Source organism: Molothrus aeneus, chromosome 4 (genome assembly GCF_037042795.1).
Source record: "Molothrus aeneus isolate 106 chromosome 4, BPBGC_Maene_1.0, whole genome shotgun sequence".
NCBI classification, from domain to species: domain Eukaryota; kingdom Metazoa; phylum Chordata; class Aves; order Passeriformes; family Icteridae; genus Molothrus; species Molothrus aeneus.
This window is the reverse complement of record NC_089649.1, coordinates 37,256,813-37,357,812: the sequence shown is the minus strand read 5'-3', so window position 1 is coordinate 37,357,812 and position 101,000 is coordinate 37,256,813. Positions and strand designations below refer to the sequence as shown.

Sequence of the window (101,000 nt, the reverse complement as noted above, 5' to 3'; positions counted from 1 at the left end):
AGTCCACCACTAAACCATGACCCCCAAGCACCACATCTACATCTCTTTTAAATACTTCTGGGGATGGTGACTCAACTATTTCCCTGGACAGCCTGTTCTAATGCTTTTTGGTGAGGAAATTTTCCCTCATATCCAATCTAAACCTCCCCTGGCACGACTTGAGCCCATTTCCTCTTGTTCTATATCTTGTTACCTGGGAGAAGAGACTGACCCCCACCTGGCTATAGCCTTCCTTCAGGTAATTGTAGAGAGTGATGTATCTTTCCTCTACCCCATACACCATGTCCCCTTATTCAAAAGGCTCTCTAAGCCTTTCTTCTTATCATTTTGTTCCAGTGCCTATTTTTTAAACTATTCTGATGGCTCTTCCTTCTACTTACCAGTATTTGAAAGTGGTTTGCTTTTGCCCTTTGAAATTCATGTCATCAAAGCTCCTGGAGCTACTTGTCTGGGTTTTGTAATCCAAAATTCCTTTTACAAGATCTTGAGACTGAAAAGATTCTTTCCTTAGAGCACATAGCTTTCCCCTTCACATTTTTTCCCCCTTTCTGATGAAGCTTTTGTCATCTGAACAAATGAGAACATTTGAAGATGAATGAGGTAAATCTGGATTTACTCAATTTATCTGCCTTACTAATCTTTAGATTTCAAAATAAAACACATTTCTTGTGTTTCGTTTATCTTTTCCATCTAACTGCACAAAGCCAATATAAATCTGTTCAGTCAAACTGAGCAAGAATTGAGGTGACCTTGACAATGCACCTGTAACAATGTTTTTTACATAGATAACAATGGTTTTACTGACAAGACATTCAATTTATGTGCAGTAATTCTCTGTAAGTGATAAAATACATCACTATCAGTGTTGGATGAGATATGAAAGGACAGCTTTAAGTCTGATTAAAATTCAGTGGCCTATTTTAGCACACATAACTATGCAGGACTTGCACTTGAATGCTCTGTGAAGTACTGACACTGATGTGATGAGGTAGTGTGTTCTGAAATAGAGAAAAGTGAGAATCAAGCAGGCTGGCATTGAGCTTGCCAAGAAATTGGCACACTTTGTGACTCAGCTGCAGGACTGGGCCTCATTGACCCAATAAGCTAAATGAGACAAATTGCTTTCAGGAAAAAAAACCTGTTCTGAAGGTAATCAAAAAAAGTAATTTCCCACACAAAGCTCATATCAGCTCTTTCATCAAAATGCTGAGGAGCAAATTAAAATCTCCTAGTATTAAACATTAATTCTCTCCTTCTGACTTTTATACACAATACTGAAGCTCAACCCTTTCTGGGCCATTTCTCTATGTAAACAGTTTGCTCTGAATAATAAATAATCCTGTCTCTAACTTTTATACCCTTTTTGAATAGAAAAATCTGTTCCTTTTAAAGCTTTCGCTGGGCATGAAAGCTACCTCATTTTCCACAGTATTCCTCCAGTCTTAATTCAATTTTAATTTTTCCTGTATTTAGTTTATAAATTTGAATTATTTTCACTGGCTTACTAACGCTGGAATGCAAGGTATATGCTATCTCTCATGCTTGAGGTGTCATGTTTGGTTTGGCTAACAATTTTCACCATGTAAACTCAATGAGGGTTTCTTATCTCTGTGTATCTTTGATTGTAAATTCCTCAGGGCAGTGACTGAGACCTCAACAAGGTACTGAAATCTATTAAACAAACACCAGTAGTTAACCTGTACAGTAAATTTCCATGACTTCACTGACAAACATATTACCAAATACTTTTCAGTACAATAATTGTCAGTCAACTAGTGAAATTCCTGAACATCAGAAGCTGATATAAATGGAAGAAGCATGTTGAAACTGTACAATAACCTAGGTAACACAACACAAATCCTACTGGCCACTAAATAATAAAAATTTTTTCACAAAATCACTGGTTGTTGGGATTAATCAAGTTTATTCTCTTTTCCTTATGCTGTCAAGTTGATCTTTTCATCCTCACTACAGTTGTGGAGACATATAATACACAAACCAGCTGTATTGCTAATCAGTAACATACCTGTGTAAAGCACTAAAAGCCTCAACACTTCCCTGAAACCCACACAGATTTGATTGTGCCAGCCAGATAAGAAATAGGCCAAAAGGACAAAGATAAACTTGTTAGGCCTCCAAGACTGTAGAATAGATTTTGTGCACGGCTACAACACGACAAGGTATTCAACAGAGATAAACACCATTACATTTTACATGGTGATGAAAGATGGCTCCTTCTTACTGAAAAACCCCTCCATTTTTTCCACTTTCCCATGGCTGTAATCAAAACAACTTGCAGGAAGCCTAAGTCTTCACATTCTGGGTTTTCATTATTGCTACTCTCAACTTGGAGCAAACCAGCTTAACAGCAAATTAATGGGATTTTAAAACACAATTGAGTTTTTTACACTGTCAGATTGCATTGTGTAGCAATCATCTGGTATGAATCTGGTTTGAATGCAAAACATTCCTCAAAAAACAAAAATCCAAGAAACTTTCTATCACTTCTACTTCAATGATAATTTTACAAAATTAAATCAAAAGAAATTGTACACTAGAAATTCAATACACCCTTAATATCCTATTTGGACAAGGAACATTGACCATGGTTTGACCTTTATTCTTTTCCAGCCTTTTCAAGTAGTTGGGAAAACAGGTGGAGGGAGCCTATTTTAATTAAATTCCAGAAAATTAAATAACTTACATTTTACAAATCAGATCACTTAACAGCAAGTGCTCAAGCACTGTGTGCAAAAGCCAGCTGGAGCACTTAGGAGTGAAAAAATTTCATTATACTGAATAGAGAAGGATATCACCAAGTTAACTCCATGCATGTAGGAAAAAAGAAAAAGAAAAAGAAAAAAACCCAAGTAACATGCAGGGAAGAGTTTCAAATCACAATTTCTATTATTTAAGAGCATCCTAGCTTGCTTTTAAGCTTGTAACATAGACCACAGTTCATAATAAGTAGAGGACTGAATGCATTATGAGGCCTTTAAAAATTCTCACGTGGATAAATGGGTATCCAAGGAAAGGACCACAGGTCTCTATGCAGAAATTCTGACTACACAATAATACACAGAAGTCTGTTTTCAAACATTTGGTGAATGAAATTCAGCCAAAAAGTAGCATTAACTCTCCAGCTTACAAGATTCAACTTCATCAGAGGTTTTCAAAATATAATATTCTCATTGCTTAGAGTGGTTATGACTTCTAACCACAAAACCAACAGCAAGAAAACAATTAAATGTATTTTAAATAAATTATATTAAAACCCAGCAGTAGTGGAAATTACTGAAATTCTGGATCACCCAGAATCTGACACATGACTAATAACTACACTAATACAACATTTAGTAATTATTTTGTAGTCATAAATGGCTAACTTACCACTAATCCTCTCTTGGGTTTTTCAGAACTATTTCTCTTAACTCAGGAAAGTTTAAAAAATGCACCTACACTGCCATCTTGTGGAAAGTATCCATTTTCCATTGATTAGCTTTCCTGGACAAAACACCCCCTCAAAAGGAAATTTCCTCTTCTTTAAGTACACTGCTCTTACCTATCAGACAGCTAAACATTTTTATTTTTTAAATAGGACAGTATCTTCTTACTGAAAAACCCCTCAATTTTTTCCACTTTCCCATGGCTGTAATCAAAACAAACTTCAACATTTTTTTCTAAGTAACATAAAAACGATGAGACAGATTCTGCACCAAATTAGTATTTCAAAGATCAACTCAGATAAAACCAGCAACTCAGAGAGAAAAAAAATCATAGTACAGTGAATGCAGCTGCGACCAAATTGAATGTTCTCATTTTCCAGAACCATATTTGTAAAATCCCCCTTTCAAACACATCCTCTCACCTACAACTTAAAGAGCACCTCCTCAGCATCTCAAATAATGCCCCCAACAACACCTGTACAACATTTCTCAACCTTGGAGGAGCTGTCACTGAGCAGAATTCATGGTCAGAGTGGGAATAGCTCCCTTGCAAACATGAAGGAAGCACTTCATCACCCTTTACAGGTTAAAACCCACTTCCATTTCAGTGTAGGCTGTAAGAACCACAAGGCATGTATTTTTCACTCAGGGGTGGTAAATAAACATTAATCAGTTCCAAATGGTGTTATATCCATGTTCTCACCAAAGAACAACATGCTTAATTTTTATTTTCATGATTTTTTTTATATTGAGATTGATGATCTTGAAGGGATCACCCATAAAAGTTTAAAAAAAGCAAAATACCGTAACACAGGATACAAAACTGTGCAGCTCAAACACTAACTGCAGCCAAACTACAGCTGGGATCAAGTCAGAGGTTTTGCAAATGTGCTCTGATGCCTTTTTTTTGGGCTTTGAGTTTGATATATTTAAAAAACATGTATTCCAGTCTTCCACATTTTTGTCTGGACCTTCTCCATCTTCAAGCAATCTTCCTAAATATGCTCCCTTATCCCTCTCTACCACACTTCCACAGGCCACTGTGAATATGTCTTGGTGTACATTATATTCCCCAAACAGCCATAAAAAAATATATTGGCATTCTTGGGCTCATGAAGATTATATAGCATTTTCTTAAGAGAATGTTCCTCCATTGTCCTCAGCAGGAAGACTATAGAACTCTAAGATCCTGAATGCCACAAAAGAGACAATATTGGTGCTGTTTGCCTCCAAAACACAAACAAGCCAACTTTTGTCCATCATGTACAGGGCAGAGAAGATTACTGCCCAAAGCAGAGTGGGAGACATGGAAGAGGTTTTACTTGAGGGAAAACTGCAACAACCAATAACCAATAACCAATGCAACAACCCTCCTTAGTTATGATGAACCGTAAGAGAGTCATTTAATAGGCCTATTCAGATCAGAAATAATATTTACTACTGGAAGACAAAAGAGATTTATGTCAGTAAACAGAGAGTTCAAGTATGTAGCATAACAATTAGCTGCTATGACATAGTATTTTATTATATTAACAGTGATAAAGAGACGTTAAAATCTTAATAAAATTCTGCCCACCTCAGTGTGGTAGACTTCAGAATGAGAAAAACAACAATAAATTTCCTGACTGAAAGCTGTCAAGGCTTTTACAGTCAGAGTTGAATGTAAAATTAAAGTTAGAATCATCCTTATGACATATAGGAGGACCACACGCCTGGAGAAAGATGAAAATCCCAATCACAAAAATCCAGCTGTTTTTTTATTTCAAACACACATTTAAAAACCAAAAACAAAACCCAAAAAACACCCAAGTAGTTATCTATCCACAGTGGCTGGTTCAATAGGGAACTTCAATGAATTAATTTCTTTTACAGCTGCTAAGCTGAGCAGGAGCTTGTATTAGCAATAAGCATAATTCTATAAAAATATGCTAGTTTTATCCTGCAAATATAAGATCATCTTCTGCATAGCCTATTAAGTTGGCCTGCCTGTTAAATTTGCATGCCTGTTAATATGGAGAAGTTGATGTGCTTTGAAACCAAATGGAAAGGTAAAACTTCTGCTTCCAAGGACAAGTACTACATGGAAGTTTTTTAAAACTGTAAAGCCGCTTAATTTTTTTTATTATAAGAAATAACTCTAAATAGTTACTTATCTAAGGATGTGAATTAGTCTGTACACATCCTGGTCGTCTTCCCTCCTCTGTTCTCAGGCTCTTCTACAAAGGCAGCTGCAGCACCACATTCTGAAATCCACCAAGTCAGAAATCTTCATCCCCCCTGCAGCAGATCCAGTTGTGAGAAACTATAACAAAATCATATTAAGGTTTTATGCAATAGGTTTACTTGTTTAAATAAATATTATTCAATTAATAATATGTGAATATTGTATAGCATGAAGATATTTTTTCAGAGACACTTTGGAGAATGTACTGTTTTCCAGGATAGGTCAATACCCAAAACAGCCTGGGATTTTTGGCACAAGAGAGTAAAGTGAAGTGGAACTAGATTATGGGTAAGTTTCAAGTGAAGATAGAATAAATCCAGGTAGAAATTGGAGAAATTGTGAACCCACCTGTTTATTAAATTTCAATAATTGATAAAAAGCATGAAAATAATTAATTGATTAATAGAAACATCCAATCTTTTGAAACCATGCATACCCATAAATGTATATCTGTACATTTGGTCTAAGACCAAATATACTTTCTGTACCTTAACATGCCAGCTCTCTGTCTTGACCAATGTATAGCATGCTTTAATATTGTACATAAAAAAATTTTCATCAAATAATTTCCACTTCAAACACAGGACTTGGCACTATGTAAGTAAGTAAGAAACATATGTGTAGCATACCAGCACAGAAAATGGTAGGTCTGCAAATCTGCAGCATCCTCCTGATGGCCATTATTATTGTATAAGCCCAGTATTCATACATAAATATTTGAAGATCTATTTTTATTGCCTTAAAGCTGAACATCAGAAATCACTTTAATATTTTAGAGCTCTCAACTCAGTGTGTTTGAAAGGACCACGTCTCCATGAGCTGTTCAATAAGGATTTGATGTTAGTTCACAATTTCTCTGTATTATTTAAACATCCACCTTTAGGGGATTTTGTGCCCCTTTCCCCCAGAGTATACTTGCATAATTTCTCACAGATTCTTGGGAACTCATAAAACTTTTATATATGCATGTCAAGATAAAAACCACTTTCAGGTAAGTGAAAGTAGTGCCAGCTCTGAAAAGCTGTAGACATTGATAGCTAAGCATTTCTGGGCTGGTTTAAGGTCTTGGTTTTGCATTTATTTATGTATGTATCTCAGGAAAATTCCTACATGTTGCTTATATTAATGGAAAAATTATACATTCAATATTGTCAATGCTATACTCTTGGACATTGAACAGTTTTTCAGAATGCAGAAACCAGAAATCTTCTTTAAAAGATTTATTTTTTAAGTATTCCTCCTAAAAGTTTACTTTTTTTTCTGATGAGGTTGATAAATAAATCTTGAGCTTTCCAAATCTCTTAAATATTAAATGACTGTGGTGCCCTTTTAAAGAGGAATTGTAGAGTTTATCCAGAGTCAGTGATTAGTGAACAAGACAATATCAGCACAGACTCCAGTGCTGCAGTGCCAGGACTTATAACAGCAGTCATTCCTGCCTTTTCTGTGACTTCTAAATTAAAATTATTTTATTGGCAGTTTTCTCACAAAAACTTTCATTTTTGCACATTAAAAAAATGCTTTAAATGTTCATAACACTGATCAATAATATAATTAACTATATTCCATAATGTTAATTTATTTAGACACCATTCAAAAGACATATGATCACAGTATTTTGTGCTCTTAAATATTTAAAATAACCAGGACAAAAGATTTTAGACTGAAGTGTTTATTCTTCAAATATATTATTCTTTATTCTTTTTACATATGCAAATTTATTTATCTATTTATCTCTCTTCTCTACAGTACAGCCTGAAAAAATACAGAGAGCTGTGAATGAAAAGACAGGAAAAGACCAAGCAGCAGCGATAATTCTGAATCACAATCAATATCCTTGTAAAAAGTTTTTCTTGTTCCTCCCTCCCTTTTGAATGTTGGGTAAAATTTCTTGAGGTGTCCAGAAAATGTGTCAAAACACATTTATGTGTCCATATCCCTGAAAGAAATTACAAACATTCACTGTCTTGCTAATGGTCCTCTTTTGAGCCAAGGATAGGCTCATGCAATAGTGATACATATCAGACAAAAGTATTGCATAAAAAAACAAACTAGTTGAATTAAGGATTGTACAAGAGCTCTGAAACTTTAAAGAAAATCCAACAAGTAATTTGCTCAAATAACAGGACTTTTAATTAATATACCCTTACATACCATCCACTTACTATGCAAGGAATGACCTGTCTTAGAGTTTTTTACACATAATAAAAGAAGGAGTTAAATCTGTGGGTATTGGTACTTAAACATCCCTATAAACTTGTGCAAGGCTGAGACAGCTATAAAAACTCCCTTCATCACTAATAAATCACTCCCTTTCTTTATCTTAATAGCACCAGCATAAAACCAAATGATAACAGTTCCTGTCCAGATTTACAGTGATGTAACTGAGGTCAGCACTTGGATCCATATGTTTTAGTGTGTGCTTATTTCTATGCATACTTAAAACTATCAACCACAGAGACCTAAAGAGGCTGCAAACAAAAGAGAATAAAGTTCCACTTATAATTTGTCTGTATGCCCAGTACAAATATCTGTGAACAAACAGAGACAGGTCTTTCTATAGCAGAGCTCATTTGAACTTTATATTTAAAGGCATATACTGAGCAGGGGGAAATGAAGCACACAGTACAACACAAAATGACAAACTGACTTTCACAGCTGTCCTGCTCTGCCTCTGAACAGGCAAGTGACACTAGACTGCAAAACAAAGAGAGGTGTGCAATTTCAAGAGGTCTGTGGAACAGACAGCAGAAGACCTGGTAGCTCAGTTCTAGAAAGAAAATCAAACAGTCATATTGAACACAGATAGATCAAATCACTAAACACCACAAAACACAAAACTCCTTTGAACATGCACCAATCAATTGCAGAAATGCCATTGTTTAATTTAGCTGTGAAAAAAAAAAAAAGCTATAACTTTTTGTTAGGCGCACTGCATTTCATTTCACGTGGGATAACGGAAAGAGGAGAGAGAAAGGGAAGGAGACCAAAACTATTTTTCTCTGTACTTGCTGGTAGGGAACTGGGGATGTGTTCTCTGTGCTACCAAAAGAGATAGTCAGGTCACATGTTCTCTAAAAAGATATTTGTCTCTATAGCTTATTTCACACTCCAGCATTGTACTGCCAAGTACCACAGGAAATGTAAGCAAAACTTAAATGAAATCAAATTGACAACCTTTTAAGTGTTCTGGTTTAACACAAGAGAATTATTCTGGTGTGCCACCAAGAAGGTCCTTCTTCCATAAGTTTACTGTACAACCACATTACTACAACCAACAAATGGAGATAAGGTTCACAATGAAAAATGTGACTGACTGTATTATTAGATATCAGCTGTTAGATTCTAAGCTTGTTTTAATAGCCTCTTTATATTTTATTTTTTTTAATCCACAAACATAAGACAACAAAGCCTGGTGTGGAATCTGAAAACACTCCTGGAAGGAAATGAATGCACATGAAATTACAATTTCTGGAGTGCTGAATTTTGTATACAAATCAAAGCTGCTCAGTATCTTCTTTAAAGACAGCTAGCCCAAAACCTTCTTCACACATCTAGAAAAAAATTCTGTAAACACATCTTTCACATGTGGATAGAGAACAGCAAACTTCAATTGCTTTCAAAAACATTTTTGAAGAAAGATAAATTTTCTTTTACACACAGAACCATGGCATTTTCAATAGGTCTTGTATGTCTACCATGACTAAGCCACAGACTCAAAGTACCGCATAAAATGTTGTCAAATGGCATTTCCATATTTCTTCCCAAAATGCATTTTGTTTATAAAGAAAAGTAGTCAAAAGATTTCCTAGCCCTCCAATGGTCTCCTCACCAAGCTGACATACACCCTTCCACACCAGTTTCTCTAAAGCTGGAAGGATTCCAGAAAGTCTCCAAGGACAGATTTTAGAAGGAGGTCCTATTTAAAATATTGGCAGCACACATATTTGTCTTTTTAATGGCAACCACTTTACATTGTTTAGCACATTTAGCAGGATTTAAAGATGAATTTAATATACTCCCAAACTTTCAGAAAAAGCCTGTGAGGTGGAGGGGGGGAAATGGTGAGAGATTAAACATATAGTCACTGACAAAAGGTCTTGAGCAAGCACTGCATGAGCAGGTGAAAAAAATCTAGTGAGTATGAAGAGCTTGATGACAGCTCTGGGTCTGCTCCCCTTATTCAACTGTTTCCACTTATATTCACTTCTGCATCTGTTATATATTATGGGGTGTTTTTATTAGCAGCTTTGGATCCTCTAAAGCAGGTAAGCATGTGTTCAAAAGACAACTGAAAAAAAATAAGTTGAAAAATAGAAAGAAAACATGAAACAGTTCAGAGAAAAGCAGAACAAAGTGTGATCTTTGCAAATGAAGGCAACTTCATTTTAATTGTTTGTGCCATCTGAATGGAGACAAAATTAGTAAAACACTTTAAATTTAAATTAAATCAGGGAAAGTAGTTGATGCATATAATTTCTCTTGGCAAAAACTTCTCAAGAAGAACAGCAAATATACACACCACCTGCAAGTATCTATCATAAAATGATATTCCTTAAGTAATTTTCCCCATTTTCCCATCTCATTTAAGCAAGTATTTACAACTCTCTTGCTAATCTTGCTTGTTTTCCTCTGTATTTATGTGTTGACAGAGGTCCCAAGTCAGAAAAGCATTTGAGATTCCAGTGCATGGTGGCAGGGGAAGAGTTCATTCCCCACAAAATGTCTTCCCTGAATATGAACTCTTTGGCCAAGGGTGATAAATTTATGCTTTTGTTTTAAAACTGTTCTTGGAGGGAAAAAAAAGAAAGAAGTAACCCACAGACTGTATCCAACATACTTATCTCTTGGGTTATATGTAACTTGGGTTTTGTAGAGGTTGTTTGTTTGTTTGGGTTTTTATCTATATTACCTATATTTTAATACATTGATTGCTGGTTATGAAAATATGCAGCTTTACATTTGGGACTACATGCAAAGGTATTAAATAATTTTTTTTTTTTTTGTACTGCTGAGAGTACATAATTCTGATAGGGACTGTGAAGCACTCCACAGGCCAATAAATTGTTATTTCACATCTAAAAAGTTTAGAGGTGCTGCAGAACTACTTAAGCACTTCACCAGCTCCTCCCTCAAAGGAATACAAACATCTGTATTAGAGTGTAGTTACATGATTCATTGTCTTGTCTTCAGACAGTAAAGCCAGTTTAAGATGTTCCCATGCATTTCCTCCCTGACCTCAGCCATTCCTTGCTTCCTTTAAGCTGCTCCCTGAAATAAACCAATAATAGAAAACTCTCAAAAAAAAAATCTTTTGTGTTTAGGTGTTTTACCTCCAGTTAAATGCCTCTCTCCATTTGTGATCACAAAAGAAAACACTAAGTTACAAGTACTTGCTTATTATTGGAAGGAAGATATTTTTTCCTTAAAACACATGTGGTGATGACATCTATAAAGTAATCCAGAGGAAATTGTCTGGGCCACAATGACAAAAAAATCTATGAAATTCTGGTCTAGTCATCAGGAAGCTCTCAGAGAGACAGTTTACATTCCATTTGCCTTTCCCAAGACTGCTTACCTTATAGCTGCACATATAATGCACTGAGAAGTGAAAAGTTTTGTGAAGCAGGAAAAAAAACACCAAATCACATTTCTTATAAGAACTGTTCTATAGACAGGTGGTTAAGACAATTCCTGAAAGTAGAGACACATATTTCTATTCCCACCACTGAGAAAACTACAGCATGTCCTAAGCCATAACACAAAAGGCAAGTCACAGAATCAGAACCATTTAAGTTGCAAACGATCTCCAGGATCACCAAGTTTAACCTTTCACCAATCACCACACTGTCAACTAAACTTGAGCACTAAGTGCCACATCCAGTTACTTGAACACTCACCACCACCCTGATGCTGGAAAGTGTTCCAACACCTAACAACCTTTTCCATGAAGAAATTCCTTCTGATGCCTCAGGTTAACCTCTGTTTATGCAGTTTGAGGTCATTTCCTCTTGTCCTGTCACTTTTTCCTTGGGAGAAGAGGCCAACCCCTACTTGGCTACACCCTCTTTTCAGGGAGTTGTAGAGAGCAATAAGGTCTCCCCCAAGCTTCCTTTTCTCCAGGCAAAACAACACCAACTCCCTCAGCCACTCCTTACAAGACTTGTCCTGCAGACCCTTCCCCAGCTCCATTGCCCTTCTCTGGATACACTCCAGCCCCTCAATGTCCCTTGTGTTGTGAGGGGCCCAGAACTGGACACAGTACATGAGGTGCAGCCTCACCAGTCCTCCCCAGTACAGGAGGACAGTCCCTACCCAGGTCTTGCTGGCCACACTATTGCTGATACAGGCCAGGATTCCATTGAACATGAGCTGACTCCTGTTCAGATGCTGTCAACCAGCACTTCCAGGTTCTTTTCCTCTGGGCAGCTTCCCAGCCAGTCGGCCCCAGCCTGTAGTGCTGCACGGGGTCATTGTGACCCAAGGGCAAAACCTGGCACTTGGCCTTGCTCGGCTTCAGACAATTGGCCTTGGCCCATGACCCAGTCTGTTCAGATCCTGCTGAATAACCTGCCTGCCCCCTGGCAGATCAATATTCCCTCAGAAATCAGAGTCACCCAATCCCCTCATCAGAGAGATACCAAACAGGCCAGGCCTCAGGGGAGGACACCACTAGTGACTGCCTGAAAACTGGATGTAGCCCCATTCACCACCACTCTCCTCCTGACCGTCCAGCCAGTTTTTAACCCAGTGAACTGTGCATCTGTGGGATGCCAGTGAACTGCCCAGTCTGTGGGATGCCAGGTTTTTCCCAGCAGAATGCTGTGGAAGACAGTATCAAAGGCTTTGCTGAAGTCCAGGTAGACAATATCCAGAGCCTTTCCCTCATGCAATCCTGCCACCAGCCTTTCTTGATCAGTGTCCTAAGGGCTCCATGGACATCTATCAGACCAATCCCCAAGGGAATATCTGTAAATGAGCTGGTTGGTTTTGGATAATGACCAAGTGAAAAGCTTCTCAGTACTGGTTAGGTCTGGACAAAAAGAGATATTCAAGTTTATCAAGCTCCAGATTATATGAATTTATATTTTAATATTTATTTTGAATTCTGGTGGCTCTTGAGAGATAGCTTTGTGCTTAGGCATCCTTATTTAAGTTGATCATCATTTTGTTCAAACTACAGTCAGTGTAAAATTAAAAGTACAAACAATTACAACATTATAATGTACACAATAAAAATAATTTCGCACTAATGGCATGCTAGCAAAAGTGCTAGCATGCAGCTAGTGCAAAAGTTTTCAAGTGAAACTAGATTTTTTTTTTCATTTTTTATCAATTTGGTAAATTTACAGATATCTCTCATTAAATTTAAATGGATCAGATTTAACAAAAAGAGTTTGCCAGCTGCTGGATATGGGGGAGCTAAAACATTCAAACTACTGAAAGGTATTCAGTCTATTTGGACAGATTGGGTCTAACCCAAATCAGAGCATGCAGACTGTGACCACCATAGGGTCACATTGGCTGCACAGGGGTAAAACCTGTCCAGAGCACAAATTAGGATAGGGGGCACAAAGAATACAGGTTGAGGAGACAAGATAATGTATGAATGAGTCATGGGGATTTAGGCAAGAAAAGAATGTTTAGATAAGATTTGTCAACTTTTGTTAGGTCACTCTAATACCTGAAAAAATTTGGTTTTCTCCAGAACATATTTATTGAGGCAGACAAAAATAATGCAACACAGTACTGTCATAAAAATAAATGAAAATTCAAATACATAATTTTTCATTTATTTTGTGGCAATTTCTAACAGGAAATTTTTTATCATTTCCAAGGAAGTTACAAAAGCAACTTTTGCTGACTGTTTTAATAGAATTTGCTTGCTCCTTTTGTGTAACCATAATTCATCACCTTCATTTTGAGGTGCAAAACATTTCACACAGCTGCAGAAACACTGGAAACACTTGTTGCTTTCAAGTTACTGAAGGTATTTTAAACAAGTATATCTCAAAATCTCTTTTCGTAGAGAAAAGATCTTGAATAGAAGAGATTATCCCAAGACATATCTGTTTCTTATTCAGAAAGTAACCCATCTTGCTTAGTCAAAATATCCAAATCCATGAATGGACACCTCTAAATGGTGCTGCAGTGATTAAATCTACATTCTGCTGCATAGAAAGACAAGCATTATATTCTTAACAGATGTAGTGTTGGAATGGTTTTATATTCTTGAGAGAAATTGCAGAGTATGATTTATCACCCTGACTCAAGTGAAATGATACTGAATGGAGTGCTGTCAGTGATGAACAACAATTCCAGCTGATTGAAATTTTCTAAAGAAAGCAAAAGATGGTATCATTTCACTATTTAACAGTTTAGAAAAGCAGGCTGGAGTGCTGCAACCTGCCAGAACTTCTATAACTCGTGGCCTTCTAGTCTCTACTTTAAGCAAGGAAATTACACAGTGTAGATTATGGGACCTGAGGCTAGACACTGTAATTTTCATCAGCTCTGAGAAAGGATTTAAATATGTGTACAACATTATGCAGACACAATTTTTCTAAATGATATAGCATTGCTATACAGAAGCACTCAAAGCTAGATCTTTTCAAATCCTTGCAGCTTGAAATCTAGATTTCTAACATACTGGGTCTGAATCTCTCTGGCACAAGAAAAAGCTAACCAAAGGGTAATTTTCAATGAGATATTTCAATTGAGAAATACATCAGTCTGTGACTGGTGTACAAAACCTCTTAGGCTTTAAAATATTCACATACTTATTCCAGTGAAATAACTTCTATGGGGACTTGAGGTCTTTGCTTTTCATACCAGATCAGCAGCCAATAAAGAAGCAAACCTTCTTCACATTCCTATAATGTCTCACAAAAGTTTTAAACTTGACTACTTCCTAACTAAAGGAGAATAAGTAATTTCACAAGAACAAATATTTAAACTTATTTCTTATTTCCCCTCTCCCCTCCCCTTTTTTTTTTTTGACATTTTAACATTAATATGTGAGAGGGTTAAATTCTAGTCAGCATTGCATTAACTGTTGCTCTAACAAGTGTTAATGCAGTTCCTGCCTTTCCTCTAAAGAGCTATAAAAACACAGTACTTTCAAAATTTAGGTAAAGACATAAATCTTGGCTCCAGGTGCTCCTGAATCACTCCATAATCTGAAATGAAACTAGTCTTGACCAACTCTGAGCAAAGTTTGAATGCAGTATAGATTTGTACCAAGTTGACCTACCTGAAGAATGAGTATGTAAAACCAAGCAAAACTTACTGACATATTTACTTTCTGGAAGGCATGTTAAATGAACTTTAATACCAGATTTGAAAATCCAGCTGTAAAATGGGTATGCAAACATGATTAATGAGTGCTGAACACCATCCAGATCACATACTTACTTGTAAGAACTACAGCAAGCAAGAAGAATTTCCACCCTTAAGTAACAATTCGATTTAAATTAGAATTGCAGTTACTCTTCCATTTTAAGCCAGTAGTTATTCTGTAGTAGTTGTCATATATCAGAAAAACTTGCTTTGTGAGAGAATAAAACAGTTCAGTACAACAAACATAAGCAACAACCTTTTTAAATATCATTCCTGAGTGCAGAGTGCACAACTTCTTCACTGCCAAACCTAACACAAATCCTTCTGAGTCTGTACCCACTAATTATGTTTCTATTTTCAAGGAATTTCTGAATGTCTCCCCTACCCCCTAACCACCACTACCACTCACTAGAAAATCCTCCCTCATTATCTTGACTGATTGCTTCAATTAGTGAGCAACTCAGTCACTTACATTATGTTCTATGTTTCAATTCCAGGAAAGTAAACCTTCCCTGATATACTTCAGGTTTACTTAATTAGAAGGAAAATTAACTTAAATGCTCTACAGACACGGTGCTGGGTTTGACTGCCTGAATAGTGCTGATAAACTGCTTGCCAAGACCTTCCTTGATCACAGATTGCTTTCTCTGGTTGACAAGAAGCTCAACATGACCCAGACATGTGCACTTGCCGCCCAGAAACCAAGCACATCCTGGGCTGCATCAAAGGAACAGTGACCAGCAAGCTGAGGGAGGGGATGGTGCCCCTCTGCTCTGCTACGGTGACACCTAGAATGCTGCACCCAGCCCTGGGATCCCAAAACAAGGACACGGCCCTGATGGAGCAAGTACAGTGGAGATGACAAGGCTGCTCAGGGGACTGGAGCACCTCTCCTTTGGAGACAGGCTGAGAGAATTAGGGTTGGTCAGCCTGGAGAAGAGGAGGCTCTGAGCAGCCCTTTAAGCAGCCTTCCAGTACCTCCAGGGGGCCTGCAGGAGAGATGGAGAGGGACTTTTTGGAAGGGCATGTAGTGACAGGACAAGGTAGAATGGCTTCAAATTCTAAAGAAAGGCAGGTTTAGATTAGCTATTAGGAAGAAATTCTTCACTCTGAGGGTGGTGAGATACTGGCACAAGTTTCCCAGAGAAGCTGTGGATGCCCCACCCCTGGAAGGTCAGGCTGGATGGGGCTCTGAGCATCCTGGTCTAGTGGAAAGTGCCCCTGTCCATGGCAGATGGGCTGGATCTAGATGATCTTTAAGGTCCCTCAGGATTTCTATCTACGTGGTTGAGAAATTAAGGATTCTAATTGTATGTACTCACTTTTCAAAAAAATATCCTCCCTTATGATACCACAAGAGAGATCCACTCCTTAAACAATTGGCAATTTAAATTATTCTCAAGAGTTTCTAGATAGTGCTTGAAACAAAGAAGTAGGAATCCCTACAAAAAGGCTACAAGAGAAAACACAAGTTTTTCACAATATAAGAAACCCATAAAATTCAAATTTGAATAACAAAATGAATAACAACATAAAATATCTTCAGGTTCAGCAATAGTTTTAATTAGGTATTTACTTAAAAGCTTTTTAACAGTAGCACCATTTAATAGAAGAGGAAAAAAAATGAGACAAAAATCATGTTTCCGTGGGACTCTGGCTTTTTTATTTCCCAAGACAACTCTAAGATTCAGGCTACTATCAGTAGAATATCAGTAATTATAAGGTGACATCGATCATGCTCTATAAACAACTGTTAGTGGCCTTTCTTATGCTTTTTCCAAGTAAATGAACTATCCTATCTCAAGTCAAGAGCAGCAGTTAAATTCCCTGTTGAGGTGACAATGATTATCCACTGTTAAAAACAGCCCTTCACCTTTCCCCTTTTGCCCTATTTGGAAATGCAATGTGAAGTCTTATTTCTTAGCTCTCAGCTTTCAGAAAAACCTGAGCTTTGAAAAACTTCTAGAAGCACCTGAGTACCTAAAAAGATGGGGAATCTAAAGGAAATAGACCCATCCTGTGTCAAAGATTGAATTAGCAAACATGCACATTAAAGCAGAGGAAGTCGTCATAGAGAATATAATGGATAAATAGTAGAATATTGACCATTTTAGAAAAGGAAGGAAGTGGATTCTGCTGGCTTGTTATAGTACATAAGTGTGGAAAGGTGATCAGAAAGCTTCTACTTATCTCAGAATTATTAAATGCTTAACTGTGTTACAAGTGAAAACTAGCACTTCAAATTTGAACCATTTTAAAGAAAGGCACAATACATTCGGATGCAGAAAATTTTTATAATGTGAAGATAAACAGCAAGACCTAATGAAGAAGAGTTAATCAGACTGCATAAATTAGGCTGGACAGATTATTTCTATTGTCACAAGTGTGGCCTACCAATATATCAAAGAAGTGCTGAAGCTTTGTCTAAGCAAAAGCAGTTTGGACCAGGTGTCCCTCATTATGGGTTTCTAGCTTAGCTGAGGGTTAGACCTCAAGTCTCTGCTGACAGATGTTTGAGTAATACTTTATTTTGTTGCTTTGCAAGAAAGGGCTTAAATGATTGCCTTTGCTGACAGGAATCTTAACATTAACTTGAATTTGCAGTGATACCTGTTTCTCACAGGTCATCTGATGCAATTTTAGCTATGTAAGGAGCTTTGAATCTTCCTCAATTTCATCAGAGGTTCCTGTGTAGCCCTAAGGTCTCAGGCAGACAAGTTGTTAAAGAAAGGGCCAGAAAGGGCCTCAGAAACCCAAAGAAAGAGGAAAAAAAATTCATGAAGTATTTTATATGAAACAGACACCATGGTTAAGTGAGCTGAGTGGTCAGTTTAAGGTGTCTATCTTTTTAATGGGAGTCTAAATCTAAAATCATTACCTCCAAGTTAAAGTTTAATTAAGTACCAAATAATGTTACACTACTGGCAGTATGAAATTCAATTCCCTTTGAAGGATGCTGCACTCAAAGTTGTGCTGCAATTATGTGACAGCTATGCCCATTTCCTAGAATCCATCATTTTTTTTCTGTGACAAATGCCTAATTTTCTTCATGTCATATAAACATTAGGTATACAATACCCTCAAAGGACTGAAAAGGAGAAGCAGAACCCTTCTTCAACATCTTCATTTGAATGGGATTTTTAGGTGAGAACTTCTTTTTAATATTATGTTTTCAATATTCTCCATTACAGGTCACATTTCATATAGACCTAACATGCCAAAAAGAACCCAATGTTCCTTTACCTTCCCTAAGGAAGGTAAAAAAGAAAAGGAAAATATAAAACTGTTTTGTTTGGATAAATCAGGAGGAACAAGTAAAGAAAGAGAAATACAGGGATACAGAAGTCTAATTTCAAAGAGGTTCTGATGACTGTAGACATTCCTGAATTAGGGGAATTTTTCTTTCAGACAATTCTCTGAAATTTCTAGAATGACATTGTGTTAAGGGTCAACACGAAGCTGAAGAAAACTTAAAAGAGGCTGCTAGGACAAAGACTTAATGTGTACTGCTCCTACTGTTATAAAGTAGAAATACCACATCCAATTGTACTCATAAATGTTCTGGAAAGGGTGGTAATCTTGTGTTAGCATCATTCTGGCTGATAATATTCAGACTGCTAAGATCAGAAATGCTAAAAAAGATATTTACTGAAAATACTGAGTGAAAAAAGCAATTTGCTGAAATAGATCAATGTTGACAAACATTAAACAAGATATATGACAAATCTAACTTTGCAATGAGTTCTAAGTTGATTCTCCCTATGCAAAAATGAGATACTAGACATTCAGTATCTCACTGCACAGAGGCAAAATAGCCCCTTTGGAAAATATCAGAGACATCACATTTTGCTTTGAAGAATCCCGGTTTCAAACAGAAAACAGAAGTCAAGAATGTATTTGTATGATTATACAGAATCTCAAGCTAACATCTACCTATCTAAATTACACTGGAAATACTCAGGTTCCTTTCCTATTGACCTGTTCCTGTTCTGCAAACATTGTTTTCATACTTGATGTTTGCTGTTTATGTATTTTGTCTCTACTGTTTCCCTCCAATTATGCAAATATAGTCAAAATCTTACTAGTATGCTTATCTACAGCTTCCATGGAATATTTCCCAGATTTACCTTTTCTGGACCATGACCTCTCTCACAGTACACATTTTGCAAGAGCCTGTACAATGTCCCCTGTGAACAATTTTGAAAAATTATCCTAATAATTTAGTTACACAGAATCTCTACCAATAGAATGGAATGAGGTAACAAGAACAGCACCTTTGCCATGGTACTTGACTAAACCTGTTCATTTATTCTCTCCCTTGTTCCTAGATTCACTGGAAAACAAAATCCATCACAACAATAGCTGTCTCTTTCTGAAATTCAAGGCATAAAAGAAAGTATTAGCAAGTAAAATACTCACAGATTGACCTGACACAGTCATAAACCCCATTAAAAAAATTGCTTAAGGGTAATGCTCAAAAAAAGTTAACACAAGGGCTTGGAGCAACAGGTATCTTAAAAGCCATGTTACAATAATACAGCCAAAACAGTATTTCTGACATTTCTTCCTGCTTTGGGATATTTTTTTTTCACATAATCACAAAATGACTTCTGCTCAGACTAGAGTATGGGCAGTGTTGATCTTTTTCTTTTTCAACAAAAACTAAATATATTAAGACAAAACTAGAAAGGATAATCAGCTGTAGTGCTGGTAGCAGAAACAATAAGCTTGCTCTTCTCTCTTCCCCCAGATATGTAATCCAGGCATTAAACTGAAGAAGCAGTTTCTGAAACAGAAAAGCATAGCTTTGACCTGCAAAGAAGGAAAACATTAGTAGGCCAGATACAAGAAAGGGAAGTGAAAGGGGAGTAAAACTCCCTTTCAGCTACAAAACCAGTTCTAACTGAACATGCAATAAGGACTAAATGACATACATACTAATTATAATAGCAAGAGAGCTGGAATCATGTGCAGTAATGCATTCCTCATTGGCATCAAGAAAATCTTGCCTAGCAAGAGGGTAGATAGACATTTAGAGATGCAAGAAATGTAACCCAGCTATTTCTATAGAGATTCTAAGACCATATTTTTCGATATCTTTCCTTAGACATTTGAAAATATTAAATTAGAAGGATTAGAGGGAACACAGACTCAATGTTACAAATAAGGGCCCACATGAACAATAAAAATTATTGTTCATTAATAATAAATTTAATTTCTTCTATAAAAAACCACATAATTGTGAAATAGTCTCTCTATTGCAGGCAGCTTTATCATTTTCAAGATTTAAAGCTTAAGATTTTCATATAAAGCTTTATAATTTAACATCTTTATCTGAAGTTCATATTTCTAAGTGATTGAGAAATTTTATGTGGGGAAAAAAAGGCTGATTGTTAGATTATTGGGAAGTTTGGTGTTTAATCTTTCTCAAACACAAGGACCTTGTGGAGCACCATTGCTCCATTATTCAAAGTTGTTCTTATCTTCTCCATGACTCACAGAACTGCAGCTAATCCTTTTCCTGATAAGACAACATTGGCTACTGTTATCTGGAAAAAGCAGCAAATGTCAATCTTTCATGAAAAAAATGTAGCTTAAAGACTAAATTGTTTACATTATAGAAGAAAAGTCTGTCTACATTTTCCAGTAAAATGCACCAAAATAGAAAATACATTTCCTACTTTATATGTTTTATTTATGATCTCTTTGGTAAGAGTCAACTTTTAATTTTGTGCAATGACTAGCACTGAATAACAAAAAAGAATCACCCTTTACCAAACTGCCTGACTTAATGTTCAGATTTAAAAATATTTGATTCTTGGGAACAGTCCTTCAAAGTGCCAGGATGATGATCTTTGTGGGCCCCTTCCACCCCAGGATATTCTGTGATTATCTTTGCTTGAACTACAGGCTTACTTTACATGAAAACAGGATATTATTTCTTAAATCACTCCAAATACTACTTCAATTTTTAACAGGAAAGCATTGGCCCCATTTAAAAATAGAAACCTTGAGTTCAGGTTATCCTTACTTGACTTTACCATTTCTGTTAAAAACTAGTATTAATTATGTTTCAAATATTTTATTGATATTTATAAATGTATTTGTCCCTTCAGTTCCCATAGGTAGACAGAAAATCACACATACAGCAGTGATGGTGGGATGCATGAGATAATTCAACTGCATAACACGAGCACCATTTACCTTGAGATTTCACATTCAGTTTGTGATGAATGTGCTGCTGCCCAAGATGTTAAGACGGGAGTCACCACACCAGCCTGGTTATCAGCAGGAGGGCAGTAACCGCAACAGAGATTGGCGTGTTCTGACTCACGGACTTCCTGGGTCCTGCAGCCTCTGCTGACCCCAACATTAGCCCCAGAAACGAGTCAGGACCTGAGCTCCTCAAGTTACTGATAACTTAGGAATGCTCACACTGGCTACAGTTAGCAATTTTATTTACATGGACTTAGAGTGATTACCTGAGCTACCATATGCTTCTGAGTACAGCTGTAGTTTTTTAAGTGTTCACATTAAACCTCACTCAGGTAGACAGAAAAAAAAACCCACACCAGTCATTCTTCGCTCCCCTCCCCCCTCAAATATTAAATGCATAAGCATAATAGAAATAAATACTGTTAGCATGCCTGATGGGATTCAAATGGTGATAAAAATGCAAGACGCTGTAAATGAGGAGCTAAATGAGTAACCAAGACAGCTTAACTTAGGCAGACATTTTAAAGTTAGCTGTGTGCTAAAGCATGCTGCTGAGGTCAGTCAGCACAGGTCTGAAGGTCTATAACCTAAAGCTCAAAAACCCTCTCTGACACCCGTGCAGATAACCTGTCAAATTAAGTTTTCACCTCTTATTTACAGGTCTGTGATTTGTACAAGATTCAAGATACTGTCACATTCCATCTCCTTTTATTGATTAAACGTTTATGAAACCATTTGCTGAAGCCATGTTGCTGTCTATCCTGGTTCCAGCCAGGACAGGGTTAATTTTTTGCAGTAGCAGGGAGAGGGTGTGATTAGGACAGGGAGGTTACTCTATATCACCTCACCTCATTGCTAAGGGCAGAGAAAGGGACACACTTGTCCAGGGAGAAGGGGTTCCTTCTAGGCTCAGTGAGCATTTTGCATGGAATCACTCTCTCTTTTGAACCCCTGGTTATTAATCCTGTTGCTATTACTGTTTTTCTTATCTCATTGTTGTTTCTAGTAAATTGTTCTTGTCTCAGTCCATGATCTTTGCCTTTTTTGCCTCCAATTCTCAACTCCATCCCACCCAGCAGGAAAGGGGAGGGCAAAAGTGGGAGAACAAGCAGCAGTATGGTTTTGGAGAGTCTCAGTGGAGGCAGTGAACTGGGGAATACCATTCCTAAACCATGACAGCCTTAATTGGTGCCCCATGTAGGGCATGAAGAGTTGAGATAACAGCAGATGTGCCCAGAGGAGGTTGGAAACGATTTTGATCTAATCATTTGTGTAACAGGTATGGAGCCACAGGTCACAAGGTCGCTTGGTCTGTTCATATGGGTACGGTACCTGACCCTGTCTTATGCAGATGGCCACCATACTACAGTGCATTTTTTCCTACTCATTTGAGCTGTTTTCATTTCAAATGGTTCTCAACATGAGTATACTTTTAATTAAATGCACCCCAGTGGTTTTTTGTGCTGCTTGGCTGTCAGACACACTACATTCTGAAGGTAACTTTTAAAGCATGACTTAAATAAAATATGTCCTGCTAGCCACTTTTTGGATCATCCAGAGCCTTTTCCTGCTTCCCTTGTAGCTCCATTTTCATCTCCTCCAGAGGAATTTCCTGCGGACCTTATTTTAATAACCAGGAAAGTCCTCCATATTCTGGGTTTTGATATTTCAAGGCCTCACCTCTTCAGTTCGCTCTTTACTCAAGACAACTTCTCTCCTTAAGCAAGAAGGGATTCACAGATAACTTATCTTCATGTATTGCTAAGGTGAAACTATACCTGTACAGGAAAGCTTACAAACCTTACCAAAACACCCACAGATCATTGCTGCTGCTTGTACTACTAGATATGTATTAGCACATATTTATGTCAATCTTTAAAATGAGGGCAAAACCATCAAAAAACTCACTTAAAATCCAAACACTTATCAAAGACATTCCTGTAACAAAAATACTTTCACTCAAGGCTGAAGCCTTTAAAACAACAATGAAATAACATTAATCTCAGTGTCTTCTCAATCACTAGAAAAATTACCTTTTGCTCTTTCCAAGCTAAAATAATGTAACTATTGTATCCCTTCCCTCTGTATATTTTATATTCAAGACAACTTATGATCAGTGCATCAACAAAGTCCAAGTCAGTTTCAGACAAAAATATTTACATTTTGAGTATGACATTCAGTCACAAAATACTTACAGCCATATATTGTTTGCTGGCATATCTTCATGAAAAAGGCTATATCTAATAAAGAGATGACAGAAATGTTCCAACAGTGATATAAGAAAAAACCTACAGAAAATTTGAGTCACTGATGTTAAATTGGTATGTCTCCGCTTAAAATGGAACTTGATAAAGCATTCAGGCTAGTAATCTTCTACCACATCAGCACCTATTTTTCTGTAGTTCACACAAAAGCACAACTACTTTAACTGAAATTATCACAGCTGTCAACCACTTTTATAACTACAAGAAGCTGGACCCTAAGTTACCACTAATACATAAGCTCAAGTAAGTTCATGAACTTATCCTTAGTTCCTTCAATAGGTTCCAATGGGATGGTTTCAATTACAAGAAAAAAACAGACGACATTTTTTCCCACTGGCTTTTTGCCTAAGTAATTCTTAAAGCGGGAATAAACAATGAACCAAACCACATCATACTCAAGAGAAAAACAAGGGGAATCTCTTAATTTTGCATTTGGAACAAGCAGGCAAAGAAATCACTATCAGTGTCTCACGCAACAACACAGGGACACAGACTATGCAATGCCAGACCATCAGTCAGTGCGACAGGAAAGGCACAGTGCATTCTACTTGATCACCTATGGAGCAAATGAACACACACTGCAAGAAATAAATGAGGAGTCTTCCTGCATATTGAAACTTGCTTATATTGATAGCAATGAAATGCTTCAAAATCCATGAACTATATTGCCTAGTTTATTCCTACAGTTAAACTAAAGTTGTAAGGAGAATATGTTTCTTATTTTTATAGTACAATGATTGCCTATGTGAAATATTTTAAATGTGTTACATATTCATACATATGTATTCCACAATACAAAAGATTACAAAGAATATTCTCCAAGGATTGGGTTTGTATTTGCCTATATATTTTATGGTCATTTTACACAGCAAAGAATGGGTTGAGTTTTTAAGGTATTTTTGAACATATGAAAAATATGCCTCTAAATCAAAAAGAACTGGCCAAGGAAAAAAAAGAACAAAAAAACAAAAGCACATGTAATAAACAGCTATTTCTGCTTCTGAAAACTGACCCAATTCTAAATTGTAGATTTAGATTTCCTTTAATCCTATTTTCCATGTTTTTCTCAGACACACATTTGCCCTTTCATTCAATCAATTCAAAAATACACTAAACAAGCTTTCATGAATATGTACGTTGGGACTTTGCACAGGAACTTCTTCACTTCTAGCACCCTGCAGACTCAGAGAGATATCTTTCAGCAGTAAAACACCAACTTGAGCCATTTTCTCTCCTCTTGCACACTTACTTGTTGACAGCACAGCAGGCTGCTCCAACTGAAAGTTCAGGCACAAACATTTGGATGCAATGTCATAAACTGATCGCAGAGCTAATGTGAATGAGGAAAAAAAACCCAAAAAACAAGACCACCCAAAAAAATACAACCAATACCCCTCACTATTTATTTTCAGAAGGGTATATTTAAGTCACATCAGTTACAAAACACAGTTGATAACAAAGACAGATGGGAATGATCAGCACTAGGAGGAAATCCCTTAAGCTGCCAAAAACTTCAGCTTTGTGAAACTATTCTCAGCATTCATGGAAAGTATTCAAGGCTCTCTAACTCTTAATCCCAGTTCATATTTCAACATGCACTCAATGCAGTGCAGCAACACCAGGTAAGAGAACAGACACACAAGTGTGAAAGTTTATCAAGACCTAGCAGAATGTTTTAGAAATAGAATTTCACCTTTGATTAAAATACCCTGAGGCATAATATTCTTTGACATTGCTTATGCTAAAAATTTATCATTATAAACCTAACATTGGAAAAATTATATTTCTGTGGATTTTTCACTCTATCATCAAGTGATTTTGCTTTACAGCATAAGTTTTCTTTAAAATAACTGCATAGGGAAAGGGGAGAGGAAAACCAACACCCAATGCTGCATTAGAACATCAGTACTCCACACTACTGCTAATTGTGAACCTCTAACTAGAGCAGTTGGCTCCTAGAGAATAAAAAGCTTCACCATTTCCAAATCAAGCATCTGCTCCAGATTGTCTAGAGAATGAGTTTTGCAATGACTGATACAGCATTTTTCTATCAGATAAGGTCACATTGCCTAAACACAGATACTAACTTTACTACTCCTCAAATAAGTCATAGGATGCTCAGGAGAAGGAATATCACAGTTTTGGAACAACTTCTTTTCCCCATTTGGGTCACTCAAGTTAGAAGTGTTTTAATAACTATCCTTGTATTGACTGCTCATCTGGCACAGGTGACAAGAGTGCATCATCCCCAGTATCCTACAAAGACCACAACACAGATCTCTATCACACAGAGACCACAGAAGCAAAATACTATCATTAAACCATTTTTGCAGATATAATACTTTCCCTGAGGAAGCATAATTTGCTGTCTGAGGATTATAAATTATTTTCACCACACAAAGTTTAAAAAGATCCTAAAAAAAAAACCACTAAAGAGAAACTATATGTGGCATAAAGTGCTTGAAAAGATAACTGTAAATATTTAGCAAATAAATTATTTTAAAGTAGAATATATTATAACTGCAACTGTTTGCAATGATGCCTAACTTGTCAAAACAAGTAGTTGATAGAAAAAGGCTGTTTCAAGCCCTGTTCACTAGTGATTAGTAAAGAATTTTAAGCATCTCTAATACAAAGTAACTAAATAATTTCCACAGTTAGTAGCTTCTAAAATACTTTGATCATCTTATTTTCCTGTTTCTCCAGAAAAATTAATCTTTGCAAGACAATAATGCACTGCTCAAACTTCAGCTTGTCCATATCCTTGGTTTTAACTTTTCAAGTACTGTGTATGTTGCTGGAAGAAGTAAATAATTTAACAACTTGGGATTTTCAATTTTATAGCACTAAATATAAATTACATTGAATTGCACACAGAGAGAAAGAGCTTTTTCTAACACTTGCTGCATTCCCCAGATGCATTCAATGATAAGTCTCTGTAATTTGAATCAAGTATACTAAGACTTCTCATTTTTGCCATAGCATCAGTAAACAGCTGTCATTCCTCTCTGTCCTGCCACACTCTTTTAACAAATATCACAGAGAATAAATATCCTACTTAACGTAAAAGCATCTCTGACTTCAAGGCAAAGAGGAAAAATAAGAGATAATTCAAAATATTTGATCATAGCAGCTTAAAGCAGACAGAAATACTAATTTTTACTTCTTTGATGACTGAATAAAGATTTCCACAAGATGGTGCTGTAGTCCTATTTCAAGACATTATTGGTTCTAACATTTAGAAGGCAACATAATTTCATTTCATTGTTAGAATAATGAACAGTGATTTGCAAGGCCTATTTTCAATTAAGGAGCAAAACACATTCCTACGATCCAATCATTATAGGTTCTTTTATTTTTAAACAACTGAAAAATCACAGAAGTCACAGAAGTCTAAAAAACCCAGAACTAGTTTATATAACATCACAGATCGCCGTAAACTCTTCTGTTTCTGTGCAAATTAAAGTCCATTTATATTCCATATGGTTATAGAAAAAAATCATAATTATTGTTAAAACATAGAAATCACTTTTTACAGCATGTTACACAGCTGCTTTTGCCTTCATCTGCAAACTCTGCCCCCCAAAAAATTCCAACTGGTCTGTAATATTAAACTCCAAAAATCTTTTAAACTGAAGTATTAAAACACAAAGGAGTCTTGATATGATAGGCTACCAATTTACAAAAAGCAATAAACAATTAAATAAATCGAACCAAGCCTCACACATCTATGGTTTGATCATATGTTTATGGAAGTCTTATATCTACTTATGTGTCTAAACAGAAATCTTAATATGGCTTCAAATAATGAAAATGTTGTGTTTCTTTGTATACTGACTGGTCTCCATCTGTGCTGCTGGTCTTAAAATGTGTTGGGTAAGAGCACTAAAACACTCAACACATCTCTTGCAGTCAAAGTCTGTGGACTTACTTGCACATTTTTGTGTTTAGGATCAAAATGACCCCCACTTTGTCAGTGTTAATGGAAGCCATAAAGTGTTGGTGCTCTCCAGCTCAGCATGAAAACTTGTATTTAAAAATAAAATTTAAAAAAAACAGCAAAAAAGGTACATATTTGAAACTGTGTATGTAAGTTTTTTATTAAAACTTATTCAAGAGTACAGATGGTAGGATGGTATGTAAGAATGCCTCTTGGGTGTAATATGCAAGTTCCAGCTGGAATGTTTCCAACAGGATGTAAACCACAGTCCTCAAGCCCACACTTTAAAAAACATATTACTTAGCACACTGCTAACAAATGTCAACACAAGAATACACTGCTGTAATGACTTCAATTTACAAAAGTGCAAGGAAGGGGGAAGAAGCTATTTGAACAGTCTTTAAAACCAAAAATTGTGGTCGTGGGGAGGGAAATCAATACACAGATGCATGAGTAAAATATTTATTCAAAGCAATAAAAGCACTGGTGATCATTACAAATTCGATATATTAAAAATGCTGTACAAACATACAGATTATTTCTGGTATCCGTAAGTCTGCAGAGAACAGGTCTGAAGACCTGTGCTTGCAGGTATTCCCAGAGGTGGGCTTGATGTTTTGAACAATTTGAAGGTTTCTTCAATTCTGAAAATAAATTTTGTTTGCATACACTTAATAAAATAGGGTACAAAATAACTGACTTGCTTTTAACTTCCTAATTATCCAAAATACTAATAAGCAGCATGACCCCATACGTTTTCTCTCATCCCGCCCTTTTCCCCTGCAATTGGTTTCTATTTTCAATGCCTACCATTTATCAATGAGCCTCAAGTGCACAAAAAAGAAGCAATAAAATTAAAATTACAGAAAAGGCTAGAGCTTTTTATAGGCCACACACTTACTGAAGAGAAATCTCTTGCTAAAGAAACATGGTAAAGCAACACATTTCTCTTCAAGTATAATAAAAATATAACAAAAAAATTTATTCTAGATCTCCGAATAATTATCAAATACATCTTAATACAGTTATTATAATGCTTAGGCTGAAATTAGTTTTAAATTTCCTTAAATAATAAAAAACAGTTAAGATAATAGGTACTTTTCAGGAAGAAAAATTGCAAGTACCAGGGAATTTCAATCAGGAAATAAATAATATTCCTATTTCTTATCGACCAAATTCTAAACACTCTTTATTCTCTAGTTAATACTATTAAGAGTGCTTTCTATTGCTTTTTAGAAACCAAAACAGTGACTCATCCCACAAATACAAAACTGTAAGTGGATTTATTATCCAGTAGAGCCATAAGGAAATGCCACACCTGATGTACAGACCTTTGAGGTTTGGAACACATATGTACATTCTCTGTGCGCCTTAGTCCAGTACAACTCCCTCCTGGGAAATAAATTCCTGCTGCCCTTTCCTATTACTTACATTTTACTTATCTTTTCCATTCTTTGTCTTATTGTCTCCTACAATTTAAAGGCAACATAGTTAGTGAACTCTTCAAAGCTTACATTCTTCAGATGGACTTTCAATTTAAATTCAGAGAAAATGTGACTTTAAGCAGTTTTTACATATGATAAGTATTTTTTATGAGACAGACCTAGAGGTAGTTTTGCATAGTTTCCTTGTTTTTCTATCAGTATATACAACTAAAACCAATGCTTACTCGTACTCTTGACCTCAAAGGAAATCAACTGAGCATTCACCAGCTTTACTTACCTTTGAAATGTCTGTCAGATCATGAGAATTAATGGTCATGTCTTTGGGAGATTGGTCTGTGGATAACAGTGAACCGCATCCAGACGACTGAAGATGACTCCCTGGCATCTCCTCATTCCTCTCTGAATCTATAGAGAAATGCTCAGTTTTATGTCACCTTTGCCTTCTTGCTCTCTTTTGCAAGGTCAGCTATCAAATAATGTGATTTACAGTAGGCAATAATAGAAGAGAATGCATTGTTTAGAGAGGGGAAGGAAAAAGCTACTATGAGAGTCCAAAATAGGTTTCTCATATTTTTTAAACAAGTGCAAATGACACTATGTATAATATATATAATATACAAAAAGCAAATTCTAAAGATTACTAAGAAGATTATTTTCTCCTGATTAGAGTAAAATCAAAGCTTATGAACATCTGATTACATTGCCAAACCTTTAATAGTGATTTCATATAGTTTACATTATTTGTTATTGTAAACTGCCTGCTCAAACATGTCTTTAATTTGTGCAAAGTAACCTGTCTTATAAGTAGCATAATTTTTGTCTTTTTTTTTTCTTTTTTTTTCATTTGGAAGCTGTGATATTCTTTGTAATTTTAGATTACTATTGTCAGGGAAGAGAATTTAGTATCTCGAAAAAAAGTGTGCTCCCATACCCATTTTTAGTAAAGTCACCATCTATACATCGTACCTTTGGAACAAACGTAGCTACACTATTTTGTATCTAAAATTCATAATAAACTGTTTTTAAATACCTAAAATTAAATATTTTTTATTTGGTACAGCTGTGATTTCTGAAGAGTACTACAACCAAAAAGAGCTGGAAAGGATCCCAAGTACTATACTCTCAAATAAAAGAGTTAAGACTGTCCTCATAATGTTTATGCCTAAAATTTCCTGAATTTCAGAAAAGCAGAAACAACAAATTCAGAATTTGGGGAGTCTGAAAATTCTCTTTCAAAAAACCATCTGCCTGTTTACTTACTATAAAGTCCTCAAGTGTCAGTAACACACCACTAAACTTATCACAGGAAGTAAATATGTTCCAAGCTTTCTGAGTCCTGTAAAATGAAGGTCCCGTTTCTCAGACTCCATGATAAAAACAATCTTTGACATAACCAAGAACTGCCTTCCTAATTTCCATGGAAACTGGATTACTGAGACTCCTTTTTAATTACAATTCAAAAGCCCAACACTGGACAAAAAGCATAATATGTGAGAATGGAAAATAGAATATCCTCCTTACCACTGGTGGTAGGAATAACAGCTGCCACAAGGGAAACAGGCCAAATCAAGGAACAGAACAGAGGGAGCTAATAGAGCTAAAGGCTAAAGAGCTACCATTGAGGAAGACAGAAGAATTACTCATGGCCTGAGCAGTGCTTTTAACTTCTTTCCCACTCAAGTCTGCTTTGTTTACTTCTTGTAGGTTATCAAAATTAAACAGACGTTGGAAACAGAAGAAAAAGATTTTGACTTTCTCTTCAAAACAAGAAAGTTTATCAAAAATGCCAGTTAGACAGCTGCTAACTGCTTCAGAGATGAAATATAGAAAACATTTAGTAGTGAGTTGAAAACCAACAAAGATTATGAATCATTATTTGTCTGAGCCCCATTAAAGAAGAAAACAGCAACCTAAAAGATATTAGTGGCAGCAAAAATAACTCCATTTGTGCTTGAGAACAGTGCATTTTTAGAACATGATGATAACTGCTTTAAAGTCCAAATGACAGTATTGTTATTCACAGTTTTAGTAACAGAACCTTAATTTGCATCTTTGATATTTTTAGTAGCTATTTTAAACTATTACTTACTATGCTATAGCAACTAAACCATCTAAAGAATAAGTTAGAAACATGAAATGATGAGGAGGTTAACTTCTTATCTGCAGGATGGTTTTAAATTCAGAGGTCACTAAATTGCAGTTACCTACTTAACTATGTTTAGTCAAGGTCAGCAAGAAATGTTTAGCATATTTATATTAATTAAAAGGAAAATCATTAATACTCACCAAGGGAAACTGGAATGCTACTAGAAGTTCTTTTTTGATTTATATTGCTGAAGTCTTTAAGAAAGTCTCTCTGAAATACAAGTTTACTGTATTTTAGCCATATACCCTGTTTAAATCATCTTCTGACTGAACAAAACTATATTTAAGTATCAGGTATGTGTGTATTTGCTTGCTACACCATGTTGGCACTGCACAAATATCTTCACAGGATAAAAAATTCAACATTTCCATAAATGCACTTCATTAAAATACTAGTTTATTTAACAGATATTCTTAAAACATCAATATTGCTGTTCATGATGAGGTCAAAACCAGGTCAAAATATAGTGCATAAAACTTACTTATGAGTAGAATGGACAATCAGAATGGTCTTAGCCTGTACTAATAATTTCATCTCAACATTGGTTGCCATTAGCTTAAAGTAAGTGTGCCTTCTTCTACTTCTAGTTGATATTCAAATATAGAGTCCTCAGTCCTAAAAAAATAGCCTATAGACTAACTGAAATTCACTGCACCTAAATTCTTATAACTCAGAAGGCTATTATAAGCTGGTTTCCCAGGCTCCTAAATGAGAGAGGGCTCTTTTAAGAAACATTCTAAGTTTAACTTGATGTAACTTTAAAAAGGTTGTTCATGAGCAAGAAAACAATAGTATTTTTGAGTTCAACTTTCTAATTTCAAAGTAAAAAAATGAAACCCTCAAACAACATCTAGAATTTTTTTTACCAATGAGTAATCATTATGATTTGATACCTTACCCTTTAAAATATGTCACTTTATATACTGGAGTAACTGCATCAGCTAATCAGGGAATACTACACCCAAATAAATTAATGAAGGAGAAATAGTAGGTATTGTATGGGAAAATGCTGGAAAAAACTGTAATAATGTCCATCTCTTAAAAAACACAAAACTAGAATCTGCAGAGACTATGTCTGTTCAATTCCTTTCATTGAAATGGATTTGGTAGCTTTCAGACTTTCCCAGAACTTAAATGCACAGCTGCTGCTACTTTGGCAACAGCAAAAGACAAATCTTACTGTTCCTGCCATGTTGGCTAGATGACAAAAATTCCCTGTAAAGTGCAAGGGTAAGAGAGGAATAATTCTGAATTGTTTCTGTATGTGGGAAGCACGACTTGGATGCAATTTCATTAAACAAAAAAGCAGCAATTCTGTGGCCCAAAGGATTATTTCTCAGCAGTTTTCAAATGTCTATTGTAAAACAGTTGCTTTGAAGACTATGTATACATATATATAGTCTTATATATTTCTATATAGAATGCCATACAGAAACTATAACTGAACTTGTTTCTGCAGGTGGATTCTTTCAGTAACATGCAGTACAGAAATATAATTATCACTGGAAATTTCTCAGTGATATTTTTGAGAGTATTTTCCAAATACTAGTCCAATCATATGAACAACTGCAATAAACATGTTAGTGAAGCAGTAATAAACCAAAGTTACAAAAACAGAAGAACAAGTCTAGTCAGAAACATGAGCTTTCCCATTGCTACAGTAATTTCTTGAAAAGAATACATTTGAAACAGGAGAAAAACTGTCTGTGGCTGTTCACCTGAAGGCCTCTTGAGACTGCTGCCAGAGAAAAAAAAAATATTATCATTGGTAGTATTTGTTGGACACATGTCTACTGATCTGTAAGAATCTGATTTCAGATGGTAAAATCACATGAGCTACTACTAACCTAAAAATTTTTTTTGAAGTGATTGAGAATATCTATCCTTACTAATTGAGCTCCAGCTTTTAGAAATAACCTAGTGATCAGTTTGAACACCTGTCTGTTTCAAGACTTTGCATAACCACCACACTTGCAAGGCACATAGTAAAACATGTCTTGTATACAAGTATTAGCAACATTTTCAAATTATTGGGGTCAGCAAAATGCACAGAGCTCCTGGTTGTGAATAAATTCAACAGTTTTACAGCTGCAAAGAAAAATGCAACACCAATCAACTATTTTCCACAAGGATTTTCAACTTCTGGAAAGCATCTGACAGTGTCTGAAAGATACACGAGATACATTAGGGGAAATTTTTGGATCACATGATTAATTTCAAAGTGATGCTATGGTTCACTGCAATTCAAAATATTTACATGTGTACATATATCAAAGTACATAATGTGCACAAAAGGACCTTTCAACAGCATGAAAAATAACCCAGTCTTAACACAACCAGAGGCTTTATTTGCTATGCCAAATGTAGCCACATCAAGACTGCAGTGATTTCACACATTCAAAAATGCAATGAACATCACGGACAAAAAATAGGAAGTGGGGGAAGAGAGTGGGAATAGGAGAAAAAACCCCACTGATTAGACTAGAAATTTCAAGGACCCATAAATTACACATAGGACTAAAATAAGAAATAACTTTTTGATTAACCCTGTATTTTCCACTGTGCATGCCATCCATTTTTGTCACTATCTGTTGTAGAGAATTAAGATTCCATGTTCAAAAACCTTCTTCTATAACTTTAGTAGTAAATAAAATGACACTGAATCATTACTAATGAGAACAGACGGCGAGCTTTGGTTCATAAAGTCTCAGAGAACAGAATTTAACAGTTAAGAAAAAAAAACCCATCAACTTCATAAACAGCACTTGCATTCAGATTGTACTTTTAAAACCAGTGACAAAAACACATCAGGAGGCAGGGAGGGCAGAAACAGACCAACAAGATTATGTTTGGGCAATTTTTGTTATAGAATTAAGAGAGAAGTTAACACACCTTTTTGGATTGTAACAACAGTTCTGTTTCAAGAAGCAAAACTCGATTCAGTAAGTTATTCCAGTCCTTCTCATCTATGATCACCTTTCCTTGCAGTTTCTCTTCTAAAACTTGTAGCTTATCTTCCATCCAATCTAGCTTATGAAGCTTTTCCTGGAAATCTGCAAGCTGACTCTTTAAAAACTCAATTTGTGAATTTTCTTCTATGACCTGAAAATACCGATAAGAACATATCCTCCAATTTCAAAACAGAAACAATTCATCGCTTGATGAAACAAATCAAGTGCAATCTTCAAGTTCAGTTACCACATCCTGCTACATTAGAAAACTATTTTTCTTCCAGAATTATGAAAATATGCCTACTCAGGGAACACAGCTTCTAAAAGAAGCTGTTGACAGAACTGTGTCTTGAAAGAGACTGTACGATTTAACTGACTTTTCCTTTTTCCAACTTTTTCAATACATTTATTAAATATCTTCAGGAGCTTATATCTTCAGGAGCTGCATGCTCCTGAAGTATAGCTATAATGTAAAAACCTTTATCCCTTTAGACAAATCCTGTAATAAAAAGACATCTTAAAATAGAAGTCCTTACTTGTTCACATTTAACTTCCACAATATCATAATCTGGGCACAATTCTTCCTCAGTCCCTCCCTGTGCTGGAAGGGGTAGTGGACAAAGATCACCACTAACTTCATTTCCTGAGTGTCGTTCAACTAGAGGCTTCTTTCGAGTATGCTAAAAAACAAACAAACAAACACAGTTAACTGCTGGTGTTATTCATAACAATAATATTTCAATTCATTAGCCAAGTAGTAACACATAAGACCTATTATTTCAATATTTATTTAAACCTAACTATCTTATCCCAACTGGTTACAAAATACAGAAAGCAAGAGCAGGCAGTTTAATTTTTAAAAAATCATACAGACGTGAAGGAACTGTAAAACAAATATGCATACACTTTGCCATATATAACATGCACCTTGTTTCCTTTCCATAAATAGTAATGAAGATATTAATGTCCTCCTTTAATTTAAAGGTTGTTAGATTTCTAAGTGTGGACTGAAAAATATGTTATTACCTACAGCAAAATTCATATGTATAGACAGTTTCAACATCAAAACCATGACTAAAACATTAAGAACAAAAAAGGTTTAACTAGGAAGATTAGAATTCTTCCTTTTTCTTGACAACTGTCAGCAAAATAGCCCTATGAGATATACATTACTTTCATTTGAAGGCTTCCCTTAGAGAAAACAAAGAGAAATTTTGCAATTTCTTCAGGTGGATTAAATCTTATGATAATATCACAAAATTAGACACTTAATGATTAAGAATGCACAATTACTAGTTCTGTGCAGCATCTTAACATGTAGAGATTCCTCAATGTTTTAGTTAAGCTGAAACTCTCCTCTTCTAGGGAATTCTTAAAACACACGTATCTATCCCATTCAGTGCCACTATTAAACAACTAGAAGAGACAGAGAAGCCATTCCAAATACTTTCTTCACCAAGTTTTCCTTGATAAAAGCAGTATTTTCCTTACAAGTAGAAACCACCAGCTATTAACACGCAATCATAGTCCTAAAAGTTTTCTAACATTTTATTTTGCGCCCTTTTAGCAGATAATATCAGGAAAGCTGCCTCCTTCACATGTCAAGAGTGGAATAAGATATAGACATTTTTACTTAATGCATAATCATTTTACCTTTGTAAAACCAAAGCCAAAAGGAATGCTACATTATGAAAACTTCCTGAATAGATTCAGATAAAACACCAAACAGTGTTTTGAAAGCTGTGTTGAAAACACACGCTAGGCCAAGCACACTTCACTCTTCAAACTCCATACATCTTCTTTGTGCCATTTTATCTTTTCCCACTGCTCTCCCTTACACTTGATATAATTCAAATATAGCACAAACAACAGCACTAGATCATTACCAGCAAGACTTTGAGATCAACTGCTCAGTAAAAGAGAGGCAACATCCTCTGTATTTCAGCTATTATTTCAGCCAACCGCACTTTGGAGAAAAACAAACAAACAAACACCAGCCCACATCAAAACTGGTTTAAGTATTAAAACCAAAACAAAAGCAAAAAATTTCAGCAAGAGCCTGACTTACTACAAACGAGATAAAACATAAAAATTATTTTCATACCTGCTTGGAATTCAGAGCACTGCAACTTGGATCAGCAAGACCTGTACCACAATTTGACCATACTTCAGATTTAAGAGGTCTAATTTTTTTTCTCGTTTGGGATTTAACCTCCAAAGTGAACAGAAGAAAACAGGAAAATTTTCAGGATTTCACACCCCACTTTCTAACACCATCACTGACTGACAGGATCATTTCATGGTGCACACACACAGACACATTTAAACCTCTCTAGTACAATAATGTCTAAAAAAAATTAAATAAGACCCAAATTTATAGAGAACACAGATCCAGAGGTAAATGCCATACTTTTACACTCATTAATACCTATACTAGGTTGCATCAATAGATGGTTATAAATAAATACAACTTGCACCAGAGTTGAAAGTAAAACAAGTACAAAAAAAGTAGTTATGTCTTCAAAACTGACAAATTAATTATGCAAAAGTCCTGAAGACTTGTTTAAAATTCAAAGGAAACAAAATCTTGTGAAATATAAAGACTGGAAATTCCTTTCATTAAAGCAGAGACCGATACACCAAACACACACTGATAAAAAATAATAATAAAAGTGTCATTTTTGAATTGTTACAGAAATTCAACATATGAGAGGATTTTGTTTTGCCTTTAAATTTATCTGAGAAGTTTATTAATGCACATGTTTACTGTATCAAGAAGTGTAAAAAAAATATATCACTTACTGTAAAAACAACAATTAGATTTATCTTCATTCTAGTTTTTTTTTTATACTACAAAGTATTGGCAGCTTCATGTCTTGAATGCAAGCATTCAAGCATCTTACTATAGAACTTCATATTAACTTTCCATTATTTGGTCCATGAGCAATGCTGCATCTTCAAATAGAAGCTGAAAATCGGTTTATCTGCAGCATCAAACATGTCAAAAGAAACTTATAAAAAAGGCAACCATTTGATCAGTACCTTACTAGAGTTATTCAACTCCTTATGTTTCTTCACCACACAGTTGATAACATCACAAACAATTTGCATTTTTCTTTCTGCAAAGCCAACCTGAAGAAACTGCTCTTTTGTTAAAATTGGTTTGTACTGAAATTGATCTCGAAGAAACTGCAACAAAATAAGAGTTTACTTCACTTTCAAAATCACCTCACAATTTGCTGTAGAAATGGCATGCCTATATTCTTATTTTACTACAATCTTGTCTTTCATTCTGCACTTCAGCAGTTAAGCCTTTTCTCATTTGATTATTTTTATATAAATCAATAAATATATAGCTGTCTCTTTTAACTAGGCCTTAAACATATCTCCTCTTTGATTCACATCACTCTTGTAAACTTCAACTCACAGTCTTAAGATTCAAGAAATAACCGACTATTCAAGTTAATACTAAAAAACTAAGAGCTTTTAAAGTAAATTTACAATAAAAAGTTATATTAATCTCAGCAAATACATCAGAGGGCTACTTAAGGCTCCCAAAGAAGCCTTTCCTCTCAGATGGAAAACTAGTCTGAATAAGCCACTATTTCTTAATTCATCAATCCACCTTCCATTAAAACGCACTTTTGCATATTTTAAGGATAGTTGAAAGTTATTTTCAATCAGTTAAGAATTTTATTCTGGTTTATAAAAGGTTAATATTCAACTTTATGTATTAAAATGGCATAGTGTTTCAAAAAAGCTGTACTTCTAAACTGTGCTTACAATTTTTTGAGTTCCTTGTGATTTTTTTGGTGGTTAAGATTTTTGCCAAGGTCACTTCTATAAATCTTTTTGTCCAATAAAAATTTTTTTGTTCTTCAAAACTAACATCTAACAATACTACTGTTTCAGCAAATGTCTCAAAACTGAGATTTGGCTACCACCACCTTTTCTTATTTTCATTAAAATCTAAAAACGTGCACACAGTGACTTACTACTCATCTTAAATCCTAAGAGAACTAAAATTCATATTCATTTCAAAAAACTTTCACTTTCTAGTAAAGCTCATAGTAAATGTTTAATTTCTGTGAAGTTTCTTTAGCAAAGAACATGAAGGGATACCTTATAAACAGCTTCAATAAAACGCAAGTCGCTCTTGGCTGTCAGTTCCACATCACACTTTACCAAAAGCTCTGCTATGCAAGTTGAAAAAGATGTAAAACAATAGCTGATGATAGGTAAAAATGCAGCTGGATCACCCTTTACTAACCTATAAAGAGACAAAAGTATTTTACACAGCAGAAGGTAACAAAAGCTTTTCATTACATGAATTCCAACATTTAACTTGAAAGGAATAAATACACAGCAGGTTCTATCTAAATATCTTTCATTGTAAGGTTTCATTGTCCGGGCATCTCTCATTCAGCCATCTTTGCTGTTATCTGTAAAATGCTCAAAAAAATGTTTTTGTGATCTACATATAATTTAAACATTGTCAAGTCTAAAGCCCACCAGCGTTTCCAGCTCAACATTCAGACCTTTTTTTTGTTTCTAATATTTATAGAATGAAATTTCCTGAAGGAAGTTTTGCAAGCACTTCCGAAGAAATCCAAAAGGTGAGATTAACCAAAACAAAGACAAGAACAGCAGAAGAAGAGCAAGACAGCAATACAACCCAGGATTGGTCTAAGGATTGCTCAGAAGAGCAAAACTGTGTACTTTTATATTCCAGTTCACACAGACCACACCCCAACTTCCCAGTTATGTTCTGCTTATCACTGGGTGCAATGCTAATCCTTATGCATATCTTGTTTACACATCTTGCTGTCATCATGTATTAGCATAAGTTTACACACTGCCACTTACACTGTATAATCCACATCTCGTGGATAATTTAACAAGCGAAGTCCTTGTTCTATTTTTCTTAAGCTTCCATTTAGGTCTCCTGTTGCCATTATTCCAAATGCTATTCTTCTTTCAGATTATGAAATAAACATAAAAAAGTGCATCTGTTAAAAAAATTATGTACACAAAAATTACAAAATGCAAATAATCACCTAAATTCAACTTTCTGCTAGAATCTAGGAGATAATTACCTGCCACTATCTTCACTAAATTTCTTTTCTTGCTACAAAACAGGTATTTTGAAGCCTACCAATGCAAGCAGTGAAGAGGCACGGTCACACAGCTTATAAATGAAGCAATGGTCTCAAGAAACAGTTACATTCACAGTGGGCTGGGTTTGTTGTGGGTGTTTTTCTTCTTGTGCTTCCGTGATGTTTAATCAGCAATCTTCAAGATTAAGCTCTTCCCATGTGTTCTGCCCTTGTTAAAAGGACTTTCTTCCTACTTAATCATCATGTTCTTATAATTTAATTATTAGATTTTGGGTTATTAGTTGCACTAAAGAGAAGTACACAATACTTACTTTTCAAAGTCAGAATGGGAATAATTTAACCAATTATTTGGAAATTGAGGCAGCTATTCTTCCTGCATTATGTTACAATGCAATCCATTCTATGGTTTTGCAAATTTAAACAGCTATTAAAACAAATCTCAAAGAATATGATATAAAACCAAAGCTCTAATCTGCAATGCAAATACTCACAGAAGACACACTCACAGGATTTTGTCTAATCACATATAGGCTATTTCCCAAAAGTATCAACAATCCTTTCTTTTGACACCAGACCTCTGGATATAAAAACTGGTAACTACTGTCACTACAAAAATAGCCCAAGAGTTCATAAAAGTAACAGTCAAGTTGGTAGCGAATCTTGGGAAGGTGAACCCCGTAAAATGAGATACACGGCTCTGTAGAATTGGCTGGCTATCAAGAATAAAATCAAGTATAACAAAGTTTCAAGGTACAATAATATAGAGGAAGTGGCTCAAAGAACAACTGTCAAAACTGTGTATGATAGATATTCAAAGGATCAATGTAAAAAACTAAACAAAAATACCAAAACAAACAAAAACTAAAAAAACTACCCCATTCAAGTTACCAAGTATGTTAACACTATAAACACTGTCTTTGAAATGCCCAACAACTAGGCTTTTGATTTCTTCCAACTGAATCTAGACTTTCCTATTACACAGGGAGGGGAGCTGAGATAAATCGCACCATTACGCAGAGCTGCAAAAACATCACCGACCAATACGGGACTTCGCCGACGTGCCAGCTGCGACACCCTCGGCGCAGAGGCCGCTTGCACACCAGCGAGCGGCACAAGGCACTGCGCGTTCCCGGCTGGTTGCCCTGGGCACCAGCGGAAAAACAGCGTGTCCCAGCCAGGACACGGCAAGCCAGGCTGCGGTCCCGGAACCAGCGCGCTGCGGCAAACTCGCCGGAATGGGACCGGGGCCGGCTCCCCACCCGCCTTTCCTCACCCCTACAAGAGCGGAGATCGGGCCCTCCCCAGAGCCCGCCGTCTCCAGAGAGGGAGAGCCCCGGGCTAGGAGCGGGCCCGCGCGGCGGGGACAGACGCGCCTCGAGAGCGATGCTGACGCTCACCCGCGCGGCGGGAGCCCCGCGGCCGTTCCCTGGCAGCGCGCCGGGAGCCCCGCGGCCGTTCCCCGGCTGTGCGGCGGGCGCAGACCGAATCTGCCGCCACCGAACCCGACGGGCACTTCCGCTCCCCGCGCGTCCCTCCCCGCGACGTCACTTCCAGCAACAACAGCGGACGTCAGAGCTGCCCGGGCAGGAGTCGGGGCGGCGGCGGCGGGCTCGGCCTCCCTGCCGAGGCTCCTTCCCTGGGCCTGTCCGCCCGTCCCCGCCGCCAGGCCCGCGCAGCCCCTCCCGCCCGGCGCGGCTCTCGCACGCAGGCGGGCCGGGCTCGTCGCGGCGGCGGTTGGAGCGGAGCTGGCACAGGTAGGGCCCGCGGGGGCACCTCCGCGGCGCGGACGGACGGGCGGCGCGGCCAATCGGCAGCCGGGGCTCCGGGAGCGGCCCAATGGGGCCGGGGGGCGGCACCCGCCGGCCGCGATCGCCGGTGCCCCGGGAGGGGCGGCCGTGCCCAAGCCGGCTCCCGGTGCCGTTCTGTGCGGGGACGAGCCGCTCGGGCGGCGGCTCGGCTGCGGAGCTTCTCGGGACGCGGCGCGGCCTTGGGCGGCTTCGGGCCTCGGCTCCCCGGGGCGGCTCTGGGCCTGCGGGACGGGCTGTGCCTCCGCCCGCCAGCCTGGTGGCCCGCAGTCGGGATTGAAGGGTTTTCACGTTCCGGGGGACACCAGCAGGCCTCGGTTGCAATGCAGCTGCTATGAACGAAGCTTCAGTTTCGATAGGCTTACGTCGAAGGAAGGAACGTTTTCCTGTTGGGATAATCGTGGCTGCAGATCAGCAGCTGTAGGGCTCAGTTACTCTAAAGTGGAGAGTGTTTATTTCTAGAGTGCATGTTGGTTTTTATTTAATAAAATAGAATCCAGTACTAATGCAGCATTAATCTAGATTACGTTTAGCATCCTATCATGCTTGTCAACACTGCAAAAGAATTAATTATGCAGTAAGTAGCAAAGTAACATGAGGAAGAAACAATTGAAATTTAAATCAGACTTTGATAGATAGCAGACAGAGCTAGAGAAGGTCAGTGATTTATAAACAAGCTCGATGTTATTTTTACTGTGGTAGCTACTCCAGCCAAGCTATCAAGAGTTTTCAATTAAGATTACATTATTAGACATTTGAAAACATGCATTTGAGTGGTATACTGTGTCTGAAGATTGAAAATATAGGTTCAAAATAATTTTAAAATATAGTCCTCGACGTCGTTACTTAAAAGGCTTTATAACAATGGGTTTGCTCATCTTTTATTATGAAAGCATTCATCCTGGATTATTACAGAGCTGAAAGTAATTACGTGATTGGGAAAATTATATGTGTTCTAACAAATGGCATATAAGCTGCTGAATAGCTACAGAAATAGTAGAGCTTGTGATTTTCAGCAGCTGGTCCTAGACTGGTTTAAATTCTGTCTCATTTTGTTTCTTCTGTGAAATTTCTTCAGTTTGTCCTTAAAAGCAAATATGTTTTTTGGGTTTTTTACATTACAAAAAGGCTTTTTATACTATTTCTGCAGTGATATTCTCTGTATAAGTATGTATCTTATAATCAAGGCTTTATGTTATGCTAGTAGGTATGAAAGCTTGAAAAGCTACTTATTCTCTTGTTTCTGAGGACTCAAAATCCTTACTGCATTATCACTGAAGTCAGTAAACTTTGTTTCAGTGTCAGTCGCTGTGTTATCCAGTCATTGACTCTAAAGAGTCCTTCATTGACTCTAAATAAGGTTTTTTTATGAAATTTTGAAGGAAGTCTGAAGATTCCAAATGTTTTGAAGCCTAAGGTTTCTTAACTTGCATACGATATAGATAATATTTGGTACTCTTTGAAGAAGCTTATTGTTAATTTTGTAGCTCTTCGATCATGGAAACTTTTGGAAAAAGTCTAGTTTTTTTTTAATAGGTTTTGTTTTCAGTATTTTTTCAATTGCCCTATGAAGACTGATTACTTGGGCACCATAACTTTGGTAGAACTCACTTTCTACCTATTCAGATTAGTCCTAAAATTTTACTTATGTGCTGAGCCTGTCTTACAAATGTTTACAAATAACTGTCAATATCTAATTTGGATTTTATGTCCAGCAGGCTCGCAGATGGGTCAGGGACTCTGGAGAATTGCTAGAAACCAGCAATTGCAGCAGCAAGGATACAGTGGACAAGGCTATCTTACCAGAGAGCATGGTAGGAGGATACCTGCTAACAGTGTTTCCAATACGAGCCACCGCAAACAAGCTCAAGGAGGCATTGACATCTACCACCTGCTGAAGACAAGAAAATCTAAAGAACAAGAAGGATTCATTAACCTGGAAATGTTGCCACCAGAGCTCAGTTTTACCATTTTGTCATACCTGAATGCAACTGATCTCTGTCTAGCATCATGTGTCTGGCAGGATCTTGCTAATGATGAGCTCCTCTGGCAAGGGTAAGCATGAAAAAAGAAATATCACCTGGGCATAGTAAAAAGTATTAGATTTTAAATTTGCTTCAGCACATCTTTCTAACCTAGCAAACGTTTCCTCAGTTAAATGAGATTTATATAGAGGAAACGTATATCATTTAAAAATGTGTTATTCTGGATTTCTAATTAGGATGGGGTATTACTGGACATTGCTACATACACAAGCATGCTTGGCACAAGTGTACATGTGTATTATTAAACACCTGGTGTTTGAGATAGCATGACAGGGACTTGTCTTCACTTTTGTATTATTATCTCAAAGCACATCTCAGGTGTTTGTATCATTACTTCTCTGAACTTTGAACAGTTGTCTAGCTTAAGCAAGCAAACCTATTCAGCCAAACTTCCAAAGGAAGAGAAGTGAGAACTCATCTACTACACTTGACACAAATTAGGTGTATCGTTTTTGGAAGATGGCTGTGGAGGGAGGAAAGAAAAGGTTGTTTCTTTCTCAAATGAAATTTCTGCAGCCTAACATTTGAAACACGTTTATGTATAACATATGCAGAGTTTGTATGTCTGGGAAATAAATAAAGGAACATTTTTAAGATAAAATAGTGTAATATCAAAATGTAATTAACATATTCTTTGGTATTTTATGTTTTACAGCACTAGGAAACACTCATGAAATCATACTAATCTTTAGATTAGATGGTCAGCAGAACTTGTAACTTCTTTCACAACATTTTCTTCTCCCTTAACAGACAGTATTACTACTGTAGCAGTTGGGTTGCTGTTCAGGTTGTTTATTTACCTTTCATTACGCTCTATGTCTCTTCCTCCCCTCGTCTGTTTCCTTGCCCGGCTGCATTTGAATTAAGCAGCTTCCCTTCCTGTCATGCTTTGGAACCTAGCAAAAGGATAATGCAGCATAACTTCTTAGTCACAATTGTTCTGCTGTTGGGGACTCTTCTATTGACAGGAGCAGGAATTCTAGTGAAGGATACCAGTAAGCTTCTAAGTTTATCCATCTGCATTGTACTGTGCTCAGTTCTTGGTTTCAAACCCAACCTAAATAGAAATAAATTCCTTAGACCAAAGCTTGTAGTAGAGCTTCTTAATTACATGCAGTATATATTCTTAACATGTGGGGTGGAAATACATATTTTCCTTGAAGTTCATTCTGGAAAACAGTTCAACCATTTTTTGTGCAATCTTTCCAAATAATACTCACATTTATTCCACATTTCTTTTGGTAATGAAAATGCATCCTGATTTAGCTATAGATAAAAATCTGAATTTGCATAATCTCTGTAAAAATCTTCACTATTCCACATGTATAAGGGTGTGTTTAAGTTTTGGCAAGTACTGTGGTTGCAGTTCCAAACTCAGTCCAAATACGACCCAGGTTCCGGAATTGAAAACAGAATCTTTGCTATATCTCCAGTGACTACCTGCTGGGTCCTAAACATTGTTCTTAATTAGTTACTGGGCAGGTGCGTTGAAGCAGAACTACCAGTTCAATAAGGAATCTAGAGTGTGTAGAAAGGGAATTGCAGATGGTATCATCAAAGGAACTGAGATGAGAGACAGAAACTGATGAGACTGATAGAGAGTCAGGGTGGAATAAAAAGGAAAGAAGCTCAAAAGTTATAGAAGATAGAGAGGGATGGGACTGGATCTAGTTGTTAGAACTGGCCAGTTAGGAAAAGAGGAAGAGTTGGGTGAAGAAGGACAGATGGGGAAAGGGCTGAATTAAAGACATAATTGTGTGCAGATACAGTGTCCAATTCATTGCACAACTGGGGCACAGGAAAAGAAACAGAATGCTTTAATCTGTCATAGTACCCCAGGAGAACAATTTATCACTGTTCTCCAGTGTTCAGGTTCTAGGAGTGCCAGAGGTCTCTGCTCTGTGGTTGTCATAATGATGCCACCTACTGGGATAGGTTTTGATGTTGCACTCAATTACACCAAAACCTCTATGAGAATAAAACATTAATCATATAATTGAAGATTTTAGAAAAACATGGCAAAATGACTTAATAACTGTTACAGTAACCTACTTCTAACTTCCTATAGCTCAAGTATTAGCTTTGCAGTGTTGGTTACATTTTGCTTTTGTAAAATCCATGAAATTTGGAAAGGAATTTTTATAATAGATTAATTCTATTTTCATAGGTTGTGCAAATCCACTTGGGGTCACTGTTCTATATACAATAAGAATCCGCCTCTAGGATTTTCTTTTAGAAAATTGTATATGCAGCTAGATGAGGGCAGTCTCACCTTTAATGCCAACCCTGATGAGGTAAGTGAACTGTTGCTGACAGTAATAAACAGTTACATTAATTGTGATTGCTTTTTTATAATTATAGCTATATAACAGCAAAGTTTTAATCAGTGTTTGTTTTACTGTAGGGGTGGTTAATACTGTGCAACAGCAGTATCCTGGTCTTTTTTTTGAGTATTGTACCTGTGTACATCATTTACATGACTTGCCTGTTAAGTGCCCTGTATACTTCTGTGGATGCCAGAAATTCATAACCACATACTAACTTAGGAACGAGGCAGATATCCTAACTGAAGAGACAGTGGTGAATTGTAAGAGCATAACATTGAGCTTACATAAATAAAAATGTTAAAATGCAGAGCTTGAGTTTGGTTCACTTTAGACAAAGCAGGATGAGGTATAAAGTCTGATTACATCTATTGCAATCACATTTTCTTGTAGGGGATTTTCACCTATTTCCACTATCAAGGAGCAAATCTTGAAGTATGAAAAAGATCTACTGCTGAACTATCCTGAAGATCAGTTTGATTTAGTTTCTGTAGGTGTTTGTTGTGCACAATCTTTTCTTATAGAACAATATAAATTTATCTTCAAAAAAAACCCATCCCTTGTCAGACTGAAAGGTTTCCATTTATAAGTTCATGTAGCTAACTGGAAAAGTCAGTTTCTGCTTTCAGTCTGTCACCTTTCAAAGAAGAAAACAGTTTGAGAGCAGACAGCTTTTGCCTGGGAGATAGACAGTTAATGCCCAAGTGGCAGAGAGAGTCTTTTGTGTATAAAACAAGACTCCTGCTTCATGTTTCCTAGGAAAAGAGTGTACACAGTACTGAACAAAAATGCTGTCAGCTTCCTGCATATAGTTACACGCATACATGGAAGTGGTAATTGAATAAATCCCAAGTAGAAAAGGGATTGAGATATGAAAAGAAACACTTCTAGGAGCAAATTTCACTCAGCTGATATGATACAGAAAGTGTGAATGTGTGATGGGGTAAAATATATAAAGCAGTTCTGTGAATCATTGCAATAATGTAATTTCATTTAAGTTCTTGCTTTATCTCATATTCTGCTTGATTAAGATACCATTACTTCTATCAGTCACAAATAGAGTATTTTGTAATGTTTCTGGTAGAACTCTGCATTGAACTCTGATAAACAGCATCGAGACATCAGCACCTGGCCACTTGAGTGATTAGTATTGCTTTTCTGCAGAATTTTCACAAATTTAATAATAAATGTGAAAGCTTTCAAAGTAGATGTAATATTTAGGCAACTTACATGTTTTCAGTAATACATCAAGTATATTGCTGGTAGCATTGTCTGTCAATTTTTTAACACTTTTTTTTCACTTAACTATCTCAGTTTATAATGTGCTGTTATATTTCAACCTTATTTAAAGTAATCTTGGTATCTTTAAAGCATTTGGAGCCTTCAGAAAAGGCATTTAATAGAAGATTCATTATTTTTAAAGGCAATAAGATCTGCAAATTAGAGCTAACTTACGGCATACCTAAATTAGGTATTAACTTTATTTTGCTACTCTTGCTTCTTGTGGTTATATTTTACAATAGAAGTACAAATACTCTGCTTCAATGAGAGATGAGAACCTCAGGGTATCTCCTAAGGGCTCTGTTCCTCTCTCCCTGTGGAGCACCATAGCCTGGTAGGAATCATTCAGGGCCTGAGTTTCAGGAGAATTCACAAATACTGTTGCTTTAACTGTTTACAACTGTGATATTGGCAGAATTATTATTATTATAAGGACACTGTGACTGGAACATATGATATGACATTCCACTATTACAAATTGTGTCTCCGAATTTCCTGCCAAACTCTGCTTTACATTTGATAACAGACCTGATCAAATTACTATAAAAATAGGAATACTTACAGCCACAGGAGCAAGATTCTCCAAAGGACACCGCCCATGTCATGAAAATGGGTAACCAGGCTCCACAGCAACAGCTCCAGAGCTAGCGGTGGCTCACGGGGTAGGGAAGAGCATCTGCACACTTTGTGGTAGGATTCTCTGGTTAGCCATTGTTGTGTGCATGGTGTTGTGGTATCTGCTGTAATTTAACGTGTTGATTGTGTGCATGAGCTTGCATAATTCATAGCAGGTGCTCACATTCTGCTAAAAGGATGTGCCTAAACACGTGACATGTAATCTGAAAAAAAAAGCCTCCAGTGCATGTTTGGGTTGGGGTTTTTGTTTTGTTTTGGTTTTGTTGTTTTGGTTTGGGTTTTGGGGTTTTTTTTGTTGGTTGGTTGGTTGGTTTTGTTGGGTTTTTTTCATATGGCACCACCATTGTAGACAAGATTTTGGAACCTGGTTTTTGTTGTTTCTTTGGAGAGAGGGGATAGTTAGTGTTAGTATTAGCACTTGAATATAAATATGTTGTTTAATCTGCCTACCCAATTTCTGCTATATTTTATTTTAAAGAGTGTATGGTGTTTGTGAAATGTTTCTCATGCAGTGCTCATTTCATCTCATGTGCTTATAACTCAAAATTTCTAAGCAACCAGAAGTTATTTCCCATTGTTTTGTATCCAGTTTCTAACTCCCTACAAGATATTTAGTCAAGTTTATTACATGGATCAATGCTATGTAGCTAAAATTGAAACTAAAGGTACAAACAAGAATCTTCTGGTCAGGAAAGAAGTTCTTTTTTTTTTTTCATCCTTAATGGTTCTAACTGATCTATTTAATAGCATTTATTTTTATGGACCTTGTGGAATCTGTACTGTACCAAAACTCCCTGACTTTAGTGAGGTCAAGATTTCTTTTGCATAGCATAATAATAAAGTACAGTAAGACAGTGCTTATACTAAACCTGTCTTTGCACTATTCTGATTGTCTCGTTCTGCAAGCTGCCCTTAGTTTTTGGCAGGGAGGCCAGGTTTTTCTGACCTTTTCCTGGTTATAAATTGTTAGCCACTTGTGTAAAGCCACTGGTGTTAGTCACTTGTGTAAATCTTGCCTGACTTTTAATTATAGATAGTCTGTAGATGATGGATTGTTTACTGTGCTGTATTTCTAAGCAAAGTTTTGAAACTTACCCTATTTCATAGTGATCTACTAAGCAAGCCACTTTTGAGATGCCTTGATTTATCGGTCAGAAAAATAGTATAAGTACGTGTATGTTGTAGAGGAAAGAAATTAGTTTGTGTGATTTATCAAAAAAGTTGGAAAGCAACATTGAGCTGAAATCTTTTGATATTTCTACATTATAATCAGAATGGTTTAATCTTGTAAATTATCAGTTATGGATTCTCTGTAACATGAAAAATGTGTCCGCATTCTATTTGCAATTTCTGCTATTCTGTTTGGATCACTGAGACTGTATTTTAAAGGCATACAGTGAAAGAGACACTGTTTCAAATGTATCTTACATATTGTGTCCACATTTGTCTTGATGTGGACCACCAAATGACTTGATTCCTAACTTAGTAGAACAGTCATGAATATTTGTATTATACAATATCTCATCAATAATCTGCATTGTTCCAGAAGATGCACCATTAGATATATGGAGATAGTGTACTTCCCTAGAAAAATGGTAACAATGATACCATATGTGTCTAATTATTATTTATTAATAATGTTAGTGTTACCTAGAATCACCAGCAGAAGTTGAGACCCTACTATACTAGATACTGATTCCAAAATTTCTGTGCCATTAACTAAGGCTATGTCTGGTTTGTTTTGTATGCATATCTAAACAGAGGTGCCAAAAGCAACTACAAAAGTTTTAATGTTGACTGCTGTACTGAAGTGCTCTGAAAGTACTCTTAGCAAAGAAGATAGTTAATGCAGAAATGGAATCAACACTTAAAAGGAAAAGTTTTCCATTTTAGAGATCCTGTATGGATATTAACAAATCCAAAAACTACTGGAAACAGGTAGAAAACAAGGAAGGAGTATCAGTGCTGAAATAGAATAGCTGGCAAAACAAGCATTGTGTGCAAGGAAAAAAAACAACTGTAAAAAATAACATACTGAAATACAACACATGGCTTTTGTTGTTACTGTTCATCTATATTTAAAGTTGTTGTTTGCATGTATAATTTAAATCAACACTTCTATACATTAATGTTTTATCCAGAGCTGTCTGAAATTCAGAGAGAACATGCTTGCCACAGAGGCAAGGTTTAAGGCATCCTTCCTAATTCTCTAATGCTAAGAATATTACAGTCCTCTGAATTAGAATTTTAAAAAATAGTGTATGTGCTCATTCTGCAATGTTTCCCAAGTGTTAAAAAGGCCTCTTCAGAGCTGATAGATCATGGCACAGAGTACCCTACCTGACTGCAGTCAAATGTTTCCTAAGAGAATCACCAGCTGACTGATAAGTAATCTTAGCATAGGTTTTAATAGTGTGTAGGGCTACCTACTTCAGCTAGTATATATGCCACAAGTGACCATTTTAGCTACCAAAAGTGATTTATTTGAAGCAAGAGTTCTGAGAGGTTTTCAAGGTAGTATTTACCGTGTTATGAAAAACAGATTCAATGACATGCTGTAAAACTTGTAAATAAATTTCATTTACTGTGAGACAAAATTTAAGAACTTAAAAGAGAAATCAGGCTTCTACTGTTGCAAACAATATTTTTGATAGCTTAGGATGAAATAAAAAGCAACTAAAAACCATGGCATGTGGTGAACTATATTTTATTTATACCCTGTTTACCTGTGAATGAGCTGATGAAAGCGCATTCACAGGGAAAGATATTGTCAAGCATTACGTGTGGTAGGGGAGAAAGGAATTAGAGAATAATAATGCAAAGACTTTGTAGCTTGTCAGATGGAGATCCTACATCGATTTGCAAGTTAGTACATGAGAAAGAAACTGCAGCATTTACTGTCACAGAGAAACAAATCCACTATCTTAAAGAAGGTGTAATTGTCATCCTGCCTCTGCTATGCCATGCTAGGTATTTTCTGGATGTGTTGCAGAAATGTTTATTAATTGCAGCAGGAATGCTATTCAAGATGTCCCTGAAGCCAGGCTTCGGTTTGTACTAGCTTAAGTTAATACTTCTTTTTGAAGCAAACACATAAATCTCATTAAATTGACATAAACGTAAAGGAGATATTCTGCTGCTCATCTTACATAAATTGCCAAAATCCATATTATCTCCCACTTTTTAATTTCTTATTTAGCTGTGACTCAAGAAAGTACTTAACATGTTGTCCATCCATATTATGGACAAACTTAAATATGATCTAATTCGGACTGAAATGCCAGATGATAGAGCAATACATGTTACATTGTCATCCTAGATATAGATTTTTCTTAAAATTGGGGCGTAACACTGCTAGATTTTTTGGTTTATCTATCTAAAAACCTTTATGTTTTTTATTTATTTTTATAAACCATTATTTAAACAAAATAAATGTATCTTGATTAGCTGCTCTTTTCTGTGAATATATAAGCAAAAACTGTGGACTTGTAAAAATAGCCAGTTAATACTACACGTGTTTTTTGGCTTTTAATTTGTGTTCTTAAACATATATTGTAACTATTTTCCTGCTTTATGCAACTAAGATTTTGCTTTACTAAGACACTTCACAAAATGTTCCAAACCTGCACTCAGCCCTTTATTTCTTTTTCACACAAAATTCAAGAGCACTGGGAAGTTTAGTTTATACACTGAGTGATAGGTTGCCCCTACATCTTTGTAGCTGTAATGTAAACTTAAAGGGCAGACTTATAAAATATTGTTAAGTTTGATATCAGAAAATTTATGAAAAAATATTTCAGACATATTTTAAAGGTGATTTAGGTTGTGGGCTTGGTACATTATTCTATGCAGAAATGCACTGTCCTACTCATTTTACATTTCATCCTTATCCTGTAGTCAAGATCTATTGTACTTCAGCATTGCAACACTTCTTGGTAACAAATGCTGAGAACTGCTCCCAGCCCCTGCCAAATTGAATCGGAAGAACTTGGTTAGTTATTCTCAGGTTTAGATTTTTGCTGTTGAAAAGTGTGAACATTTTTAAAATCCATTAGTTGGGTTTTGATTTGTAAGGTTGTAAGGAAAATAGTTTTATGCTTTGGGATATTTCAATGACCAGAGAGAATCCAGAATATCACTGAAATACTTTAAATTTGCCATGTTTATTCTATAAGAAATGTGTGTTGTGTAAAAGTGTAAAATTCTGGAAATCATGACTATAAATTATATGCAATTCTGTATTTTTAAACTATTTTTATGTTAGGCATAGTGTTCTTATTTATGTGTATACATATTTATATATGTTGATATTTACCTATGCTTTGAAATCAGCGTGCTTGTGTTTATTTGCATTATTACACATTTAAACAAATGCATTTAATGCATCTATTTGAATGTGGTACATTGTATACATGTGAGAACATGACTGTTTTTATGAAAGACCTTGAAGACTAAACACATTATGGCTAAGATTTTCTTATTCGCAAAAGTTATTAAATTAACAGTTATGGTCCCTGCAACATTTTAAATACTATTACAATAGTATGAAAAGCAAAATACTGATATACACTGTAAAGAAATTATTAAAGAACCATCATGCTCATTATGGGGTTCATAATTTAAAATTTTCTACTATGACTGTATGTAAAATCTCAACCATAACACTAAATTGTCTCTTGGCATTTGATTTACAATTTTAGAGTGTATTCTGCATGTTGAAATGTGATTTAGAGGAGGACGAACCATTCTGAAAAACAAACCAGTTAATTCGTAGGATTACAGTCCTACATTGTGAAGTACAATACTTGTTCCTAAATACATTATGAAGATTAAACATATTTATATGCGCCTGTATTTTTATCTTAGGGTGTCAACTACTTTATGTCCAAAGGCATACTAGATGATTCACCGAAAGAAATAGCTAAGTTTATCTTTTGCACAAGAACACTGAATTGGAAGAAGCTGAGAATCTACCTTGATGAAAGGTAATTAAAATTTCTCTTAAGGTATCTTCTATTAATTTTCAATGTTCAGCCCCATTTAACAATATTTTGAATGTAGAGATGCCACTTCAGTGACGTAAAAAGGCAAAACAATGCAGCTAGGTAATGGTTCTAAATCTGAACTGTTACTCTGTTCAAGTATTTATGTGACTGTAGGACTTAATAAGAATCCTCAAAAATATCACCTGTAAATGATAAATCTCACATCCTCACAAAATCTTATATAGATATTTTGCTGCTTTTTTTTTGACTTGATGGGGTTTTTTTCCCTTCCTTGTGGATCTTATTCAGAAAAAGTAATTATCACTTTACTAAGGGATGATGGGTTTTTAACTAACTATTAATTGGTTGTCTGAGATACCTTGATTGGAAGTTGCACACACCTCCTGACAGGGAAGGGAGCAGCCTCTTGGAGACATCAGGAGCTGCAGAAGGGAGCTCTGTCCCTGCTGTAGCCTGGTGTTCTGTCTCCACTGTGCTTTCTCGTGCCATCAGGTTGGGGGAGGGCAGTATCATGAAGGAGAATAGTTACTGCACCTGAATAGGAATAACAAAGGGCCAACAGTGCTTCAACAGGAATCCTCTCCTGCTTCTCATCCTCTTCAGCCTGTGCTACTAAAGGAATAAAAAGAGTCTGTAATGTTATCACCACTGGCAGTCCTGTGCAGTAAAACTTGAGATTTATAAATCTTTTAAACAATAATAAAAATACAAACCATTTAATGGATGAGATTGCAAGTTAATGTTAGTGACTCCTATATCTTCACTTCATAAACAGAGTATGATCAGACACTAAAAATAAAAACTCGTTTTTTAAATGTTGAAACTCACAGGGTAAAAATCAGGTTAAACTCAGGAAAATGTTCTTAGGTTCACTTCAAATTTGCTTCCAAATTTTTTTTCTACTGTCTTTTTCACATCTGACAATATAGGTGTGGTCTGAATCTTTTATATATGTTTGTGTTCAGTGCAAAGCATTTGAGAACATCACATTCTGGTGGACTTCCATGAGCAAATTTTGCCTAGCTGAAGCCTGGTTTTAACAAGACAATCCTGTAAAAGCTTCTACTTAGACATCAAAATGTGTGGCATGCATCAATCTATTCCCTTTACTGTCTTTTTTAGTGGTTTTGTCACAGATTAAAGGAATCAAAGCCTCTGTGTAGACCTTCATTGAATATATATACAAACTTTGAGTTCTGATTTGTGTATGCTTTTATAGTGTTTGGCCACAAATAGGCAAAGAACATATGTTTATATTATCTTTGTGCTGTTAGTAATAATTTTGCCTTTTAGCAAAAACAAAAGCTCATACTATTCTAAAGCTTTAATTTTTATTTTTAACATCTACACATTTTCATATTTAAATAGTTAAAAGAAACTTTTCTAATGATACGGGTTTTTGTTCTTCCAGGAGAGATGTTTTGGATGACCTTGTGACACTGCACAACTTCAGAAATCAGTTCTTGCCAAATGCACTGAGAGAGTTCTTCAGACACATTCATGCTCCTGAGGAGCGTGGGGAGTACCTTGAAACTCTCATAACAAAGTTCTCTCACAGATTCTGTGCTTGTAATCCTGATTTGATGAGAGAGCTTGGCCTTAGCCCTGGTAAGCAAAAATGAGCAGTGGATCAGTCTTTATACTTCTGGATGATGCTAGTGTTTCTGATAGCTTTAAAGTCAGCACCTAAATGTGTATATCTGAAAATACAAAATTGAAAAATTTTGTTGAAAATTTTGTTCAGTTGAAAAAAAAAACCAAAAAAATACAGATTCTTTTTTTAGCTAATTTGTTTGGTTTATTTCCATGGTATCTTTCTTCCATTTTTGTATGTGCTTTGAGCTTTTTTCTTTTCTGAAGTTCCTCTTGCAGAGTTTTACACACTTAACATTTTTCCTTGTGGATAGTCTCACAGAAATGAAAGGGAATATTGGGCTACATACAAGTTAACAAATATTTCTAAGTGGTTGGAGGAGGCAGTTTTTAGCAGTGGAACTGCTTACATATTTAAAAGATAAGCTTTTGCAGGATGTTGGCTTTAGTTTATACAAACTTCAGGAATCTGTTTAAATGAAAATGTATAAAGCCCTTAGTGGCTTTTGGATTATGTAGAAATATTAAGAGATTTGTAAATTCTCATTTGGCAGTGTGCTGACATTATTACTTTGAAAGTTGCCATATTAAATTTTATTACTATGGGTACCCTTCTGAGTAATTGTATGTATATGTGTATGTATATATGTATAAAGTTATGAACCTAGATGACAAAGATGATAAGGTTCTTAGGGAAAAATGCTTTTAATGATCCCAGTTTCTTTTTTAAACTTTTTTTGTTTATTTTCTCTTGTCTAGATGCAGTTTATGTACTGTGTTACTCTTTGATTCTCCTTTCGATTGATCTAACAAGCCCTCACGTGAAGAACAAAATGTCAAAGAGGGAATTCATCCGAAATACACGACGAGCTGCACAGAATATTAGTGAAGATTTTGTAGGGCACCTTTATGACAACATCTACCTTATTGGCCACGTGGCTGCCTAAAAGCACAATTTGCTAGCACTTAAAATTTGTAATTTTCAAAAACTACATCAATTCAAGATATTAATTATTTTGTAGAGATGGGGGTTATTTTAGTGCTGGTCATTCTAACCTCTGTATGCAATCAAAGTTTGTGTGTGTAAGTGTGTGTATGTGTAAACTACCTTTTCTATCTATTAACTGTGGGAACAGAAGGACTTTTTTTTCATAATTTTTTTTAGTTTTGCACAAAACAATGCCATTAGTCTGACACAGCCATTTATGAATGTTAAACTGACATTACAGTCTAAGCTGAAAAAGTGGTGAATTTGTGCATTAGATCTGCTTGAAACTTTAATAAGTTCATTCTTTTTAGAATACCGTGTAATGTGTATATATTTAACTAAAGAGATTTATAATCATAATTATTTTATTGTAAAGTATTTTAACTAAAATTTCTCCTTTTATCTCTTAAATTAGTGTTTGACTTTTCGTTTGCATTTTTTTACAATGCTAACTACCTCAGATACTTAAGTTAGAGGAACATTGATCTGAATACTACAATAAGGTTTATTCTAGGAGATGATAGAACACTTGTAAAATATCTAAGCTGATGTTTTATACTATATTTATTAACTTGAATTAGCATGTTGCCAAACTGCTAGTCACTCAATTTTAAAGATTACAGGCTCTATTTTAGATGAACCCTGATGCCATAAAGGGTTATCCAGGGGAGATCATGCAGTGTACAGAGAGGTTTACGTCGTTTACATACACAACCTATTTTGCAGATACTGGTTTTTGGGAAACAGGACAACTACAATCACCTGTTCAGCACAGTAAGCAAGAAAATCTGAACAGGGAAAGTGTTAGGAGTGAGTAATATGTTGCTGCTTTCAACTGGTTCCCTCAGTCTAGAAGTGTCAATGATGGAAATGCCTTGGCAAATGTATACCAGATGACTCGTTGCTAAAGCTGTTAAAAACTGGCAGTGCAAGATTAGAGCAGTGACTGTGCAGGATTGGAGAACTGTTGCAGAGTTCGATACTGAATTATTTTCTAAGTTGGTCATGTAGCTAGATTTTAAACAGCTCTAAATTTGTGGAAAAACTTCAAAAATTACTTGGTCAGGTTGTGTCTTGACATTTTCTGAAGTGTGGAGAATATTAGCAGTGGAACTGCTGTGCATGTGCAGAAGTTGACTAAGGATTTGCCTAGGTTTTGTTCAGACAACTCTAGGAGCAGTTGATATAACATGTAGTTGAAGATTCCTGATTATGTTTGTTTACATAATATTCTGCTATCAGTAGTGTCTGGATACATCATGGTAACAGGTATATTTCTTCTTTTTCCCTACCGTACCATGAGGTGATGTGGGAAGGTATTCTTAATCTGTAAAACAGAATTAATCTGAGTTTTACATAGAAAGCCTAATGCAGAGCCAAGAATTTCATTCAGGAGTGACCCCTCACAGCCATGCCCTTTGCCTATGCTGCTGCTTTCTGTTTAGCACATAGAGAGTGTTACCTTTGTTTAAGATGTGAGAAGGACAGTCCATACAAGGGCTACATAAATTATGGGAAGAAAAAGATGTAGCTATTACTATTTCAAGTGTTTATAGCTCTGCTCCACAAACCAAAATGCATGCAAAAAAAATACATTTTTATTGCACTACCTTTTATCAAGTGTAAATGCCACTGCATTTATGTAGCATACACAGCCAAAGCCAGGAGCCAGCAGTATTTGTGGCCATGTTCCAGACAGGTTTACATTATCACCTGCCTTGCTCAGGATAACTACTCCTCACCCAGTGTTATTTCATGTATTGCAGAAAGTCCAAGGATGTGTTCTGCAGTGGTCAATTAATCTCAAACACAAATTAAGAGTGTATGGTACAGTGGGGAGCCTTGTTTAAGGCACAGATGTCTGCTGCTGTACTACAGAAAAAAATTGAAAGCTTTTAATGTAATTTGTAAGACCAGTTATAAAGGATGAGTGTCTCTGGGCTCTTTAAAGTGATTTAAAGTGGAGATAGCAGAATATAGTTTCCTAAGAAACACTCCTCAAAGGTTACACATTTTAAAAAAGAATTCAGTGAATTTTGAAATTAGAACTCTTCTTGTTAGAAAATATTTTCTTCTCAAACCACAAATGCAGAGCAAGGTTTAATTCTCTTCTGGCATATGCTTAGGTTGACATTAGTGATACTGGTTTTGATTTTGCACTAGTAAGAAAGTATGAGTTGTTAGTCTGGATTTCTCCTAATTTCCCATTACCCTGATACAGTACAAAACTTTCAGGCAGACAGAACATGTTTTTTCTGGAATAGATGAGTACATCTATTAGCAAGGTCTAGAAAACTTCTAGGCCAGTGTAGCAGCCAAGAAGATAAATTAGAAACAGAATGATACAATTCAAGTTTCCATAAGACAAGGCGAGGGCAAAAGAAAACAAAACCCTAATGACATGCAGATAACAGCATCTGATCTTCACAACAGGATTTTGAACAGTGTTAGAGGATTAGCACCCAATTCATGCTCTACATTATGTTACTAACTCAGAGTGGAACAGAATACAGCAAACACAACATGCCAAGTGTGAATTCCCTCAGAGTCAATCACAAAGTAACTAATTAATACAGACATTTCTGCTGTCATTTTTCTTTTACCAGTTTGAGTCTAACTCTAAAGTGACTGAGAAGTAATTTTTTGCATTTTAGGAATCTAGACTTTACATGAAGTTAAACAACTTTCTGTCTTAAAAGGAGAGAAAAAATCTTAATCGGGTGTAATAGTACTCTTAAAAAGTGAAAAAAAAAATTGTCTTGGTTGTCCTGCAAAAACTCTTAAAAAACAAAGTGTTATGCAGTGTTTTCTTCAATGCACTTGGTGTCTCCATGCACATTTTAAAATAATGATATTTCATTGATCCATGTGTCACTAAATGATGCAATGTGGAAATAGCTCCTTGATCAAGCACTTCAGAAGACTTAGGCAGAGGATCTCAAACTGAATTACATGAGCATGATCATGCTCATAACTGTGAAGTGTTTCCCAAGCTATTGTGATTCCACCACTGCGTGTCCTTTGAACTTTGGCCATGTGGTGTTGCCTTAACTCTTAACTGTATGCACTGTACACAGCACTGAAGGAAGAAGTGAGCCTGCAGCCCATCCCTCTGCAAACACTCACTGTTCTGTCCTAAAAGACACTAGAATTTTTCTTAATGGCCATTTCTGTAAGTTTGGTAACTTCAGTATACATAGATGTGACAGAAGGAAAACTTTTCTGTTCGTGTTGGGAAAATGAGTGTACCTGTGTCCATGTAAAGTGTCACACAAATGCAGCTCATGTTTGCTTTTATTATAAAGTCTGAGGCTCTGATTGCATTTATTCAAGGAATATGGCATATATTAGATATTCACATAGCTTAACTATACACAGCATCTGATATTATCTGTTTTCTCAGACTATTTCTGTCTAGAATACTTTCCATTCAAACTCTAAACAACACATTTATACAGCTTTGGCTCTCTAAAATAAATCAAAGCTGCTGCAACATATATCAACCCAAACAAATACAAGTTTGAGATGTGTTTGTCGATTTTGAAGCAAGTGAGAAATTTGTGTTCAGGAAAAAAATTCAATTTGTTCTCTTTAACCTTTCCCTCTCACCCCCCCCCACATTGGAAAAAGAAAAAATGTAAACAGCTTCAAAATACAGCTTTAAGAAAATAAACTGACTAGCTGGGCAAATAAATGTTATTATTTCTTCAGTATTCTGCAGTTTATTAATGTTCTTAACATAAACAAGTTTATCAACAAGGAATTGCTCTTTTTCGAAGTGGTAATACTTTTGTTCTCTGTGTAAGGATGTCATTATGCAATCTGATACTGTTTATAGCTCCGTTTTTAGAAAACAGGTATTATTTTAAGCACTTAAACAAAATTGAGGTGTACCTCCTTGATCATGTTAAAATGTCAAAATTATAATAAGTTTTTGGGAAAGTCAGATTTACTCGCCCTCTATTGAATTAGGATTTTTTTTTCCTTTTAAAATATTTCATGGATGTATTAAAACTAATAAACACTGAGGCTGATGACTTGTTCTCTGCCATTGCAAAATCTCCCACTCTAAGCTCAAAAGCACTGTTAAAGTGGGCAAAGAACAGATTCCTGTGTCTCACATCAGCATGTTATGGTTTTATTTTGCCTTGAAAGAGAAATACACACTTTTATAATCTGCATTTAATAGTGATTTTAGTTAAGATAAAATTTTATGTGATAATCTCATATTATTTATGAGACGTTTAAAGTTCAGATTTGCCATGTGTAATTAAATCATAATCAAATAGCTAGGAGTATTTACAGAAGAGTGTCTGTAAAAAACCTAAAAGCTATCACATTGCTTCTTTATCACCTCAGTGATAAAGTGAAACCTCAGTGTTTTTACTAATATTAATGTTAGTAAATTTGCAGTTTTCCTTTCTTATTCATATAAATATGCTTAGAGAAAATATTTAAATGGAATACTTCCATTTCCTATGTGAAATTTACTTGGAAAAACAAACTTTCTGTACTTAAAATATTAGAAAAGCAAAAAAACTTCAATTCATTGAAAGAAAAAAGAGGCTCTTAATTTTCAGTTGTGTGGTTCACTCATAGACCGTAATAGAGAAAACAAGCAAAAAGCACTTTTCTGATTCTCAGCAATCAAAAAAAAATGCATTTTTAAGCTTAAGAATAGTGTATGTGTACCTAACAGAAATCAAGCATGTTTTTGTGAAAGCAGTATGGTCGGGATACCAGTTATTTTCAGAGAGAGTATTCATTTGTAAAAGTTAGCTTTCTTCTTGGCAGTGTTGGAGTGGAATGTTGGATTTAATTTAAAATGATTAATGAGATTTTGTCAGACTCCCTGCCTTTACCACCACTGCAGTTTGTCAGCACAACAACCTGGGAAGCCCGGACGCCACTCTGTCGCCCAAAACTGCTTTCCAGGAAAAAATAAACCCCAGTAACTAGTGCCAGGTACGTGTCGATGGTATTGTCTTTCAGCTGTTGAAAGTTTAACTCTAAGCTGGGGCATTTGCACATTCTGAGGAAGTGAACCTCATTTGTTATTTCAATAGTCTGTTTTTGACAGTGGATACCAGTGTGAACCTAAATTTTTAGAGCAAGCATAGCCCTTTTTTAACCTTGTGGAAAATCCTATAATCCATGCAGAAGAGAAAGACTTTAAAAGGGAAAAATATGCATCAAAGCTTATTTAGCTAAGTTTTTCTGGAGAAAGACCATCTATTCAATCTGAATACTGTATTCTGTTAGAAGGAACTTATCCTTTGCGCACTATGCATGCCAGTAGCTTGCTGAGTGGCCAGGAATGTTCTGTTGGACTTGAGGCAGATGCATCAGTGTGTATGCCAAGAGCCAAAATCTGACAAGTTTGCAATACTTCTCATATATGACCATAACATAAGCAAATGAGTAATTCTTTTGAAATGTAAGGTTGACATTGAAAATTATTTACAATTTGTCGTCTTTGCTTTCCTTGTGGAAGTTTGTTCTGTTGGTCGACAGTTCGAGCATTGTGTTTTCTTACACATTAAATACTCAGAAAGATTATTTCAATTTCAAAAGCAGCCTTCCCCTTCTGAAAAACATGCCTGCCTGTGCTGTGCAAGTCCTCCTGCAGTCACATAGTGCTGTATCAAAAAACTGACCTTGAATTCACTCCTGTGGACCACTTTATACACCAGTTCTATCCATTAACTCAGCAGGCAAAAAATCCTGCAGGCTTCACAGAAATGTAGGTGGTGAAAAAGAGTTTGTACTGCTCTGCTGCACCAGCAGCTCCTTTGAGGGGCGTGATGGCACATGTATTCTTTGCATTACTTTTATCTTAGCTGGTTTTCATATGTTAAAAAAGTATTTTCAACTGCAGTTTCCCTGTCTTCATATCCAGAATTCAGGCTAATTGTCATAATTTCATGTAACACAACTGAACTGAAATATATTTTTATAGCTGGAGAACTTCTTGAGTTTACTTGCCTTCTGCAGCATTAATCACCTGCTGATTAATGACAAAACAAACGAGGAAATCACAGAAGTTCTTTACAAGTGGTAAAAAGTGCAGGTCTCAGCGTGCTTCTTAGTAGTAATCAAGATGCTGTATTTTTTCACATTAAATGTAACTTCTTGTTTCTATATTCCACTTAGGAATTTATATCAATAAAAGTATTTATTACTGTTCCACACTGTCTGAAGTCTGACAGTACCATTTCTGATTTGTACTAGCAAAAGCTGATATTTTTGGGTTTTTCCCATGGAATAGCAGAAAAAAATGAAGTAAATACTCAACATTCATCTATTACTGCAAAAATACAATAAGAAATGCTTGAATTTTTTTCCATGTAAATAAGATTTAGATATGTAATAAAATACAGAAGTCATATGATTAGTAATCAGCTTTTGTTAAATTCTTTTTCAACTTTTTAAAAGTAAAATATGATCTCCCTTTCTTGTTATTAAGTCTTCACAATGTGTGTAGTGCTGCATAACAGATACTGAAAATCACAGCACTTAAAGAGCTAATTTGAAGATCTAAATGGAACATAGACATTATTCTGGCTTCCTATGTAAGATAGATTTTATTTGAAATCATAAAGACTCTGAAATGTACTAAAAATTAAATTAGAGATATTTAATAATATTAAGTTAAATTGTCAGTCATTAATCAAGATGTATAGCCTGAGTCTAAAGACTCAAACTAGTAAAACGAAAAAAAAAGTTAAGGAAATTTTCTATGGTAAGACTTTATTAAAGCTATAATTTTGTTGGTTTTAATGTCGATCAAGACAAAAGTTTTGAAGAAGTGAGATTGGTGGTCTCTGTAAGAGGATACCAGGTCCCAGACGTATTTATACCTCATCCTCCCTCTTTCCTGCAGTAACATAACAGTTTTCCTGCCCTGCCCAACACATCTGCGCCCCTCCACAGTTGTCCACAGGGAAGCAGAGCAGTCTTTCTTTGCAATCTATACCTCTTCCCCCCAAATTAGTAAACAGCATGTAATCTTGTTATTTTTAAAATATAAAGTGTTCCCTATAATTTCTTCACAGTGGTTAAATAACAGAGACAAGAGAAATTAGCAGTTAGGAGGTACTCAGTATCAGTATTTTCTAAGTTCAGACAGTTCTATTATACAAAAGCAATAGAAAAGGAAGCCCATGTTGCAAAGTGGACACTTTTATGTCAATTGCTTTAATCCATTCCAAAACCATCTGCTAATAAATTTCATGCTAATTAATGATCTTTAGTCAACTTCTATTCACAGTTTTAGAAGTTGTTCACCACGAATTTGAACTAAGAATTTTATACCGAATATGAGATAATACTTGGAGAAAGAAAGAAAGTCTGAGTAGGGCAAATTATACAGATATTGATTTACAGGTAGCCCCAATAAGACCAAGAACTTAGCCCTATCCCACCTGCTTCACCTGTCCCTATCCCACCATCTGCCCCTACCTCCCCTAACCTTGAACCTGTCTCATCTAGTACACCTTTCTCTCTTTATCCTCCTCTCCCACCGTCACCTGATCCCTCTTCCTCGGAAGATGAGCAAAACCTAACTATGATAGAAAGGAGGGGGAGGGATGCAAGTGAAAAAGGTAGCAATAGTAATGAATCAGCGACACCGGTAGCCCAGAGAACTCGAAGTCAGTCAGAGCTTGCCCCAGTCGTGGGTAGAAAAGACATAGGCAGACAAAAACGGACTGTGATCGCTCCCTTGCGACAAGGTGTAGGAGCGGAAGGGCCAGTGTTTGTAAAAGTGCTTTTTTCTCCTGCAGATTTAGTTATTTGGAAACAATCAGCCGGAACTTATAGAGAAAATCCTGATAAAATGGCATGAGTAGTAAAAATGGTTATAAAAACTCAGAATCCTGACTGGGATGACATACAAGTAATTTTAGATACTTTGATGGATTCTACTGAGAAAGAGGTGGTATTTAAGGCAGCCAAAGGGCAAGGGAGGATATCAGAAATGGGCTCATAACAGGAAATTTAGATGAAAATTTCCCAATTGAGGATCCAAAATGGGGCCCTAATTTATCTTGGGATATGAGGAGACTATGGAAATATCAGGAGTGGATCCAAATAGGAGTTCAGAATGCTGTGCCCAAAACTGTGAATTTGTCTAAATTATATGAGGTCTGACAGGAAAAGAAAGAATCTCCCACTGAGTTTTTGGAGGGGCTTAAGGAGGTAGCAAGGAAATATACAGATCTCCAAATAGACACAGAACAAGCAAAGGTTCAGCTCATTCTCATATTCTTGGGCCAGTCACAGGACGATATCCGGAGGAAATTGCAAAAATTAGAAGGGGAGGAATTAAGGAATTTGGATGAACTACTTGAGGTAGCCTGGAAGGTATATAATAATTGCAGAAGAGAAGCTAGTAAAAGGCAGCAGCAAAATCTTTTGGCAGTAATACAAGGAAAAGAGAACCCAAATTTCAGGGGATGTGGCAGGGGTAGTCGTGGTAGAAGACCAATTATGCAAGGGTTAAGCCTAAATCAAGGTGCGCATTGCAAACAGGAGGGACTGTGGAAAAGGGAAGGCCCAAACAGGAACTGGTTTCACCAGGACAATCAGTTCCAGCAGGAAAACGTTGCCAAGGCAATGGTGTTAGGCGAATATAACAGCTGACTAGATGTGGAACCTGTAAAACAGGTTCAAGAACCTGTCATAAATATACAGTTAGGTCATAAGGAGGTCAAATTTCTAATAGATATGGGAGCTATATATTCTGTACTAAATGATTTGCAAGGACAAATTGGGGACAGGCAAACAACAATAGTTGGGGCTACAGGGAAAGAGGAAAAACAGCCATTCTTGCAACCCCTAGATTTGTGGTTTGGGAACAAGGTTTTAACACACGAGTTCCTATATATGTACCTGAGTGTCCAATTCCACTTTTAGGGAGAGATTTGCTAGCAAAACTTGATGGGGTAATAACCTTTGAAAATGGGGAGCTTATAATGAAAATACCTGAATCAAAGATGGGACAGATTTTAATGATCAAAGAAAAACCTGTTCCCTCTATCCCTAGGGAGGTAGAAGATGCAGTGATTCCCTCTGTTTGGGAAATGGATATACCAGGGAAATCTAAATTGGCACAACCAGCGCATGTAGAGTTAAAAGAAGGGGCAAGGGCTGTACAAGTCAAACAGTATCCCATAAAACCAGAAGCACAGCAAGGAATAGGAAAGATTATTGATAAATTCTTGAAATACCGAATTTTAGAAGAATGTGAATCAGAATTTAATACACCAATATTTCCAGTAAAGAAACCAAATGGTGAGTATAGATTAGTGCAGGATTTGAGAGCAATAAATAAAATAACAAAGGACATTTATTCAGTGGTAACAAATCCTTACACATTGCTGACATCTGTAAAAGAGATATATAAATGGTTTTCTATAATTGATTTAAAAGATGCCTTTTTCTGCATCCCCCTTGACAAAGAAAGTAGGAAACTGTTTGCCTTTGAGTAGGAAAACCCAGGGAACGGAAGAAAGACCCAGCTCACCTGGACACGACTCCCACAAGGCTACAAGAACTTGCTGACCCTATTCGGAAACCAACTGGCAAAGGAGCTGGAGATTTGGACCAAAAATGGGCAAGTACCAAGAGACCAATACCTGTTGTTGCAGTATGTTGATGATATACTAATAGCTACAGAAGAAAAAGCAACCTGTATAAAGGTAACCATTGAGATTTCAAATTCACTGGGAATGGGAGATTACAAAGTATCCAAAGAAAAGGCACAAATTGCCCAACAGACTGTGATCTACCTTGGATGTGAAATTTCACAAGGGCAACAAAAACTAGGTACTAACCGTATCCAAGCTATTTGTGCTATTCCAGAACCCCAGAATTTACATGAGCTGTGAGTCTTCCTCGGGATGGCAGGATGGTGTCACCTGTGGATCATGGACTATGGACTGATTGTGAAGCCCCTGTATGAAGCTCAGAAGACGCAGCCATTCACCTGGGGCAAGCCACTGAACGAAGCCTTCCTAAAATTAAAGGAAGCACTGACAACTGCTCCAGCATTAGGGTTACCTGATCTGTCTAAAGATTTTCAGCTGTTTGTACATGAAAGGCTGCACCTAGCACTAGGAGTCCTGACCCAGCATCTGGGAAGCTGGAAAAGGCCGGTGGGCTACTTTCCAAACAACTTGACAACATAAGTGCCAGGCGGCCTTCATGTCTGCAGGCAGTTGCAGCCACTGTGATGGTGATACAAGAAGCCAGGAAGCTTACTGTGGGAAGGCACATAGATGTCTATGTACCACACATGGTAACCACTGTCTTAGAGCAGAAGGGGGGCCATTGGCTATCTCCAAGCAGGATGATAAAGTTCCAGGTAGTCCTGACTGAGCAGGATGATGTCACATTAAAAGCAACTAACCTTTTGAATCCAGCTTTGTTCCTAGGTACCACAACTGAAGAAGGCCCATTAGAGCATGACTGTGTGGAGGTAATAGAGTACACCTACTCAGCAAGAGAAGATCTGAAAGACGTCCCACTAGAGCAGCCAGAGTGGGAGCTATTTACAGATGGGAGCAGCTTCGTGGAAAACGGAACCAGATGCGCTGGATATGCGGTAACAACAGTCAGTACAGCAGTGGAGGCAAAGGCATTACCACCAAATACATCTGCCCAGAAGGCAGAACTGATTGCTTTAACCAGGGCACTAGAATTAAGTGAAGGGAAAAAGGTAAATATCTGGACTGACTCAAAATATGCTTTTGGAGTGGTGCATGTACACAGAGCACTGTGGAAAGAAAGAGGATTATTGTCTTCTCAAGGTACGCACATTAAACATCAGGATGCAGTCCTGTAATTGATGAAAGCAGTACAAAAACCTGAACAAGTGCCAATTATACACTGTAAAGCACACCAATCAGGAAACTCCAAAATCTGTGAGGGAAATCGAAAGGCAGACTGGGCAGCCCGACAGGTTGCTCGAGAGGTGCAAACAACAATGCATTGATACCTTTAAAGCTTAATGTATCCCAATTCAATTTGCCTCCAGAACCAAAATATTCAGAAGATGAGAGATTGGCACGTTTGCTAAATGCACAAAAGAATTCAGAAGGATGGTATGTGACTGCACAAGGACAAATAGTGGTATCCCCCTTGATAATCAGAGAAGTTCTACAAATTAAACATAACAAATGTCATTGGGGTGCAGAGGCATTGGTAAAATTGCTAAAGCAGAGTTTAATTTCAGTACGGATGTTAACAATGGCAAAACCAGTAATGTCAAAATGTGATATCTGCTTGAAAAACAACCCAGTGGCTAGGTGACAGGCACAGCTAGGAAGAATTCAGATAGGAATAGAGCCAGGAGACTATAGGCAGGTAGATTTTGTAGAATTGCCAAGAACCCGAGAACACAAATACCTGTTGGTGGGGGTTGACACATTCTCTGGGGGGCCAGAAGCCCTTCCCTGTCGCACAAACCAAGCAAAGGAAACAGTTAAGTGGTTACAACAGGAGATTATTCCCAGGTTCAGGGTATCCCTAGGGGTATCATCAGATAGGGGGCCCCATTTCATAGCTACAGTAGTAAGAGAGGTAAGTAGGTTGCTGGAGATAACTTGGGACCTCTACACATCGTGGAGACCCCAGTCAAATGGACAGGTAGAGAGGATGAATCAGACACTAAAAAGGCAAATCAGTAAAATATGCCAAGAAGCCAAATTGCAGTGGCCCCAGGCTTTGCCAATAGCACTGCTGAGAATTCGGATAAAGCCTAGAAGTGGGATGTCAGTCAGTCAGTCCTTATGAGATATTGTATGGGAAACCATATGAATCTCCTGAGCCTAACCCTAATGTACATGTCACAGGAAAGCAGGAAGTGTATAATTATGTTCTGCCTCTTGGGAAAACTTTAGCTCGGCTCCGGAGCATCCTCGTGTGGAATAGACCACTGACTCTCGAGAACCAAGTTCATAACATACATCCAGGAGACGAGGTGTACATCAAGAACTGGAACGAAGAACTGCTGAAAGAAAAGTGGAGTGGACCCCACCAGCTACTGCTGACCACCTTTACAGCAGTCAAAGTAGCCAGCGTGGACCCCTGGGTTCACTATACCCGAGTGAAGAAAATCCATCCTGGATCACGGACTGTGTAAACTGTGGAACCAACAAGGCTGCAGATAAGATGTGTTTAATTACTTTGAGAATGCTATCAGTAATTGTGCCAATGTTATGGTCATTAATGTCTTTGGGATGTGGAATGCAAAAAGATCAACTAACCACTCTTCATTCTAGAATGAGGAGAGAGGTACAAGCAGAAACACAGGTGATAAAAGTTTCTAATGCAGTTCAGGCTGAGAATGTAATGATTGGATTAGTCAAAGATTTTGCCAAAATGCAAAACACCAGTAGAATAACTGCCTGTCTGCCAATACCAAAGGCAGCAGGAAACCCAGTAAATTGGGGAATCATAACATCAAAACTACCTGAAATACAAAAGAACAAAACAATTGCATGCAAGCAGGTACCCGAATCGAGGCAAGTAATCAAGGAAACTTGGGAGAAAATAGGAACATGGATGAACCCATGAGCCAGAAAGACTGTTAGGTTAGGGTGGAATGTGAGTTCATGGATTAAATCTGTCATTGAGAGTGTGATAATCTTACTAATTGGATTCTTAGCAATTTGGTTAGTTTATAGCATCTTAAAGGGAGAGATACAGAAGAAAACATCCAGAAAATAATAAAGGCACTGACATGAGATCCACACCCACCATCTTCTGGTTCTCCAGTTCATGATAGCATCCATGACAACATTTACATCAACCATGGATTTGAAGAGTGTCAAGTATAAATTGAGAAATAAAGGACTGTATCAAGTGAAAACATATACACCTATAGTGAAGTGAAAATGCTTTCAAAGGGGGGAGAATGATAGTGGGGCCCTGGAAAATGTTAAAGATAGACACCGAAAATGTTAGGCTTTGTGTTTTGCCAGATCATTGCACTCACATAAGCAGTATGATAAATGATATAATTGTTAGATGTGATGATTGTTTAGTAACTAAATATAATTATTGTATAATCATAAGAAGAATCATGAGAAACTATGTTAGAAATTTAAAGGTGGGCCATGAGGAGCCATGCTTGGCTGAAATCTATGTATACAATAGAACAATATAAGTTTAATGATTAACATGAAAGTTATATAACGATAGAATATAAAAACATGTTCATCCTGAATGCATATCGGAGTCAGATTTGGGTTGAATACGCCTGACACCCAGAGCTCTTCAATAAAAAGCACCTACATATAATCGCTCTTGTGATTATGTGTTTCTGAACGCTAACACTGCCTCTGTCAAAAGCAAATTGGTAACTAAAGGGAGGAGATTCAGGATATCATTGCATTGGAAGAAGTAAAGGTTTAGAAGTATCTTAAATGACTCACCTCCTAACAGAGCCATGGTTAACACACTGTGTAAGGTAACAGATGTCACTGTGTTACCAGCTGAAACAAAGCAGTGTTCTCACATCTTCCTGGATAAAGTATTCTCAATAAAGAAGAGGAGCCAAAAGCAGGCTGAGACTTTGGAGGCTTCATGCTTACTAAAAGTAGTGCTAATAATACCATTACTTCATACAAGTAGTGCCAAAAAGCATTTAACCTCAGAGAAAAGAGAATTAGTGAAATTCAATGATCATGATGCAAAGGAGATCCGTAAAATAAATAGCAGAGTCCCACCTGTACAGGTGCAGCAGTATATTGGTGTAAAGGAAAAGGTGTCTCAGTTTTAGTATGTAACTATATATATTAGATAATAACTATAATTTTCTAAAACAGTGATTAAAGCAGCCATTTGGCTTCACCCCCTTTGTAGCCAGGCCACAGGTGCATCACATGATGGAGCACAGGAGAATTTGTGTTAGTAGGCTGATGAGTAACCTGTCTGCTGTTGCAGGCACTTCTCACAAACAGCCTTTGGTGAATCAGTAGGTAGCATTGTAAAACCTTCTTGAAAGACATTTGTCACTTGCCATATTACAAAGTTTAGAAGGAATACTCAAAGGCAGAAGGAAGCAGGTTATGGTGTGGAAGGGGTGAGGTGTTGATACTTTCAATACATACATAATATATATTTCTATCTCCCTTTTTTCCCTTTTCACTTGCTTCATTTCCAGACAAGATTGTTTATATTAGTCTTAACAATCATTTAACCCAGAATACAAAAAAAGCCCCAGCAAAACAAACTGAATCTTTGAGGGTAAAAAAAGCGTGTGAGTTTTCACAGTTTTTCCACAACATTAAAATAACAATAAAATTATTAAGTATTTACAGAGTCTTCAGATACTAGTTTAATTTTTATATTTTATATGGTATTTTAACTGGAGATTGTCAGTTAATACATTTATCACTCATTGTGTCAGTCTTACACAACACAAATCAAGGCAAGATTCAGAGAAAAGCCTCCATAATATATTGCTATGAAAATTAAGCATTGTATCCACAAGAATAAAGCTGTAATTGATGAAGCATTCTCTTATATGGTGATTAGCATAAATTATTATATAAAAATGAAACTGCCTTTAAACAAGTACATGATCCCATCCATTTTAAACACAAGTCTTTAAAAGGGGAAGGTCTTAGATGTAAACCCAATCCCTATTCTTCTGACTATGCATATCTTTAAACACATTAAGTTTCTGAGAAGGCAGTCACACAATTTTGCAACTGTTTATATCACCAAAACAAAGTCAGCTTGGAAGGTCATCACCAAAACTCACTCTCCTGACCTGAGTAGTTTTTGGCTTAGGCTCCTTATACGATTTGTTTTGACAGATAACAACCACAGAGTGAAATGACCAAATAACAAGTTTATTCTTGATGCAAAATATTACACAACAAATACAGTAATTTCAAAGAAATAAAATTGTTCCTGACAATAGTGCCATAGAGGCATTGCAGTCACAATGTCTATCCTGAGCAAAATCAGAACTTTGGTCCTCGATTTTACAAGCTTGTTTGCCAGGTTTTACCAGCTGAGAAAAGCAACTCTGGATGCTTTTTCTTAGAGCACAGTTTCTGCTCTCTGAGCATCATTGCCCAGGTTTTCCTCAATGCTCACTAGGCAGAAGAAGGAGCCACTGTTTTGGATCACAGCAGCATGAGAACAGCTCTCAATTTCTGCAGTACCAACCAGTCCTCTATTTCAGTGGAACTCCTAATTCACACCAGCACAGAATATGTCCTTCTCTTGTAAGTCCTGAAACTGGATTATCTTTCTCCTACCTTGATGTGCAATTATTCTTTCTGCATTACTGGGATGTTCAAAGCTGTTGCACTCCTCATTTTTTGGGTTCCTTGTTCACACATGTCCTTTTGCAAGAAAAAGACTCAGTGTCAGAAAGAGAGATCACAAATTCCGTGCTGTGCAGAGCTCTTATTATCAAAAGATCATTTAAAAAAGCAGAACAAAACAACACGGTGCATTTGCAAGGACATATCCCTAGATACAAAATATGTTTCAAATTAAGACTAGAAATGACTACAACATAAAGAATACTTTGCTGACTAGAAAATCTGGTAAACTCATGTCTTTTACAGATATATCTATTGCATTGTATTTAAAAGTGATCAGGTTTCATGTTTTCAGCCACATATTTTTGAAATTGCCTCTCTGACTGTAAGCATAATATTTTATGTTTTTTATAAATCTCTGACTTGCTTAGACACTTTTTTCTTTCTGTTTCCCAGTATTTCTCTTGCTGGTATTAAAACATACAATGTACCATAATTTTCTAACAATACCTTCTACTTTTCCACTGTGATTTCCTGACTTGTCAGAATCTTTCTAGATATGGTTTCCCTTAGGCTTATAGAAAAAAAAAATTGTAAGTACTCCAGAATTGACAGGGTTTATACATATATATTTATGCCTTGTATATATCCTAGGCTCCTGGTCTGCTTGCTTGCCAGCGTGATTGATTGACTGTGTCCTGAAAGTTGTTTATGAAAACCGGCAGGCCCCGTATTAGTACATTTCTGCAAACGCCCCAAGAAAAGCCAGCGCCCGGTGATCTCGCTGTTGGCTCTGTTCCTGCAGCCTCAGACAGAAGTACTGTCACGGCGGTGCTTGTAACTAATGCCGCCGGCGAGCTGCCCTTCCTCCACCTCCTCCTCCTCCTCCTCCTGGCCTCGGGCTGCAGCCGAGCCCCCGCAGCCGGAGGGTTTGCAGGACGGCGGCAAAGCGGAGCGGCCCCCGGGGATTGACAGGGCGACCCGGGAGAATTAATCAGCTTGTGCTTGCTTAGGCTCCCAGGAGGCGGGGGGATGGCGTGGGGGCGAGTGAGATGGGGTTTGTTTTTCCTTCTCCTGTTTTACGAGGGTCCCCTGTTCCCCCAGAGTGACGAACGGGTCCCTTCACAGCCGCGTCACCTGGCGCAAAAATAAAATGATGGCGAGTAAGTTGCCCGCGGGGAAAGAAGGCTTAGTCCAATGTTTTATCTATGTTAGAGCCCCGCCCCGCCCCGCCCGTCTCCACCTGCCAGGCCCAGGGCCGGGAGGATCCCTGCCCTACCCCCCCATCCGGGAATCTTTTCCATGTGGATCCCATTATCATCATTTGCTCCTAGTATAACGGGGATTAAGGCGATTAGAATGAAAATAATTAAATGATTTTTCAATTCACCCCTTCATGCAAGGGGAAAGAGAGGGAGAGAGAGAGAGAAGGGAATCTATCTGGAGAAACAGAGATAGGGGCTGTGATTCCCTTTTGAAAGGGATAACTTTTAAAGGAACGGAAGAATAGGGGGGAGCCCTCGCAACTGTCAAGTGTTTTCCAAACACCAGATTAATGCTGGCCAGACCTTTGTTGCAACGTGGCCCTACTGTTTTCAGATAGGTTTTCCAACCTGTAATTGTTAAATCCCAGCACTGAATAATGAAATCAAAATAAAAACAAAAAATTCTCGGACGCTTTGGGGTTTTGTTGTTATTTTGGAGATAGGAAGGTGAAAAAATATTTTGGGGGTGGAGTAGTTTATTTCATTGTTGTTTGTTTGAGTTTTTTCCCTGTTACAAGTGAAATTCCTCTATTTCATCATTTGGAATACATCCATATTCCTGATGAAAGGATTTAAGCATTTAAAAATAACAGACGGCTTTTAATCTGATAAAGGGATAAGCGTTTCATCAGCTTCTCTTCTTTTTCAATGAAAGTGCTCTAACAAAACTGCTTATATTCATATGCACACAATCACACTTTGTGCTCATTTAAGTATCTATAAATCCGTACCTCAGTATTTACTGTTTTCATTTGCACGGATAAAATTTAGATATTAAATCCGTGTACGAGAAAAGGCAAAAATTCAAAGATAATTAATTACAAGTGCCTTCGCTTTCTTCTCTTTTTCTATTCCCTCTGCCCCCAAGGTAACATTAATATTCCAGAGTATATTAAAATACAGTTGTCCACCTGGGGAAATTCGCGTGAGATATTTTCAAAGACAGAAGGAGATCTTCCCGAGGACAGTGGAAGTTGCTCTGATGGTCGCGCCATCCGATGTTGCCAGCGGTGCCTCGGTGCTTGCCAGCCCTGCCGCGGGGCTGGCCGGGGGCAGGACCGGGACTGCCGGCAGCGCTGCCCCGCCACAAAACCCCCTCTGCCTTTGCCCGGAGAGGCAAAAAAGTCACTGCGACCAGTCTATTAACTTCAAATGGGCAGAGACGGCGATATAACACATCCCTTCACAGCTTACAAGGAACTAAATTAAAATTTAACGCTCCTGAAAGGAGCGCTGCTGATGGAGGAGGAAGGCGAGCCGGAGATATGCAGAAAATGCGAAGTTTACAGCCCTATTGCCTCTGGTACCTGAGGGCACAGCGCCGGAGTGGGTAATTCCTTTTACTAATTACTTGACAACAAGCAGATCAAAAAGAAAATCTTGTAGGAAAGACTTCAGGATCTGCAGGAGAGAATAACATTCCTGTGCTTCTTGCACTCCCGAAAATCCTAACATAAATATTGTGGATGCTCTGCTCTCACCGGCATTAAACACGTCTGCCAACAGGCAACGCTGCGGTTTGGTTTTAAAGGTTCCTCTACATCTGGAAAATTGCCCTGCGGGGTGCTGTTATTTTTAAAATAGTAGATCTTTTAGGGTAAAATTTAAGTATAGACGTTTCTTTGAATCAACGAAGAGGAGAAATCCCGCTTGTTGTCAAAAGTTAATTTTCAACTATTAGAGAAGTTTGTAACTTCAAATATTTTTCTTTCCTCTATAAACGTTATTAGCCTGCTTTCATAGTTACTAAAAAAATTATCCGTGAGATCGAAGGCTGAAATCCGGCATTCATTTGGTACTAACTCCTTTAGTAAATACTTGTTCCTACCGCGCAGCGCCCTTTTCCCGCTAGGTCTTGCCGCCAGCCCGGCAGTGTAATTCCTACCCTCCGAAGCGCTCATTAATGCCAAACCTGCGGCTGCGAGGCGCTTCTCAGTTACCCATAAAACCTTTACTGCCACTCGCCTCGAAGCGTCTTTAGAGAACGCGCTTGTGGGCGCCCGGTGCCTGAGCGCCGCTCTGCCTAATGCCTCCCTTCCTGATCGCATTACCGGCCGCTCCCCCGACACTATTTATACATGGGCAATAAAAGCTCCACAGCCCCGGCCGGGCCGGGCTCTCCTGCGGTCAGGGCGCAGGGCAGGTGATCGAACTCGCGGTTTTTCTTTCTCCCACTTCAATGCCGAACAGAAAATTCCTCGACTTTCTCCCCTTCATTTCTTCCCGAAGTCATGCATGGAGCCTCGGAGCGGACGCGGAGTGCCCGCGGTGGCCGGCAGCAAAGGAGCGCGGGGCCGGCGGAGAAGGAGGACGGGAGGCGGAGGGGCCGCCGGCGGGAGCGAGCAGCGCCGGGCCCTCGGGCGCTCTGCGTCCCCCGAGCTGTGCCCCCGCCGGCGGGGCGCGACCCCGCGGGCACACAGCCGGCGGGGACACACACAGCCGGCGGGCACACACAGCCGGCGGGCACACACAGCCGGCGGGGACACACAGCCGGCGGGCACACACAGCCGGCGGGCACACACAGCTGGCGGGGACAGGGCGCCGGCACTCCCCGGGATGCCGGTGGCCGCCTCCCCACGCCAGGTCCACGCCGTTCAGGAAACCACGAGAGGAGGGAAAAAGAGAGAGAATGAAAAAATATACTTGTTTTGTTTTAAATCACGTACACAGAAAAACTCCCGCAACAAAACAAACCACCAGTCCAAACAAAAAGTTCCAACAACAACAACAACAACACAACCCCAACAGAGACCAAATCTCATTTACCTTTCGTGGCCGGGAAGGTTGCTACGGTCTTTCCTTCTGGCGGGATGGGGTCTCCTCGGAGATCCCCGTCTCGTCCGCTCCGTGTGTCCCCTAGAAGGACACGAAGCCTGCACCCCGCGGCGGCCCCGCGCCCGCTCCCCGGGCTGGGCCCAGCCTGCAGCCGGGCCCCCCGCCCCCGCCATATAAGGCGCTCCGGGAGAGCCCCGCAGGACCCGCCGGTGCCAAGCGCTGTCCCCGACACTTCGTGTACCCAACCCCGCCTCAGCTCCTTAAGCACGGGGGAGCCCTCCTTCTCCAGCCCCGGTGGGTTTGGTGTGCTTTCTGTTGTTGGGGTTTTTTTGTTGGTGGCTCTTCCCCCCCTCCCCGGGGTATGTACCGAGGCTGAGCTCCGCCAGCCGCTCCCAGCCCGCGGGGGCTCCTCGGGCACCCCCGCACTGCCCAGCCAGGGCCGGGCTCTCGGCCGGAGCGGCGGGGCGGCCGAGGCGCGTCTGTCCGCTGGGTGTAGGAGTCAGGCTGGATGGAGCCCTCCCTTACACGGACGTTTGATTTAAATCTGCCTCCGGGGAAATGCAAAAAAATAACTTCATAGAGAGGAAGGGAGGGAAAAAAAAATCAAAAGAACACCCAATCCCAAAACTGACAGGAGCTACGGACACCAAATACGTGTAGGGATGGGAGAAAGAGTAAAAGTAAATAAATCTCGGTTACTTAATTGAAAGGCAGAAGCGAGCCCTTTGTGTACACAGGGCTTCAGGGAGAGGAAAGCCAGAGCACGGGGAAAGCGGGGGGAGCTCAGCGGCTCCCCTTGGTCCTGCCCGCGGGAGATTTTCCTGCGCCCGGCCGTCTCCCCCATCCAGAGACAGACAGAAAGAGGAAAAAGGTGTCGGGAGAAGCCCAGGGGCTGGGGCGAAGGGCTGAGCGGCGCGGAGAGCTGTCCCGCTGCGGGGAGGCAGTCAGACTCCGCCGTGCCGCTGGGGAGGAGCGGGAGAGGGACTCTCCTGCAGCACCAGGGGCAGACGGGCAACAGAACTGGAAAAGTGCAAACAAACCTGGTGAAAAGATATCGCACTTTCGGAGTTTTTCTTTTTAAATGAGGTACCTTGGCTTCTCTGCATAGAAGCCAAAGGATCAAACAGGGTCTCCAAAACCAGTTATATTTAATTATTTGTGGACAAAGCTGAAACTTTGTCAAGTCAACCAAATATGATAGTTGACTGAAAAAAAAACATCAAGACTTTTTGGTGTCTCACCTACCACCACAAGTTTTCTCCCTGCGTTTATAAGCAATGCCCAATAATTCCCCAAATGTAGAGGATAATGAATTCCATCAAACACTTTCCTTAGAATTGTGCACTTGTTTGAAGAATTTAGCTCTTTAACTTGAGGGAGTGCATAATACCAATGGATGCTCTGGACACATGCTTTTGTGTAAACACATGCAAATCAATCTTATTCCTTCTGTTAATCCCTCATTCACCCACAGTAATAACAACTGTGATTAACAGCTCCAGTTTTCTATTTCTTAACGATCTCCACATAAAAATATACTGATGACCTGTAGTTTGCAGTTTTCAGTGTTACTACCACATGCAGAGCAACTCTCAAACATTTCTTTTCTCAAACGTGACCTTTCAGGTACCCCTCTTCCTGGTATCAAGGGGAGCCTTTCTCCACCAGTCCCAAACTTGTTAGCAAGAATTCAGCCTCTTCTCAAGTCAGCCTCTCCCTGGACACTGCTTCCAGCATCATTTCCATAAAAAACATCAGGCTGGTAACTTCAAAGACAGCCCGTTCCATTCATCTGTTTCAGTAAAGAAAAAAACCAGTCTGGTAAAGGATCCTGAAACTAAATGTACACATACGCAACTTTCTAACAAGTATCAGTGCTTTTTCTGATGCCTCCCTTGTACATTGTGGATGCAGCTGGAAGTGTCTTTCACAACTGGTGTGGAAAATTCTTGATTTGCAGGTGCATATCTGGGCTGAAAGTGGGTTTAGTGTCATCAGTGCTATCTAGAGCCATGCATACACTGCTAATCAGATGGTGCAACTGCAGAAAAGCAATGGCCTCTCAGCTTACTCTAGAATATTACAACTGTGTCTGAAGAAATCCTTCAGAAAAATAACTATCACCTTCATCTACTGTCATAATTTCCTATCATCTTAATTTTCCAGCTACCAGAAATAGTCTTTTGAAAATGCAGTTTTCATGTAGAAATACGAAGATAGTAATTAAAGAAGGTAATTTAGTACTAAAATAGATGTCCCCCCCTCTCATGAGATCTGGAGCCAAAAATATTTAAGGTGACTGTTTAAAAAAGATTAAAATATTCTTCTTACTCAATTTCTCATGTACCCACTTTTAAAATTAAAGCATGGATTTAATTTTTAGTTAACTTATCAGTTTTGTTATGGAAATGTTATCAGACTATTTGATGCACAGACAGCTATAGCCTACAAGAGATCCGTTTGGTGACTTCCAGTCCTCTCCAGGGAGCACAGCAGCAGTTTTTCAGTAGTTAGCAACATTAATCAGTAGTCTTCATCCCACAGTTTAAAGCAGTGAATAGGTAAGGTAAACACATATAAATCCTCATGTCTTAGAGAGAAATCTTGCATTAGTCTGTCATATGAAAGGGCAAGAAAAAGAAGGGGAAGAGGTGAAGAAGGCCTTGTTGTCAATATGGAAAGTTTCCACACTAGTCCTAGCTCTAGGTGAGAGAGTGGCTGAAGCACTGGCTGCTGTGAGTCAGAATTAGCTCTTTGGGCAACTGAAAAGGGCAAGGTCAACAGAACATTCGCAGCAGAAATCTTATGCCTAAGAAGAAGTCAAGAGAGAAGCGGCTACTTGTAGGTGATTGTAGTGTCAGTTTGGCTGTCCAAAATCCTTATGTTTTCCTCCTACTTTTCTGGGAGGCCAATCAGATTTGCCTTAGGTCCCTGTCAATGGCCCCAGGTGGTCCCTTACTTCTCTGTGTGTGCAATGACAAATCTGGGCATGGGACACTGCAGGAGGCTTCCTGAAAAGTCAGGAGTGGATTTTACTGCTGATTTCTCAAGGTAATCTGATCTGCTACCTCACCTTCTAAGTTGGTACCATTGTGATTTCCCTTCATGCATCTGCTCTACTGAAATACACAGAGAGAGAGGGATTTGAGAATTATCATGAAAGCCATTTTAATGGCTGGACACTTATTGTTCTCATCTCCCTGAAGTTAGAAAAACCTCTTGATTTGATACAGCACTTACTACCTAGATACTGAGGGCTGATTCCTAAAACGGTTACATAGGAATTTGCAAAATAAAAAGGCACAGCCCTGCCCTCCATGTTTACACTAGCCAGAGGGTTGTGTCCTATCATCTAACTTCATCCCCACTCTGGACACTTGCTTTCTGCTCTGAGGGGCAGGCACTGACATTTCTTAGCCAAACTGAGACCCCAGCTCATTTCCTGATGTTATGTAGCTGCTGGGGCAGCTACTTCATGTTGCAGCATGCAAACTGGGAAAAGCAGAGCAAAAGTGAGGCTGTGTGTGCCAGAGGAGGACTGAGGTGCTCTGTGAGTGTGGAGCTGTGTGAAAGCTTGGGCAGCACCAACAGCAGCTGGACAAGAAATTGTGGACCTACTTTTGGAAATAAAAGGCAGAGTGCCAGATGGCAGTCATCCAGAAGAACTGAGATCTAAACAAAAATCTTAAACAAAACAACAAAACAAAACCGTATATAGGCAAGAAGCATTTTGGAGTAACACAGATTTCATTAAGAGGTATTAAAAACAAAGAAGTTGCCTGTGGTGTCTCTTGCTTTTCCAAAGGGCACATTTTACCAGATACCTGCAACAAAAATACCATAAAACATTACCTAGCTTATTCAGAAAGCCACTAAGAGGGGAAAAAAAAGCTTTCTTCAAGGGGAGTTTGATGTGCTGTTTAGCCTGCTCTGTCATTTTTCTTGTCTCTCTTCATAATCTCTATGCAACCCAGAAACAGCCAGTAAAAAAGAGAGACCCTCCGCTTGTTTAATTACTTCCTGAAAATTTGACAACTACTACTTCGGTCTCATTGGATAATCTACTTTCAAATTACCTAGTCTTTCAAAGACAGCATAATTTGAGTACATTTACTTCCCTAGCTATACATCATGCCTATCAAAATTAAATGCTTCCAACATACCAATGCAGTGTTTTAACATTTCACTTCTGTAATACATTTAACAGTAAATTTACCTTTTTAACAGATTTTCATACCTTTAGCAGTAAAGCACAACTAGAAGGGATTTTTTTTTTTCTGATGACAAAGTAAAATTATGAAAAAAATTATAGCGGTTTACAAAATGCAAAACTTGGTATCAAATTTTGTGGTAATAAAAGGTTTTTCTTTATTCCTTCTTAAGACAAAACCTATTTTATTAGTACAACTAATTTCTGAACAAGATATGAACTCAGGCAAAACTCACTGAATTTGCATTTTTGCTCTATGTATAATCAAAATTATAAATGTTATCTCAAAAGAATTCATATGGTTTTCTTCTGGATTTTTAAAAACTTTTTTTTCAAAACAATAAAATTATTTTCAGAAATTTAGAATAAACTGTTCAATGCTCTCCTTCAGCAGGCTATTCAATTGCCATTTTAACTGGTGAATATGCAGTTTTTTAGAAATTTCTGTTTTTCTGTGATCTGTATGATTATTTCTACTACTTTATCAGAAAACCAAAAATGATCTTAACAACACGCATTGATTATAACCAAAATACACAATGAGCACGTATTTGGGGTGCAGACTCTGCAGGCTCTGTGTGTTTTCCAAAGCTGAAAGCCTACCTCACACAGTCCTAGGATTCCTCCTGTAGAGAAACGGGAAGTGAAAAGCAGTCACAAAAACAGACCTCTCCTCCAGATATTAGCATTGCTTTTGAGCATTCCTCTCTCAGGAAATGCTGAATTTGAGGTTGTTTTTTTCCTTTCTTTTGTTTGTCTGTAGTGACACGTGTCAGTAAGCCTTATTTTTAAATGAGAGCAGTTTTAATTGCAGGAGTGCATGCAGACCTCGTGGTGGATCCTCTTGGTATAGGCACCACATGTGTGTGTATGCATGCAAGCCAGAAGACTGCCTACAGCACATGTGCAGGTCAATGCAACATGAGCAAAACCAAAAGCAAAGGAGGTAAAGAAACAGCACGTAAAAAAAAGGAAAAAGAAAGAACCCCCCCTTGCTTCTAAATCATCACAAAGACTGCAATATCCTGTTATCTGTTGTAGTAAATTCATATACAAAAATAAAGAAACAAATGTTGCCCTTCTGTGAAGGGAGATAATAAAATTTCCCTTTTTGATTCTTCAAAAAGGAAAAAAAAATCCAAACAGAGGAGAAAAGAAATACGTTGTTTTAAGCTATACTCAAGAAAAGCACAGACTGACTGACATAACATTTGAGCAGCCTAAGCCTCTTGATATTGTCTGTTGAAGTTGTCTTATGGAGTAAACACTATAGACATGATATGAAAGGCAAGTAAAAGCCACTGTATATCTGGCTGCCACTAACCTGTTTCTAAACCATGCCACTGACCTAGTGAAGATAAGGTTTTTATGCTGATCTCAATTTATTTTTCCCTACTACAGAGCTAAAAGATACTAAAAAACCAAGAGAATATACTTTTTTTGTAGAATCCATAACAAATGCATTTTACCTAAAAGAAAGATTACTGCTCACCAAGGATTAGTCTTGATTTAAAATATCTATCCTGATTGCCTCCTTAATTCTGTTATTATGGTTACATAATTATAATTAGATAGATATAAGAAAGGCAAAAATGTCAAGTTATGACATTAAATGATGATAAAACAGTGACACCACTTCAGACACCAATATTTATTAGTTTAATGCCAAGGAATTTAAATCAGCTACCTACCTGTTTCTACAATTCTGGTTTCTGATTTCATCAATCTACCAGCTCAAGTTCCCTCCTCTTTCATACCCTAAACACATTTATGTGTTCAGGAAATATTAAAAAATTACAAATCTTATAAAAACTCATGAAACTTTCACTGAAATACCATATAAAATAAGAAATAGTATGCACAAATACTTTCTCTATTCCAGGATCACAGCAAAACGTGCAAAGTGATACGCAAGAAAATTTTTAGGCACTATTTACAGAACTCACAAGAATAATCTTTGGAAACAGGAATGTTTGGAAAGAATGACAGTAATCACCCGTGAATAGAGTAAGAAATTTTAAAAGTTGAGGCTGCTGAACAAAATCATTAAATGTATATGGCTGTGGTTGAACTCTCATGATCTTATTTAGCCCCCCAATTGAAGTCTGGCCAACAGCTCCCAGTATTGTTAGTGGAAAGTGTCCTGCACATTTGAAAACTGCAATACTTATTGAACTGCCTAGCTAAGGTGTTTGGTTAGGCAGAGGGCACATTGAAGGCAGGGCGTAGCCCTCCAAATCCTATCATTTGCACACATGATTTCAGTGTAGTTGGTCTGCTACCATGCATAGTTGATGCTATTTTTTCTGTGGGTAGCACAGTAATATTTTTTACTCTTATGTGTTGTTAAATGGCACACACAGATTGGCTCTGCTTCCAAACATTTTATTATTTTTGTTTTATTTTAACATCTTGATCAACCTAAGTTAATACATTAAAAATCACAAACAAAAACATAATCGTTTATTTGAATGTAGTGGGTTTTGATTGTATTTAGTTGATTTTGCATAACCACTGTCAAACTTGGAAAATGAACTTCAAATTTCTGTGAAGATAAAAATTACACTTTTAATTTATTTAAAAAAGTATTTTACTTACTATCCCAAGTTTGCATATTATTTAAGGTCAGAACAGTCACAATAGAATTAAATCACTCTTTTGAATGAAGCCATACGCATCCAATGATTTATAAAAACGGATTAGATCTTAAAAATCAATCATTATAAATGAAAGAATTCCAGGCAACATCCCACCTGGAATTAATATCTAATTAAGTCCTACAATCTCTAAAGGAAAAAATAAAACTTCTTAGTGACTTATGCACTGTACCTGGCATTTTCAACTTTTCTTGTATAGAAGCTCTTATATGGTAACTGTCACTCAATATCTATACTTTGCTTCAGTATCAGCTTTCAAATTCATGTTACACTGGATATTCCTTTAAAATAATAACTAGCCATTCCTAAACTTCTGGTCCATCTTAAAAAAAAAAAAAATTCTGATTTTCTTGTAGAAGTTTGATCCAGAAATTCTTATAAAAACCTGAAAAGATAAGTTGTTCTGATAAGTGGTTTAGAGTATAAATAAATAAAAGTATAAGAAGTGGATATTTCCTTTCTTTTTTTTTTGTATGATCTTGATATTTTTCTTGAAGTGTGAGAATGCTATTTGCTATCCTCTCCTTAAACCACATTTCTCTAATGGGGCATTGCAGGGCTGCTGCACAACAGCCACGTTCCCAATATAAAAACAATTTTCTCCATTTGAAATTTGTCCTTGTTTTGTGCACACTCCTCAGGGCAAGATCCAGGTGTGAAGCCTTGCTTTAGTGAAATACATTTCCCAATTATTATGACGGAGTCAGCATTTTGTAAAGAAAGTACATTTGTAAGAGATATAAAGTCCCTCTAGAGGTAGAGTGCCATGAAAGTAGGAACAACTCAGTTACTTTAGTCAGACAAACATCTCTTTATCCTTAGAAAAATAAAATAAAATAACTTTATAAGTAAATGTAATAAGCTCTGTCCAATATGGAGTGATTCTTTGACAATCTGCAATAAAAAGCCCATCAGGCGAGGTTCCTCTTCCCCTTAAGGAATTTCTTTTTACTTATTTATTTTTGACTTTGAAAAAGGGTAGGAATTATTTTTTAAACAACTGGCTGCAGATTAAAATTAACACTGTACATTTCAATTATTATCAATTCATCAGGGAGCCAAAAGAATTGGTATCTTTTTAATTAAAATATTTTTATCAGATAACCTAAGCCTCTAAGGCCATATATTTGATTTTAATTAAAAAAAATTCTGCTTGTGATCATTGTTCAGAATTAATACACCAAATAAAATATGGGAAGAAAGGAGGTAAAGGGAGGTTATATAGTGTTACCTGATAAAAGGAGACAGTAATATTTAAAATGAGGTAAGTGTTACACCGATTTATGATGTATTTTATCTTCTAGAGAAACCCTAGTTTATCGTAGCGTCGTTCAGTTCGAAACGTCAGCTGTATATCTTTCTGCTTTTGAATGTAACTCTAGGTTGAAAGGAAAAGGTTTGCAGTGATGTGATGTATAAGCAGATCAAAAGCTTGGCATTTTTTCTGGGATAATTCGCTTTGATATTGAAACATTTTTGTTGTCATAAATACATAAATATTATAATTATCTTATAAATATCTTGAAAGAATATTAATTAATAACACTTAACATGCCTCTCATCTTTGTGGTGCTGTACAAACACCTATTAATCAGAAAGGATGAAAATGTTCTTTTTGTTTTAGTTCCCACTCAAATTATCCTGTAAACATCCTCATCCCTAACCCAGTAAGCACCAGAATTTGTATTTTTTTCTTTGTTGCAAAATCAAAAGAAAATATCTTCATTCATACTCTGCTTTCCTTTGTATCCATAACATATCTACATCAGGAGCCTTGCCAGTACAAAAAAAAAAAAAAAAAAAAAAAAAAAAAAAAAGTAGCTTGTAAGATAACAGGACCAAGCAAATCGGCCTCTAAATCCCACATTCAATCTAATCACTGAAAAGCAAGGTAGCAGCCCAGCACTGGGCTAAGCTGGGTGCTACAGCTGGGGAACACAGTGGGGAAAGCAGAAGTGGAACTTGCCATCAGTTCCATGCTGTGCATGAGACGAAAATGCTTTGACTTTTAAGGGCACTGGTGAATGTTGCATTAATAAAATTTTTAAACTAAATTTATATGCTAACCAGGATTCAAGAGCTGCTGTGACTGAAGGAGGAAATATGTCACCAACTGGCAAATGAGCAGGATTTGGCTTTTTTCAAGGTAGCAGTCCCTGCCTTCCTTTGGCTTCCAAATACCAAAGAAGCAATGAAATGTCACTTCTTGGTAAATGCTCACTAAACACACTATTGGTTCTCATCTCCTAGGATTATACCAATTGATCATTTACCATTCAAAATCACAAGAAAGCATGAATTTCTGGTCCTAATGCTTGAAGGCATTTATCCATCCCTTTCTCTGTACATACCCATATATCCAATGGAGACTACATTTCAATTTTTTTCATAGATTTGGTAGTATACACACACTTTGAAGAAATTAACTGAAGGAAAAAAGATGGTCTTCATTTGTACTGTCAGTGAGTTACTTTGCTTTTTGTAAGCTAAGCCAGTCCCGTGAGGACCATTGTTTATTTCCATTTACAGAAATTTGTAGGAGTATGTATAATGTAGTCTAAGGATTATAGCAGCCTGACAAAATTGTCAGCACAATTTATTAAAAAGTGCCAGCCTGAAGTCTCGTGATCTTCCACTTTTCATCTTTAGAAAACAACTTTTGGTCTTGTTTAGAGTACATTTATTCATTATATTGTTAATTTTTTAGCTCTCATAGCTTGTTCCCAGAGTAAATGAGATAATAGCTATTTTAATCTATAAGCCATTAACATATTTGCCTCATGAGACTCCAGGGTCTGGGCTGTACATTTTAGTATTAACATCTCGGATGTAACTACAAGAAAATAAATCATTGTTAAACCAGAAGGATTTGGTTTATTTTCACTCTTAAAAAAACAAAATCAAAACCAGCCAAACAAAAAAGTCAAACACACAAAAAGAATCCACAGAAACACCATCAACAACAAAAAATTCCCACAACAAATTTTTCCAACTAAGGAAAAGAAGACACTTGCATAAATCTGCCAGGGACTCAGCTCACAATTTAAGCTCATCCTGGTGGATAAGGAATTAATAAATAACTGCTGAGCACTCATATACATTCTGGGGATTTAAATTAACATAATTTTGACGGCAGGGTTTTATTTATGCACATGCAATCCCTTAGCTTCTCACTACATCAACTTGTTGGATCCATTGGGCCCATTCCAAACCAGTCAAATGCAAAAGGAGGGTCTCCCATCAGATTGGGGTGTTTTGGGTTTGGCCTGTTGAAGAAAACAGGTCTTGAAGACATTTTCAGACTTGCTCTTGGACAGGCTCAGATACCCTGGGAGTTTGGAACAAATTTATAGATGCCACTTGAGGCTTTAATTTTTGTCTGTTAGCCTTCCACTGAATGGCTTTCAGGTTATAATCTGAACCATTTATGCACACACCCAGGCACATGCACACACATGGATACACACAAAAACATGAAGAGTGTGAAGACTTATGTAGAGAATTAAGCATTTGCTTTTCTGATTCCGTGTCATGATTCTGAAAAGGAAAAAATATCTACTATCTTTCAAAGCTTCCCAGGACAAAAAAGATTCTTGAAAGATCCAAATCAGAGCAGTGACCAAGTTCATTACTGATCTGACAATGAAACAGAAGGCATCCTTTGAGTCTCCCTTCAGTAGGTCCATGTTAGAGAAGCATCTTTGTCTTCTGTTCACCAAGTTTCTATCAAGCCAAAAGAATACATAGAAATTGGCAATACTCAATGTTTCACTAGCAACAATTTACAGTTTATCAAAAATATTTCAAAACAATGAAACAATAAAATATGTGTTTGTACAGGTGCCAAATTACTCTATCTTTCCCTTTCTTTTCCTCTTTCAGAAAAACACATTATGCTTTTCTGAAACACTGTGCTACCCTGGTGAAAGAGAGAACAAATACCTTAACAGGATCTCACTTTTCCCTTGTTCACTGTCTTAGCAAACTGACCCTGGAGTTTTGGCAGCTGAGGTATATGGAAAGGAAGTTTGCAGACAAACCCCTCTTTTGCCAACAGGAGTTGGGTGGAAGAAAAATTTGCAGGCCAAATTGGTCCTTCATAATTGACTGGGGCGTACAAATTAGAAGGGACTCCAACATGCACATCAAAAGACACCATGAATCACCAGCGACAAGGATAATTTACCCCTGCACAATTCTGAAAGGAGAGTTTTGAATGACTTTTACATTTTACCATAACACACTCTTTCCCTTGTGTATTTTACTATTCATTTATTCGCAGCATCCTCCAAACCAAAAAACCCACAAGCCTCCGACATTCAGCACTACAGTAGCTGTCGTTAGCCCCACCACTTTATCACCTGTGCTTTACAGAAGGTGAACCTGGAGCACAGAGTCTGCCATTTACCACAGTCAAACCAGCAAGTAAGAGACCTAAAAATAAAGCTTCCTCTCAAGCCTGCTGTAACCAGCTGCCTGGGCTCTAGGTGCAGATCTATATTTTTCCAGTCACAGAGTGTGCCCTTAGAATCAGAGGGCAGCAAAGAGCCTTTCTCATTTAAATCCATTGCAATTCCAAGAAAGAGAATCTTTGACTTGTTTGCTATGCTTCCCTTGACATACTGCCTCCAGGGCAATGTTCAAAATGACCTTACATAACAGTTTACATTCATAATCCATCACTGCAGAGGGAAATCAAAACAACAGACTCTTTCCCGCTTCATTATGAAGGGCTGCTCTTGTTCTATGTTGTGTCCTTGGGAAAGAACCAGTTGGGTTAGAACTATGAAAAACACAGAACAACTCCACCCCCAAAAAATAACCCTTGTACAATGGGCATTTGCAAATTAACTATACCAACTACACCTGTACATGCACAGGCAATGTGCATTTACAAAGTAGTTGCAAAAATCAAGTCGCTGAAAAATTAATAAAGCAACTTTTCCTCAAAACTTAAAGGCCCCTTAATGCTTATTGGGTGACAAATCTTACTGAAATAGCTCAAGTATCACTTTTAGAAGATTCTAAATATTAATGTATGCACACATTATGCTGGTTTTTATGTAAAAATTACATTTTTTAGCAAGGACTGCATTTTATCCAAATTTCTTTTCCCTTCCAAATTATTGCTTCGCCTCTCAATATAATATTTCAGAATCTTGCAAAACAATGTTGTTACTTACCAGAACAGAAGAAATCTCACCATCTCTTAACTTGAGGCTGACAATGAAAGCCCCCTTCATTTTACTTGTCAGTCCAATTAAAAAAAAAATTCTTACCTCAAAAAGTGAGTGAATAAACAAACATGACACAGCAGGTTTAGAGATAAGAACTCAATGAATTGATAAAAACTTTGAATTCTGTAGTATTTTTACTATCACCAGATCTAAAACAATTTTGCTAAACAGCTCCCCTTCTTTGGTAAGGGAAACAAGGATGGAAGCTGTACAATAACCTTCAGTGCTTCTTGATAAATAGCAAAATAGCTCAGTGGAAATGTTCAACTTCTCTATGATTAAAAAACAAACCTTTAATGTAGTTTTTGTTTACTGTGTCATAAGTGCAGCGTTGGAAGTTGTTGCCAAAGAATCATTGGAACAGGCATCACTAAGGCAGTGTCAGCCAGCCAGCTCTTTGAAAATGATTCAGTTCCCCTAGTCTTATGACTAAAATAATATGCAGTGGCTCCAGCCCGAAGCCTGGTTAATACATCTGTCCAGAACACATAATTACTTGGTCATAACATTCCCCCGGCCACCAGCCAACAAACCAATCAGCATTTCTTCTTAACTCACTAGAATTTTTGCTGTGTCAAACTGTTTGATCTCTAGGTAGTAAAAATGCAAAAAAATGGAAGGACACTGCACTGGAAGGTTTTAATTTAACATAGTTTCTCATGGAAATTAAATCTGAAGAGAAACATGTTTTTGTTGACATTGCTAGAGTTGAGATTTTTTACTCTGCTTCAGGAATGATATTGACATATTTATCTTGCAGCTTTTTTCTTATCTCTTCACCAGCTAAGATTCTGAAATGTAATCTCCCTTTCATTAATTACTTTCACAAAAACCCTCATGTTTATGAGAAAGTTAAATGATACCAGCAAATTTAACAGGCCACTATGTATGCAACTATCAAGTTATCAGCTATGCTTGGTTGTGTACACTGTGCATGGAAATGAAACTGAAAGAGGTGAAAAAGTCTATTTTACACAGATACTACTATCCACAATTCTCTAAACTATATTTGTAAGTACATATGTTTAACCTCCTGAAGCTTGATTTTATAAACTCTGATTATTTTGTAAACTCCTGAGGCACTTTATACCTATAAAAGCTTTATATTTATTCACCAGGACATGGGATCAGGAGAACAGTAGTGTTATACTTTCTTCCTATATCATGTGCCAAAACCACACTCAGGAAAGCACTCCATGCACATTTCAGAGTAATTCAATCTTTTCTCTACACAGATAGGGTATTTCTAAAGTAACAAAATAAATTGCTGCATTTCCTACTGTGAACAACTTAGGCATCGCACTCAAACATGCAAACTTAAAGAAACTGCATAATTTCCAAGCTCATACTATATTTATTGGCTTAAGTGCTGTAGTTTCACACAGCATCCTTTTTTTTGTCAGTGTCTCTAGGCAAAGAAACACCTTTACCTCATGACCAATACTGAGACTTAAAGGCAGTACAAGAATACAAATAAAGAACTTAATAAACTTCTGTTAAAGTTTTCTCTCCCTAGGTCACAGAAGGAGGAAGAACTGGGAGAATCCCTCTTTCAAAAGGAACTAGGGTGTGGTTGGAGTTGATTTTCAGAGAAACTCAGTTGCTTTCCTGTCACAGGCTTTGCTATTTATTTCCTATTAGCATCAAATCTCAGATTCAGCACCTTGTCTGTGCAAAAGGGGAATTTCAAACACCAAAACAGCGTGTTCTGAATTCTTTAAATACTACAATACAGGGATAGTTAAATATTTCAAGGGTCTATACATGTTTTTCTGAGAGTGTTTATAATAGTATAATGCATTTCAACATTAATAAAGATTGCATGCATTTTGATGAAGAGAATCCATGACAGAACTGAAAAATGTTTAATTATAACCAAAGGATGCCAAGGAATGGTTGGGTTCTTACTAAGTGTATCAGCTTCTACTCAAAATCACCCTTACTTTTCAGAGTCAAAACTTCCAAAGTATTATGGGTAAGAGCAAAGCAAACTCTTCCTAACATTTTGAGCAAAATGGGAAAACCTTTTATAACTTTCTTGCTCCAGAGGATACTTAGAAAATATGAAGGCTGGTGTCTTAATTTTAGAAATGCCACAATAATACTGCCTAAATTAATGTGATCTACCCACATCAGTTGCCTCTTCATGCAAGTTCACTTTTACCCAGCTTTAATTCTATGATCCTGCATTAGATTTTCAAGAGGATTCCTGTGTTATTTGGTGAAATCATGATAGAATAAATGCAGAGAACATAAAAAAATGCACTATCTTTAACCATTGCACAGAAGCACGTTATCCAGCCTTGCTTTAAATACAAAGCAATGAACTTCATGTAGATACACCCACTTCCACCTTCCTCCCTCACACCTAACTTAACAGAGTACATTGCAGATTTATTTTCATGCTACCTTTCTATTAAGAACCAAGGAATGATTGAACTTTTTAATTCTCATAGAGAAACAAAAAATTCATCAGAAGTCATAAATTTGAAAGACAATCTTCACATACATAATAGTGTGAAAAGTTTGACTTTGTACATAGGTTGTCAATGTCAGCACTGAACAGTTTCAGCAGTAGTATTGAAGGCTCAATACCCCTGGAAAACTGGCTACAGGTCTTTCATATTAGTTAAAATAGGAAATTATGAAAATAAAGTAAATATCTGAATGAGAGTACTAGCATTTGTATGCTTTGCTGTTTCCCTCATCTACAGAAGTGAAAACACCCAAAAATTGTGTGTCCCCTATGTCTAGATACATTTTTTTTTCTGAAATGTTTGTTGCTCCTCACAGCATCATAAAATTTCAATGAACCCCACCTTGCCAAAACACCAACTAACCACAGGCACAGAGGTGTATCCATTACCCTCTCCACCAGCAGTGAGGAGAGGCGCCTGGAATACAAATTCCCCTCTGGAGAAGCCTTTCTGTCAGTTGTGCAGTTAAAAGGCAACAAAAGTGAGGTAAGGTGAAGGTAACATTGTCTCAGCTCAGGTTACTTCAAATGAAAGAGTTAATTTCCATCCTTCTGGGGTGGTGGGGTGCCCGCAGGCCACATCTCCCAGGATGCTTTGCTGAAGCATAGCAACCACAGCAATCTCCCATCTCTCTCTTTCCTCTGCTGCCACTCTTTGCAAAGGCAATATTTATCCTTCTACTCAGAAATGAAAATGAAAGCTGGTGTGTGACAAAATGTACGGTATGATGCAAAGCATTTCATGTTATAGCAAAAAAAGCTTAAAGCCAGCATGCCAATGATGATATCATTCATGGACAACAGTTAATTTGGAAAGTGGAAGGGAGAAGCCAATATCTCTAGTGTGATGTGATTTTGTACTGAAAAGCCCTCACATAAATGTACACGTGCACAGGAATGGAATTGAAAGCACTTAGTTTGGGGACTGAACACTAGAAAATGTACAGTTGGGAACCACTTTCCATTGGTTGGTAGATGAGATAATTGTCTTTATTCTTTGTTATTGAACATCTAATAACATTTCCTGATTTTTGCAGTCTTAAGCAGTAAGCTCAATACTAAGAGTGCTTTTTATCCTCCTGGAATATGCATCTTTTCCAAAACATTTATCATAATTTGCTCTGCTTAAAAAGAAAAATCTTACATTACTATTGAATACACCTTTGACTGAATCCAGGCTACAAGGTAATAAGTAACTATGTATTCTGGATGAACTCTAAAGGGTTCCTTACAGTTATGTATTCATCCCTTCATCAAGACAATCCACTGTACTTCAGGCAGTATACATATATTGCAGTCTGTGTATATAGATGCTGTATATATTACTACTTCCTTAAAATAACAAGCAGAGTCATGAGAAAATATAAAGAATAAAGATGAAAGACATAACTGCTTAGTTTAGAAATTAAACATAAATTAAGGTGGAAGAAATTCTCATTATTTACTTAGGGCCTGATCCAAAGCTCTTTAAAGTCAGTGGAAGGAACATCAACTGCATGAGGATTTAAAATGTGACACTACAGTCAAATGCTTTGAAAAAATGTCTGGGAAAGCAGCACCACAAAAAAAGCCTGCTTAGAAGTGGGGAGGGAAAGGGCTTCCTGGATTATCTTGCACCATTTTTACCTGTGGGACAGTCTTGATCTCAGCTTACAAGGACATGCATTGCTTTATTCCATCTGTGCAAGAATGAAGCATTCTAAAACTTCGTGGCACTGGGTCAAGTGGAAGAAAGGGCCAGAGCAGGAAATAAAATACCTTGGGTAATATTCACATGAGCACTGCAACCAGGGAAGGACACCTCAAAGTCTGTGACCTCTAGTGAGGTAGAAGCACAGCCTCAGCCCATTCTGCAGCTCAGGGCAGCAATCCATGCACCACAGGTCTGGGAGCACCCCTGGCATGCTGCATGTGTCAGGAGGCCCATGCTGCTGGAACCGGTGGAGATCAAAGAAATTAGCAACCAAAGAAAAGTCACTGCTTCCCAGGATTTCCAGCATCCCCTCCATTACTATCTAGTATTTCCACTGATAATAAACAATGCATCCAAAGTGCAGGGTGAAACTTTTGAGTTTGGTTTTTCCTTTTTCCTCCCAATAAAATTTGGTTTTCTGGCTCTTTTCTGTCTTTCTGCTAGTATGTTTGTCCTTTGAGTATTTTAGCTAAAGGGTGGGTTCTCTCCACTAACAAGTCCATCCATTATTCTGACTGGATATTAAGTTATCATTAAACTTAGCACACCACATGACTGACATTCAGATATTATTCTTTGAGCACAGGCACCATGGAGCACCCACACAGAACCCCACTATTTTAATTTTAATATGTTGGAAAGCATAGAGCATTCCATTTGAATTCCAGGACAGAGAAAATCTGCGTTGAATGTGTCTAACACTCTTGAAAATAAGTCTCTATGAATGCACAAAACTATAGGATGGGGATAGGTTTTCACATACTTTTTCCTATTCCACATCTACTAGAGTATGAAAGTCAGTACTGAATAGTCCTTAAAAAAATTCCCTCAAAGGTTTCTTCTCATTCACTATTATATTATTTGCTTCATGACTCTTGCAGTCCATAGCAATCAAACTAATATAACTTACACTTCAGTATACTATGTAGCCTTGGTCCTATAATTCAATGATAAAAATAGTAGTAGAGAGACCGTTGATTGAAAAAGTCTGGTTCTGGGTAATTGTCAGAGAATCACAGAATTAAATAATTAATAAAATCTACTTTATTTTATAAAATTATGATACTAAACTTTTCCTGCTCTGTTTTGGTTGTAAGTCATCCAAGGAAAGAATAAAGATGGAATTTAGTGTTTGCTTGTAAAATCACTGGAAACAGAAACCTGAGCCAACTGAAGTTTAACAGTAAAGAAATTTACTCACCACCACATTGCTACTGTTTAATTGTTTATTACTTTGAAAATGTACTCCCAATAGTAACATTAAAATCTGGTTCTAGGCCAACCCAGGCACACAAGGTAGAGCTGGAAAAGATCCAGTTATTTTACAGCATCACATTTTGCAGTGTCAAAGCAGCAAAAATTTCCTTTAGATTCAAGGACATCATAATACCTTGTTTAAATTAAATGCTGAAAATATAAACAGATAATTTTTTCTCTTTTCTTTTTTTGGTTAGACTCATGATAGTGGAAACAGCTTCCAATATATGGATAAAACTAAACAGACACAGTGATATTATTCTGGGAAAACAAACTCTTACCTTCAAGATCCTGTGCCCACCCTGCTGAGTCAGTTGAGAAGTTCAGCTGATTAAACTTCAGCAACCAAATTTAAAGAAAAACTTCCAAAAAAATGTCATCAATGCAAAACAGGTGTGGGGAAACCAACATTCACATAAAGAGCAATTTTCACAGGAAATGTAGGCTGTTTGACTGCCAATTCTATTTATGGCATCTGCAGGTTTCTCCCTATTCCATTCATACTAAAAGTACCAAGATTAGTGCTTGGTTGCCCAAATCAACTCCATGTCTTTTTGGAATGTTGTAAAGCAGTCTCCTAGGAGACAGCTGTGACATTTCCCTCAGCTCTTGATCTCATAGTTCTAGTTACAGAGACAATGTTCCTTGGCTCCAGTAACAATTTCTTCCCGAAAATGCTGGTATTAGCACCTCCACCATTTTCACTACATGGCATCAGAGCATGGTGGCTTGTACGCTGTGTGAAGAAAGCAAGCCATTCTTTGAACATCCATTTTGCTCCCAAGTTAAAAAATGTGTTGAGGAGTTCTTAGTGTAATATCATGTTCTGCAGTATATTTCATTCAACATATGGGCTGGCAGACATTCCTCAATACTTTTCATCAAGCTGTGGCTTTAGTTATTCTCAAAGAGCTCCTCTATTCAGCTTCTAAATCTTCCCATCCGCCCTAGGAAAAAAATCCCAACACAATAGTGAAATAAACCCACAACCGCTCTGCAGGATGATTGCTCTCCTTCCTCAGCCATTGTCACACAGCTGAGAGGTTGGCCAGTGCACTCCTGGGAGGAGGCAGTGCCGTCCCTCAGAGGTGAGTCTGCATGGAAAGCTGGGCCAGAGGAGCTCTCCCAGACTCCCAGGGCACTGCACAGGGAGGAGCAGGAGCAGTGCTGCCCAAGGCCCCACAGGACAGCTGTGCTCAGCCCTACAGAACAGCTGTGCTCTGCCCCACAGCAATGCTCACCACTTGCATCCCACCCAGCATCATGAGTGCCTGAGGCAAGCAAAGGCTCCTGCCTGGTCTCTGTGTCCCTTACCATGGTATTTTGCAGCCTTATCCTAAGCAGTGAGACTGTTTCTATTCTATGGCTTAAATTGGACACCGCACTCCTCTTCTCTGCTTGTTAGCCTGTGTCCTAGCGAGCAGTCTGTGAGGAGAAAGAAACTGCATTCTTTTGTGGAGAGATAACACTTTTTTATAATAATTGCTAAACTACAAGACAACATTATATTTATTTTTAGGCCATATTATATGTTGTGAAAGAACTTGACATTTTTCTTAACGTCATTACTAGACACATGGCTGTACATGAATGGAATGTAAATACATGCAATTATTTTACCCTTTTTTTTAAACCATAATATTCTGAATGATCTCAAACTGCTTTCCAAACAGATCTATGAATAACATGGCTTAGCTGCTAAAACCACCAGAAGAACTAGAAGAAACTCCAGTACCACAGAATAGACTAGCACAGCTTTCTTTTCCTGCTAAAGTGAGTTCTCTGCTATCAACAAAATATTTTATTTCACAGTACTGCACTCTTAAGAATACATTAGCAAAGACTCAATCTCTGTCTTCCAGCCAAAAAGCCCTTCAAGCCATTAAGAAGTTACTGTATTTTCCCTTGGTTAATACAGTATTTAGGGAGAGTGTTATTCAAAAGGTATCAAGCAGGAGCAAATGTCTCCGTCTTCAAGTCAGAGGAAATCATGATGGCAATAAGAGAAATTTAACATTTTAAAATGCTCCATAAAGTCAATTCCTATAAAAATGTACTTAGATTTATAAGTATGGAAAAAACATTCTGATCAGAACACAGAAAAGGACTGACAGAAGAAGTCTATACAACATCTGCTGACTTTACAGAAAACCAAGCTGAAGAGTCAGGAATAAAGAAGGGCAAAAGAATCACAGTATATGGTGGAATAACAAACATTGCAATACTTGCTGGGTGCTGGGTGTTGTCACCTTAAAGCAAAAATTATTTAATTTTTATTTGACTGGATAAAGCAACTATCTTTGAAGAGATGTGCCCTCATTTTTGTTCATGTTTCAAACACACAGATCAAAAATCACAGTCATACTGTTCATGTACAGAGTTTGGTAAAACTGCCCAAGAAAATTGCACAGACCGATTAACAAACATACCCCACAGCTGCCTTTGGCTGTCCCAAATGGCTTCTGTCCTGCTGCAAATGTTTAAATCTGTGCTAGAGGGGGCTAAGGAGTCACCCAGTGCTTATGTGGAGTCCTAAAATTTTTGTTTTCTTTCCTACCTTGTATAGGCATAGGGGTCAGAGGCTGAATTGGCCTGCAACATAGGGTTTTAGGGCTTTCTTTTAGCACACCACCAATTTCAGCTGCTCTTATAATAATCACATTTCCTGGTTGACAGGTACTGAAAAAATCCCCAAAAATTAGATTCCATACTACTGCTGTGTCATGCAGAATGCTCCATATCAGAATACGATCCTGTAAAGAGCAAAGATCAAAAATAGCAACTTTCTTTGGATTCAGTGTGGAAAGCCACCATACTTTATAGATCCCAAAAAAGCAAAATGTTGAAATAGAGTGTCTACCTACAAGCATGTAATGTTACAGGTCTGGTGACATGCTGAAAGGTCAGTGCATGCTCGTGCACTTACTTGTGTCAACCTTTGAGTTTGCTACTCATGTGATAACTGGCACAAAAGAGACTTCAGAATTGTGGTGAATTTTATTTTTATTTAGATATGATCTCCATATTTTCCTGCTGTTCTTATTTACAAGATACACCTCTGTTGCTTCTGTGTGCATGGCATAAAGCAAAGATGCCAAATGGAGGCCGAAAAGACACAACTGAGTGCTGAAAAATGCATGAAAAATGCATTCTAATATTTAGTCCTGCAAGATTTTGTCCCATCCAGTTTCATCCACAAAGCAACCAATGTCATGAGTTAAAGAAGTGATTGAAGTTACATGTGAGCTCAGGGCAATTGTGGTCTAAGGAGAAATGGAATCTTCTGATACAACGTCCCTTGTGTAGAAGTCACATTTATTTTCTCCTTTCCCCTTGAGATACAATGTGTCTTTGAAAACAGAGGAAAGTACATTTATTATTGTTGCTGTAAATAATCTCAGCCATTCTCTTTGCTGTTCCTTAGCAATGAATCCTATTTGATACTGATTTTAAGCAAACTCTTTAAGGGAAGAGAGCAGAGTACAGCAGAAAAAGTAGAAAGTGCCAATTTGGAGGAAAACAATTTGAAATTATCTTTCTAGCTTAACTCAGAAAATCAGAAACATTGTTTAAGTCTGAATTTTCTTAACAGTATTAAGCAAAGATAAAGAATTCCAAACAAAACCACAGAATATTAGAGACAGACTTTCTAAGATGCTTCCAAAGAAGCATTTGCTAAGCTCATACACACACTTGCCTAAAAGCTCTCATGTTTACACAGATCATGACAGTGCACACTCCACACATAACGGGAGGTAATTTTTCATTTTAATCAGCCAACACACAAGATAGAACTCCAAAATGACAAGTTCATGTGGGATTTTCAGTTGGTTTTTTTTGTTTGTTTTTGGGTGGGTATTTTTTGGTTGTTTTCTTTGTTGTTGTTGAGGTTTGAGTTTGTTTTTGTTTTGTTTTTGGGATTTTTTGGGTTTTTTGTAAGAAAAGAAGACATATCACTTGACTAAGTATTTCTCACATGAAGAAAAGAAGACCACAAGAAAGAGTGGGCCAGGGAGATAAATAAGGCTTTTTCAGCCTCATTAAAGTCAGGTGCAGTTCACCCAAGATCTTAATGCCAAAGTGGTGTTCTAGAATAAGTATGATGCACAGGACGACAGAAAAATGTGATTTCAAGGATGTAAATAGAAATTAAATCCTGAATTTGCTATTTTATGAAAGAGCTCATCATGTTATTTAAAAGTTTGGTTCATAAAATGATTTTAATATCAGAATTTACTATGGGAATTAGAATTATAATTGAAGAGTTTTGAAGGAAATACATTGTAATTCTATGAGGAAAAAGACATAAAATTTGCTTCATCTTCTTGCTTGCATGGGGGCGTTTCAGGTATTTTTTGGTAAATATGCAATTTGGCCAATTGATCAAATAATTCTTTTTTTTTTTTTTTACTGTAAACAGAAACTTATCTCTAGTTGAGACAGTCTCTCCCCTTTTTTTGGGTCCTCCTTCAAGTTCTTTTTTTAGTCCCCAGAGATTAGGACTGGTTTCAGTCCAATCTTCTGAGAATCCTTTCATGTTGCTCATATTTGTATGCAGTAATTACATAAAGATTTTCTCAACCCTTACCCACTGATACCTAAGAAGAATTAAGAGCAGCTTTTCCATGAGGATTCCAGTCAGCTGTTCCTGCAGACCACTTTCTAATGTTTTTTAACCTTGTGTCATTCAGACTTCCCTCTCCAAACAGATTCATTTCAGTAAGTGGCTCATTAGCATCACACAGGAGAAGAATCCTTACTTTTTTTTCCTTTTAAAACCACCATATCCTTAGCTATCTATCTCTGGTGTTTGTACTGATATTACAGCCACTTCAGTAAATTGAAGCTCTTCCACAGATCTCTACTCCAAATCAGCGCCAGCCTCAATTCTTTGGCTGAGGCAAATGCCAGACATTGTTTATACAGTGGTAATCAACATGGTAAATTTAGAATATACCAGAATAAATTATGATAAATTTGCTGCCTCAGGATAAAGATAACATACGGGTAGAGTCAGTGGTTATCTCTTAAAAAAAGGGGAAATTGATGAACAGACATTTTTTTTTCCTTCCAGGCTATCAGAATAAATGGGTTTTTTTCCCCTCTGGGATTTGTAGAAAAAGAAGATGGGACATGTGGATCTCATGAACTCTGATGCTAAATACAGCTACAACTTTTGAAAGACTCTCTTCCCTATATTTCAAGTTGAACTCCATGTTCGTTCCTTAGCATTAAGAGTTGCTTTCTTCCTTTCTTTTTTTATCCCCGTCATCTCTCCAGAGGTCAGGAAATGAACTGTGTGTCATCAGAGAGCAAAGCAGTACAGAACCCAGGGGGCCTGATAGCAGTGGTGCTTTTTTTCCCCCCACTTCAGCAGCTTGACTTGCTGTTCCCAGAGCAGGTTTCAGAATCATCAACTAGTGAAAAATCAGTGGTGGTGTTGGATTTGGGGCGTTTTGATAAGAGACATTTTTTTCACCTAAGAAAATATAATTTTTAAAAAATCCATAACACATCTCTTCACTCAGTGTGGGATTTCACTTCACTTTCCTTCTAAAACTTTGTGCTTGAGAGCTTTTTTAGCAAAGTTTACTTACCTGGAGATGAGTTTTCAGAAAATATGTATTCCCAATACAAACTATCTTCAGAATAGACCAACATTTCTATCTCTCTGTCAAATACTTGTAGGGGGCCCAAAATTCGTAGAAGCAAAAACACATTCTAGTGCCTAGCATGCAACTTTGGCAAATCACCTGGGTAATGAAGGCAATTAGGATCTAACTAAATCCTAATCTACTTGCGAAGCACGGCAATCCTCTTACAGATATTATTGTCTGTATCAGGACATTTATGTAAGTAAAATACTGCAGCTAGAATCCACACACACACAGAGTGTACAGCCAGCCTTTTGTTAAACCAGCAGGCAGAGTTGCATTTCTTCAGTTTCATTTTCCACTCCTGCATTTCAGCTCCACCTCTGTGTTTCAACTTCACCAAATTTTAAGTATGTGTTTAAGTCCAACAGGCTTTCATAGGATTTAAACACATGCTTTGCCTCACTAAGGAGGAAGGGGGTTACTCACCTGCCTACTCACTTAGATTATGCACTTCACTGATGGGAGACAACATGTCCTTTTACATCAGTACCCAGAGAAGGTGTGATGGTGGAGGCCTGAAGACTGATAACAATTATTTGTCCATTCCCTGGGTCATGGTGAGGACAATAAGCAGATCTCATGATGGTGAGGCAGCAGATCCTCCTCTTCATCTTCATCTTGATATCTCTTTTGAGCAGGGGCTATCCCAGGCATAACCCAAATGAACTGCAGAAGGACTGTGCTCCCCAGAGCTACCTAGGAGATAAACTACACACTGCCATTTGGTAGCACATGCATCATAGAAGCTGCTGGAGTATTAATTTTAACTTCTAAAATGATGGAAGAGAAGTAAAATTCTATTATCATGTCTATTTTTGTTAATTTAAATTGTCTTTCTCATTTTCTAGAGTATCCTCAACCATTAAGAAAATATTTGCTGCACACAACACGGTATGGTTACTGTAGAAGGGGTGTCTGGTGAGGACCTGCAGAGGACCCAGTCATGTTGCTGTGCAGAGAGGCACAACTCCCGAACTTGCCTGAGCTAACCCCAGAGTGCTGTGGTGCAGAGTATCTATACCCACTGCAATCCAGAGACTCACAGAAACCCATCATCAATCACTGAGCCTGTTGGAGAGCAGCTAGAAGCACTTACTTCTCAGTATCTCAGACTTTTCAATCTTTTCCCACATGCCTCATTCTCCTTTTTGCTCACTCGCTGCAGACACACAAAGCATCCTAATGTTTCAGAAAGATATTTACAATCTCAGGCATCCAAGTGACCAGAGTTTCCCTGTGACCTTCTCACCCCATCAGGGAGCTGTCGAGCTTTTCTAGGTTATGTCCTCACAGAAATTTTTCTTAGGCTTCTGTGGTTTAAACAGAGCCATTCCAATGCTTGCACATGGAAAGTTTACATTTGTCTGGAGTGTGACTGCTCTGTGGGAGCAGGATACCAGTTACCTGGCACAAGGGCCTAACCCTGTAAAACAGTTTAATCTGGCAGCACAGAGCACTTGGGAGACATAACACATGACTGAGCTGTATCAATAACTTCACATTTCCATTGATTCCTGTCTTTAAGCAGGGAAATTGTTCAGTTGGCTGCCACCACTCCTAAAACTAAGGTATTTTTACTTTTCACTATATTGAAGCACAACAGATGAGTTAAAAGTCTTGAAAAAGGCTTTTTCTTGTGTTAATCAAGAAAAAATACCCTAGCGTTTGGAACCTGTTTCCCATTAAAAAAGAAAACAATCAGAAACCCTCCCCAAAAACAGGCAACAAACCAAACAAAAAACCCCAGTTTAAATTTACTCAGAAAACTAACTGAAATATGATACAAACAAACCACTTAGGGTCTACTTCAAAGATGGTTATTGCATTAGCATAAGCAGGACATTCAGGAGAAAAAAATGCCTCTAGAGTGAATAAAAAAAAAGGGAGCAATAGGCAAAAACCTGATATTAAATGTATTTTCTTACTAAATTTTATTGGAGTGATGAACTTTGAAACACTTGAAGAAATAATGCAAAAGAATGCTGAAAATTTTCCCTCTGAATTTTGACAATCTTTTCCTGATTTAAATGTTTATGTAAATATGCATATATCTTGGTAGATAGATCAATTGCATTGAAGTAAGAAACCTGGAATTGCAAACCACTGATGACTTACTGGCTCTACTTTCCCTGAGGAATTGCTGGAGTTGCTACTGTGCCCAGGGACACCAGCTTAGCTCCTGTCCTGCAGCTGCCAAGCAAGCATGGGTGCAGAATTGGCAGATAGTCCTGCAATAGTCCCTGAAGTGTACTGTCTCTTCCATCAGCTGTGCTCATTTTTTAGGGTAGAATCATTGCAATTGCTCATTCTGCAGTTAGAAGTTTCAGTGTGAATAAGCCATACTCAGTTTGAAGAATGACCACTCACATTGGTTTCCTGTTCTATTTTACAGCTTGAAACGTGGCAGTGACTCAAAGCCTAAACCCAGCACGGGGCCTCCTCAGCTTAACTGAGGTAGATCTTCTTGTGGGAGGACATGCTCAACCTCCAAGAAGTTTCAGTCTTTCAGAGGGATTTGCAGAGACAAAGGCCAGGTAAGTGCTTTGCTCTTCCTAAATACCCTCCACAAACAAGCGCAAGTCAGGGAATGCAGGTGCCACAATGGAGCAGGCTGTTTTATAGGTGGGCAACTGAGGCAGAAGAGCATTTTAAAAGTACCTCTTAAAGTGCTTTAAAGGTGTTGAAAATCTGAGCCTAAGTGAACTGGTCAAGGTTACAGAGGAAGGCTGTGCCCGAGTGTGAAAATTAATGTGTGTCTCAAAGTTCCATGTCAGGCTCCTAGCAGTCCTGTTCCCAGCCAATTTCTGCATTAAAAGTATTCAGAAAAGGCTCCATTTGTAGGAAGTCAAAGTTTGAGATGGGCAGTTCTTGTGACTGAAAGACATACCAAGTCCAGGGGGTGAATCATTCACCAGAAAAGAGAGAGTTAGCTGCATATTTACAGAGTAAAAATAGAATATATATCAAAGCCTTCACACATTTTTCCATTCTGTAGTTTGCTCCATACTTTTAAAATGTGTTTAAACTGAGTTACCACGTATGCAAAGGAAAACTTTACATGCAGATAAGTCTTCTAGAGCTGAGTGTCTGCCAAGGCAAAAGTGTGTGGTTTATTTTAAAAGGAGGAGTGGTTATCACTCAGAACACACTATTTCTGTTGAAGCAGTGAAGGAAAAATTAATCCCTACGATTTTTATTTGTCATTAAAATAGAACTTTCAAGAAATAAAATCACATTTTTTAGTCTATACTGAAATAAAAAAAAATTGCAAATTTTTATGGAGGAAAGTTTTTAATAAGAGAGGAAGTATATTTTGAAAAACTGTTTCATGGAGAAGTGAAACTCTGATACAAGGAGCTCTTACATACAGGTGTTATGTATTATAATCTACATTACAGTACTGTACTATCCACATGAGACCAGGTACAATGAAAAGCTTCTGGACTTTATTCAGGTTTGTGGGTTTCAATCTAATTTAATTTACAGCAAGTCTTACCTCCACAGACATGAGTGCCTCCACTGGTTTCAGGGAAACCACAGACTTTATGGTGGCATAAGTATGAGGTATTAAGACTCTTACTCATTTCTATTTTAAGTCTCAGATGTCAGCATTTCCAGGGGTGAAAGCCCATAAATTTTTTTATATTTACCGTTATCAACAAAAAGTAAAGAAAACTGAAGACTTTATATTTCTTACAGTTTATCTCAATGTTCCCTGTC

At 37.4% G+C, this 101,000-nt stretch overlaps 2 protein-coding genes across 8 annotated transcripts; one reads left to right on the top strand and one right to left on the bottom strand.

Moving 5' to 3' along the window:
* Nucleotides 1-7,326: 7,326 nt before the first annotated feature.
* CEP44 (centrosomal protein 44) lies at nt 7,327-40,595 on the bottom strand. 5 transcript variants are annotated; one of them, XM_066548289.1, is made up of 11 exons: nt 40,486-40,595; nt 38,838-38,980; nt 38,094-38,241; nt 37,014-37,160; nt 36,076-36,183; nt 34,508-34,651; nt 33,913-34,122; nt 31,161-31,230; nt 29,152-29,279; nt 28,861-28,898; nt 27,878-28,073 (listed from the first exon to the last, which is right to left on the bottom strand). In XM_066548289.1, exons 2-11 carry the CDS (start codon nt 38,924-38,926, stop codon nt 27,965-27,967), a joined length of 1,191 nt encoding a protein of 396 aa, XP_066404386.1. In that variant the 5' UTR covers nt 38,927-38,980; nt 40,486-40,595; the 3' UTR covers nt 27,878-27,964. The 5 variants fall into 5 exon arrangements, with proteins under 5 accessions (XP_066404389.1, XP_066404386.1, XP_066404388.1 ...); XM_066548291.1 differs by having other exon boundaries at nt 38,838-38,937; nt 40,486-40,507; XM_066548290.1 differs by having other exon boundaries at nt 38,838-38,942; nt 40,486-40,506.
* Nucleotides 40,596-40,696: 101 nt separating this feature from the next.
* On the top strand, nt 40,697-58,800 carry FBXO8 (F-box protein 8). Of its 3 annotated transcripts, none has more exons than XM_066548286.1 (6): nt 40,697-40,842; nt 42,612-42,948; nt 45,106-45,232; nt 52,046-52,164; nt 53,597-53,793; nt 54,538-58,800. In XM_066548286.1, the coding sequence occupies exons 2-6, from the start codon at nt 42,620-42,622 to the stop codon at nt 54,723-54,725; spliced, it is 960 nt and encodes a 319-aa protein (XP_066404383.1). In that variant the 5' UTR covers nt 40,697-40,842; nt 42,612-42,619; the 3' UTR covers nt 54,726-58,800. The 3 variants fall into 3 exon arrangements, with proteins under 3 accessions (XP_066404383.1, XP_066404384.1, XP_066404385.1); XM_066548287.1 differs by having other exon boundaries at nt 42,609-42,948; XM_066548288.1 differs by lacking the exon at nt 40,697-40,842 and adding an exon at nt 41,455-41,470 and having other exon boundaries at nt 42,609-42,948.
* Nucleotides 58,801-101,000: the final 42,200 nt, after the last annotated feature.

What these genes read in the sequence shown, in the direction of transcription:
- FBXO8 (XM_066548286.1), top strand. Translation starts at nt 42,620, where the DNA reads ATGGGTCAGGGACTCTGGAGAATTGCTAGAAACCAGCAATTGCAGCAG. An exon ending in GATGAGCTCCTCTGGCAAGG is followed by an intron (nt 42,949 to 45,105) that starts GTAAGCATGAAA and finishes CTATTTTCATAG; the next exon opens with GTTGTGCAAATCCACTTGGG. An exon ending in AGAATCTACCTTGATGAAAG is followed by an intron (nt 52,165 to 53,596) that starts GTAATTAAAATT and finishes TTGTTCTTCCAG; the next exon opens with GAGAGATGTTTTGGATGACC.
- CEP44 (XM_066548289.1), bottom strand. Translation starts at nt 38,926, where the DNA reads ATGGCAACAGGAGACCTAAATGGAAGCTTAAGAAAAATAGAACAAGGA. An exon ending in CGAGATGTGGATTATACAGT is followed by an intron (nt 38,242 to 38,837) that starts GTAAGTGGCAGT and finishes GTCTCTTTATAG; the next exon opens with GTTAGTAAAGGGTGATCCAG. An exon ending in TGTTGTTACAATCCAAAAAG is followed by an intron (nt 31,231 to 33,912) that starts GTGTGTTAACTT and finishes CTTGTATTTCAG; the next exon opens with AGAGACTTTCTTAAAGACTT.